A 116,763-nucleotide genomic window follows, 5' to 3' on the forward strand; every position below is an offset into this window, starting at 1 on the left:
AAGCTAGATTTAGAAGAGAGGTGACGATTAGTGAGCAGCAGTATGGCTTCATGCAGAGAAAGAACAGTACAGATGACATGTTTGATCTCAGATTGTTGCTAGAGAAGAATAGAGGAGGTCAGAAGGAGTGCTTTTGTGGATCTGGAGTAAGTATATGATAGACAGGGACTATGGTACTGCATCTGGAAGTCAATAGTGGGAAAGAAGCATTTGAGGGTGGTGAAGAACACACATGAAGACAGCGAGACAGTGGTGAGGTATGTAGCAGGAGTGATAGATAGGTTTAAGGTGGGGTGGGGGTGGGATTACCTCAAGGATTGGCTTTTTGTTTGCAGTGGGGTTGGATAGGTTGAGAGAAGAGGTCAGGAAGGATGAAGTGGGAAGGATGGAAGCAGGAAGGGTGTTTGAAATATGATGTTCAAAGACGACACTGTGATCTGTCTTGAGAGTAGTGAGCAGGTGGAAGAGTACCTGGAGAGGTGGAGGCATGCCCTGAAGAGAAGAAGAATGAAAGCCAGTATAAACATGACAGTATAGGTGTGCATGAATGGGAGGGTAACAGATTGAAATTTAAAGATGCAAAGAGCAGGAAGTGAAGCTGGGTGAGTTTAAATAACTTGGGTCAACCACCCAGAACAACAGACTGTGCATGAGATGGGTGAAGAGAAGTGTAGGCAGGATGGAGCAGTTGGAGATGAGTGTCGGGATGATTTGTGACAGAAGAATAGCAGCAAGAGTAAACAGGACAGCTCAGGTAAAGTAGTTTGGAGACAAATTTGAGAGGCAAGGTTGAGATTATTTTTTATACACCTGCAGAGGAGGAATGCTGGGTACAGTGGATAAAGGAGATGCTGAAGATGGAGCTCCCATGAAGGAGGAAATGAAGAATACCACAGAGGAGACTCATTGGTAAAAGGAGGACATAGCACAATGCTAGGGTTGGGGTAGCTGTGGGAACCTTTAAAGGAGGCAGTCAAATGAGAAAAACTACACTATGTTGCTGTTGTCCTTTTATCTGAATACCACTTATTAACATTGTGAAGACTTAAATGTTAAGTATATGTTACTGTAGCCTCACAAAAAAGCTCTTTAACTGCATCTGAACAATAGGAAGAATAAAGATCATTTTAGAAGAAAAATCCTTCAATTTGTTCGATTTGTCAGATTAAGCTGAATAATTGCGCGGTTTTATAATGTCAGTGTTTGTGAACAGAGCCTGATATTCAGCCCTCGTCACAGGTTGAAGGAGAATCTCTATCCAATGAAAATAACCTCAACGGTATGTAAACCAATCAGATGCCTTTACGTGAGTGCGCCGATCCAGCCCATCGTCCAATCAACGCTGTTTGTAAATGCGGGCCTGAATCCCTCTTCAACCTTCTGCTTTCTGGAGGGGCACCTTCAACCAGGTCCGCGGTGCACTGGCAGCGGCTGTCTTAGTTGTAAAGAATAACTGGAAATAAGACTTTTAGACAGACACAATGTCGTTCCTCACTGTCACCAGGCTAGCGCCCAAACTACTTAATTCAAAGGTAAGAGAAACAGAAGGAACCTCGATACCGCTTTCTTGGTTAAATCTGTGAACGTTTCCTTTAAGCTAACGTCGGGTTAGGTAGCTAACAGGCTAGCTTAGCCCTGTCAACCACATTGTGAAATGCAGTTGGCCGAGTTTGTGGCAATTTGCTTAAACACTGACAAGAACTTTAATCATAGTAATGTATGAACCCTGTTTTTCGTAGATATTATTCAGAGACAGAAGCCGTGTTCTGTTTGACAGCTCGTATCTTGTTAGCTAACGATAGCGCATGAATCATTGCACTCATGTTGGCCTTGTATTGTCATAACTATGGTATGTTTGTCCAACCAGCACAGAGCAGACTCTTAACTTTACGCTACGAGTTTCTAACTATTTGTAGTATAGCGTAATAACATAAAATTGTATTTTCTTTTAAATTCACTTTAAACTCAGTGTTTAGTCACCATCGCAGTTGACCTTCATATTAAGATTTTAACCAACCATATAATGCTTATATGTTTAAAATACAGCTGAATAGCCGGTATAAATCATTTTTTCATAAATCAATTTTTATATAATCAGGTTAGGTCCACTGAAAAGACCTCTCTTAAAATAAGAGCTATGAAGAGGCAGTCAGCAGACAATTACAGCGGAAAAAAAGCTGCAAAAATCATATAATAAAACTTTATTATATCCAAAGGGAGAGATCATACTACTTACAAGGTAGAAGGGTGCATACCTTTGGAACATCTGGGGTTAAGAGGTGAAGTATTTATTATGTTGTGTGGTTAATAATGTAATAGTTATGGGATGGTTTGAAAGCTTTACAAATGAATACCATAAGATAGCTTTTAATTCTTGACGGGAAGGAAGTCCATTCAACCTTTTCAAAAAGAGCAGTGATGAGTATAAAATGTTGTATATTAGACGTGGTTTAACTGCAGAAGTATTTATAGGTACACCCCACAATCTTGAAGATGTCCATGGTCAAGGACAGGCATGAAGGTTGACTACAGTGGAGGAAGTCAGGGTCATTTAATTATAAACAGTTTTGAGTTTTATTTTCCCTTAAATGAAAGTGTTTTGTAAGGGCATATAACGCCATATTAGCATGTTTTTTTGTTTTTGTTTTTCTGCCTTTTAAACTAGGATGTGGCTGCTTGGAAAATGTTAAAGGTAGATGAGGCATAGTCATACTCTGAGCTAGGACAATTAGGTATTCATTAAAATAATTACATTGACAGCTAGAGATCCCCTGTGGTGTTCTGTTTCTAATGGTAAAATTGCATGATTGATGATATAATCCCATCAGCAGCAGTCTGGGTTTTGTCTGTGAGGTTGGAGATTAACCAGTTAAATTTGGCTTTATCTTGACATGGAGACAGAAGTAAGATTTATGGTTTATGAAATGGGCAGGGCACATTTTGTATCTTATGTTTTTATAAATATGCAACATTAGGGTAAAATCCAATTGCATTTGGAAGAGCATATTGCTGTAATGTCCATTGAAAAAATGTGATTATTTGAACAGATAAATGACTTTGACAGGCTGGCCAAAGCATATTTTAAATGATTTAATTAAAACAATCTTAAAGTACCCTTCCAGTGACCTTAGTCTACTGCTTTACTCCAGTGGCCTCTCAGTATGAACTACTTGGTTGCCATGTCAAGTCAAGTCTCCTACTACTGAAATAATAGAGATAATTTTTCAGTCATGGCGACTAAGTAGTGTCTGTCTTTCTTTGAACTCTCTATCATATGTGGGGAGCTCACCTATGTCACAGTCACCTTTCTCTCTTATCATTTGTAATCTTTGCTCTGGAGATTTATTAGTAAGCTGTAGTTGCATAAGAACGTATGTGTCTGAACTATGACTGAAAGTCATGTGATTTTAGTGACACAATGAAGTCTTATAAAGGAGAGTCTCATGATTTTTTTTTTTCTTGCTTCAGATCATTTCATCTTTTGAAAAAGGGGATTGTTTTAAGTACCTCTAGATTTAAATGTCATTAAAATGTGTATTCCTTATACCAAGATGTCTGTTTTGATTTGTTTGTCCATAGAGAGGGTGGCTTTGTTGCTAATCACTCAAGTATCATGTGTTTCTTCTAAACACAGCCTCTGGAGGGGTTGCCTTTTTGTGTGGAGTAATTGCTGTAGTTGCTCTTTAACCCTGGCTGATGGACAGTTGGGAGTGAGTGAGTTTAACTGGTGCTCTATATTTAAGACACTGAGCTGTTACATAATCTCCCTGATGCTCAGCTGGGTAAACTGTGCGTGTAGTGACGCACCCTACCTTTTTGTTTCGCTGAGCCTTGATGGTCCTGTTTATTCAAAACGGTTGTGGTTATGAGGAGTAACTGTCTCCTGCCCATTGATAATCTACTGATATGTTTAAATGAACACACAGGAGTCGTATTTCACTAGTGAGCGAGACAGCCAGCTGAACTTCTCACTACTATCAATGAGTTTCCATTAAGAGTACTTTCATAAACACTTTTTTTTTTTTTAATTCATGCCTTGACATGAAAGGGAGGAGGCATCTTTTCCTAGTTTGTGAATAATTAGGTTGCTTCACTCTGGATTTGCCCCTTGGATACATGTAATGGCTGGTTTACATTTCACCAACAGTTAGATCTGAAAGAATAAGACTAGATGTACTTTTCCTGACTTTACAGGACCAGTCTGATTGTTTTACACCAGCATTAACATTGTGGGGGAAAAAAAAAAATAGAAATGACACACGAGCGTGAATAATTTGTTTATATTATAATGAGATTGTGGTGTGAGGTTTTTAGAAAAGGTGCACACTGTGCTGTTTGAAAGAGGTGGGGTAATATTTGTGTGACTTGGAACATCTCCACAGTATTGGCAGATAACACAAAGCCCCAGTTTGTGATCCGATTTTTTTTTTGGCCAGGTTGTCAGGCTTTGAAGGTCTCAGGTGCAGAATGCCCTGAAATGGCTGTCACTAGTGGCTCTTTGTTGCAGGCCATGTACTGTGAACTACCCAGTTATAAGTGTTGTTTTTTTTTAACTCTAAATTTTGGGCAAGTTTGAGTGGCAGTTATAAAATGATGAGGATGAAAATGGAGAAAGTATTCTGAATAACTGCTTAGTTTAGTGAAAGCTATGTATTATGCTACAAGGTACACTTTAATAGGTAAAATGCTAGAAAGAACCTGTAATTATATGTATTAGGCATGCACCAGTACAGCAAACAAACATTGTTACTGAAAATATGGTGCTCTACACTGTTATCGTCATATTAAAAAAAATAAGATGGCATTTACCAACATCAGTAGCCGATATTTATTTGGTACCATGTAATGGTTAGTGTTCAGAAATTGTTTGATGAAGAGCAGAAATGGAAATGGGCTTGTGCTTGTAACAATCAGTGTAATATTGGTGTAGCACAAGGATACGTTAACATTTGGAGGAGGAGCCTCTAACCGAACCACTGACCTTCCAATTAGTAGCTCTACCTCCTGAGTGACAGCCGTGCTAGTGCTGTGGACAAAACAAGCATACAGTATTATATAAATATAATACTGTTTGCTTGTAGTGTAATGTTTTTTTCTGGACCACAATAAGAACAGTTGTTACTGTGGGAAATGAAAAAAAGAGGAAAAAATTATTATAGAAAATGTTTTTTTTTCCTGTGTAAAAGTTTCTGTACACTTGGTAAGAACACGGTGATTCGTTTAACATGTATATTGCTTACTACAGAGAAAGAGTTGGAGCCATTTCACTCACAGACTGATTGCAGTATTATCCTTAGAAATGTTTTGTAGCTTTTAAGTTCCTCCAAGGTTGTTTCATTTTAAATACAAGCAGTAGTTAGTCTAGAAATTCTGTTATTACTATAATGTTGTTTTGTGTGTGTGTTTTGTTGTACTAACAATCCAAATTGTATTTCCTAATATGTTCTGCAGAATGCCTCTTTCCTATTTGTGGCTGCCAGAAATGCCAGCGCATCAACAACAGTAAGTGCATTTAATTTACTCCACTGTTTTCTGCTTGTTTTATATAGCTGTTCTGTAGTTTTACTGTTTGTGTTAACAGCCTTTGGAAGAGACACTGGTTCTTACTCTGTGGTCTCTGTGAAGATATTGACATTTGTGGAGCAACAAATCATTTTTTTCCTGAAATGTTTGCATAAAGTTTGTTTAACCATGGGTCACAAGGGAATGTGGTCTATTTTAAGGCTGAATGTTTATTCAAGGGCATTAAAGAGTAAACATTGTCTTTTACAGAATCTGAAGGATGTCCTCTCAGACCTCATTCCTAAAGAACAGACCAGGATCAAGAACTTCAAACAACAGTATGGGAAAACCAACATAGGGCAGATTACTGTAGACATGGTAAGTGGCGCAGATTTTTGCACACGTTTAGTGAGCTGAATAAAATAAGACCCTCACACAAGTGAGGCACTGAGCTGGATTCCTCAGATCGATTATATTAATTCAGGGAGGAGCATTTGGGCTTTACCATGATGCAGATTAGCTGTGGCATGTTAGCTGCACATAATCCATCTAGGCCTGCCTGGTCTTGTTTACTGTGCCAGGTATCACTGTTCGGTCATCTCCCTCAAAGGTCACAAAGTGTGCTGCTTCCTGCCAACAGGGATATTTGAGCTGACTCACTCAAACCTCCACTGTAAACTGGCACTTGCACTTTCTCTCTCGCGCGCGCACACACACACTCACACACCCCACTGCAACAAATCTATCGTCTTCCATCTATCAAACACTGCATCTAACTTGTTGCATTGTAGATTTAAGTTGAGCTTCTTGTGTCACGGCAATAATGCTTTCAGTGTCTATTAACTTTGTTATCCTGTTGTGCAGAATTACAAACCTGAATAGTATTTAGGATATTTCTTCCTGCCTTTTTTTAAAGACATTTGGTGGACACTGATAGCAAAATCAAAGCGGTGAGCTTCCGAAATGGTCTACTGATAAAAATAATCAGTAGATAAAAGGTTTTAAAGTCCAGTATTGTGTAACTTTGGTTACTACAAACACACACGGCTGTTTATATATATTATTGACAAGACAATTTTCTGAATGTCTTTCCATGTTTTTGTTTGTGTTTTCATCCATAGGTCTATGGGGGTATGAGGGGAATGAAGGGTCTGGTGTATGAAACCTCTGTGTTGGATCCTGAGGAGGTCAGTATCAGAGCCACAGAGAATACACTGATATATTATTGCAGATCTATTAGTGCCTGCGTTTGTTGGTACATTTATATTAAAAAAAAAAAAAAGGGGGGGGGACAGAGGTGCCACACTAGGTTTGAGGTTGTTTAGAAACAGAACGACTTGTGATCAAGTCAGTACTGCAAAGTAGGGCAGGGCAATATGGCCAAAAATATTTATCACGTTATATATTTGAAGATTTGCGATAACGATATAACTGACGATATAATTGATGCAAGACAAAATATTTTACAACTCCACAACTCAAAACCCCCCATCAGTTTATTTTCACTTAAAAAAGCAGCTGTTTTTTATGTGCATTAAAGCCATGTAAAAATTTAACAGTGCAAACGCAAATTCCTTGCTGACAGTTTAACCAAAAGGCATTTCCAGTGGAATTGGGCCGACGTATCCTCAGCATAACCATGTATAATATCCACAAAAGTTAAAAGAGGTGCTTTGCAACATGAAACTGCAGTGTGCCAAATAAATAAGTCAAATACGTATTTTTCGGACCATAAGGTGCACGGGATTATAAACCAGATTAAGCGAAACAAAACAGTCAGATAGCCTTGAGTTTAAAACATTTGGTAAAAACATTTAATTGGCATACCGTTATGCACATCAATTCATGTTGTTCAATGATTGACTTCCCTCACATGCTTCAGATACTCTGTTAACAAACTGACCCTGATTGACAAGCACACGGTACACAAACCTGTCAATGTCCACAAAGAAGAAAAACAAAACAAAGACAAGCGTACTTCCTCTTGCTCTCCTTAAAAATTATTGACTCTCCTGTTGAAAATTGCTGATAACTGCATAGCTTGAAATTCAGGTTAATTTATATTAGAGATTAATGGTTGCTCTCTGCTCACGTTCGACATCAATGACAAAAGCGCAGAGTGCATAGTGTAAGTTCTTATAGCAGTGACCACTTGCTCTGTGCAGAGAGTTCTTGGAAGTAATGTAGAAAAGGCAGCAGCTGGAAAGCTGCACTGGTATGACATGATATCTTAAATTTAAATCAGATAAGGTTTTTGAACAAACATGTTATCAGTCAGACTCTAAACACAAAAAGTACAAGGTATTATTATGGTAAGCTTTCTTTCTGTGATTTTACTCTTAACTGCATACGCATTAGCATTCCCTGTAGGCACTTAAGTTGATTGCTTTCTGGTCAAAGCTGTGACACTCTGAGACATTGAATCATCAATATTCATTGGTAGAGATGCAGCTTATATTAGCAGCTTGCCAGCACTCAATTGATTGTGCATTTGATGATAACAGGAATAGGTAGCTAATTATCACAAATAACATTTACTTCAACGTCTTCTCTCCCCTCTCGTCTCTACCTTGATAATCAGGGCATCCGCTTCAGGGGCTACAGTATTCCAGAGTGTCAGAAGCTGCTGCCTAAAGCTCCAGGAGGTGAGGAGCCACTGCCCGAGGGTCTTTTCTGGCTGCTGGTCACAGGACAGATCCCAACTGAGGAGCAGGTGAGTCGATGCAAGAAGTTATTGTCGTAAAATGTTGTTACGTACTGGAGTTTCAGTGAGCAGGTATCTGTCGTGGTATGTCAGACGCTGTCAAATCACTTCAGAATGCTTCATCAAAACTGAATATTCTTGCAGTGCAGTAAATATCAGATGAAGGTGACTTTGGCACCTGGATCAGTTAAGGTACCAAATACGTGAGTCATGACATTTTCTTTTGCATCATGGAAACGTGAATAACAAGATGCTTGGCGTGTGCTCAGTTCAAGTGTATTTATGTAATGACAGATACAAATGTACAAAGGCTCAAGGCACATTAAATTTTGACCTTGGTTCTTCTCAAAGTGCAAACTGCCATCCTTTGTTAAAAAAATTTTTTTTCCATGGACTTGTCAAGGAAATAATTTATATAGTAATCTTTAACTCAGAAATGTCTTAATTTCAGTTGTTTCTAGTTATCATCTACATTTAATTTTTCTTTACGTTCACAATAAAAGAAATGGTACCTTAACAGTAGTTTAAAAGTTAACTCAGTGAAAAAGTGATAAATACACACAAACAACCAACTGAAGTGATATATTACACTAAATGTCTTGACGTGAGCATTTCTCTTGTGCAGCCTTTAAAAATATATTTGCACTGAGTCACCAAAATTTTGAGAATCACTTAAGGCAAAAAAAACCCACCCTTGAGCAAGAACCTGTTTGCAGTGGGGAGTAAAAAAACAGGCTCTGTGTGTGTGGCAGTCTGCCTTGATTGGTTGGGTTGAGGAAAGTGAAGATGAGCATTTAACAAACCAAATGACACAACAATAATAACCTCTGGGCAGGTTGGTAGGGCCAGTCACTGTTGATGAAATGTATGCAGTTTTAAACTCAAAGATTTGCAATGTTTGCAGAAAAGGTACAGGGACAGAGCGGACAGAACAAAATGCACAAACTACAAGAAAGAAAATAGAAGCAAATGACATACAATACTATAATAAATAAATGCCTGCAAAGTGAAATACAGAACAGTACAAGACAGGTGCTCTGTGAATTTAGTGGTCTCAGCAACATAGGCCCATATAGCAGCAAGAGTCAGAATCAACTAAGCCAGCCCTAATTGTATCCATCCATCCATTTGCTTCCGCTTATCCTTTTCAGTGTCGGGGTACACCCTGGACAGTTCGCCAGTCTGTCGCAGGGCTAACACACAGAGACAGACAACCGTTCGCACTCACATTCACTCCCACATTCACACCTATGGGCAATTTGGATTAATCAATTAACCTATCCCCCCTAATTGTAATCATCAGTATTTAGTTTTTTGTACAGCGTCTGCCGCTGAAATATAAAAGCTACTTATGTTAATTTAAAAGCTCTGAGAAGCACAAGTAAGGCTGAGTGAAGTTTTCTATATGGAGCTGTGAGATTTTTAGGAAGTAGATACAAGAATAATCTTGATTTTTACAGGGAATCAATAACCAAAGTCGATATCTAAGAAAAACTGTTTCTAGCTCATGTTAGCTGGAGATTGTATGACGGCAGAAATTTGGCGTGTATAAACTAGAGGTTGTATCTTGTTTCTCAGTTGTAAAAACAATCTCTAGGGATTTTATTGCTGCCAACTATCTCCTTAAAGAATGATATGAGGACAATCTGACTATGCTCCTTTCACCTGCTTGCAACTTTCAAGCACACCTCTCTATCTGTTCTTCCTGCATCTTATATCTGCTCAAATCAGCCAAGGAGGAAATGTTTATTCTCAACACACATTTGTCTCCTTATTGATCGAAGAGAGTTTTCTGAGATTTCTGCCTCATCTATTTATTGTGTGTCCATTTTTCTTTTCAGGTGAACTGGGTGTCCAAAGAGTGGGCAAAGAGAGCAGCACTTCCCTCTCATGTTGTCACCATGTTGGATAATTTCCCCACAAATCTGCACCCCATGTCCCAGTTCAGCGCTGCCATTACAGCTCTGAACAGTGAGAGCAGCTTTGCACGGGCCTACTCTGAGGGAGTTCACAAGTCCAAGTACTGGGAGGTGAGTTTACAACCATACCTTTTTTGAAAAATATAGACTAATAGAATTTTTCTTGCTCAAGAGACTGAATCACTTTATACACAAGAACACTTTCAGTTTGGTTTCATGTGGTCTTTTCTTGTTGTAATTTATCTATTTATTTTTTTAAAGTTTATCTATGAAGATTCTATGGATTTGATTGCCAAGCTCCCCTGCATTGCTGCCAAGATCTACCGTAACCTGTACCGTGAAGGCAGCAGTATTGGAGCTATCGACTCCAACCTCGACTGGTCCCACAACTTCACCAACATGCTGGGCTACAGTGATCCCCAGTTCACTGAGCTTATGAGGCTCTACCTCACTATCCACAGGTGCAACTTAAGATGCCTTTTTACATAAAACAAGTTGGATTTAATCTTATTTTTTTTCTAGTAACACTTGAATCAAAGTCTTGCCTTTTAAATCTAAGAATTAGAGATGTTAAGTGAGATGTCGAAAAGATGAGAATGAAACTCGCAAACCTATCTGGAGTTAGACAGCATGACATTATGTCACTACTTGGTTTGATTGAACACTGACGAGGATGACTTGGCCAAGTGTGAGGGAATTTAAAGGGTTTTTTTTTTTTTTTTTTTTTCATTTGACCATCAAAACTAACCAAACTATTACAAACAGAAGCAGTAGTTCAGGTTTCCTAAAGTGACCTTAAATTTATTTAGCATGACCTTTTTCTTTTTTTTTCTCAAGCTTAGTTGAATTAGTTGCTTAATCCAGGCGGAAGGAGCTGCAAATGTAATGACTGTTTCTCCAATTTTAATATGGACAGAAGCAAAAACTCTTCCCAGACTTTTTGATTGATGTAGGTCAGTTAAGTAAGATGGGAGCCGACTGAGAATAGTATTGTAAATAGGAATATATATAGTAGTGTAGTCTACAAAATGACAAAACAGACCATCCAACCTGAGTGTGCAGTGTGCAATGATGTGCGCAGGCTTTAAGGTTTGAGTGCTGAGGTAATGAATCTCAGTGCTCCTGGATAAACAGAATCCACTGTTGCTAAGGCACATGTATATAAATAAAATCGCTATTATCAGACAGACAGAAGTTAGAGAAGCGAGGCTTTTTCTTGCCTCAAAAGAAATGCTGGATTTAAAAAAAAAAAAAAAAGAAAAAAAATTTAACCAAGAAAGTAGCATCTTCAGTTATTTATGTGGAGAAATTCCTGCTTTTTACTGTAACAGCAGTCCTCTTATCCTGAATTTGATGCAATATACAATAAAAATAGATATTGGTTTACACAGTCTGCAGTTTGTTTAGCAATCAAACATGCCATGCAGGATATGTGCACTGAAAATAACAGACAAACTCTAAGAGCAAATTCAATTTATGTCCCACACAGATGATTCTACTCAGATAAAAAGGATTGACAACTCTCCAGTCTCCCCAGTGTTACTGTTTGCCACCTAGTGATGAAGTGTAGCAGATGCCAGTGTAGACTTAAATGGCACGCTTTAGAAACCTTACTGTTAGAATAAAAATTTTAATGTGTTCATTACTATGTGTTTTTGTGTGTTTGTAAAATTGTAGTGATCATGAAGGAGGCAATGTCAGTGCTCACACTAGCCACCTAGTGGGGAGTGCCCTGTCTGACCCCTACCTGTCCTTCAGCGCTGCCATGAATGGTTTGGCCGGTCCTCTCCATGGCCTGGCCAATCAGGTTAGTAATGCACAGATCATGATTTTCATTCTGTTTTCACACAGAGATTTGATAGAAACAACTTGGAGATCCCAAGTTAATCCCCCATTCATCTTTTTATAAAGAAAGCATTTTTATTAGGAAGACTGCAGTGGATATTATGTGATAATGATTTTTATTTCAGTCAGTTTATTACAATTGTTGCAAAAACACTACATACAACACTTTAATTATTTGATTTTTACCAAAAAACTAAGAAATCTGAGGAGGAAAAAAACTGAAAACAAGTTTAATGTGTAGTTTAATGGTTGGTTCATAATAATTTAATGCCTTTATAATCTCATAGATCTCTTCTGTAGCATATAGATGGGTTAGAGTTTCTTTCGCTATACCTTCTTACTAATATTAAAGATGACCGAGTTCTGCTAATCAGCTTTACTTTCACAGGCCTGGTATTCTGAATACTAGCTTACTATAACATTGTCACAACACTTGATTAAAATGGATCATTAAATTATTAGACACTCCTGTGTTTTTAATCACACATCAAAATCTCCACTGTGGTAGAAGCCTTTTTGAAACAACTTTGTCACCTTTGTGCCAACATGGCAACATAATCATTGAGGACTTGGCTGTTTTTTGGTCAGTGCAGTAGACAAACACTAAAGGTGAAAATGACAAAGAACCAAGAGTTCAGTGTCAAACTGTTGTGGTGCTCAATTATAAATATTCTTTTAGATTTCAATAACTTTCACAAAGCACGGCTTGTTTACCAGCGCCTGAGGAAAGGGCTCCCCTCTTATTAGCTAGCAATTTGTCAAAGCTGCTTCTACCTCCTCCAATAAATTTTGGCATCTGTTTAATTACTATCCATCCATTTTCTTAACTGCTTATCCAATTATAGTGTCAGGGGGGCTGGAGCCTATTCCTGCTTCATTTATTTATTAGCTACTTAACTAACTAGTTAAATACAGTCATATGATATGACCAACTGTTATGAGCAGTTGTACAATACCCTATGATTTTAGATTAAAATGTTCATAATGATTTTTTCTTTCAGTTTGCACTTTGCTCACATATTTGACATATTGACACTTAAAATGAATTTTGGTTTAATTTCGAATACAGTGCCAACAAAAATACCACAGAAAATTCACTTAGCTTATGAATGTGTGTTTTGTTTTGTCTTGTTTTGTGGGTTTTTGCTGCACCTACAGGAGGTACTGGTGTGGCTGACTGCCCTGCAGAAGGAGTTGGGAGGAGAGGTGTCTGATGAGAGGATGAGGGATTATATCTGGAACACACTCAAGTCTGGAAGGGTAAAGAAGCACCACATCCGCAAACAAACAACTCTAGTTTTTATTATGACTTCATTTTCCACTCTCACTCATTTTCAGAATAACACTTCTGGGGATGTCAGGGGTCCAGTTGTTTCTACCAGAAGTTACAGCTAGGTTTAGGAACCTTTGGAGGAGCTCAAACCAGATTCTTTATTAAAAGAAAAAAAAATTAACACTTTAAAAAGTCCCTGGTGGGCTTTTGTTGTTTTCTAAAAGAGTAGAAACTTTGGGCATGAGGCTTTCTACATTGAACATTTCTAATTGGTTCTAATCTCCCTAATAGTGTGTGAAATCTGTTAGGACCCCATTGTCAAAGCAGTAACTCGAAAGCAACATCAACACAAGTGGCTTATTGTTGTTGCAGTGTTGTCGCTTTATATGGCATCATTGTTTTTTGTATAGTCTTCCTTCACCTACAGGACTAAGGAGTAGTTGATTTAATGTTGGCACAAAGAAAGTTGTGTAATTACAACAGTTTTTTTGTTTCCAAAACCAAGAAATTGCTATTATTACAATTTTTATAATTTACTATATTTTACACCTGATTTACTCTGACCTTCATCTAAACCTTCATATTCTAGTTTATTGATTTACAGATTAACTAAATTCTGTTTTTGTCTTTCATATTAGGTTAAAATTGTTAATATATACCATAAAGAATTTGTAAAATAATAGTATTTTAGCACAGATAGAACAGTGTTGATGTCACCTAACAGCAAGTTGTTTTACATGTAAGTTCTGCACCTGGTTGGTTTCTTCTGGTTTTGTTCCCCAAAACATGCATACTAGGGTAATTGGTGATTGTAAATTGACCTTATGGGTGTGTTTAAGTTCTTAATGCGTTTCTGAAGGTCTCGTGAGTACTTAGAGTTGTCAGAGAGACTAGAAGAGTGCACTGTCAGGTTAAAAATGTTGGTTTCTTGGCTGTAGGTGGTTCCAGGTTATGGCCATGCTGTCCTAAGGAAGACTGATCCACGTTATACCTGCCAGCGTGAGTTTGCCCTGAAGCATCTGCCCAGTGACCCCATGTTCAAGTTGGTTGCCCAGCTTTACAAGATTGTACCCAATGTGCTCCTGGAGCAGGGTAAGGCCAAGAACCCCTGGCCCAATGTAGATGCTCACAGTGGAGTGCTGCTGCAGGTAAGACCTGGGATTATAATCATGCATTTGTTATCTAACTGAAATAATCACAGGTGCTGAAGTAACTGACTGCGTCCCTGTTTGTGTGTATGTTCAGTACTATGGAATGACTGAAATGAACTACTACACTGTGCTCTTCGGTGTGTCCCGTGCTCTCGGCGTGCTGGCCCAGCTGGTGTGGAGTAGAGCCCTGGGCTTCCCCCTGGAGCGCCCCAAGTCCATGAGCACAGATGGACTGATGTCTTTGGTTGGAGCAAAGTCAGGCTAAAGCACCAACCTGGAAGTAGCTGTGGGTTAGTGTTAAGGGTGGGGGGAGGTGGAAACATCAAAAAGCAGACATCAGTTGACCCCTTGTCATTTCCAACCCCAGGGATTTAATAGGATTCAAAGAGACAGTATGCTTTTAATGCCATTTCACAAAAAAAGGGCCTTTTTAAATTGTCATAGCATTAGTCTTTAAGTGTGTTTAGTTAATCACTGACAGGCTTTCCAATCATATCTCTCTAAAACATGAGCAGAACAAACTTTATACATGGCCACGGTAGGCTCAAACTACCTACCACTTTTAGGTCTGCTAGCATTGCTAAGATTTCCCCTGAGCGGTGCTTCTCATTGGACACTGGGTCTAAACTAAGAATAGGCAGTGGCATTCAAAGGGAATTGTGGGAGTGAACTGCACTTCCTTTGTATTTAAGCTTCTACATTTAAAAATCTGACTAAATCTTTTTGGCCAATACAGTGATGTGTTGTAGAGGATACTTCCAAGCAAAATACAGTTTTGTCACACAGCTCTAATTTTAGTTTTTCTTCTATGCAACGTTGTCATCCCACCCAGTTGATCAATGCGTTTCACTCCCACTTATGAACACTCCAGTGTAATGGGAAAAAAAAAGGTCCTCACTAGTAAAAATCCTAGAAAGCCGTTTAAGAAAAAATATTCATTTAAAGACACTGCCCCTTTAAATCTCTGGTCTCCCCTTTTTTTTTCTCTAACTTGTAGTTTTTTCTTTTTTCAAGATGACCTGTAATACCTCTATGATCAAAATAACAGTCTTTATTAAAATTTGTTTCCTTTGTCTTATTTTCCTCAAAATACTTTCCTATTTTTTTAATGGGTTTCTTATATTACGAATGGCTGAGAATCAGGACTAATGAAGGTAACTGATACAGATTTGAGCAAAGGGTGTTGTAACTGGCAACCTGTAGGGAATCCTTAAGAGCAAGCTTGAATAAAAACAGGATGGGAGGGGGGGCTTTGTAGAGTTTTGTTTTGTTTTTAAGTCTTCTTTTATTTGACTGTATGTTCATTTCTTTATCCCAGCAGCAGAGCACTTCAAATGACAATTGTAAAGTTATAAAGTATTTGATTGGATTTCCTAAATTGTAACAGTAGAAAATCTCCCCCCTTTTTTTTTTCTTTTGGTGTTGAATGATGTATGAAAATATATTTGGGTTTGAATTTTGTTGTGGTTTTATTTATACTCTGTGTACATAGGTATATATATATGTATAGCATTAATGTATGAGCTGTAAGCATTCACTTGCTGCTTATAACCACAATGAGCACCACAGTTTACCAGCCGTGTAGTAGTGCCCACAAAATGTCCAGTCTCGCTGGTCACTGTGAATTTCTGACAATGAACAAAAAAAAAAAAACTGCAGCTATCTTCTGTATATACAGTTTCTTCCCAAGCTCTGTTTCCTCAGCTGGTGCTGTATTTCAGGTATTTCACTTGAATGTGTCAAGCTTGCTCTTAAGTTCTGGGTTTGTCAACACTCCATTTTTGTCTAGTTAGTTCTTGCGTATTTCCTTCTAAAAATACTCTTTAACGTGATTGTTCTGATACTTGATTCTCTCTGCTGTGCTCTTCTGGCTTTTTCGGGCACGTGTTTTGTGTTTTATTGTAGCGTTCTTCCATGTGGCAGGTTGTTCAACAGATGTGGTTATTTTGATCGTAGAGGAGCTTAAGGGTTGTAACTGGGACGAATCATTAGAGAAACACTTGGGGGGGGGGGGGGGGGGGGGACAGGGCTGGATGGGTCAAATGGGCAAGAAAAGCTTGAAACAACTATTGGAAAACCTTAGAAAAAAATGAAAAATAAAGGTTTTTATTAACACTTGTTTGGTCTCATTTTCTTCATAAGTGCTTGAAAAAGAAATTGTGATGTAATTCCAGTTCCAGTTGCATGTAAGTTTGTGAAACCTTTGAAATTACCAGGATTTCTGAAGTGATTACCCAAATACTCTAACCCTCTGTGTAATACACAAACAGTCTCACAAAACGCTGTCTTTTAGCCATTGCTAACAGTTGTTAAGCTTTCACGATTAAAAAGGACTGAAATAATAGTTAACAATCATTATTAATGGCTGTTTGTGGAAATCTTTTTTTTAACAATTATTAAATTATTTAACAATTAAATTTGCACTTGTTAGATACCGTATTATACACTTACTGGACACTGTTAGTTACACCCTGCAGTACCAGGTTAGACTCTTATTTTCATTACTGTCTTATTTCATCATGGCATTTAGCAAGATAGTGGAAATTGTTTTTGTCCATATTTACATGATAGCATCACACAGTTGCTTCTGATCTGTTGGCTGTACATCTATGATGTGAATGTCTTTGACGTTTAAACGATACTCAGTTGGTACAGTTGGAATCTAAACTGGGCTGAGGAAAATATCCCTCATAAGGTTCCAGCAACAGCCTGAACAGTTGATACAAGCCAGGGTGGAAGCATGCTTTCAGGCTGTTTACACCAACAGCAATGGAAATTCATCAACCCAACATTCAGTCTACTGTTTTCCAGTTATGGTCAGCCTCAGTTTTCTATTATCTGACCGGAGTGGCACCCAGTGTGCTCTTCTGCTGCTGGATTCTGTCGGATCCAAGATTTGACAAGTGTCTGTGAAGGTTCAGTCATCCAGGTCATCGTAGTCTAAGGAGCTTGCAAAGACAAAACTCCTAAACACTAACTTAACAAGGTAGTATATGCTGTCAGTGCAGCGAGGAATGCTCAGACCTCTACATCGGAGAGACCAAACAGACACTTCATAAAAGCATGGCACAACATAGAAGAGCCACCTCCACAGGACATCTGCATCTAAAGGAGGATGCCAGTGTTCACATTTTGGACAGAGCAGAAGGATGGTGTGAAAGAACCCATCTATGTCAACTGTGAACGGCCATCTTTTAACAGAGGCGGTGGTTCACGACACCAACTGTCTGCCATCTATAATACAGTTTTGAGATCCTTTCCCAGACGCCTTAATGCCCACTCACATCCTGGGCCATTTGACCTCAATAAATCACATGATACGGTGGGGATGGGTTTCACAATGGATTCACCTGAAACCTTGGCTGACTGTGACACACACCCGTTTTCACACCTTGGCTCATGTGATTAGGTAGAGGATCAATAGAGGGTCCACGACCCTCTTGCGGACACTCCCATAGGGCTTAAAATCTGGGACTCTCCACCAATTGCGCTTAGAACTGAAGAAGCTTCTCGGATGAGAGGTGAAACATCTTCAAGACAAAACTTAAAGAAAAGAAGTCCAGACGCTTTTGTTTCCAAGCTCCTTAGACATTTGACACGTGCATTCAAAGCTGCTCTTCTGCATACCTTGGATGTAACTGGTGGTAATTTTGTGATCGGCTGATTAGATATTTGCGTTAAAGAGCAGTTAAACAAGTGTACCTAACATTCAGGAGCAAATGTAATAAACAGTGAATATAACAGGACCAAAACTGCATTCTCCAGCTTCACAGTCTGGTGATTTACACCCTTACCTACCTACTTATTATCTATTTAAACAAGTATTAAACTTTACACTTGCATCCAAATAATGTTTGAAAATGCTTTACACAGTATATATTAAGTTTACTAAGATGTATAAACATAATTTGCATTTTTATAATAACCAGATAATGATCTTCAAACCAATGAATTCATTAGTAAACCTTATTATGTCCATTTGTTAACAGCAGCTAATTTCCCTTATTGTGGACTTTGTGTGTCGCTGTAATGCTCCTGATTCAAAGACCATTCACACTGAGCAATCTTTACTGAGAACATCACCTCTTGTCAGTTCGCACACTTTGAATGCCTTTATTTATAGGAAGGGCACCTCTTCAACTCACACTTCCAAAATGAGCTCCTTAGCTGGAACACTTGACCTCACTAAATACCTTTTAGAGAAGCTGTTCCACAGAGGTTTACCTTTTTCCATCCCGCACTGTGTGGTTATTCAGTGTGGACAATAAAATATGAAAAGTATAAAAGTTTAAAGACCTTGAACTTGTCAGCTGTTGTGACTTTAGATAAAAAATATATATTTTATGAGGGATTAGTGCTACTTGATAACTTCAAAGGGATTACAGACTTTTTTTCTTGCAACAGTGTGTGGCATTTCAAAATGATGACATGACAGTGACAGGGTTCAAGTGAGGTCAGTTAGGTAAATTCTTGTCATGTTTGTAACATGAGGATGATGGCACAATGTAAAAAATGTATTTACAGTGTAAACCTTGAGTAATTTTCTCTTTCCAATGAGACATACAGCTCTAGGCAAGAGTGTAAAGGAGTGTTTGAATTCAAAAACCAGATACAAAACCTGCTCGTTTAAGAATATCATGATCATCAATGATTCCTGTTGTAATGCTCCAATTTCAATTACTCTTTATTCCATACTGTGATCATGAGAAGAAGATGGTCCAAATGCCCACCTCTCCTATGTGCTGTTATTAATAACTGGCCCAAATACCATCACCCCACTCTGGTTTCTTGCTGGTCAGCTGAGCTGTGCCACTCTTTCCACTCCACTTGTGCAACAAAGGCAACCAGTGCTAAGGGACATCAACTCAATGCCATCCTCTGGAACACAAGCTCAGTCTAAAAACGGTACCTGGTGTCATCTAAACGCATTATAACGCAGCTGCTGCAAGTGAAGGACAACAATGCTCAAGCACTAATGCAGGTATACCTTCAGGAGTCGGTTTTGTTTGTTTTATCAATCACCTTTAAAAAAGCACATACGCAAAATGTGACAGCTCCTTTTTATTTAAATACAAATTTAAAATACACCGATATTTACATAGATACATTTTCTGCTTGCAAAAAAAAAGCAACTGAAATCCAAAACAGTGAAAATAATTTTGATTGAAGCAACAAGTGACTGATATTTATTTATATCTCCTTTTATACACACAAGGCTGCCTGTATTAAGACCAGTGGTCATTAATACACCTGCAGCATGAATATTGATGTGGAAATGTACAGAGGGGTCGAAGGGTTATCAGGGTTACAATAATTTCAAGTGAACCCTTTATGCTCATCTAGACTGTACTAGAGTAGCTTTGCATGAGTCACAGTTCAAAATAATCCTTGTTTATCTTATACTACAGCTTGGTGCAGCCCCTCAGTTCATCCACTGTCTGAAATAACCTGTTTTAGTTCCTCCACCTTTCTGATTGGGCAGCCTTTACAAACAGGAGGTTAGAACAGCAGGTGGGTGGGGCTTCTGAGCTCATAACCCAAGCAGTGTGCCTGAGATAACCACTGTCACTGACATCATATAGTGCAGACAGTAGAAAAACCTGCCTGGAACCTGAGGGTTTGGCTCACAGGCATTACTTGTGCATACGCTGACCTCATTATGTTAAATTTTTTGGCATATTTAATATGAGCATTCACTATTATAAGAATCTATATGTATATGTCAGAAAATCAGGAAAAGCATAATAGGCTAATTCGGAAAATATTTCTGTTTACACTGCCCCTTCTTTTCCAATAAGGATTGGCACTTACAATGAAAAAAACCAAACAAAATCTCTCTGTAATACACTTAAAGACAAAAAAAACCTTGAGAGTAAAGATGAATTCTAATGTGATGCAACGTTAAAAACACGACAAAATTTTCATTAACATTATTTATAATTATGTTAGTCCACTTTGAGTCTGGCAATGGTAGGACCATCTTAAATAAAACTACACAGTTAATGCAATACTTTTGTTAAACTGCTCAAAGAAAAAAAAAAAAAAAAAAAAGACGCTGGAACTACACTTCAATCATATCTTGATTGCTTCTTTTCAAATTTTGATAGTACACAAAGGCCAAATTGCAACATAATACACAAAAATGGTATTCAATGATTTTACCTCAAACCATTTTTAAATGCATTTATTTTTTTTAAATAGTAACAGTGATTCTCAGACTGAATACGCCTTGGGTCTTGATGACTCATTTTTCTCAATTTCCAAATCACCTTACTAACCAAAAATAAAACAACATACTTCAGTTTCACAAAAATACGAAAACACCGTTTAGCTTTACTGGACCATTTGGACAAAATGAAACATTTTTCACAGAGAAGGTCACACTAAATTACTTCTTTAGCAACTTACGAGTCACCTTTAAAATGTAGCAAAATACAATCAGTTACCTTTAATAGCCCTTTATCACAGAATAATGTGAAGGGGCTGCTTGATTTTAAATTTAAGTCAAGTCCTGACAATGCAACACATAAATGCTACAAATATATTTGCCTTTGTTACTTATATCCAAGCATCAAAATGTGTGTAAAGATAAGCCGAAATGTCAACAAATAAGCATGAAACTCATTGATAAATAAGTAATGTTTTATTCTACACTCCACCGCTACAATTTATAGAAAGATGACTCGAGTGTTTCATCCTCCGGATCACCTTCAAAAAATCTAAACACAAAACAGCCCACTAAGCAAGGACACACCTACATTTTTTAAACTATGACCTAAACTGACTCCTAACAGTTAGAATCCACATAACATGGCAATGTTTATTTATTTTTGATCCAATTACAATATAAGCCACATTCAAATCACAAGAAGCCATCTTTAATTTCTAAATTTTTTTTGTTTTTAATCGAATCATAAAGATCATTTTTGAGTGTAACATTGTACTCTTCTTACATTCTTTGTGATACCTTTTACAGTACTGCAGATTTTTCACCGTTTCAACAGGGGTTCTTGATTGTGCCAATTCTTATTTCCCCACCTTTACTGACTGATACTAGTGCTGGGCTGTAAAACAAGGCATTATTAAAACTACTATGATAATTTTTCTTTTTTAACGTTCTAAAGCCCAATCCTCACAGCATCCAAGTTAAAGTGACATTTCTCAAATCCTAGTATACTGAGACCATAGCTAATTTTCCTCCTTTGCACTTCATACTAACCTACAATAATGCTCTTATAGCATGGCACTGTCAATATGAACCCCTATAAAACTGGTTGAAAAGTGCTGCTGAATAAATTAAAGAACTAAAAGCAATATTATTTTGCAGCAATACCAGTACTTTATTTCAAACTATATATTACTATTTCCATTTGAAATGAAGTCAATGCTAAGTGTAAAAGCAAAGAATGTGCTTTCCCAATATATCAGAGCTGAAGTTCACTTGATAGTAGTAACCTCAAGTTACAGTGACACAACTGCTTCAGCAAAAGGGACTCTGTGTCTTATAGAAAAACTGACGTTTAAGTTTAAAGTAATAACTGAGTCTTCAGCACATTGTAACAATGCTGCGATGACTTACTGTTCTTTCTGCTAAACAAGGAGACCCTAATCTGGAGGTAGTCAGAAAATGGACAAACGTAACACAATGAGAAGGGAGGTGAGCAAAAATTTACTAAGGCAGGATTTACAACATTATGCTTGCAAGCGTTAGATGCGCTACACCTTCGGTAGCCGCTATAACATCTATGAAGCAGTGGAGATTTGATGTAGTGGTCTGCTAAGCCACATCATGCAGGTTTAAGTTTATTGAGGGAATAAAGAGGGTACGGTTTAAGGCCAGATGAAGACGTACAGTTGCTGAGATCACGTCTGATGCACCTCATGAAACATCAGCTCTCGTGGGATGCGAGTCTCTGGGCCGTAAAGCTTGCAGGCTCGCCGCTCGAATGCAGCAACATTCTGCTTTACCACTTCATCAAAGAACATGGTGGCTAACTGTGAGTGCAGCAAAGAGCGGAACTCGAAGGATATCTGTTAAACACACAGAAACATAATAATTAGAGAGCAGAAGTTTAAAGAAATACGGCAAATATATATAGTGGGCATGATAGGTTAAAGCTAAGCTTATTTGTGTTCTTGCAAAGATATCAGATGAGACTGGAACACAGTAAGCTTAGCATAAAGAGTGAAAAAAGTGGGACGAAGCCAGTCTGATGGTTAAAAAAAAAAAAAAAAAGACTGAAAGGTTTCCTGCAGAAATGGATCTTGTTCTGGTGGCTTTTCCTTTAACTTGCAGTTAAAGAGGGTGGAGCTGGAGTCTGACCACGGGACAACAAACCCTTTAGAGAGAGTGAAACGATAGTAGCCACTGCTAGTCTTTAGCCAAAATGAACAAATTAGACAGGAAGGGGGTGGGAGCTGCTGATAAGAAACAACTGACCTTTTAAAATAAGAATGCCAACCAAACAGTAAATCATCTCTTGAATAGATAAAAAGAAAAATTGACAATTGCAAAAAAGAAGTAATATAAAAAATTTATAATATCTATCTATCTATCTATCTATCTATCTATCTATCTATAATTGGGTAGCTGCTGTTAAACCTAGGAGTTTGGGAAACACTTCCACAAGTGATCTCTCTTACTTCATCTTGTTCACTGTAGATGAAGGAAAAAGCAGGCCCACACATAACCACTCACAAAACCACAAAGTGTAATTTTTACATTTGTGCTTTTTCACAGCATAAAAAAACATTAACTAATGAGCATGAATACAGACTTTAATGATATCAGTCTTCTGATGTATCATCTATCCCATGTGGTGTTTAGCAGACACAAGCAGAAGTTAAAGTGAGCTACAGGCTACAGGCTGAAGTGAGGCACAGGCTACTTACAGAAAAGTCTACGGTGCAGGTACGAGGGTAACCGGGAATGCCAGGACTAAAGCGCCATATCGTCTCCAGGTGATTGAAGAGCTTTCCATCTGTACACACTGCCTACAAATAACCAAAACAAAGACAATAATTAAAAGTTGTAAAACACAGAAATTGTGTTTCAGTCATATAGTTTATATATAAACAAATTCTAGCAACAGATGGAGCATTAAACATCACATATCACAATTCAAAGGGACTGGGATAATATTTTTCTACCATTACTTACTTTGACTAGATGAGGTCTAACATTAGTGATCATAGATGTGTATCTTTCCACTACTGGAGGAAATCCCACTTCAAGCTGGGCTTTGGAGTGACCTGCTCTTTTCATGATGGTCTGGGACTTCTTACACCAAGGCACAAAGTGCTTGTACTCGTCAACGTTGGCCACAACATCATACATTTCCTGCATAGAATACCTGTAACAGGAATATCCTTTTAATTAAATTTTTTTGTATTAATGATCAAATTTATGATTATAAAAAGGCTCATCAATACTTACCCAAGTATTCTACGTTCAGAGTACTCCTTCCTTTTGTTGGTGAGGCTGATGAAGCTTCTGCTTTGGGAAACCGCTGTCATTGTGTCACAATCTTGAAGGCAAAGCACCCTGGGACTTCTTGTCATCAAAATGCCACATGACGACAAGTGTCTGGAAAGGTAATTAGAAACTGTGTTGAAGTGATGTGCCATAAGCCCCTATCTAGAAAGAGTGCAGTCTGCAACAAAATAGGTCCACTGCTTTCCAGTTTCCAGTTCCAACAGTCAGTGAGTGCGCTAGATGGACCAGAGAGTTATGAAAGGTCAGTGTTGAGAGCATGCTGGTATTTTCCACGTCTGGTCTTTTTTTGTGAATAGCAAAAAGCTGTAAGGTGACCTACCTGCTCTGGTCGAACAAATTAGCTTTGTGCTTTCTGGAAGGTACCCTGTAGGATAGGGGTGAGCAACATTTTTTCTCATACTGAGAGTCAAGGATCAAACTAAATAAGCAAATTAAAATATTGTTGTATCAAATTATGACACGAAACATTAGATCCTTGTGAATAAAATAATCCACTTAAATGAAGCACCGGTTTTCAGGTTTTTATATAACTTTACCATAAGACATCATAGGTTATGACAGAGAATTTGTTTGCCATTTGTTGGAATCAAGTTAAACAGCAGTGAAGCAGTGACTTATTTTATTCCTTCATCTAAAGATCCATTAACATAAAGTTTACCTCGATCAAGGTCAACCTGATCAGATGTGTTGTGATCACTAGTTAATGCAAGTGATTATGTGTGTGTGCTTCCCAAAACATGAAAACATTCATTCATTAAGTCAATGCATCATACTATTCACTGCTACCACAAACAGGCTGTTTTGGAAACTGTTATCCACATTTTGGAAACATGTTATCCATTATGGATAAGCCACCATCTGCACCAAGGTTATTATAATTACTAAAACTAAACTAATAATTAAAACTAGGAGTTACAAAATATTTGAATTAACTGTAATGATAACTAGAATTTATAGAAAATATTAAGCTTTTTAAGTGGCGTTCGGTTATTTTACTTAGATTTTTATTACGCTTTTTCTGTGCTACCTTCGTAATCTTTACCTTATTGAGCTATTCTCTTTTGGCTGGTGTAACACAGAGTTTATTAGGAAGAATTGGGGACGTCCCTTTTATACCCCCGATTTTTTACACCATTCTTCAGGTCTTATTTTCAGCAGTTTACTTATGGAATAAAATAACTGTGGGGGTATTCTGTAATGTTTATATTTCATGCATGAAAGAACAAAGTTGAGTGGTTTATAGTTGTGATTTTACAGTTATGTGAAATCAATACAACAGTGCAAACGTAGTTAATATCCTTCTATATCAAGTTAGCTTCTTGTAATTTGTTTTCACCAGCAACATGGCACAATTATAACGATTAACTTGCTTGTTTTCGTTTATGTTTATGTATATATTCTACAAAAACATTAAAGCAGACTGGACTGCAGAACCCATGTCGAAGGCAGTTGTTAACAGCTGCCTTTACCTGGTGAGACAGTCCTGGTTATTGGTAGTTCTGTTACACTAATCAGCAGTTGCTTCTCAAATGGAGGCTGGTCACACTTTAGAGATAAGAAACCAGAATTATGGAGCTTGATAACATTATCTTGTGACCTTCTCGTTATATATCGTCCGCCCTCAGTGGTGGCAGAGCGTCAGTCCCTCTGTACTGAATGACCAGCTCGGTGCTGTTAACCATAATAATAACAGCCTCCAGTAACTCCCCGACAGGCTCACCTGATGTTTTGTCGCAGGCATCCTCTTTGCACCGCCATGCGACACGAGCGAGGGGAGCCCACAGTGGCGATCTGGAGAAAGTCACTGAACGTCCGAACACCCATGGGTAATCTCCGGGCACCGGTCGAGGCTGCCATCAAGTCAGCCTCTCCGCTTCAAGGGAGGGAGATCCTGGGTCTGTCGAGCTGAGCCCGGGGTCTGCTTTAAGACCGAGGGCACAGAGATTCAAGGGTCCAGTCCAACCTACACGCTGCTTCGGTGCGGGTATATTAATGAATACGTAGCGTTAGCACAGCCGATTTCCGAACTGTGAGCGTAACTATCGTTAGTTACGGCAGTCAGCTGCTAACGTTAGCTAGCAAGATTTCCAACAGCCCAACCAATCACGACGTACGGCTACGTTCCGCTGTTTTTTTAACGTAATACTCACATTACTCCACGCGTCGAGTTCCAAACTTGAAACAAAGTTAAATTATTTACGTCACTTTCTGGCTATAAATATTACCAAACTGCTGCCAGCTGCGAACGACCTTCTGCTGCTAAATAAAACGCCGGTGGGACAAATCGTTCCTTTCTTCTGTGATCGATTCCGCCCAACAGCTCTGAGAAGAAATGCCGCCCCCTACTCTGCTGGAGGTTAACGGCGGGGAAAAAATATTTATTTTATTTTATTTTATTTTATTTTATTTTATTTTATTTTATTTTATTTTATTTTATTTAACTTACGAAAGCACTTTTATATTAGTATAACAATATATATATATTTTTAAATATCCTGAACTACAAGCTGTGAGACTGTATAAACAGGGTTTACTTTGATTAAAATCACCCCTAAAGAAACACAGTTAATATTTTGCAAGTTATATTTCTCTTACATCTTTTATCCAATAGCCCACATATATGTGAACAACAACAGTAGGGATGTGTGTGGTTGGAGTGGCAGATGGGATGAAGGTGGGGGTGGGGTTACACCAGGGATCGGCTCTGAGATCTTTCTTTTTTGCATTGGTGATGGACAGGTTGACAGATGAGGTCAGGGAGGAATCTCCAGTCTTCCGTGGAATATGTTGTTTGTGGAAGACATCTGTGGTCTGAGTAGGAAGCAGATGGAGAGTAGCACTGGAGAGAAGAAGAAAGAAAGTCAGTAGAAGCGAGACAGAACACGGTGTGTGAATGCGATAGAGATAGTAACAGTGAAGCTGTAAGGAGCAGAGGCAGTGAAGGTGGATGAGTTTGTGCAGACAGGGTGTGAGAACGATAAAAGAGGGGAGATCGATCACGTTTAAAAAAAAGGTCCTCAAGCTAAATAAAAAATAACAGTCAATAATTTATAGGCTTATGTTACTGTTTACCATTGTAGCCTCTTTTTTTTTTTGCTGTCGCTTCATCAACTCACTATAACAAATAAAAAGAATAAAAACAGAGTGACAACTCATGAAAAAAAGTAGCAGTGGATCATTTATTACTAAAGTTTAACACTTTGTTCCACAACAGTAACTGATGTTATAGGGGCCGAATATTTAGCAAATCTGGATATTTAACTTGATCTTAATTATTACACCCAAGGCCTACATTACTTTTTTTTTAATCTGTGATTTTTCACTTCAATTTCACTCTCACACATGGAAATGGAAATGTCTTACTTTTTAATGGCTCTAGTAACTCCCTTTAACTGAAATGGAGATTTTCATGGATATGGCTCTGCAGTGACAGCCAAAAGCCAGTTAGCAGGTAGAACAATATGGTGGAATGAATGTTTTAAGTTATAGTGATAGAAAAGGGAATACATGACTAATCAATGCAATAAAGTGTTATTGTATTTAACCTGTAACCACCACAGCTGGTGTTTTGAGGGGTTTTCTCCAATCATTGAAAAAAATCCCCCAAATCCCCCAAAAAAGAACACTTTTACCATCCATAATTCAAAATTTTGGGATAATATCTCAAAATGTCAGGTTATTTATTTATCATAAAGAGTTGGTTACTATTTCAAAATAACTCACAATTAAGAAATTTACTTTAAAATTTGAGTTCTTAAGTCAAAAGTTTGAAATAACCTGAAATTAGTGGAACTTTTTTGTTTTTCAGTGGCTGGATTTTTTTTTCTTTTGTCAGGCAGAGCTAAGTCGAAATTTCGACTTACTGAGTAAGTTAACCGAAATTTTAACTTGTAGGTTCCAAGTTTAAAAACATTTTTTTCGGTGGCAGAATCAAGTTTCCATGCCACAGACGTCACACCGCCGGGTGAATATTGGATGTTTTACCGTTCTCTTGCCGCACGGTGTCGCCATTTCACCCGAGGAGACGAAAACAGACCGCCACGCCTGTAGGCGGACCCGCACAGTCGTAGCCAGTATCAGCAGACCAGACACTGGATACAGACAACAACAGTGACAGACCGAGACCGTATTTCTGTTTGCAATCAGCTATGGGTGTAGTCTAAGAAGAGAACACAGTAGCGCACCACAATATACCTCGAAGTTTCATCCTCATGAAGGAGCTCCGTCCTGGCTGAGTTTGGGAGATGGGAGTACTCAATATTGCAGACCAGGTACGCTGAAAGAAAGCGCTCCGTATTTGTGCTGTGGCGCAGTCTATTTGCTGGGAGAGACTCTGCTCTTGTGCGCAACATACTACGTCTTCTCCGCCGAACGGCTTGCTTTCATTATTAGCTCGCGGCGGGTGCATGCATATTTAGGCGGATATTCGCATGGTAATGGTATTATTTGAAAAGATTAGCAATGTTCGTCTTTTAAATGTTAATCTGTGAGGGTTTTTTGTTTCATTTTTGTTTTATTTTTTTGATGGTGTAGTTTAGGCCCTGGTCTGGGTCAGGGCCAGCTCTGTTGCAGAATTAGCTAGCAGAAGCCATTTGGCTAGCTGACGTAAGTAAAAATGGCCTATAGGCCTCAGCCAAAGGCTTGGTGTATCTGCTGGAAGCAAACAAGAAACCCATTCAGTTACACACAGTAAAAGTATTCAGTGAAACATTTAATGTCACGGGAGTACATTTAACCTCTCCACTGCGCAGTTGGCGGCTTTAACGATGGTTTAACCTCCTCAGATGAGACGTAGATGATGTGTGATGGTCGTATAAGAGTCAGCGCTCCGGCTGCACGTAATTTTATGCAACGTTATTTTTTGCGGTAATTTGACTGATGTTCCTGTATTGCAGCCTCCTCTGGTCCAGGCCATCTTCAGTCGCAATGCTGAAGAAGTTCAACTATTATTGCACAAAAAGGAGGATGTCAATGCACTGGTATGAAGCAGATTCAGTTACCATGATCATGATTTTGAAGGACGTTACCCCCAAACATTAAAAAAAAAAAAATCCCTTTTATTTTTTTCCCCCGCATATCAGGACCAAGAGCGTCGTACGCCACTTCATGCTGCTGCCTGTTTGGGAGACGTCCATATAATGGACCTCCTCATTGAATCAGGTGACTGACTTGCGTCCATCTATCTGTGCATTAAGTATTGGCCACCTCTGTTAGCGAAGTAATCCTAACACCTGATCATTGTTCCACAAAAATAAGCTTGCTCATTCTTGGTTCACTCTACCTCTGTATCACCTGAAATATAATTAAAATCTACTATGTAATATAGCATGTAATAGTGTTTCTGTTTCTGTATCACAGGTGCCAGTGTAAATGCTAAAGACCATATATGGTTGACCCCCTTGCACAGGGCAGCTGCTTCCAGGAATGACGTAAGCAATGCATTTCCTTTTTTTTTTTTTTTTTGTTTAAGACTGATGATTTCCCAGTCAGATGACCTCATCATCCAAGTCTTTTATATATTAATTTACAGAGATTATAATTCTTATTTAGACTTACACACTTATGAACTGCACTAAATTAAATGTGGGAAGCTGCAGATATGATATACACCTTAAGCTGTGGTGATTGCTTCCTTCTCCCCAGAGGGCAGTGGGTCTGCTGCTGAGGCGCGGAGCTGACGCAAATGCACGAGACAAGTTCTGGCAGACGCCTCTGCATGTGGCTGCTGCCAACCGTGCCTCGCGCTGCGCAGAGGCCCTGCTGACCCAGCTGAGCAACGTGAACATGGCAGATCGCAGTGGCAGGACTGCCCTGCACCATGCGGCGCAGAGTGGTTTCCAGGAGGTGAGGCTTAAGTGATTTGCTTTGTTTTTGAAGGACATAGTGTTCTCTCTGCAATAAAGTTCCTTCAATTTGTCTTGCAGATGGTGAAGCTGCTGCTGAACAAAGGGTCCAACCTGAGTGCCATCGATAAGAAGGAGAGACAGCCTATCCACTGTGCTGCTTACCTGGGTAAGCAAGTTTTACTTTTCTTGCCAAATAGCACTTACAGGAGTGATGACAAGTGCCGGCCTGGGCTTTTAATCTGTTGAAATAAGTAGAACTTGTAATGAATTTTGTCTTTCTTGTATTATCCACAGGGCATCTAGAGGTTGTGAAGTTACTGGTGTCACGCAGTGCTGACAAGAGCTGCAAGGACAAACAGGGCTACACACCTCTCCATGCTGCCGCTGCAAGTGGTCACATTGAAATTGTAAAGTACCTGCTGAGGATGGGGGCAGATGTGAGTAGCTATGCAAGAAATATTTACCTTCAGAACAGCCAAAGTAGTCTTCCCTCATGTCTGGTTTATTAATTGTGAGCGTCTGAGAGCAGCTCAAGGCGCACTTTATTTATTTTTCAGGCTTTTGGCACATTCTGATGTCGTTTTGTTCTGTGTTTTATTGTCAGATTGATGAGCCCAATGGCTTTGGAAACACTGCGCTTCATGTGGCTTGCTACATGGGGCAAGAAGCTGTGGCTACAGAGCTGGTGAACCATGGAGCTAATGTTAACCAACCCAACAAGTGTGGCTACACCCCTCTGCACCTGGCTGCCGTCTCCACCAACGGTGCCCTCTGTCTGGAGTTGCTGGTCAACAATGGGGCAGATGTCAACCAGCAGGTAGCTGTTTTGGTTCTTCTTCTTGTTTACTTTATTTCACTACTTCTGAAAGTAGTGAAACTCCACATTTTTATTTAGGGTAGCTTTGCAGGAGCCAGAGTTGGAATAGTTGTAGATGGGTTGATCAGATTATTCGATCCTTTGGCCATTCTGACAACATATACAAATATTAAGCAAAAAAAAGAACCAAACGAAATCCAGGTCCTAAGGTTTCATTTACCATTTATGATTTCTCAGTTTCTAGTTTACAGTGCCTTAAAAAGAATATTAATGCACATTTTTGTTGAAGAAAATTATCAAACAAAAATCTATGGGTGCCTTTATCCCAGTGCCAGAGTGCACCGGCCCAGGTTTAAGTCTGGGCTGTCTTCCCTCTTTCTCTCTTGCTCTCTACTTTTCTGTCTATCTTCACTGCTCCACTATCTAAAAAGGCAAAAATGCCCCCCATGCATAAGCTCTACCCTGAAATGTGTTTGTTACCCCCTGCAGAGCAAAGAAGGCAAGAGCCCCCTGCACATGGCAGCCATTCACGGACGCTTTACACGCTCTCAGATCCTCATCCAAAATGGTAACACAGAGTGTCCTGTCTCATATTTATTTTTATTTTAATATAAGATCATGTCACTGTCTCTTTATCTTCTGTTAATGGGTCTTTGATTTACTCCCTGTACTCTGATTTCCGTCAGGTGGGGAAATTGATTGTGTGGATAAGTATGGCAATACTCCTCTCCACGTTGCTGCTAAGTACGGCCATGAACTGCTGATCAGCACTCTGATGACCAACGGAGCAGACACGGCCAGGTATCAGACAGCTTTAAGTGGTGTTGCTGATGTAGTAATGTAATCTTACTGTGAGGTTATAGAAATGGTTTAAAGCATAGCCCAATATGAGGGTGCATTAAAGTTTATGCTTCACGATGTAAGACGCTTGGTTGTAAGTAGATGCATTTGTACCATCGACTGTTTTGTTTCTTCTTTGCAGACGTGGGATCCATGGAATGTTCCCCTTGCACTTAGCTGTGCTGTACGGGTTTTCAGACTGTTGTCGCAAGTTACTCTCCTCAGGTGTGTTTAATAAATGTGTACACTCTTCTTTACCCTAATCCCTTACCATCTGTGTCTGTGTATTACTTTGAGATAGTTGTTACCTCCAGCTGTTTGCTCATTTCCCCACAGGTCAGCTGTATAGTATAGTTTCATCTATGAGTAAAGAGCATGTACTATCAGCTGGGTTTGACATAAACACCCCTGACAACTTTGGGAGGACCTGTCTACACGCTGCTGCCTCTGGAGGGTGAGATGCAGAATCTGGTTTAACACTAAAATATTAAAATGAGCAGAAATGTTGCACATGCATTACATTAAATTGTTTACTTCCATTTCATTTATTCTCATGATCTTTTTTTGTTTGTTTGTTTTTTCCAGAAATGTTGAATGTCTGAACTTGCTTTTGAGTAGCGGTACCGACTTGAATAAGAGGGACATAATGGGAAGGTGAGTCCCGCTCATCTTGTTTAGGTGTCATCTGGTTTTAAACAGCATCTGAGTATCATGTCCTGCATACTCAACACAGGTTAGAATTCAAAGTGAGGACTTTTTTCTGTCTGCAGGACCCCGTTGCACTATGCGGCTGCTAATGGGAGGTACCAGTGCACTGTGACCCTGGTGAGCGCTGGCGCTGAGGTCAACGAGCCTGACCAGACAGGCTGTACTCCCCTCCACTATTCTGCTGCCTCTCAAGCCTTCAGCAGGTTAGACACTTGTTAATCGCCTTCTCTCTGATTTCTGTTTGAAAAGACTGAGTCAACACAAGCTACCAAATTCAGCCCAAGTCAAAAAGTCAACTGTTATTTTAGAAAAATGTCTGGCTGATTTTAAAAACCTGTAATATAGATACGTTATTTTGAAATTCATTTGCAGCTGGGGAGCAAATGCGACTGTACTGCAAACTGCATTATGTTTCTTCACGTAGGGGTGATGTGGGCCACAAGTTTGAGACCCCTGTCCAAACTTGGCTTCTTCAGTTCTCAAACATGTGATGGTTGTTTTAGGTATTTGGGTGTTCTAAAACTTTGATGCAAGGTGTGAGATGGGGTTGAAATGCCTGGGAAGGCATCTCAAAACTGCATCATCAGTGGCTGATAAGTGGTGTCATAAGCCACCACCTCTAAACGATGGTTGTTCACAGTGGATGTGGTCCCTCGTTTACTCCTCTTTCAAACCAGCTGTCTTCACAGTCCTACACCCTTTAAATGCAGGTGTACACTTGTTGAGGTGGATCTGGTATTTTGTGCCATGTGTTTGTGGAAGAATTATTTTGTTTCTCCATGTTAAGGTCTGAGCACTACTCACAGCAGACACTACATTTTCCTTTGTATCGGATAAACTGTTCTTGCCAGCCTATACAGACAAATATGACTATATATGACCCATCAAGTTTGAGAAGTTAGGTTTTAACTACGTCACAGCATAATTTAGGAAAGTTTGACTAAATGGAAGTATTTCTTGCTTGTTTCAGAGTTGATCGTCATTTTTCTGGGAGCCATCAGAATGATGAGGACGAGGCAAAGGAGTCATACTTGTAAGTTCTATTTTTTTGTCTTTTCATCACCTGACCATAACCGATTAATTGTAGGCAAATTACATGTCATCTTTATGTCTTTTTTTTTTTTTTTTCTTCTGATAACAGCTGCTTGGAGCATCTTTTGGACAATGGTGCTGATCCATCAATGGTGAATTCAAAGGGTTACAGTGCTGTTCACTATGCAGCTTACCATGGCAACAAACAGAACCTGGAGCTGGTGAGTTTCCTGTTTTGAACTCACCGGATAACTTGGCCCATAGATTAATCAGTCATATCACACGTTTCGCATCAGGTTGGGGATTAGTTCATGAGGCTAATGACAACTTATGTAACATTTTCTTTTACTAGTTTCTTTCCTAAATTACATAACATCAATTCTTCTGCCTTGCTTTCAGCTCTTGGAGATGTCCTTTAATGCACTAGGAGACATAGAGAGCAGCATTCCAGTCAGTCCACTGCATCTTGCTGTAAGTGTTGCACTCGCAGTCACTTCTGCTCCTCTTCAGCTTCATAATCTTAACTAAATGCAAAATTGTGAATACCTTCCTCTGCTCATTCAGGCTGATAAGGGCCACTGGCAGGCTTTGCGTGTGCTCACAGAGACCGCAGCATATGTGGACATGCAGGACGCTGCAGGCCGTTCTGTACTCTACTTGGCTGCACAGAAAGGCTACGCACGCTGTGTGGAGGTGCTATTGGCCCAGGGGGCTTCCTGTCTCCTCAATGACAACCGCCTCATGTGGACTCCAATTCATGTTTCAGGTATCTGAGCTGGAAGATTTCTTGATACAGCAATGTTTGTGATTCTTTTCCGCAAGTCGATTTTGTGTTTTGTTTTGTTTTTGTTTTTTTCCCTTGTAATTGTTCTTTTGTATCTTATTACATTCCAGCTGCGAATGGACACTCTGACTGCCTGCGCATGATGATTGATTATGGGGAGGAGGGAGATCTCACTAACATGGCAGACAAATTTGGCCAGTGAGTTGTTTTATTTTTTTATTTTTATTTTTAGTTTATTTTTATTTATTTATTTTCATTCAGCTTAAAAAACTTTAATGCTTAAAGCTAACTTGATGAGTGAACCTCCAGTGCTAAAGTGTTTTTTTGTTGCTTTTGTCCCCATCCAGGACCCCTCTGATGCTAGCTGTTCTCGGAGGACACACTGACTGTGTCCACTTCCTGCTAGAGAAGGGTGCCTTGCCAGATGCCAAGGACAAGAGAGGCAGCACAGCTTTGCACAGAGGGGTAGGTCAAAGAAACAACAGTTAACCTAGCATGCATATCTTTGGACTGTGAGAGAAAGCTGGAATACTCCTAAATGCCATCTCTGTTTGAAATATAGTAATTTAAATGTTGCCATTAAACTTGGAAGTTGGTATTAAAAACAAAAACAAAATTGTAACTGTAAAGCTGGTTTTTAACAGGTACCCCTGTTTGAAAATTCTAATACCAATGGCAATGCCAGGTGCATCTCTCTGGTCCTGTTTCAGGTCTTTGATGGATTTTCTCCCTATTTTGTTTTTCTTTTTTTCTTCCAGTTGTAAAATTGTCATCAAATGTAAACAAAGTTTTCACCTGTTAGTCCTATGCAAATGCTTGTTGCTGCAAAAATACCCAAATGCATGTTAGATTGTGTTGTCTTTGGCTTTTTTTTTTTTTTTTGTTAAAGATAAAAAACAAAAAACTAAACTTGGTCACGTACAAGCACTGAACTAAAAATGAATGGAAAAAGCAGCCAGTATCCAAACAAAACTTTGAAAGACCTTTGGAAAGCCTGGAGAACTATCGTTCAAGACCACTTTAGAAAAAGTCTTTCTCCTTGGAAGTAAAATGTAAAGAAAAAAAGTAATATTGTGAATTCAGTTTTTGACAGTGAAGTTTAGCTCATTCCCCATTGTTTTTCGTTGCACAGGCTGTGTTGGGCCATGATGAGTGTGTGACAGCCCTGCTGGAGCACAAAGCTTCTGCTTTATGTCGGGACACCAAGGGTAGGACACCGCTGCACTACGCTGCATCCAGAGGCCACACAAAGATCCTGGCCAGTCTGGTGCAGGCCGCCATGGCAACAGACCCACAAGATAAATTGCTGGACAACAAACAATACACCCCATTACACTGGGCTGCTTACAAAGGTTTGCTCAGTTTGATCATCTGGTAATGCCTAATCCCCAAACATTAATGTTACACATAATCACTGTCACATCTGTTGTCTCTAATGCTAAGTGTGTGTTTGTGTGTTTGTTCTCAGGGCATGAAGACTGTTTGGAGGTTTTACTTGAATATAAAACATTTATCCATGAAGAGGGAAACCCTTTCACCCCCCTGCACTGTGCTCTGTGAGTATCTTGGTCTGGAAAAACTAATTACCTTTACTGGGGGGGGTTAGATAACGTTAACTTTTCATTAACATGGTTTTCTTGCTGATAGGATGAATGGCCACTGCGGTGCTGCAGAAAGACTGCTGGAAACCTCTGGGGTCCACATGATTAACACCAGAGATGCCAAAGGAAGGTGAGGCTGCGGAATGAAAAGTACTTTATCAGGTTTTTAGGAATACATTTGTTCAATTTAAAAAAAAAAAAAAAAAAAAAAAAAAAAAAAAAAAAAGCCTGGGACTTTTATACTGTGCAAAAGATGACCAATGTGGAGCAATTGTGGTTACCAAAAAGCTGGCTGTTTATAGATCTGTTTTTATTGTTGGGGTTTTCTGTTTTCTTTTTTGTGTTACTGTAGGGTCTTTACCTTACAATACAAAGCACCTTGAGGCAACTGTTGTTGTGATTTGGTGTGATTTTGGCTATAAATAAAATAAAATTATAGATGCAGATGTGGCGTTAAATGTTACATAGTTTATAAATGGGCAAACATTTTCCCACATTCTCGACTGGGAGATCTTGATGGAATATCCAAAACAGATCTGTAATAAAGGGGGCATAAAAGACGTTTTAAAAAGACGTACAGCAGCCTGGTCCTGTTTGACCGCAAAGAGCTGGACAGGAAAGTTGGCTCGTCAGCGCAGACATTTAACAGTCTTTTTTTTTTTTTTTTTTTTTAATTAAACACAAATCCTGTCTCTATAGGACCCCACTGCATGCTGCTGCATTTGCTGAGGATGTCGCAGGACTTCAGCTTGTGCTTCGTCATGGAGCAGACATCAATGCAGTGGACAAAAGTGGACGCTCTGCTCTGATGGTAGCTGCTGACAAGGGACACAGCGGCACCGTGGGTAAGTACTACAACTGTTACTTATGTGGGATTTAGTTTTTGATGCAGAATGTGAAACATTTCTATAACAATTTAAAAAAAAAAAAAAAAAAAAAGGCAAATTAGTGCTACAAAAAAAGAATAAACAAGTTTTGTGTCTTGGTGTTGTGCAGCCATCCTCCTTCACCGGGCCAAGGCTGACCTGACACTGCTGGACGAGAATAGGAACACTGCCCTGCACTTGGCCTGCAGCAAGGTACGCATTAGTTTTTCACAAGATCCTCAAATCACAGGATTCTCTAAGGAATATCTTTCTGTTGACATTTTTTTTTCTTTTTTTAAATGGTCATTTGTTTTATTCCTCAGGCTCATGAGATGTGCGCCCTGCTGATTTTGGGCGAGATCCACAGTCCCACTCTGATAAATGCCACCAACAGTGCTCTGCAAATGTGAGAACTTGGCAACATTTTAAACCAACAATAGATTTTTTTGTATATGTGGAATTAGACTGACACCCACAACATGCTGCATAGTCCATGTTTTTTCTAGCGTGATTTTTTTTTTCTCCCTTTCAACTGTAAAGTGTTAATATATTACATTTTTCATGCAGGAATCTACTTAATTTACATTAATTAATTTGTAGAATTCAACCCCTGTATTGTTAAGAAGATATTTTGCCATGTTGCAGTAACAGATGCACAGGAATTTAATTACTATCACTAGGATCTACATCTGAGCATTGGATTTAGGATGGATCTTTTATTGAATATTATGACTTGCATGTATTTATTTATTTATTTTCCCAAACACTACCTTGTTTGTCAACAGGCCCCTCCATCTTGCAGCACGCAATGGCCTGGCTACGGTGGTGCAGGCACTGCTGAGTAGAGGAGCCACGGTGCTGGCTGTGGATGAGGAAGGTGAGCAACACCGAAATTTAGATTTTTCAGTTTGTTTCGTTTTTTTATAGATAAGAACACAAAAGGCAGTCCACTTTCAATCAGTTCATTTATTTTGTTAATCTTGTTACTGTTTGAGGGACGTAATGTTGAAAGCAGATTTTAATAGGTCTGGGTTTAACCTTGTAAACAAACATGCATTGGCCACCAAACACTGCTACCATTATATCCAAGTGTTCTTTTTGTTTTTAGCTCTATATTATTACTGAAACTTGTGAGCTTTATTAATGGCACATGGGTTAAATATGCAGGCAGTGGAATGATATTAAAGCCATTACTTATTGGATTTTGGCCCTTTATGTGCAGGTAGCCAGCGGTGAAAGAAAAAGATCTATTGCCTTAATAACCTAATATGCAAAATGTCTCTTTCTTCAGCTGTAAAACATTTCATTGTGTTCACTAACTAACACAGACTTTGCATACACGTGGCTGTGCAGGTAGTGAGCAGTGGCCTTTCAGTGCTCTGAGGGTCATTGTCCAAAGGCAGCTGCTTTTGCACTGGGTGTGCCTGTGATCTAATTTGTAGAGGGGTTTTTCTGAAGTGCTTATTGTTGCTTAGTTACAAAAGCTTCCTTCAGTGCTGGATGACAGTGACAGGCAGGATCATTGTAGACAATGTTGATGCAAGTTCCACCCCTTGATTTTGATTGGCCACTGAGATGGAAGCAACAATGTGTGAGGCGAGTGTTCAGAAGTTAAGCTATACTCAATGTTAAAGTGGTTTACCGATGCCTGTGGACAACAAACCATGTACTGGAAGTGAGTCAGTAATGAGAGCCTTAAGAGGGGGAGCTGAGGCAAACTAAGCAATTAGAATTAAGACTCTGAAATGCTCTTAGAGCCAAGAGAAAGTGTAGTATTTCTCTGAAATTGTACCACTGAGTTACTTTTTAATTTTTTAAATAATGTTTCATTAGTTAATTATCGGTAGTTCCAATATTGATTAGAACATCTCTGACACATGATGCTCTAATGTGGATTTTGATGCGGAACAGGACACACCCCAGCTCTGGCCTGTGCTCCCAACAAGGACGTGGCTGACTGCCTGGCTCTGATCCTCTCTACCATGAAGCCTTTCCCCCAGCGGGACCCTTCCTCCTGCTCCTGCTCCTCTCCTACAGTCTCCCCCTCCCCGGGTCTCAACTTGTTGAAGCACTGCGGCATCACTGCCGCCTGCGCCCCGCTGCCCAGCAACGGCCTCCACAACGGCTACGTCAAAGACCGTCACGGTGCACCAGTTGGCCTCGACGGGTGTCTGTCTGAGTGAGGCCACACGGCTCTCTCAGTCAGCTGCTATCACCATCATCACCACCAGGGGGCGACTCCCTTTAAAATGGCCCAGAGGACCAGGAGAGCACCCACCCACATGTCTGTTTTCTGTGTATGTATGTGTTTGTGTGTCTGTGTGTGCGTGAGTGTTTGGTCTTCTCTTGAGGTGCAGTCAAACCTAATATGCAATTAGATCCCATTCCTCCATCTCCTAATAGTGCTTAATATGTAGAGGCACATTGCTCTACAAGGTCACTCAGATAAAGTGTGGCATTCAAAATAAACACTAGCAATCTGGCCATCTCTAAATCATTTAACCCTTTAAAATCATGTTGACATAGTTATATAACCAACATTTAAGAGCATGTCTGTATCCTCAACTGTATTTCGCTTCATATCACTCACTATAAAGAAAGTCATATCATGTTAAATCAGTTGCAGTGACCTTGTAGAGGAACATACAGCCTTCCCAAATTAATGATCAAAGAGTTTCTTTGTTTTTATGGTAATTACTTTCTTTTTTTTCTTTTTAATTTTGTTTTTAAATTGTCCGTTAGCCTAGATTTTTATGAAGGAACCACACAAGGGAAAAATCTAAATTTAGCTTCAGAGTGCAATGCTTGTGTACTACAGTACAATCTGCAAATTTGGAAAAGGGTCACAAAGATGTTAATTCCATAGTGTACTTAAATGTACGGCCTAGAATTGTTTGGCATTTTAAGATAATTTGGTAATGCTGCTGAATACATTGGCATGCTCTCCTTCCAAAGGAGAACCATGCCTGGGTCAGCATCGTAACATCGATCTGTTCTTAATGCTGACTTCATTTTTTTAAAGATGCTAAATAAGTGTTTGTTAAGCTAGAATGTTTCTAAGCATATAAGTTATGACCAAAGTTGATCAACACTACTATGGCTATAAATTATTTATTTGAGATGAACTGTACTGTATAGAGAAAGACAATAGATCTCGATATACCTCGTCAACTCGTTTAGCAGCTGCTTCATCTTCACCCAGGGTCCGTAGGCCTAATGTTCTCTTTTTGTAGGACTAGAGAACTACTGTAGGATAGTGACTGACTGAGGCCTTGTTTATTCTAGATGAAGGCTTTACTAGTAATATCTGCCAACAACACCTCATCAAAGCATCATATATCTGAGCACATAAGTGAACAAGCCATTTCAATTTATTTCCCATCTCTTTAACAGTGTTTTTAAGGAAAAGATTTTAGAATCTGAATGGCCTGATTGTTGAAAAGAGTGATCAATTTTGGGTTTTGGCACTAATGATGTTTTTGCTCTTTGTGTTTCTGAAGTTGAACCGGCCATCAGCATTGCGGTTTTAACAAGCTCTCTCTAAAGGAGTATTTCTCGGAGCTGATGAACTAGTCTTAAGCATCTAATAGCTTATATGTCAACCGGTGAACGCTGATCCATTAGAACAGATTAAGGAGTATTGTCTGCTATTTTTATTGGGCAGTTTTCAAGCAATATTTTCTTTTGGCCTTCTTTTGTTTGGCGTTATTGAATAGACAATCACTGTCACAAGGGCTTTTGTTTCCCTGGAATGTGTTTTGATTTTTCTTTTTTTTTTCTCGGGGGTTAGTTTTTTGGTTTTTTTAATATTTCATGGAAAAATAACCTAAAGACTAAACGAATGGCTCTGTGTGCCGGGCATTTTACTGTCAGTGTCAACACAAATGCACTGGATTGCCTTTATGGCATCTCATGAAATGCCTTTTTGACCCATGCCTTCCGTACGTAACACATCATTTCAGTTGGATTGCTTAATGGCAGAGAATGACGAGCCCTGAGACCAATTATGTCTCCACCAATTTGATTGGAACAGCATTAAACCACAGTATCTAGTGGGAATAAAACTGCCCGGCTTATCTTTGTGTCCCGGCATTATCAAAGACCAGGGAGTTTGAAATCCCTAATAGAATCAAATAGGGCTAAGAGGAAAAAGAGAGGGATCTTTGCTTAGGCCAATACCTGTTACTTAGATTTCAGGAATAGCAGAAATCCAAATATGTGCTTTTTTTGTGTTCCTTTTTTTGTCTCTTCATCCCATTTTCTGGTACTAAGCATACTAAAGATGATTGTATCGGACCACTAGAGCTGTTTGTGACTTTTAGATGTTATACCTATGCTATTTTGTTGTTGTTTTTATTTTTAAAAACCATCGGCTGGTGGTTAAATTACACTGAGTCAGATTGTTTTCATTGGCGCGATAACTTCATATCCACAGGTAATGAAGTGGCACAATTGCACACGTTAGTTGTCTGGATGAGAGATGAGGACCTAGGCTAGGCTATGTTGTTAAATACATCTTACAAAAACACTTTCGCATAATTGTATTTAACTTGGTTTTCTAAAACTGACAATAGTACACGTTAGGGCAGTGATTTCTATGAGTTAATGATTCATAGTTTGCATTTAATACAACCTCTATAACTGACTGAAATGAAGTGAAACTAATTGGTGAACCCCAGCCTTCGTTCTCTTGATTAGTTTATAGTTTTCTCGAGAACCAATATAATATTACTGGGGATAGGTACATACTTTGTTGTAATCTCAGGATCTGTGCTGAAACAACAGGCAGAATTTATTAATCCAATCAGATCTCTGCAGGATTATTATGTCTACACTTTTTCTTCTTGATGGGATGTTCCATAATTTAATTCCTTTTTAACCCCAATCCCACAGCACTTAATTAGATAGTCAAGCACGCACTTTAGTACATTCAGGTTCTAAGTGTGCAAAATAGAGCAGATGTAATGTATGTACTTATGTTTACATGCATGTGTAATGCTGCTGAAAACAGGAAAGAAGGGTTGTAAAAAGACAAGCAAAGGCTGCAATGAAATTGTACTCTAACAATGCATTATTTAAAATAGGAAAAAAAGAAAAAAAAAACAGGTGTATTTTCGGGGACAGTGTCCACTGCCCACTGACTTGAGTTATCGGTTTCTGGGTGCATGGCCCAGCAGCGTGATATGGTTACATTACCCAGCCTACTGCTGACGACATAGACTCTGGTCTAAGTCACTTAAAGTCAGTCCAATGATTTTTAAACACCTCAGGCAGGCTCCTCAAAAACTACATACTCTTTCTGCCATCAGTAGGTGCTGTCAGGCCAGCCTGTCCAGGCAGGGGTGTCCTTTTTTTAATTTTTTTTGCTTGCCTCCTGTGATGTCCATATCTGACCAGTAAATGGAGCCATTGCCCCTTGCAACTATACAAGTCGTAACTGAATCCTTTTGTTTTATTACAGTGTTCTTATACATGCTTTTTTTCATTATTATTATTATTATTATTATTTGTGTGTACCAGTAATAACTGAATGATTGTGCACGGAGCTAGATCACGATTTTGATATAGCAACGATTAAACAAATGGAGCATATACAATATATCTGGAGTCAGAAACGGAAAGCAATGAAAGGTCCACTTGTAGCAATAGCGCACGTGCGTGTGTAATAGTGTGCAGCACAAATATTGCACTGCCATCCATTTAGGCCAGTTTAGTAAATCAAAGCATAAATGCCAATGGAAGATTTAAATGCGGGTTAGATGTCATAATCTTTGGTCACAAAAAAAAAAGGCCTGATTGCCAAAATGTGTTAAGGGGGGAAACCCCTCTTAGTAAAGCAGCAATGGATTTATGCATTCAAGCAGTTTACAGTCTGACCATCAAATCTGAGCCATGAATTTTCTGACTGAAATGAATGTAGGGTCAGTTTAGAGCAGGACAAATTGCTTTCTCCCGACTTTAAACTGTTGCTCTTCATTTGTCTTGCATAGATATGATTATACAGGTAGCATGTAGTAAAATGATTCTCTGGATATTATACTGTGTGTGTAGTAGTCTTCCTGCATCGAAAGTCTGGATATTTCTTTTGGCATTATCATTGGTGTATAGGCTTACTGTTGTGAAATATCACTTTTCTTTCTCTATACATATTGTGTGGAGTGTAGCCTACAAGGTAAACGGAGGACAGGAGTTCAGATGAATTCAACATTCATATTCATCCATTCCATTGAGATTGCCTTACAGTACAGTAAAACAAGAGGGACAAGAAGGTCTACAGTAGATACGATCACACGTTAAATAGCCTATATTTGACAAAAAATGCACCTAAGCTACACCCATTTAGTGCCATAGAAACCTTGATTTGCCTTTAGACATTAATCACATTTACTCAGTCAGTAACATATTCAGACATAGGCAGGAGTATTATAAATTTTGTGTTTGGAGCTGCATGCTTTTCACCAGTTATATTAGTCAAAAGAAAAGCTATAAATATTTGCATGGGATATTCATACTTGAAACCAAGTATTCTGTTTAAAAAAAAAAAATTGGTGTTGCTAGAAGTCTATTTTATAATTGGACATTTTTTTGAAGAATATACTTAGTCCCTTTGGTATTGGCAAAGCAGTCCCTAGGTTTTGTGGTAAATAAGGTGGTTTGTAAAGTGTGTTACAAGGAGAAAAAAAACATTTTTGATGTCCAAAACTGCATGGTATATATACAGAATAGAATTGATTTGCCTCAATGGATGTCTTGGTTCTTACTTGAAGTAAATTGCAAATTTCAATTCAACCCTCTGGTCCACTGTTGAGCCTTTTGCCTTAAAAGCTATAAAAGAAAATGATACCTGGCAGTACCTGTTTAGTTGTGTCACCTTCAGAGTTATGCTGCTAGGTTGGATTGCTGAAAAAGAAAATTGGCTTTTTTTTTTCTTCTTTTGTTTGGTCTTACAAAAATCTCTGGGTGTCAAGAAGCACACAAATAAATTGAGGTAGCACATAGCTCAAGGTTGCCATGGTGCAGAGATTGCTCGGAGTGGTTGGGATCTCGCCATATTTTCCACTGTGAATGAATTCAGAGTTCACTCGTAAACAATCAACTTTGGCTTATGTAATATCTCGAGCCAAACGACCGGGGGTGGGGGGTGGGGGGAGAGCAGTGGTGTACCTCAGAAATATTCAGACAGAAAAGAAATCCTTGCTTGTACAGCTATGCTAACAAAGAGTTCAGATCTTTCGATCCATTTCGTTGTGAGTTGTGTAATTCTGCTTAAACCAGCCTAAATCAGATGTATCTACGCGGAAGTGTTTGATTAGTGTCAGTAGATGTCTCATGTTTCCTACCTTACGAAGGGGCAGCCAACTGCACTTTGTACTTTTTATTGGACCTGCAGTTTTACCTCATCAGTGATCTTTTGTGTGACAATGCTGACATTGATCCTCTGTGATTTTTTGGGGGGGGCGGGGCGTTCTTTTTTTCCTTTTTTTTTTTTCCCCTTCCTGATGCCAGTTGTGAAGATTTCTCGTGTAGTGTGAGTGACTTTTCAACATATGCATGTCGAACCTAAACATGCACAAGCCCTTTTATTCTTCTTTTTTTCCTTTTTGAATTGAAAACTGAACTGAAAAGCTTAGTTAACCCTGTTGCGACATGTTTCTCTTCATTACGATCAACCAATGACTCTGTTATCTGACGCAAGTCATGTGGAGCGAAGGGTAGAGTCTAAGTTAAGGTGGGAAATGAAGGTAGCTATAAAACTTTACCTCTGTAAGTCAGAACAATACAAGTTTTACATTATGACTAATGCTCGTTTGACCGCCTTCCCTGCCTGAACACTTGGTCATTAATTTCCCCCACCAATAAGACCTGTGTAATATCGAACACAGTGTTGGCATGGTGCCTTTTATTTGTTACTACCGAAAGGTACGGTCTTCCATTTGTATTTCCCAGAAGCCTTATATTGGGAAAGAGAAATTACACTGAACATACATGGCTACAGTAGATGGGCTCATACTCCCACTGAGCATTATTACTTCAATCTAGTGTGATCCAAGTTAAAACGACGAAAACAAACAAAACACTCTAAAGAACTCCTACAGTTTTAGTCTGGATTTCACTATTTGCTCCCTTCGGGAGGCTGAATAACTTGCACAGTACTGATGCGATTTAGGGCACATCAAACATCAGATGGATGGGGATCAATAGTACGAAAGCACAAATCCAAAGAAGGCACCTCGGGGCTCAGCTGGCTCTCTCAACAATAAGAAGCGAAGGAGCCTATAGACCAAATTGAGGCAAAGAAGTGAGGAAAAACATCTAACTCCCTAGTGCAGGAAACATGAGGTTTGATTGTCAGTAACACATTAACTGTAGAAAGACCATTGCCTGGAATTTCAGAGCTTTCTTCTGATTGTTCTTCTCAACTCTTGGGTATTCGTTGACGGTTAGTAACTTCACAGTGCAGATTGTGAAACGATGCGGTACCTGAATTCAACATCAGACATAGGTAAACTGTTTGTTGTGACTGTGTTGCGATTTGATTGTGGAGATTGTTTTTTGTCTTTTATTTTTAGGCTAGACTGACTACAAGTAGGGTTGCAGTAGTAGCTGTGTGCAGTGTTAATAACAGTGTGATCATATTATAGGAGTGACGTAACATTTGTTGTCTTACTTCGACATTAAGGCATGGATCATCTTCTCTCAAGCTGACCTCGTTTGAAATGGAAGATAAAAGTGCAATAACCTTTTGTTTATCATTGCTTCCTCAGTTGGGAAAAATATTTAATATGCCCTTTTCTTTTTTTTTGTTAACACCAAAAGTCACTCATCTGTAGCAAATGAAGGATTTCAAGTGGTCCTCTTGTTTGTGATCAGAGAGGTGGCATTTGATTGTGGAGTGTGTGGTATTCCATTCTTAAAACTGTGATCGACATACATCTTTAACAGCTGCCTGCTCAGACAAAGGACCCTGCACAAGTTGATAAATTTGAGTAGGAGCATTTTTTTTCTTCTTCTTTCTTATGGATGGACTTTGATGGTATTGTAGTTTGGACTTCTGGTTTAATAGCCGGTATAGACATGTTCATTTGCATGTGTAGATGTGTATATGCATCCTTTCTTCCTCCTTGAATGAAATGTTTTCTCAAAAAAAACAACAAAAAAAACATGTTTAGACCTGCTGTCGGCGATGTATGCGGATAAATGGAAATATGAAATGCCTTATATTTGTTTTCAATGTTAAGCATTAAGGGTTCTTACATGTCCCTCCCTTTTCAGTGTGTAGCCTAAAGCTTGTACAGTTAAGAAACTCATGAGATTTATATCTACTGTATAGCCTGTGTGTTTTCAGAATTTGTTACTTGGAGGTCCTGTGATTGTGGTTTTAGAGAAACATTCCCCTTGAAAGTGCCGTTTGTTTTCACCAGCAAAAGATGTGTCTTTGGGGGGAAACATTTATTTACACGAAGGAAAACAAATGTTCAAAACACTTTCCAGTGTTTACTGTCGAACTGAATGACACAACGCATTCGTGCAGTTGAACCAATGCAGCAATCTTCTGATGGAGCACCTTATCGACATGCTCCTTCTGTGAGCCCACAATAGAAGTAGTCTCTCACCAAGCTTGATTACTCTAAAGCAGAGCCATATCAAAGAATTTGCCCATTAGGAGCCCCCTTGAATGTGCTATTAGGAATAGCTTACTGTAGGAAAGGATGTATACTGCATGTTCTGTGACATTTTAGTAGTGGTTGTCCCTCTTTTTCTTTTTTCTTTTTTGTTTCTCCGTGTTTCTATGTTTAGTCTGCTTCACTGTAGATGTTGCCACCTCATTGCAACTCACGAGCTATTAACAATCCTCTCACAACTGGACTTAAAGCAGGCGTTGATCTGCTGCTGAGGCAGCCTTAAGTCATTGCGAGTTTTAAAAAGGAAACGCTAGATTAATGGGTTGCCTGTTTTGTGTTGTTTTTTTTTTTTTTTGAGTGGCTTATTATGGGGTAATGACAAAGGAGCTCTTATCATGAGTGGAAGGACTTTGAATCAGGTCATGTGATGAATTACAATCAAAGAGTTTCACAGTGCACCTTCACAGAAAGTTAAACAAAAAAAAAAAGTTGGCTTGTCCACCCAACATTCCAAAGTTGATTTAATTTTTCACAGTCCTGTCCCTCTGATTGAGGAATTTATTTTTCTCTTTGCTGGTGAATGAAGTGGGCATGTGTGTCAACGACAGGGTTCCCTATTTAGCCTAACGCTGATTACCTCATTTACAAATCTGCAAATATACTATTCTACTGTGTGTAAAGGAGTCAATGCCATCACCAGCAGCGCGGTCTCGAGACCTGTGATGACAACAGGACCAATGAAGTTGAAATTAGTCAATTTTGAAATATGACCAGTCTGGGAATATAGGGTTAAGACACGATTCAGACATTGTTTTTCTTCTTCTTCTTCTTCTTCTTTTTTTTTTTTGTGTAAAGATGAATGAGCCTCTTAAGATTTCTTTAACTAGTACATCACCACAGCTGCTACCCCAGTCAATGCAGGAGCTGTCAGAAAGCTGCAGATACACTTTTATTGTTTGTTTTTTTAAATAGCCAAGTCAATATTCAAAGTTAAAATCAAACGCTTATTAAAACACAACTCTTCAAACTCCAACTGGACTAGCAGCTGTTGGCACTAGCATGGTTCAGGAAGCCTGGTGTATCACAATTGTTTAAGTGAACGATTGCGTTAGCTTCACTTGCTGTTTTTTCAGTAGCATTTCTCCTACCTCCTTGTTTTGCAGCCTTGAGTATTGTTCGTCTCTCCACCTGTTCTGACTTACAAAAAAAAAAAAAGTTTATTCACAGTGCGGGAATACAGATTTATCATAAGCAATGGTAGTTATACATAAAGTGTGCTTGGTTGTGCTGTATGTGTACTTGTCTATTTGACGTTTGGAAAAAAAAAATATTTATGAGAAGCATTTATACGACAAAATACCACTGGAATGTGAAGCCAGACAACGTTATGATGCAGATTATGATGATAGTCTATCCCCTTTAACATTCAGTGGCGAATGGTCAGAGGAATCATCTTTTTAAGAAAATGAATAACCATTGGCTTTATATTTTAACAGCATTTATTTCTTTGGTTTCCTCTTATGCATATACTTCCCCTATCTAGCCCTATGCTATACAATATTTCAACGTTTACAGCTTCCTTTTGGGTCAGCCATTTATTTATTTATTTTCATTATTTTTATTTTTTCTCCCCCCTACAGTTGTAATGATATCACAGGTTGTCACAGGGATGATAGTAAGGTGTATTTGTAAATGTGGATGAGTTTGAACCCCTCGAGCCGTATGCCTTTGAATCCATCTGTCCACTCTGTACCAAATTCTGCTACACAGGCGTCTTGTTTCCGCACTGCCCCAACATTTTACATCCAGTTTTGACTACAAAGGGGTACGGGACAAAGGTGAAAGGTTTGAGGTTTTTCAGACCAGGCCCCACCATCCCACCACCCTCACAACCACCCAACAGCTCACCCATGCCTACTCTAAAACAGGACCAGCCCAACTCCCCCACCCCTCCCCTCTCACCCACCGTCTCACCTTTAACCTCAAGCCATTCATTTTTCTGTTTTTGTTTTATTTTAATTTTTTCGACAATGCAATCCTGAAAGCACTTTGCCTTGTTATTCCTTTGTGTGAACATGTGAATGATAATTTGTTACAGAAATGTTAAATATGTAAAAGATCATTCACTGTTTTGGAAAAACCTGCATCTGTCTTTCTGACGTTAAAAGGAAAAAAAACAATTTAGTGACATTAAACCTGAATCTATTTTATAAAATGTTTGCTGCAGCCAATTGGTCTTGTCATTCAGTATTGTGGCTTAGGGTTGTTTGTGTTCAATAAAGTGCTATTGCTAAATATTTCTTGAGTCTGGAGTTATTTATGTTTTTCATGTGTTGTGTTTTCTGCAGTGTCTTTCAAACTAGGAACCCAAGAAAAAAACATATATAGCTGAGAAGACATTCTAAACCTTTTAATGTGTGTGTATGTGAGAATCTACTTGAGGTTTCTCAACTCAAATGAGGAACTGACAAAGCAAAGAACTTGACTGTTTTTACCACCACTGTTAGCTCACATTTTATAGTAGTATGATGGGAGTGTATTGGACTTTGACCTTTGTGTGTTACTCATAAGGAATTTATATACTTCTTAAAGTGTTTATGTTTTGTGCAAAATACAGTAACAAGCGACATTAAAATATTGATTGAGTTTATACCAGATTGAACCACTACTTTCATAAGAAACTAGTGTAATAAAATGACTGACTTGCATGCAAAAGTAATGTGAATATTGCTGTAACTAGCTCTAAGTTTCCTCTAACAGTGAGACTGATTTGAGCTGGATTTTATTTTGCATAAAACCACATAGATTTATAAGAGTACCAGTGCAGTTCAATGACACCGTGTCAGTGTTGGAGGAGCATGCACTCACACTGTTATAGACTGAGTCATTCATTTCAGTGTGCGCCCCCTCCTGCTAAACCGGATCCACCCACTCTGCATAAAGTGCATTTTCTGTCTGGATATTTCTACCTATTTTTTCCCCCTTCCTGTTTACCTTCTGTCCTAAATATAACATTATGTTCTTTCACTGCATGGCTGAGAAAGAATCGTGTCATATTTGTGTGGCTGTGCTGTGGAAAAGTAATGAGCAACTCTCCGTTTCTTTATGCTTTGCTAGGAAAATGGCAAATGGTTGCAGCAATTCAGTTACATGCACAAACATATCTTGTAATTTGGTATATTAGGCAGTTTGCACAACTCCAACAAGATTGAAAATCAATATTTGGTATTCCTAAACGACGCCTGAACTCTCTTAGACACATTTTAGTCTTTAAGTAGTCTTCAGGAATAGTTCTATAGGCATCTTGAAGGAGATTCAAAGTTCTTCTTTGGATGTTGGCTAATTTGTGTTCTGTTCCCTGTCAAAGTCACCCCCACACTGTTGACGTCTAGGCTCTGGGAAGGTCAGTCCATGACGGATAGTGATCCATTGTGTGTGTATGTGTTTTTTGTTTGTTAATCCGGGTATTCTTTAACTTACTTTGCTTTTTGTGGTCATTTTGATGGTTATAAATTAAGCCATTCATTGTTTAGTTCTCTCCCAATGTTCCCTCTAAGCTGCGCGCGTGCGCAATTGCGCACTGCTGGCACGGTCTCTGCGCACAGAAAATCTGCGTTGCGCACACAAAAAGAAATCTAACCTGAATTGAAATTAAAATTAATACTTTAACAATTCTGTTTTGCAGTGTTAGTCAGTAAGTGACTGGCTGCTGACTGGGATTAGAACGATGCCACCTTATCCCACAGTCCAGCCAATCACGCGATTCACATTCGTGTATGCGCAGCTAATCAACGTCGTTGACAGGCTATGACAGCGTCCTTATGTGCCGACACCGATGTTTTAGCTAGCAAAGCGGCGTGGCTGATGTGGAGTGAAGCCACGTTAATGACAAAGTGGAGATGTGAGCAGGACAGACGGAACAATTGACGGGAAAAGTGTGGACTTTATACCAGTTTTTAAATTGTGTTGATAGGCCACGTAAAACCAGAGTTATGATAAAAAAAATATTCAATGTTTGGTTTTCTTCCTGAATCCTGTCGTTGTTTATATTTACTGCGGGAAGAAACGGTAAAAACGGCGTTTTATAAGGAAAACGCTTGAAAGCACTCTCCGCCTGTGAGCAAAAACAAAACTAAAAAATCCCACCCTTTCCTATTGGTCGAAAAATATACCATGTCGACCAATCAAAAAATTATGGCAACATGGTATTTATTGTTTAGGAAGGGGGAAGTTTTAGGAGTGACGGCGGTGTTTTGAGATGTGATAGATTTGCGACGTTTAGCGCAAATCTGGTGTAGTTAGCGTGTAGTGTAGTCAATAGTTTTGTTGTGTGTGTCAGAACAATGAGGCGACTGCTGAATGTTACACGTGTTGCAGGAGTGATACATCTGCTGTTGTCAGGCCTGCAGGTATCAGGCTTTTGTTGTTCTCCTTTATCTCATAGTGGACAGAAATTATGTTATGGAGTGGCACAAATAATTTGTGTGGCATCAAATTTGATGCAGAACACCTGATTGTTCTGTAAATAGTTTGAAATGTTTATTTAAAAAAACGCCTTGGCTGCATTTTTAGGTAAACGGCTGCAAAAAACTTTGTTGTTTGCAAAACTCAGTTACTTTTTTTGAAGAAGTAACTATATAATTAATTGCCCAACATTGGTCATTATATACTGTATTTTGCAGACAGAGAGTTACAGGACTCTCTCCCAGAGCTTTATAAAAAAAAATAATAATAATATATAAAAAAAGAAAGTTGTGTTTTCAAAACTGGAGTTCAAGTTTTTTTTACTTCCAATAGTGTTAACATACTACACAGGTCATGAACAAGATTTTTTTTACATTTTCATTGTAAGTGGGCTAAAGCAGTTAATTAAAAGTAGTCTAAAAAATGTAAATGCTGTAATTTGATTTTTTTAATAAACCATGTAACTTGGATGGATTCGATGCTGGCGTGACCACAGTGCACACGTCTGATGTCGCTCACAGTGGTCCAAGGGACCGCTCAGGGAGTTTGTGCGATCGTTCAGACACATGAAAAATTAGAGGGAACATTGCTCCTGACCACCTCCAAACATTGAGACAAAAACGTAAAATCTGGATTCATCATCCTCACACCAAACTGGTCATCACAGATGGATCCCCCTCACTGGGACTGGTCCTGCAAGAGGTTTTTTTTTTCCTGGTAAAGGGAGCTTTTCCTTCCCGCTATCACCAGCTGCTTGGTCACAGGGAAGTGGGGTGTTGGTGTGACTGTTGGGGTTTTCTCTTTATTATTGCCAAGTGTATACCTTACAATATAAAGCACCTTAAGGCAACTGTTAATGAACTGTAAATAAAATTTAATTTAACTGAACTGAATCACATGTTGCGACTCATTGTCAGTCATTTGGCATACCTAAGCATTTTCTGTTTTCATTTTTTAAGAATGTCTGATTGACAGCCACTCTTCCACTGAGATCATTTCTAATGATGCATTTCTCAGGTCCTGTGTCAAGTCTTTGCTGGCTGTTTTTCTGTTTGTTACAGACATAACATTCAGACACAGTTTTTTTAGGCCTTCCACTTCTTTTGTCTTCCAACAGGCTGCTAATAACAAAGTACCTAAAGATGCAATTTAAAATCAGACAAATTAGCAAAATCTTTGCTAATGTGTTAGCTAAAGACACAACACTAGTTCATCCCATGACTTGTTGCTTTTTAATGCTTGAATGATTCATTCAAGTACTAAAAAGCTTGTCTAATAGAGTTCAGGCAATGCTGTAAGTATTTTAAGAGACAAAAATGTTTTCATCTGAATATGGTGGGTAATAGGAATGGACTGAAAATGAATGAAAAAAGCAGCCAATGTCCCAAGAAAATCTTTGAAAAATCATCCAGGAAACCTAAAGACGTATTGTTGAAGACAACTTTAAAATACAAGAAGATCAAAATACAAGATTTTGCTTCTTGGAAGCAAATTATAAAGAAATGAGAGGTGGCTCAAGTCTTTTGCAGATTACTGTATGTATTTGTGCCATATTTGTCTTTAAAAATGAAACCATCACAGAAAAATCAACTGGTAGTTCTAGTCAGATTAGAGTAAATGTGTATTATAATATGGTCTGTAGATGAATGAAGATAGAAAGATGGATAGAGAGAGAAAAAGTTAAAGGACCAATCAAACGAACGTTGCAGCGGTACGTCATGACGTCACCGTTCGCTTGCGTCTCAACGACGCTGAAGTGTAGGATGTAGCACAGGACGTGGCTATCAAGCTTCTAGCTACACTGGGACGTCTGAAAAAACACAGAATTCGTCATAAAGAACTAGTTTAATACACGCTTAGGTAAGTATATCTGTTAGTTATGGTATTTTCTTCTAGTGTGTGTAATTGTAAGCGGACATTTCTCTGTGTAATACGCCTAGACTGAGCTCTGTCTGGTTAGCTTGATGCTAATATCCAGGGAAAACCAACGGTACCGTATTTGCTAAAAGGGATGGTTAGTGGAATAGCGATAGCTACATGTAATTCGTGACTAGAGAGGGGTTCTTATATCCAAGCATTGCGGTGCTTTTTGTGTGATGACCCCAGTTTCTTTCATTATAAACCCCAAAATAACTGGAGCAAAGTACAGCGTTGTCAACGAAATATCTTCCATATAGCTAACGTTAGCGATGCTAATGTTTGCAGGGCATGTTGAGAGCAATTGGAGAAATGGGGGTCTGTAAATCGCCTACATGTGCCGCTTTCAGTCAAATTGGGCCATCAGCCAGTCAGCTGGAATGACAGAATGTTCTCATTAGGTGCCATAGGTGACAGTAGGGTTAAATTTACACAACGTTAGGTCAAGGGCATCGAGTCAGGGCTGTGTGCTCAATGTCTTGAGTCATTGTTCCATTTAAAAAAAATTTGATTAAAGCTAGAAAACGATGTTCATAAAGATAAAAAAAAAAAAAAGGTGTGGGATGCTGTTAGGTAAAGAATATAGATTATTGCAAGAAAATTTGAAAACGACTGAGCTCACGTCTTTTTTAATATATCTCCAGATAAATTGCGTCGATCTTGGATTTTGCTACATGCAAGAACTGTAATCAATCTAACAATCACTATGAATATTATAATTTTTCTTTTTCTTTTTGTAACTCTTTTAGCAGGGAGGCCATTTTACCAGATGTGACGTATCAGCAAAACATCAGGACCTGAATGGAAACATTTGAGGCCTTTTGTGCGTGAGGTAGGCTTAAAGTATTTGAACTATGTAAAGGATTTAGGAAGATTATTTGGCATTGCTTGGCAAGTAATTTGTCAACACGTCTTGGTAAACTTGCCACTGTTCTTTGAATCTGGGTTTTCCCAACTGCTTTTGATTCTTTATGTAAACTCAGTTGTATTATGAAGCAGGTTCAACATATCCAGGTTTTTGTTTTGCATTAGCTGGCTTTACCAAACCTAAAGCTTTATTCGAACACAATGACGATTTTTATTGATTCTCACACTTGCATAAAAAAGGGAATTTGATGCATCACATGACTGCTTTTCAGCATAAAATTGCCAGATTCCATGATAGAGATCTATGAGGAACATACAAAAATATAACCTCAAATGGCAATTGTTGCTGCAAGACATTGTCAAAGCGAAATTAATTTTATTGGTTAAATATATTCTGTGACTGATATCCAGCAAATTGACTGATTAATTTCTAATCTGCTGTATTTTCAGCAGTCTACTACGAATTATGACAACTGAATACATGTACATTTATATGACAATGTGGTACACAGTCTGCACTGTAATGGCTTCATTTATTTTTGTTAGTAAGTGTTGTTCAGCTGGTGCTATATATAAAATGGTTTCCTTCAGCAGAGAATCTATAGCACACTTGGATCGTGCTGTCTTTAAGAGTACCAATTAAATTGTGGCAGTTGCTCACAATTGTAAACCAAAACTCTGAACACGACCTGCTCTGGACCAGGTTAAGAGTTTCACATGAGTTGCCATGGTGACCACCTTTGTGACACTGAAAACTCTTGAGTTTTAAGCTTGACATACGCTGCTGACCTATTAGTCTCGCTTTGTGGTACACCCCTCAAGGCTAGTTGAGTACCATCTGGTGTTTTTCTTGTCACTAAAAGTGTGTTGTTGTTTTTTTAATCACTTTGGGGTCATTATCATGTACCCAAATAAATTTAGGATCAGTCAGTGCCTCTCTGTTGCATAAGAATTCAAAATACTTAAAATCTTTGTACAGATTAGTATCATCTGTTTACAGTTGTGTCTTTAAGAAGTTAATATGGCTAAAAACCTTTTTGTGTGTTGTTCAGGAGGTTGTGGGTAATGTACCATGGGGTACGACGTTACGAGGTTTCAAGGGGAGGTGGATGAAGACCTGTTGTGTCCAATATGTAGTGGAGTGTTAGAAGAACCAGTGCAGGCAAGTCTTTGATCAAAATACACCCCACCTTTTAATTCTATCTGTATTTCTGACATTAAATTTGTCTTATATGCATATGCATTTTTCCACCTCAGGCTCCACACTGTGAACATGCCTTCTGCAATGCCTGTATAACGCAGTGGTTTGCCCAGCAACAGATTTGTCCTGTTGACCGCACAGTAGTGACGCTGGCTCACCTCCGTCCTGTGCCCCGCATTATGCGCAACATGTTGTCCAAACTTCAGATCAGCTGTGATAATGCGAGCTTTGGCTGCACAGCCACACTGCGGTTGGACCAGCTGCAGTCACATCTCAAGGACTGTGAGCACAACCCCAAAAGGCCTGTCAACTGTGAGGAGGGATGTGGGTAAGGGGATTCCATAGAATAAATCCAAAGCCTTACAAGCCTTATGTGACATGTATAGAAACACTAAGTCAACCATAATAATATCACCATAAATTGTTCTAAGAATGTGACCTCCTTTGTATTTTATAGTATTAAATTTTCTTTTCTTGCTTAATATTCTGTTTTTCTCACTCTTGCAGGCTTGAAATGCCCAAAGATGAGCTGCCCAATCATAACTGTATTAAACACTTGCGGAGCGTTGTCCAGCAGCAGCAAACTAAAATTTCAGAGCTGGAAAAAACTGTAGCAGAACATAAACACCAGCTGGGGGAACAAGTAAGAGTATTTTGCCAACACAATAGTATATTTTTGACAAAATATTAGGTCTAGTCTTGATAAAATATTAACAGTTGTCTGTCTGTATGATATATGGCAGAAATAATTTGAGTGCCATGTCTTTGTGGTATAAGACACAGATGCATGCCTGTTATATGTGCTTGATGGACGTGCAACAACAATGGTCTCCTCATTCTTATTGCACTTTTTTTTTTTTTTTGGTGTGGATGTGAATCTACTTGGGCTTTTTAAATGGACAGTTACAGATTTTGTACTTGAGGCAGTTTTGAGAGGTTTTTCATTCACTGTATTGCTTTTCATTTCCAGAAACGAGACATTCAGCTGCTAAAAGCCTACATGAGAGCAATTCGCAGTGCAAACCCGAACTTGCAAAACCTTGAAGAGAGCATCGAGTACAATGAGATACTTGAGTAAGTGAAGCTTTCCTTTCCTCTCCCAATATGTGATCTGAAATAAATTCAGTTCCTAATTTTCTTTTTCTTTTTTTAAACCTTCAGGTGGGTAAACTCCATGCAGCCTGCTAGAGTGACACGCTGGGGTGGCATGATCTCGACTCCTGATGCTGTCCTCCAAGCAGTCATCAAGCGCTCCCTCATTGACAGCGGCTGTCCTCTCTCGATTGTAAACGACCTGATCGAAAACGCCCATGAGCGTAATTGGCCGCAGGGACTGGCCACTCTCGAGACGCGGCAGATGAACAGGCGCTACTATGAGAACTACGTTGCCAAGCGTATCCCTGGCAAGCAGGCAGTGGTGGTGATGGCCTGTGAGAATCAGCATATGGGGGAGGATATGATCCTGGAACCCGGCCTGGTTATGATCTTTGCGCACGGAGTCGAGGAGATCTTATAACTGTGCAGCTAGCTGAACTGATCCAGCGACGAGTAGGGACATTTTGCTTTGGGGGTTTGCTGTGATGAGTATGATTTCTCTCTTTGGAGTGAAACCTTTTGAATAAATCTGGCTTATTTAAAGTAAACTCTTAGGCTTACTCCTAAGCTTGATACCTATGCCTTAAAGTAAGGACAAATGCTTATTGAACCTGGCAAATATAAACTTAAACTGACTGATATCTAAGATAAAAGGTGAGATGTGATGTTTACAAGGTTTATATTTAGTGCATTATATGATCTGATTGTTCTGCTCCATGTCCTGATAGAGTAATAAGCCCAAACCCCAGTTTAATGTGCTCTGTTGTATAAATGCTTGTAAATAGAAATACTATATTGAATTATAAATGTTATACTCCTCACTGTAATTAGATTGTGATTTTCTGTTTTTCTTAATCTCAGTTCTCTTTAGTCAGCTTCTCTTACTGTCTACAGGGACGTGCTTGCTTTAGTATTTAGTTTCCTGTGAATATTCCCAGAGACATTGTGCTTCTCAGTTTAGATTGTTCAAACCTTCCGTGCCATTTGTTTTATTTATTGTGTTGCCTTTCACACAATTATGCTTGAAGATGTTATCATGTGACATTTGGAGCTCTGCCTTTATCGGTGCATTTGAAGTTCACTGCAGAAAGAAATTGATTTTGTGTTCTATCTGTTTGTTGCCTCAGTTGTACATATAGTCTGTATGTTGGGTCCAGTGAAAGTTTTAAAGTTTGGGATATGACTATGTATAATGAGCTTTGAAAAAGTGTTGTGGCTCATTTCTGATTTAAATATAGACATTTACATCATGGACATCTTTTCATTATTCACAGTTGGCTAACATTGTCGCTGAAATGCCACTAAAACCAGACACAGCTTGGAGATTGTACCAGTATTTGTAAAGTCACTTTTAAGGCTTTCAAGAGGAGAAATGCTTTGCCATTAGTCACTCATTGCTGTAGTAAGACGAGCAAAAAAAGCTGTTGTTATAGAAACCCACACAAGTGGATAATTCCCTTTACTATTTTCCTTGTTATTGTTTTTGTTATGTGTCTGTTATGTACCATGTTGTACAGACAAGGTAATAAAATGTAAAATCTGGGTGGATTTTTGTCATTGGAAAAGCCTGAGTTTATATTTGGCTTCCTAATTAGGAAAAAATGCAGTTCCTTATTTTACCACAACATGTCATCAGAGATCTGCTGGGAAGTACACTTCATAATTCACTTCAGCTGACTGCTTTATATAAAGATTTAAGTCCAGAGAAAACTGCTGCAGCCTGTAAGAAGTCACGATATGGAGTGTGAGGTGGTGCTGACCCAGTTTACGAAAAAAGAGGAAAGTTTAACCACAAAACTAAAGACGGGGAAAAGTCTGACTACTCTGACCTGACTCACTCTCCTTTTCTAACCCAGACACCCACATGTTTTCCATGTCTGTTATCCTCTCCTGCCAGCCTCGTCCTCATTGTGCAGCTTAATCCCTCACCATTGTGCTCAGTGGAATGTGAAATCATGTGCTTTACCAAATATTGTGGTTCTTGTTGAAGTCCACACATATAATTATGTCATGTGGTTGGTTGAGGACTGGTATGCTGCAATACCGCACTGGCCAGAATATTACAATACACCTCAGAATATGTGTAAATGTGTAATAAAGTACTTAAGCCTTTCCACAAGAAGCATAATTTAAATAAACATTACTTGATTTAATGGAGACGCAGAGGAAGCATTCACCTCATTTAAGAAAATTTAAAGTGTGGCTGCATTATACTGTAGCTATATATGTGTTTGTTAGAAAATAAAAAGGCAGTGCAACTGTTTGAATTTCACTGTTATATTAATGGGCTACTGCGTGAGCAACTACTTCACATACTGTGCGATAACACCAGAAGCTGTACGGCGTTCACCCATAACAGACATCTTGCATGGTAAGTTCAATTTTTCATTTTATCTGTAACGTATCCGTTGTTAGTGGTGTACAAATGTAACGAAGTAAAAAAGAACAAAAAAGAAAAACAAAACAAAAAACCCTTTTATTATTTAATCACAAAATACTCGTTTCTAATTGGGTGAAGTTAACGTAAAACTCGTCAGCAATAGTATAGTCCCGGATTTTGTTCACGTTCGATATCAATACGCACTGTTTGTTAAAGATATGAGTTCATAGCCGCAGTATTTACAGTATTTCACTGTTTACTCACTATTTGATTAAAAGCATACCTCAGATAACAGCGTAGCCTCTATAAGGCTTATAACCACGTAAATACAATTAATATTTATCGTTATTGGTAACTAAGCTATAAACAAATTATATCAACACCAAGGTGGCTCGAGGTCTGTAGCCTAAGTAGCCATAAGTAACGTTAGCTAGTTAGTTTAGTATTTATTTATTTTTTTGTTAATGTTGTTACAAGCAATTTGAAGGGGTTATATGCTGATATTATTTTATTGTAACCACGGTGGCTTTTTTGTTCTGCGCCTTAACATGTGACGTCAGCTTCATCACCTTAAAAAGGCTCATGATGGACAGCAACACCAAAAACAACAACAGCGCTGCAAATGATAAGACTGTTGAAAGCATTACGGTGCAGCTTTTAGCGTATACTCCCTGTAAGGATACAGAGTGATAAATGCGCTTTTACAGCTGCATAATTTAAACGAAGCATTACTTTCTAACTTTGCAGATGGACGCACGGGACCGGAATAACGGGTGTGTATTGGCTAGCAAAGGAGGGCGCAGATCAGCTGAGGCGGTGCTTCACAGGAGGGATCCTCAGTCGCTGCTCTGCGCAGTAGTTCACCGCTTCCACTCGGCAGACCTCGCCGCCTCCGTTTAAAGTTAACGACCACTTTGCTTCGCGTCTGAGAGCAGGATTTTGGTTTTGATTTTTTCTGCTGCACAGCGTCGAGACGGACTGTGTGAAGGCAACCAACACAGTGGCGGCGGAAAGGTAAATGACAAAAAACCAAAACCTTGCACCGTTCGCATTGATCGAAGTTTTAGCAAACCTCAATACGTCTTTCGGCTGCAGATGAGCCCCAGTCAAATAAGAGAGGGTAAAATTTCGTCTTGGTTTTGCGCTGCTATTAAGAATTGAATGAAAAGATCCGAGCAGATTCATGAGGATATCGATGGCTTTCAGCTTAGTGCTTTTTTGCTGCTAATAACAGAGTAATTCACTCAGCAGATCAGCCTTTTAAAAATCCCCACAAACATGCATAATTTCAGTTCCCTTTGCCAATAAGTTTGGTACCTTTGTCAGCCTATTTCATGTGTCAGAGTAGGAAATGGTAAGCATGTAGGTTGCTGAACACCTAAAGATACTTCATGTAAAACACTTAGTGTTTTCTGTTTGTCAAAGCATGTCAGCAGCATACTCGACAAACAGGTTATTGGGTGATTACACTGCCTGATAGGATTTTATCTGAGTAACCCCCATCTGAGATTACAGGTGTTGCAGGGTATGGTGCTACACCAGTGGGAAAAAACAATAAGTACACCCCATAAGGGCTTTTGTATGAGTTTTCGTCACTACTGGGAAGGCAAAATCCTTCCTGGTGTGAACTAGGTGATGGGGCACGTTGGTGAATAGCACTATTGCATTGTTTACTCAAACCTCTCCTTTCACTGGCATTTGTCTGCAAAACACGAGTCCCCATGTTAAGTGGAAAAAGAAAGCATACAGGACAGTCTAGATATCAGGTTTGTGTCCCCCCCATTTCCACTCTTTTTGTCCGAAACTCTCCAGTTTTGCAAACGCTTTACATCCAGGTGATTTAATTTACAGAGCAGTTTTTCCTTTGTCATCTTGTGAGCAGGTTATTTTTAACGCTGAAGAGGCTCCGAGGTGCTCATTTGTTTGTGGCTGCAAGAGGGTTTTTAGGAACAGACAATCAATAGTGTAGTCAGGTCAATTGTGCCATTGTTCACGTTTGCACCACAGGCTAGAGGATGTAAATTAAGTAGAATTTAGCCCATTCTGTGACTTTTGGTTTAACTTGCACATTTTTAATGTTCCAGCTATAGTTTTGCAGGATATGAGAAAGGATGAGCTTCCCTTCCTTTATTATATTAGCAAACCAGCCTAAAATTAATGAGCTACTACCTGTGAATGTGGCATGAAGCGTCCTACATCAGTAATTTTCAGTATCACATTATGGTAGCATGCTGCGACTTGTAACGTTGATCCTTTCCAGTGAAGAAAATTTCTCAAAGTACAGGTCTTTTCCCAGATCATAATTGGTCTTTAGTTGGAGGTAACTACACAAGTAAGCATGATCAGATCACATAAATTAAAAGCAAAGATTAGGTATCTTATTTGACAGAAGTCCAGGCATTTCCACGTTAGTTCTGACCATTTTGAAACAAAAATATGTATTATGCAAGAATTAATAAAGCCTCAATCAACAAAACTGGTTAAAAAATAATGTATTTACAGCACTCATGATTTTTTCTGGCTCTGACTGAACCATTTAAAAATGTTCAATGCAGGAAATCCCGAATGAGAAAAGACAATCTGTATATTCTAGCTCTTTCGGATGGAAAAGACTAAATTACTGGTATGATAGTGGAAAATACTGCTGAACAGCACTTGAGATCATTTTAAAAGAAATGTGACATTTGTTTCATTTTTAGTTGTGGAGAGATCTGTGGGTGAAGCAGACGAGACTCCCTGATAAGTGCAAACAGTCACACCATAAAAGCAATGTGGCCGTTATATGACAGCATGCACTCTCACTAGTCTGGGCAGGTTTGAGGGTTTTTTTTCTGAAGGCAGTATGGTGTTCTACGGGGCTGCCTCCACACACACAAACACGCACACACAGCTATTATATAAGTCACATTCAAGTCTGAACTCAGAGTGATGGGCTGCTTTCACTTTGAAGCTTGTGAGCATGTAAAGCCTTGCCTACATTTCCAAGAAATGTGTGATTCATGCTGTGGTGAATAGCTTTTGTTGTTTTTTGTTCAGTCTTTTTTTGTCTTGATTTACAAGCCATGTTTATTATGTTCACATTATCCAGTATTTCTCCTAACTGGAGCCTGCAGTTTGCATTCTTCAAATATCACCAAACAGTGGTAGACAAGGGAAAGCCCCGTTTAACAGAGCATGCTCAATTCTGACTGTGGAATCGTTTTGGCCCAGCTTTGTGTGCTCTATCTATCTATCTATCTATCTATCTATCTATCTATCTATCTATCTATCTATCTATCTATCTATCTAGCTATCTATCTATCTAGATATATATATATATATATCTAGACAGATAGAAAAACAAAAAACAAAAACAAAACAGAAGTAGAAGCACTACATAAATGTGCAGAAGTACCATTTTTCCACCACCACCAGTTAGTGGTTTGTAACTTCAGGCTTAACCTGCAAACTGACCCCTTAAGCAAACAGTCCATTTATAGTTAGGGGAGTGTTTCCCTCTTCATGCAATGAGTCACAGTAGCATCTGCATGTAGAATGCAATTTGGAGCGTGTCCTCTAGTTTTGAAGGCCAACCAAGACCTGTGGTGTGGGAGGAGGCACCGATGAAGGGGGAAGACTTACAGTTATGACTGGGCTCCCCTTCCCTCTAATGGATACCCCCCCTTTCTGCCTCTGGATCCTCCTACCTGTTAGTCACCCATGGCAGCACTTTGACAGAGAGCAGCTGATGTAGGGAAACACTTTCCATAGCAACCAAACATGTCTGTCCTTCCACTTGTGTTAACCCGATGCATTCGGCACACGGTTCAATGAAAAACAAATGGCCAACATTATATGTAGACTTCTCTCTCTTCAAAGAACCTACGCAGTGTTTTCCAACCGCAGAATGACGGAGTCAGTGACTTACACCCTGCAAGTGTTGCAAAACAGCAGATTTCCTTGACACAAGGCGTAGGCGTTATGACAGCTTGCACAAACATTAGCCTGCGTGGAAAAAGGTCATCCCCAAGTATACCTTCAAGTGCCTGTTGTAAACATGGTGGTTTTAGGGTCGTTGACAGTTTTAAATGAAGACTTTAAGAGCTCATAATTAAACCTTTGCCATCTGTTAAGGAAAATGCAAACGGAACTGTCGCTTTAATCCTCCAGTTTTATTTTTGTAGTTTTTTTGTTGTTGTTGGGTTTTTTTTTTCCGTGTGGTGAAAGCAGTTGCTTTGGTGTTTTTTCTTTTGAGCAAGTGGTCAGAAGTTAAAGCCGCTGTCAGGCCCGAGACAGGTGGTTTTTTTCAGAAGTTTATTTGGGAAGTCGATGTTGCTGTCATGAGTCGTTGCTAACCACTTTAACATTTAAATTGTTCTTCAGTGCTATTTGAAGAACCACTACTGCGTCAGTAGCTCCTGTGCACGGCTGCTCAGAATACGTTGCATCATTTATTCTGTACTGATTATATGGAGCAAAATTTTGTTTAAACAGTTATACCTCAAACTGTCTGTCTGTCGAGCAAATCAAAGTAAATCACGTAGAAGAATTGTAATCTTTTTAGGCCAAATATGAATTTACATAGCCAAGACTCTACCACATAAACTTTATATAAAGGAACACAAACAGTTCCTTCATAAGGCATCTGCCATTTAATGTTATCAGTGGGACCTTATTGACCTGACTTAGTCACATGGTCTGTATTTGGTCTTACTGAGCTTCAGGTATTCGTGAAACCTCCTGAAATATGTATGTCCACTTTAGTAAGCTCATTTAGTCAGGGCCATAATTTTTCAAAGAAATCCATCCCGTGCTTTTGAGTGTAGACAACTGGCTCGGTGTGCATTAAACTCTTCATCCGTCCTCTGAGAACATAGAATGCTTCTTCCTGTCCTGACTGGTCCCGATTTCCCACTCTGCATCGTGCATGCAAATCATTATCTAATCAGGAAGTGTGGAATCAGATTACTCAGATAGGCTCAAGATCTAGTGGAACCAGACAATAATGATGATGATGGTGATGATGATGACCATGATGCTCTGGGAAGGAGAGAAAATAGGCACGATGCTGTTCGTGACATCATGAACAAAAAACACCTAGAACGTATCTAAAATGAGGTGTCTTTTTATCTGCAAATAAAAACTCACTCGTAAGCTTGTTTTTAGTTTATTTATGGGGCAGTGTTTAAAGAGATGGCGACAGAACATTTATAGAATAAAGAGGTTCAGGCTGTAATCTGGTGATCAGTAGCAGATGGCTTCTCATGATTCCTTCATGTGTCACTTTGCTGTCGATAAAAACCTGGCCCACCTGATCGGCTGCATAAACAAAGTGCTAGGCAACAGCTCTGACCTTTTGAGGGAATTAAGTGAGGACAGCCTGAACCTTTCAGAGCCCAAAGAGAGAGCAAATGGATTCAAAGGGAGTGGGTGTTATTTCAGATTATTTCATTTCATTTTCTCAGGATGTTCTTAAAGTACTCCGATTTTCCTGTTTGGTGCAGGCAGCCTTCACTGATGCCTAAACAGACTGCACATAGATGTGTGATAACGCCTGTAGACAGCTGTGTGAACGGCACATTTACAGTTCGTCAGCCCGGACAGAACACCACCATGAACTTTTTTTATTCTGTTATTCATGAGACCGGATTTGCAGCATGTGCACGAATCTCTTCTTTAATAAGAAACAAACAAAAATGATTTTTCTTGTAATTATTTTATCAATTATCACATTTTTAAGCATGAAATCACCATAATTTCTAGTGGGTGCTTTAAAGTTTGTTCATCATCAGATTAGTGTTCTCAGTTTTTCAAACCTGATGTAGATTTTTTTTCTGAATCTATTTCGTTGTTGTTTGCCTTCGAAGTCTTATTTTGCACTCCAGTTTCCATTTCTAAACAGTAATAAAATCAATTAGGAGACAGTTCAAACTTTTGCATAGTGTACTTGTACTCTTAGAGAGTGTTATATAAACGGTATTTAATGGTTTCAAGTACCCATTACCGCTGTACAGGAATGCAGGAGAAGAACGGATTGATTTATAAAAAGTCTTCGCTGCATTACCTCATCATGGTAATATAATTCAGACAAAACCTAATGTAGCTCGCTCTGATTTATAGCACAGAATGACAAATACAAAATATTCTGTCGTGTGAAGTATTCACGGGTTAAACCAGTGCTGGTGTAATCCTTTTGAGAAAAGCTAAGTAAATTTAGCAAAAGAATGACAGGATAATAATAGATGAGAAAATGTGTAAAAGAAAGAATTCGTGACAAGTTCAGAGGAGCCATAAAATCTTTGAACAGCCTGAGTCTTGTCAGTTTTACGGCAATATTTAACACTGTACCTACGTATCCTCTCATTTATTTAATACGGCAAGGGTTCTGTTTGATTATTAATTCAATATTTCATTTCTAGATGGGAAAATGTGACACGTTTTTTTGCCTTAACATTAAAGAAATGGATAGTAAATCAGAAAAGCATGTGTGCTATTTCTTGGTACCAGACGTGATGGAGAGATTTCCTGGCTCACCTAATTGTAGAACACTGATCACGAGTATGTTAGGTATACTAGAAATTTGCTATTGATTTTATCTGTGCGTTTCTTTAGGAACCATTTTTATCCACACACATCTAAAACAACATTAAACAGGATGTTAGGATGCCGCTTTGCTCCCTTCCATTAACCAGTTTCTCCTCTTTCTTTAATTAGTAATGAGCTGTATGCTTTCCTGTCATTATAGAATTCATCCCCCATCATGTGGAGTCGTTAAAAGTAAACATACCAAATCTTCATCCGCACTTCATGCTTCCTTGCTTCTGAACGATTTGCCGGGCCAGTTTTTATTGAACTTACAAGCTCTTTTTCTGTGTCAGATTCAAATTTCACGCTCTCTTTCAGTCTTCTGTGACATTTAAGTCTCTTCCTTTTGTTTAACGGGGAGGCCCCTTGACGAGCCAGTTTGGTTTTTGCAACCTCTCCACAAGGTTTTATTGTTTATCTGTGCATTTTAACACACCAGTGCATCTTCTTGTCCTAAATGAAACCAAAATACTGCCTGTAGCTGGTACTTTGCAAAACTAATGTGGGCCAGTGAGTACATGGAAAAAGACTTTGGGTGCAAAAAATCCCTAGACACAAGGCATCATGGGAAAATTTAGCCTCAAATTATTTTTGAAAGCCTTTCGGCCCAGTTTCCATTGGCTAGTCGCATACTCTGATGGTGTGAGATCTAAAACAAACAGCGTAAAAGCACAAGTGCTTAAAGTTTGCTGTGTTTGGCAGTGAAGTTGCATTTTAGTGCATCATACGAGGAAAAATGTTGTCATGTTGAGGAAAAACTGTGGGTGTATGCACCTGGAGCACAATGACAATATTGCGTTCTGATTTAATAACGCCCTGTTGTAGTTTTTTTCTGATTAAAGACATTTTAATGTGTGCACAGTTCTGTGTACTCTTGCTTCTGCTTCAAAGAAAGTTTGGATGTTAAGAGTGATTCTCCCTGTCTATAATCATGGATTTTTACAGAGCGAGATGTGAGATGCTATCTTTTGCTTGCAGCCACGCTTTTATGTTTTACAAAGAGGCAGGCTAGTGTGCACCCACCTTCTCTTTTCTCTCCGTCTACATCTCACTGTTTCTCTCGCTGCCTGCTTGTTCACAGGCAGGCAGTTTGTGCAGAAGCAGGCACCATGTCCTCCCCCACAAACCCAGAGGTGAAGGAACTGAACCCTGTCGACTTTATCCAGCTACAACAGTACATTGAATGTGAGTACAGACAGGCGGGCAGGCAGGCAGCTTTCTCAGCGCTTAACACCCCCCCTCCACTTCCACTTCCACCCACACACACTCATTTACACTCGCTCATGGTTTCTCATATCTAGAGGAGGTAGCAGTCTACCACATTCTCTTTTTCTGCAAATTGAGCATGCATATATATATATTTTGTTGTACTCCAGATAAATCTATATTTATGGTGTAATCATATACACAGATGACATTTAGAAGTGTGGATTAAAAACGTTCGCACACAAAGTCAAATGTACGAAGTATACGTGCGTATCCCTGTGTGACCTGCGTGTCTTTGCTTCCAGACAACAACTTGAAGGTGAAAGATGTGCTGAGGGAATTCTATGCAGATGGCAGTCTGGCCCAGCATAGGCATGGAGAGGTGAGGGGACAGTGTGTCCTGCTGTTCACAGTCAAATCCATCCCTCCAAAACTAATTCACAGAGATGCCAGCTTAAAGCTTCATAGCTGAACAGAATAATAGGTCTGAGAGTAGCTGTTCGCTGTAAAATGAGAATAAGATTTACGTGTATTGGGCAGTTATTAATTATCCTTTGCTGATGAATTAGATTTCAACCTGCAGTATCGATCAGGCTGACTAAGCTGTCCATGAGAAATATCGTCAGCGTATTCAAGCGAGACTGCAAATGTAAATTACCTCCTTAGATTTGCCCACGCAGCAAGGCCTTGTTTAACAGTGTGCTGGCTTCCCTCATGCAGTGTAAGCTCAGATGTGATTGAACAGCAAAAAAAAGATTTCTCAAATCAATGGCTGATACTGACTACTAATTTGTGAAGACAGCAAATACAATAATTTCTTAAGTATTTATTACAGCAGTGAAAGTTTATTTGCCACTTTGAGTTTAATTAGAAGAATGAAATGTTGTTTTTCATAATGGGAGAGAACACAGTTGCGTCCATAAAGTTACAAGTTAATTGCTGTCAAAATAGAAATACGGCTACAAGACTACATTTAAATGATTTGTTGGAAATGTTGTTGTGTTTTGGTGGTGCAGCTCCGTTAGTCTCTCTCCCTTGGTTTTTTTTTCTTTGTGTGATCCGGCTGCCTTGCATTCATATTATTTATTACTCGGGCAGCTCTGCAGGGTAAAAAGTAGGGAAATGGAATAGCAACAAGAAATGGGTTTGTAGTTCACCATTATCAGGGGACTACAGCTTGTTAGCCCTGCAGCATAATATCATGTGAGAAACACAGATGCCATGCCAGACAGATGGACTGAAATCTTCAAGCAGGAGCTTATTTTTTTGTTTTATGTCATTGTCACATGACACCCTGTAGACACTTTCTTCTGGTAAATTATTAAATTATTGATTAAATCTATTTGAGAAGCTTTTTAGGCTTTTGAGATCTTGCCAAATCCCTATTTTAGCTTAGAACAGCTGATAAAGCGACACTTGTAAAATATAAGTTTTTCACACAGTTGTTCATAGTATTATCTTTTTTTATTTTCAGAAGTAACAAGCATATTATATACAAATAAGCTTCAACCCATTCATTTCGCACTTCACTAGACCGCTGTAAACAGAACATGCTTCTCCCATTCATGTTTTTTTCCCAGTGCATCAATGAAGAAGGCTTTCGTCTGTTTCTCAAGACATATTTAGAAGTGGAGGACTTCCCTGTGGATCTCTGCCAGAGACTCTTCCGCTCCTTTCAAAACTCTGAACCCGGCCAAGAAGACAGTACCAGTGAGATTATACATACGCACCGTGCATACAAACAGCTTACCGCCTTTTCAGCCGACCCTTTTCGCCTCATGGCCGATTTGGCATGTGTGCAGTTATCACCACATCCCTGCATCGTACTGTTTGTATACATATGGTAACTAGAGAATTCACAGCCTCCTCTCTCTCCTCAATCTCTCCTGTAGAGGAAGTCTTCCTTAAAGATGTCTCATGTTACTTCTCTCTACTTGAAGATGGCCAGCCCAGGGACAAACTGGAGTGTGAGTTTTTGTTTTCTTTTGTGCCCAAAATAGTAATGACTCATCTAGCAGCTCCACTTTCATTTCCATTCTTTCTTTAGTTGCTTTCAGGCTTTATGACAGAGATGGGAATGGAGTTTTGGACAGCTCTGTAAGTTGTTGAGAAAATCTTTTAAAGTATATTTAAAACATCTTCAAAACAGCCGCAACACTAAAACAAGCCTGCTACATTTTGAACAGGAAGTGGATCGGATTATTGCACAGATGATGCACGCTGCAGAATATCTCGACTGGGATGTGTCAGAGCTCAAGCCGGTAAGTCCCAGAATATAAATGTAATGCAAATGTTCTGCACGCACTGCACTTAGGTAACGTATACTAACTGTATGTGAAGACAGATTTATTTGCGCGAGACATCCATAACAGTGTCAGGTACACACTATATGGCACTTCTTGTTACTCATTTGCCAGAGGTTCATAAAGTGATAAGCTTCTCTGCATATACAATTTACAGATTCCAGCTCGACTAGTTTCAGAAACCACATGGCCCTTTAAGTAATAGAAACGTGTGTGCTGATTGGATAATAACAACTGAATGTGATTTCATCAGGTTCTGAAGGACATGATGACAGCAATTGATGCTGACAGCAGCGGCACAGTTTCTCTGGATGAGTGGGTACAAGGAGGCATGAACAACGTTCCCTTGCTGGTCTTGCTGGGTCTAAAGGTGCTTTTAAAAGGAGCGTGTGTTGGCTCCAAAGTCCAAGCTCAAATATATTTCCTTTTTATAGCAGATATCTCACAAAGTGGTAACTACTCTTGTAAATTCCTGGCCTCGCATGCCTCGCCTCTGTCCTTCGCCTCCTCCTCCTTTTCCCTAAAGCCCTTTTTGCCAACTCACTGTTACAGGGTGTGGTAATCTCATTCCTTCCAGTGCACGCTCTGCACCATAAGAATGCCTTTGTGTTTTCCGTTTATTCTGCACAATATGAATGCTTGAATGTTATAGCAGTGCTTAGCGCTAGGGCCGTGTATATACAACTAAGGAAATAATTAAAGGAAAGCACCCTAAGATTAAAAGAAAACAAATGACAAAAAGGGTTTCCCTTTGTTGGTATGTGCTAATCCATGTAATTTAAGAAATATTTTTATATGCTTGCACCTCCCCTTCCACTCAGAGCTAGACTCTCAGCTTTTTGGCACTTAAAAACTTAAACCCAAAGAGCTCAAGCATATTTGTTTGTTATTTTTGTAATTTTATTTTTGTGACTACAAACCAAGCAGAAACATCTTTGGGTCTAATGGAATTTCTCTTGAGAGACTTTTCTTACGTGTCACTCTGACCTTTTCCTAAAGTTTTTTAATCCCAAACAGAGTAAAACAGTTTCCCACCACCATCTGTACAATTTGTATATAAGTCTGGTATATTTTATTTTATTATAAATACTTAACTTGGCAGGAGTTACACATGCTTGCATTGACCAGTTGTGTTAATCTGAGGCTAGTATTCACAAGAGTTAGAACTCTCCATTGACAATTCAGTTTTTCATTTCATCCCTTTAAAATGAATCCATTTATTATTAGGCCCTATACTTTAAAGTGGTTTCATGAGATCCGCTTTGTGTTATGGGTGTTTAATGTGTTGCCAACAATATAGAAGTCACGCACAGTCTGTTTGACAGTTAGCTGCAGCGACCTAAACCCACAAACTAGATTGTGTCACCGGGTTTGGCCTCTGCAACAATGCCAGGGACTTCCCCTCCAGCTATTTCTAGCCACCAGTGGACATTTGAAGCCTAGGGTGCATGAATTCAGCCCCCTCACAGTTCCTGTATGCTGATTTGCAATTCTGTCTACTGATCCTCTTGCAGCAAGTGAAAAGGTGATACATCCTGTCATTAAAAAAAAAAATGTTTCAGTATCTAATCTGGATAAGAACGCTGACCACTCAGTAAACAGATTGAAACAATTTTATAATCTTCTGTTAAGCGAGATTATAGATAGTTTTGATTTGAATGTCCATGAAGTTATGCGTTGTGTGATGATATGTAGAGTCACCGCCATACTACATAATGAGCCATCTCATTAAGTTTAATAATGAATGGGTACAAAAGATGAAAATCATGCCTTGTTGTGGAACTAATATCTAAGAATTGGAAGAGAGAACAGCTTCTGTTCTTGCAAACATATATTTTTCTGTTCGAAAACCATATTCACAAAATAAAAGATCATAAACTGTTTTATTCTTCCCTTTCTTGCACTGACTTCTTCATTGACTGTTGTTTCAACAAATAGATGACCCAGAAAGACGGGCAACACCTGTGGAGGATGAAAAATTTTAACAAGCCCGTTTACTGCAACGTGTGTCACAGCATGCTGCTGGGTTTGAGGAAGCAGGGACTGTGTTGCACCTGTGAGTACAAGAACTAACCAGAAGAGGGCACAAGGAAGTGTCTAATTTGAAAATTGCATTAATTTTTTGGGGGGATTAATCAATGCTCATCCGCCTCCTTGACATTTACCACAGTAATTTATATGTATTTACAAATTATGTGACAGCTGGTTTGTGTGTCGTTTTGTGCAGCCTGCAAATACACAGTCCACGGTCGCTGCGCAAACAAGAACCCGGCCCCTTGCGCCAGGACATACGTGAAGTCAAAGAAAGAAATAGGGGTATGCTGATGTCTCCATGACAACCTTTACAGTCACATGCACGGTCTAAATTTGATTTCATGCTATGTCTGAGTGCTCTTACATGGACAATTTAAAATCCATCTCACTTTTCAGGTTTCAACACACGACTGGGTGAGTGGGAACTGTGACTCTAGGAAGTGTGACAAATGCCAGAAGAAGATCAAGAGCTTACAAGGCCTAACAGGCAAACACTGTGTGTGGTGCCACACGATGGTGAGCAAACATATCAGTGCATGACTCATTTAGGAATAAATTTGAGTAAATTATTTTCTAATCAAGGAGGAGATTCGATTTAGTTGCATTCTGGAATTGTTGTGTGCATTTGTATCTATTGAATCCCCCCCTTCTATACAGTTTTTTTTTATTGTATGCTCTAAATCTGCACTGTATTTCTGAGTAATTTTATTTGTATTCTACAGCGTCATGATCAATGTGTGGGCCAAGAGTCAACACAGTGTACGTGTGGGCTGCTCAGAGACCATATTCTTCCTCCATGGGCCATATATCCTGTTATAAAGGTACACAACTATCCTCAGGCACATCTCAAGCAAATGCACAGCTCAGAGAGTACGCAAACAGTGCCTCTCTCACACCAACGCAAAACATAACATCAGCCAGAGGCTGTTTTTTTTCATTGGTAAATCATTCTCACCTGTGTGGCATTTTGTTAGGTACACAGTGTAGATATTTTTTATCCAAGAAACACTATGATATTTTTAATGATTTATTTACTCTCTGTCTTTATTGTTCTCCCTAAAGGAGAGACCAAATAATGTAAAAAATGGCTGCTCTGGGTCAGGAGATGACAGCGAGCTCAATACCACTCCTGACGGACAAGTGCTTCAGGTATTATTCATGCAAGCAAAAGCTTTTCATTAAAGCTGAATAACAAGAGCTCGAAAATGTACACCATGCTATTAGTGTGGGGTTTGCTTTTTATATTCCTTTAGTATAATACCTGTAACATTTGTTTATTAATCATCAGATCTGCCCTGTGCTGAACACCCATCCTCTTCTAGTGTTCGTCAACCCTAAAAGTGGTGGTAAGCAGGGAGAAAGGTGAGCTCGGAAAAGAATATTTTACTGGAAAAAGAGATTTCAAATCCATAAATGTTGTGCAACTTGGTTTTCTTTTTGTTTTCTTTATTTCAGAGTGCTGCGCAAATTTCAGTTTTTACTGAATCCACGACAAGTATACAACCTTTCAAATGGTGGCCCTGGACCAGGGTAAGTAAAGTGATACAAGAGTTTTTGTTCAAATTGATTTTAATATTAGATTATTTCTTACCACATTATCCTGAATACTTACTTAAACCTCCATAACTTCCTGTTACAGTTTTTTCCCCAAAAAATCTCTTTCAAATTTCTTTCAGTTTGAGTTTCTTCAGAAATCTTAAGGAGTACAGGATCTTGGTGTGCGGTGGAGACGGCACAGTTGGGTGGATTCTCGATGCAATAGGTGAGATTGTTGGCATAAACTTCACAACATCACATGTGAAATTGATTGTTACACGCTTTGTATTTCCTTCCCTTTTTTTGCATTCAGACAAAGGCAATCTGCTGGTGCGGCCACCTGTTGCTGTACTTCCTCTTGGCACAGGAAATGACCTTGCTCGATGCCTTCGCTGGGGAGGAGGTGAGAAATGAAGAGATGAAGTGTTCCCTTATGTAAATAAGATAATACTTGCAGGTCACTATTTTCATGCTATGGCGCCACTGTCTATGTGTGCTTTCAGACAGTGTTTGCACTAATTAAATGGGCTTCAGCAAGTTCTCCAAATTACAGTTTTCTTGTCTTCATTTTTAAGGGTATGATGGTGAAGATCTGAACCGTATTCTTAAAGACATTGAGGGGAGCTCCCAGGTGCTGATGGATCGCTGGAGCGTGCAGGTTATCACTGAGGAGAATCAAGAGGAGGGTGACCCAGTGCCATATGAAATAATCAACAACTACTTCTCTATTGGAGTTGTGAGTTTCTCATAAATGTGTAATACAAGAGGAAGTGTTTTATTTTCGGTTTAGTAGGTCGTATAATTGCTGTATTGGTTTGTGTTTGCAGGATGCCTCCATTGCCCACCGGTTTCACACAATGAGGGAAAAACATCCTCAGAAATTCAACAGCAGGTTTGCATATTTGTTTGAATATTATGTGTCTCTAGGGCACATTGTCAGGAACAGTAAACAAAGCGAATGCATTCCTGCTTATAGCAATACAACAGTGTTTCATAGCTTAACAGATGCACAGTTTAACAACACAATAGAGCTAAAAGACAGCAAATTTTCTCTTCGCAACTTGACTTCTATATTTCCTGTTTGCCTTTGCAATTACTGCTTTTTTTAAAGCAGTAAAAGACACGAATGCTTGAGGTGACAGCAGATGTCTGTGGCAGCAAGTGTTGCTGCTTGACTCCTACTCTTTCTAAAGCGCTGCGTGCACTAAAAGGAGAAAATGTTCTGTGAAAGTGAAGTATCACGTAAACCTAAAGGAGACGCTTTTTCTAACGGCAGAATGAAGAACAAGCTGTGGTATTTTGAATTTGCCACTTCAGAAACCATCTCTGCTTCCTGCAAAAAACTGAGCGAAAACGTAACAATCGAGGTGAGAGCACAGCACACAAGTTTGCAGTTTGCTACTTTGAAATAAGTAGCCTCGATACAAAACAGCAATCAGAGACAGCACACTGATATTTCACTCTAACGCTGCGGTGTGCTGTACCATCTCCAGTGTTGCGGTACTCGCCTGGATCTCAGTGGTGTGTCTCTTGAGGGTGTTGCTATCCTAAACATTCCTAGCATGCATGGTGGGTCCAACCTGTGGGGTGAGACCAAAAAAGTGGACACTAAGGGACTGACGGCGCAGGAAGAGCCGGAGGTGATCGTCAATCCAGAAATCCTGAAAGTGACTTCCCAAGGTATTTTGCAGTTGACCTGTATTATTCAGATGTCTGATCTAACAGCAGTGGTCCTGAGAGAACACAATGAAATTAATGCAATTATAATTAGCAGCAAGCATAAAGTTTATCTAAATTCATCCTCACCTCAAGCCTCATCTCCTGACCTGAAGTCACAGCTCTAATACACAGAAACGTGCAATAATATGTTTATTTATTTCTGATATTTTAACGATTTCTTGTCAGCAAATTAGACGTGCAACATCTGACAACCAGCAACATCGAAAACTAAACAACATCAGACGGATTTAAGCTAACATTATGTTTGCTTTAGTGTCCTAAAGATTACATTTTCCCTTTGTTAAACCGTTTGATTACATTCCTTCAACGTATGGAAGTTTATTCACTATGTGAATGTTATCAGCAGCATTTACTGATAAAAAAGTTCAGCTTATCCTCAAACTCACGTCAGCATCAGCGTCATTGGACAGAAGTAAGGTTCACTGACTCATCGACTCCCATTAGACACATTAGACTTTTCACAAAGTTTAACCTGTCACCAACTCCTTTATGAGTCTTTTTAAGAGCCACCAGCAGTGTGTTCATTAAGTACTTATCTCTCTTCATCCATTCTGCCGGTATATATCCAGAGTATATAAACTTACTTCCTAGAGGAATTTCACAATTAAAAATGTGTTGCGGGCACCATATTTCTCTCTCTGATAGTTTTAAATAACCAGACAATCCCAAAATACATGGTAGTCATTTGCATTGTAATTTCCACATTTTCTCCAAAAGACAGGGGGTTAGTGCTCTAGCAACAGTACTAGAGGGTGTAATAAAAAAATCTATTTATTCCAACCAAACTTCTTCTGTTTCTGAATTACACAAATTATGATAACAGTCCAATGAAACTGGAACCCATATGATGATGTTTGGTCTAACTTTGAATGTGGAGTTACTGATTTTTCCGGCCACTTGAGGGCAGCATAACCCCGTGTATGTGATTTTGACCCCTTTATGGTCATCTATACTGTACAGGGTGGGCCGTTTATATGGATACACCGTAATAAAATGGGAATGCTTGGTGATATTAAAGTCCTGTTTGTGGCACATTAGCATATGTGAGGGGGCAAACTCCTCAAGATGGGTGGTGACCATGGTGGCCATTTAGAAGTCGGCCATCTTGGATACAACTTTTGTTTTTTCAATAGGAAGAGGGCCATGTGACACATCAAACTTATTGGTAATGTCACAAGAAAAACAATGGTGTGCTTGGTTTCAACGTAACTTTATTCTTTCATGAGTTATTTACACGTTTCTGACCACTTATAAAATGTGTTCAATGTGCTGCCCATTGTGTTGGATATTCAATGCAACCCTCTTCTCCCACTCTTCACACACTGATAGCAACACCGCAGGAGAAATGCCAGCACAGGCATCCAGTATCCGTAGTTTCAGGTGCTGCACATCTCGTATCTTCACACCATAGACAATTGCCTTCAGATGACCCCAAAGATAAAAGTCTAAGGGGGTCAGATCGGGAGACCTTGGGGGCCATTCAACTGGCCCACGACAACCAATCCACTTTCCAGGAAACTGTTCATCTAGGAAAGCTCGGACCTGGCACCCATAATGTGGTGGTGCACCATCTTGCTGGAAAAACTCAGGGAACGTGCCAGCTTCAGTGCATAAAGAGGGAAACACATCATCATGTAGCAATTTCAAATATCCAGTGGCCTTAAGGTTACCACTGATGAAGAGTGGACCCACTATCGTTGTACCCCATATACCACACCAAACCATCACTTTTGTTGTTCCAACAGTCTTGGAGGGATCCATCCAATGTGGGTTAGTGTCAGACCAAGAGCGGTGGTTTTGTTTGTTAGCTTCACCATTCACATAAAAGTTTGCCTCATCACTGAACAAAATCTTCTGCGTGAACTGAGGGTCCTGTTCCAATTTTTGTTTTGCCCATTCTTCAAATTCTGTGCGCAGATCTGGGTCATCCTCGTTGAGATGCTGCAGTAGCTGGAGTTTGTAAGGGTGCCATTTGTGAGTAGCTAATATCCGCCGAAGGGATGTTCGATTAATGCCACTCTCCAGTGACATGCGGCGAGTGCTACACTGTGGGCTTTTGCTGAATGAAGCTAGGACAGCCACTGATGTTTCTTCATTAGTGACAGTTTTCTTGCGTCCACATTTTGGCAAATCCAACACTGAACCAGTTTCACGAAACTTAGCAAGCAGTTTGCTGACTGTAGCATGGGAGATGGGTATGGGCAGAAATCTGTGCCATCAGAAGCTGAATTTGAATAAGTTAAATTTGAATCTGAATTGTAACTTGAATAAAAGCTTTTGAAAACTGAATTTGAATTAGTCTAATTTGAAATTGAATTTATGGTTTGAAAATGATCATCACTAAATTGAAATTGAATTTTATATATTGAAAATGAATTCATTTGCTTTGAAACTGCATTTTATCCTTTAAAAATTCAGCTCTCGAATAATTTCAGTTTCACTCTCACCATTCAGTTTCAGTTCTACAATTCAATTTCAGTTCCAAAATTCAGTTTTTTGGAACTTACTTCCGGTTCCGGTTCAAGAGTAAACGAGCGCAGATTAATAGAACTACGTTTTACCAGCGGGCCGAAAGTGTTACTGACGGGATTCTACAGCGTCTTGAGCTGAATTAAGACTTCAGAAGTCATTCGTCATGTCGAATGACCAGCGGATAAACTCTCAGGTTGGTAATAAATGTATTACATGTATAAGAACAAGCGTCATGTTAACAAATGATAGCCGTACAGTAACTTTTATGCTTATTGTAGCTGTTAGCTAAAAACGCTAATTTAGCCTAGTTTGCCCTGAATTCAGCTTTGACAAACAAATATGATCGACTGTTTCTAGTAGAATTCCAAAGTTGTCATCTTGTACCCTGTCAGAGCCTTGTATGCTTGCAGAGACCCCTAGCTGGCCTTGAGGCGACTTTTGTTGTGATTTGGCGCTATATAAATAAAATTGAATTGAATACAGTAGGGAAACAGGCAAAACGGTGTCCAAACCTTTGTATTTTAGCTTTATTTATGTCTTACACGGCATCCCAACTCTTTAGCTAACTTAATAACTTTAGCTAAAGTGAATAGTTAGTCTAATTCATTAGCACAGCATTACTGGATCACCTGTTTAAAGTGATATAATATGATATGCAACTATCACTGAAACAGCAAACTTTGTAAATAAACAAACAACACTTCTCATTCTCTAAACGTTTGGCCACAGCTGTAGATTACACTATCAGTGCTTGTTCACTCTTGACAATAATTACATTTCTAAATTCTCTTTGTGCATTTACAGGTAAACAATATCTAATATTTTATCTAAATGACTGCTTTGTCTTTGAAAAGGTGAAGAGCCTGAGGCCGGTGACAGTCCAGTTCTACTCTAAGTACATCCTTACGGTGGCTCACAGGACAAGGCCACATTCCTGTCCTGCCAGAAGAGAAGAGAAACTTCAGAGTCTTCATGCAGTTCAACCACACCTGTCATATTCCATATGACAGGGGTCTCAAACTCCAGTCCTCGAGGGATGCATGCAACTTTTCCATGTGTCCCTGGTGCAACACACCTGAATACAATTAGTAGGTCAATAGCAAGAGTGTAGAACTTGACTGCATGCTGAGGTGGCAACCCCTAACCCTACCTACTCAAGTAAATTTAAGTAAATATATGTATTTGGAAACATATACTTCTAAAATACTTTTATTGCACCATGTTCATTCACTCATGAGCTGCTGTAACGTGAATCAAATGGCTGAATTGCCAACTCAGCATGCATTCAAGTTCTATACTCTTGCTAATGACCTACTAGGTGTGTTGCAACAGGGACACATGGAAAAGTTGCAGGACAGCGGCCCTCGAGGACTGGAGTTTGAGACCCCTGCCGTATAGTGTTCATGCAGTTTTCTACCCCACAGTTACAGCATGTCTGACTGCCTGTTCAGCATATGCAAAAATATATGAGTTTAAGCATGTGATGACAAAGGCCTTCCATTATGGTGTTTGTCATCACATGTCACAGACATCTGGATGATCATTTGGAATAAACAAAAAACTTGTTACTTCATCTTTTATCTTTATTATTATTGTTCTTATTTTACATTTTTCATTGTTAGGCATTAGGTTTATTTATAGTAGTCCTTTCCAACTTCTTTCCCGCTTCCATGTTACTGTGTCAGCATCTGTTTGGGGTTGGGAGTGGAACAGAAAGTAAGGAAATCCAAAGTGCCATTAAAACCAGGAGAGGTTCTTATATTTCAGAAGAAGGGATTAATTCAAAAGAAATGACCTCAATGCCATATTTTATTTAGGAACCCTAGAGAGCACTTTGCAAAATAACACATTCTTATAATTTCACCCTCAGATGAGCCAAGCTACGACTGTCAGGGAAGGTGATGTAGGTACAGAGCATGTGAGAGTGGTTAAGTTGATGTCTCTTGTCTAGATGAAGGCACAAGAGGGATCAATGGCAATGCGTAGAGATTCAGTCTTCAGTGGACACTCCATTTCTGGCACAAAACACCTGTAAAAGATGATCGATTTAGGAGGTGACCTGACAACTTCAGCCTGTCAAACATAGCAATGGAGCAGTATGTTTAAAAAAAAAAAAAAAAAAACTAAGCATGCACTCAGTACCCTAAGAATTATTATGGTAGTTAAACACAGTGATAGTCACATATCATATCACTTCAAACGGAGGTGATCCAGTAATGCTGCACTAATGAATTAGACTAACTATTCACTTTAGCTAAAGTTATTACGTTAGCTAAAGAGTTGGGATGCTGTGTAAGACATAAATAAAGCTAAAATACAAAGGTTTGGACGCTGTTTTGCATGTTTCCCTACTGTAGGGGTCTCTGCAAGCATACAAGGCTCTGACAGGGTACAAGATGACAACTTTGGATTTCTATTAGAAACAGTCGATCATATTTGTTTGTCAAAGCTAAATCCAGGGCAAACTAGGCTAAATTAGCTTTTTTTAGCTAACAGCTACAATAAGCATAAAAGTTACTGTACGGCTATCAATTGTTAACATGACTCTTGTTCTTATACACGTAATACATTTATTACCAACCTGAGAGTTTATCCGCTGGTCATTCGACATGACGAATGACTTCTGAAGTCTTAATTCAGCTCAAGACGCTGTAGAATCCCGTCAGTAACACTTTCGGCCCGCTGGTAAAACGTAGTTCTATTAATCTGCGCTCGTTTACTCTTGAACCGGAACCGGAAGTAAGTTCCAAAAAACTGAATTTTGGAACTGAAATTGAATTGTAGAACTGAAACTGAATGGTGAGAGTGAAACTGAAATTATTCGAGAGCTGAATTTTTAAAGGATAAAATGCAGTTTCAAAGCAAATGAATTCATTTTCAATATATAAAATTCAATTTCAATTTAGTGATGATCATTTTCAAACCATAAATTCAATTTCAAATTAGACTAATTCAAATTCAGTTTTCAAAAGCTTTTATTCAAGTTACAATTCAAATTCAAATTTAACTTATTCAAATTCAGTTTCTGATGGCACAGATTTCTGCCCATAGATGGGTGGTCTCGTAGGGTGTCTTGCATTGAAATCTGCTGCAATGACCCGGTTACTGCGTTCACCAGATATCAACACAATTTCGATCCGCTCCTCACGTGTTAACCTCTTCGACATGTCAATGGCTGTGAACAAAGAGAAACTTGTAAATAACTCATGAAAGAATGAAGTTACGTTGAAACCAAGCACACCATTGTTTTTCTTGTGACATTACCAATAAGTTTGATGTGTCACATGGCCCTCTTCCTATTGAAAAAACAAAAGTTGTATCCAAGATGGCCGACTTCTAAATGGCCACCATGGTCACCACCCATCTTGAGGAGTTTGCCCCCTCACATATACTAATGTGCCACAAACAGGACTTTAATATCACCAACCATTCCCATTTTATTACGGTGTATCCATATAAATGGCCCACCCTGCACTTCTGTCCATATCCATATATTTATTCTTGGATCCTACTACAAACATATTTACTACATAATTCACAGTTAAAGATAATCCCGATTTATCTTATTTATTTGAGGCAACCCCTCTTCTCTCTTTGAAAGCGATAGTCCATTTAAGTGTTTAACTTTTTTGTGACTGGCCAAAATATTAACACTTAAATGCATGGTTTTAGTGCATACATACAAACAAGTACGTGGCGCTATTTGTGTAATCTGGTTATTGAACTTTATGGTACCGAGCCACCAGAATAGCAAGCCAAAATTTCAATGCATCTGTATTCTTATCTGCAAAAAAAATGTTTATGTGTTATTTTCTATGTTCTTTGTTCTTCTTTTGATTGTACTGTAATGTCCCTCCATCATCTTATCAGAAGATTTCAGCATTCATTTGAAGTAGGCCTAATTTCTCACAGAAGGGATGCTTAGTTTCCACGTGCCTCTTCAGTGCTTGAATGACACCATGTTAACATTAGCCAACTTCTCAGAAACGATGACGCATACAGGCTGAAAGCTGTTGACATCTCAGCTGAAATCTTAAGAAGCAGAAACTAGCTTCTGCAAAAATGTTGTTGTTTTTTTCTTTTTCTTGAGGTTCTCTGCACTGGTGGTTAGTTATGGTTTGCTTCTCAAATCAGTTTCCTCCTAACTATTCATCTCTATGCTGTCAGCCAAGACCTGAGTCCAACCATCCTGCCACTGTATGCACAGAGAAATAAGTGCACGTAAACTGCAGTTGTTTGCAGGTGCATGATGATTATACATTATGTATGATTATTGATATACATTGGTGTGCTTCAAACCGCTGCTGTTATTGATCTCCACTCTGATGCAGATTAAATATGAGAAGTGGCATCTGCCTCAGGCCCAATCTTGTCTTCCTTCTCTGGACTGATTAGCCTCTGCTTTCTTGTCAGACCTCAGTGATCGGCGATTAGAGGTGGTCGGCCTTGAAGGAGCGATGGAGATGGGCCAGATTTACACTGGACTCAAGAGCGCGGTGCGGCTCGCGAAAACTTCTCAGATCACCATCAGGTGAGGGGGGAAAAAAGACACATGGACATGTTCAGACATGACAAGGCTGGGCTTTCAGCTTCAACAGTGGGTCATAGTTAGGGATCATGGTTAGCTAATTTACATAAGAAGATACATTTACATTTTAATGACACATGACCTTCCTGATGCATTCTGTTTATCCCTCTCTACACGTAGGACAAAGAAAGCATTACCAATGCAGATAGATGGAGAACCGTGGATGCAGCCTCCCTGCACGGTAAACACTGCACAGGCACAGAAACACAGTGGCTGCTTAATGCAATGAAGTCACATGCCTGAAATGCTGATTTTATATATATTTTTTTTAATTTACAGATTCATATCACACACAAGAATCAAGCCTGTATGTTGATGGGTCCTCCGGCCAAACCATCTGGCTTTTTCAAATGAAACAGACTGACGACATGCAAGTGTTTGCTGTATATAGACAACTGACTCTTTTTCTTTGTAACATAAAATCAGTTTGGATGTGTATGTTGTAGAAAAACTGCATTGTGACAGTCAAAATTAGGATAACTATTTCAAAAGTTCTGCATTACTGTAACACATAAACTAAGCATGGCATGATACAAATACAAATGTTATGGTACGATAAGTTTGCATTGTGGCAAAAATGACTCTGACCAAATTTTCTCAGTGTTTTCTATCAATACTCAACACTTGCTGTGTGAGTGCTAAGTGGAAGTGCTGCTCTGTAGAAACTTAAAGCAAGCTGAATATCATGCGAAGAGTAGAGTATTCAGCTCCATGTGCCTTTATTAGCTGTTCTCTTCATTGTGGCTTAGGTAGACGAACATACAGGCATGCACTTTGAGCATAGACCATGTAGTATTGCTGTTTCGTTGTTGTTTTAAAGAAAGTCAGAAATATGTTTGTGTGAATTTGGAACCAAGACAGAAGAAAAGACAAAGCTATATTTCAGTGATGTTGAAGATACTTGAAAGTGTTTTTGGGAATAGCAAAGAGGCTGCATGTTGATTCACTGCCTGCTGTTCCCATGTGTGTGCATGTGTTTGTGTGCATCAGTGAGCGTGTATGAGTGTGAGGGCATAAAGCTGAGATATGTTGATTTTAATTTGTAATTTGTGATGAGTTCAATTCGAACTTATTGGTTAAGATATGTTTAAACATGTTTATTTTTATTTAAATGCTTTATAAATCATATCATTCCAGTATATCAGGAGGATGTTGATGTAATAAGTGACCGTGTAAAGATTTTAATAAATCACCTGGACTTCAGTTTTTGTTTTGTACTTCTTACAATTCGATAATTTTTACATACCACAAGGGGGCATTGCTAACTTTTTTTAGTCCTGGGTCATACTCTCATCAAAGTCTCTCTCTGGGAAAGACTTTTGACTTTTTTTTTTATCTTAGAGATTAATCTGTTTAGTGTCACGGATCAATAATCTGTTCAGATTTCCCCCTGCTGAATTTTAATGAGTAATAAAAACACTAAATTTGCAACTAAAGGTTGGTTTGAAAGCAACAAATGCTGCCTTCACAGCAGTGTGAGCACTAACATGATGACACACTTGTGGAAACTCTGTCAATGGCTGGTGGTCACAAAGGTTTACACAACTGTAATGCAAACAGTCGGCCACACAGAACATTATGTAAGACCCCAGGTTTCTAATGAAATTTACACACGATTATTTCTGCAAGGCACATTTGCTTTTTTGCAGCTTCTCTCTCATTTGAAATAACCCCAATTGATGAATGAGCAAATACTCAAAGCAGCTTTTCAATGTTATTAAAGAAAAAATAAGCAGAATCGTTTTTTAACTTTTAACAAAAGGATAGAAAATCATCAGTCAACTTATTATATTGGATTGATTCATAATGCATGCACTGGTAATAAACATAAATGAAAACCTTCCTGCGTCACCTTATCAGAGGATTTAAATCCATCCAAATGGACGTGCTGCCTGGGTTCAGATCCAGCACTCATTTGCAGCAGGCTTAATCTCTTTTGGCAAAGAGTCATTAAGATTTCTAAAGACAGAAGGAAGCTGAAGTGGGTGATCCAACATTCAAACTGCTACCAATTAGTATGAGAAGCTGAGGTATTTCAGCTGATAATTTTGTCTGATATTCTATTTTCGGTCTGTTAAAAAATCAGAAGTATCGTTTTGTCCTATCAGTTGTCCCTATAGTGAAAATATTTAGTCTGCAACCATATAAAAAGTAAATAAGCGGAAGCTCCGTCTTCTTGTCTGGAATTTTTGGATTACATTTTTTACCTACTGGTTGATTTTCTTTCGACTTTCTTTCTTTCAGGTAAGAAACTAATGGCATTTATTTATTTTTGTCTTGATGAACACTGTTTGCTGTTGTTTCAATACGAAACAGAAAAGATCCGAGGTGCACTTGAAGGCACCGCGGAGGAGGCAAGTCTCTGTCGCTATTGGCACTCATTTGTGTTCCTCAAAACAGTCCCCGCCTCCAAACTATTCAAAGGAAACAAGAGAAATTGTAGTTGACTCCACGCTGAAGCTCCAAACTCGGTCAGCATCTCCCTCGGCAGGTTTCAGACTCTGTGGGAGGACACCAAGAAAGTTATTTTTACTTTTTTCAGTTTTCATTTTCAACAACAATGACGTTCAGGAGGCTGAAGAAGGTGAACTCCAACGGACCGGACAGCGGTCCCGCATCTCAAGACGACATTTATTTCCCTTCGTCAAAGTCGGACAGCTGCAGGACTATGGACACACCGAGCAACTCCTCGGAGGTTTACAACTACAAGACCCTGGCTTACTCGGGGGGGACGCTGCCCAGAAACTACAAAAAGGTATTGCTACTGTTCCTGTTAAAAGTTTATTAGCTGAATGTACCTGCAAAAGTTTATTTTTTGGCAGGTAAACTCATTAAAGTTTTATTAAATTTGTTCAGTGCTTTTTCAACTTTCAAGGCAAAAATCATTTGCTTAAGTGTAATAAGCTTACACAGTAATTTCTGTATGTTTCCTATTAGTCCTTTTATTATTTATTATTTAAGCAGAGACTGTGTAAGCTTATTAAAAGGGTTATCAGGTTATTGTATCCAGTGAGTGGCTGGTCGGCGCCACACAGGACATCTTATAGCAGCCCATCTAGGGGCAAGGGTGCCCACCCAGGCTCTAAATCTTATGTTGTATGAAACAGACTTCGCCCATGTTCTTTATACCTGAAATTATCATCCTACCTTAAAATCTTTATCTAGATGAAAGTGATCTCTAAGATTAAACACATTTTTCTGAAACTCATGACTGATAAGAGTTTTAGATGAGAACAGGTAGATTGTTACAAAAGCAAATTTGCATTTGATGATTCATAGAAAGTTTGTCACTGTAGTCATTTTAACAGTAAGTTGCATCAGAGCTACAGGATGCGCTACAGTCTGGAGGGACGTGCTTATTTGTTTAAAACTTACAGCAGTCAGTCACAGCATGCAGATCACCTGCCCGGATCTTTCCCTTCGGGCTGTTTGTCTTCTTCCTCCTTCCTTCCCTGAGCCGTTTTGCAGTTAGGGACAGACGTTGACTTTGGGGCAGGTAGGTGGGGGTGGGTCAGTATGAGGATCAGTGTGATCATTGTTATTCACATCACCTGCCGTGGTTTGAATGTTGTGGCTGATCGTGATCTGATTGGTTATAAATTGGCCCCGAGTCTTCTTATTTCAGAGGAAATGATTTTAACCCGTGGCCTACATATTAGTCTGGATTTGAGGAACGGTTTCAGACAGCCCTCATCCTTTAGTCCATGTTGCGTAATGCTTAGTGTTTATACTGTAAATTTGTTTGGCTACTGCATCAGTCGCTTTTATTTTCCTCTCATGAAGCTGATTTAAGTGAATTCTGTTACTCAACTTGCTTTGGAGTTTTCTGCCCAAAGAGCACATCAGTTGGAAAAACTCCTTTCACAGTGTCCCGTTGTGACTGAGGCACAGTTAAACCCACACACATACGCTAGAGCGACGGGTTACAACACAGCATTGTGTACACTCTGGGATGGAGATCCTGCTCGAGCCACCCCTGTTGGTCTCTCTGGGTATTTGGGAATAAATGCACTCATTGAGACTCCTCTGGGTCAATTCTGTAAGTGTTGGGACATAAAGAAAGCAACATTTTACTACCCGGAGAGACTGTAGCACAAAGAAGCCTTTCATTGGAGCGGGATTGAAAATGATTGAGCTGGAACAGAGGTGGATTGATTCAAGTGATTTTAGTGGAGCCTTCTGGACAGATACCTGCCTTATTTACACAGTTAGGTGGGGCAGGGACCTGAACTGCTCCTGCTGGTGAGTTGGCTTTTCTCTCAATGCTGTTATTGTGCTCGGTGCTCACCTCTGTGTCTTATTTGCTTCTTTTAATAGACTGCACTTGGTGTAAACAGCGCTGCAGTTTTTAGATTGGTTGACAGCTTGTGCCTGAAGGCAGCCAATTTGCTGTTATGCTTGTAGGTATGCGTGCAACTCTTGTTTTGATGTAATGAGTAAACAGAGCAGCAGTCACGCATTTCTGGTTTCGTCAACAATATCTCTATGCTGGTATGCTGGTTAAGTAGCTTAAGAATACCAAAACACTCTTGGCTCATTATTCGAGACGACTGGATGGACTGGCTGCTGATCGCTGATGTGCTCAGTAGGTGTGCCTAGGAAATGCCCGGGGGGGGGAAATCCTCGTGAGTAAACTTGAAGCTACGCAGGTGTGTGACATGCTTCACATCTTGTTTCGTTTTCTCCTTGCAGGGTGGCGGCTTACAGAAGTGGAAACCCCTTACGCAGACGCCAGAACCACAAAGGTACAACATCCCTCATCTTTCTCTGATATTTCTCTTTGGACTTTTTAATTTTTTCCCTCTTACTGTGCCTTCACATGAATTCTTTCACGGTGGTATCTTCCTCAGAAAAATGATTCAGGGCGAGCAGCCTCGTATCAGAGTGAATGGCAGTCGTTCAAACAGGGGGATCACTGATTAAAGCCATTGTTAAGGGAGATTATAAATATTCATTGCGCCTCGTTGAGCCTCACTCCAACAGGCCGTTGTACTGTTACTGTACGTCTGCATGTGACGTCCACATGCTCCTGCATACAGAGGAAGTCCTGTGCAGCCAGTGGCATTGTTTTGTTATGCAGTTTAGTTAAGGATGCAGAAAAACACAGACATTAACCTCTTGCTGACTTTCACTCCTCCTTCCTCTTGAATTTTGTGTTTGATGTACATAAAAGGCTGTTTTATGGATGAGTCAGAATAAACATCGTTAAGCTATGTTCGAACGATCTATAAAACCTCTAAAACCATAAGCCATACTTTTATTATTGGACTGTGCTAGAATAGATTTGCACCATAGTTTATCTCATTCTGGGCAGCCTACTTCACGGTCCCTTCCCCCACTTCGATCTTGTGGTTCTAACTTTATCTGACCTGCTTCAATTTAAGAAGTCGGAAAAAAAATTCCACACACTGTTTGTCAACCTTTATTGACAGAAAGGTGATATAAGCCTCTAAGGGATATCCCCGCTCTTTAACATCATACAGTGTCATACCCTGACCTTATCCTTTCAAACTGACCATGTCTAATATAAGCATACACCATTGCATAAATTACAGAAACTAAAGCAACTACTGGCTTTGAAGACTACGAGTTTAGAGATAAAACTAAAAAACTGTGATTGTGGTTCATGTAACCCCCATCAAATTTAAAAAAGGAAAGGACATTTATGCCTCTGCTGTATTGGAAACAGTGAAAACTTCTCCTTAACTATATCCTAGTGTTCAAGGCAACATCTATAAATGTCCTATTTTGTCCAAATTGTAGAATAAAACACATTCATCCGCTCATTGTCATAACTAAATGTCCCATTCAGGGTCGTGGAGTTGCTGGAGCTGATTCCAGCTATAATTGGGTACACCCTTGACAACCCCCCCCCCCCCTTGTTTGCCCATTGTTTATTGAGATTGTTTGTACCGGTTACCCTTTTTATTTTTCTTGATTCTACAACTGAATCAGAAGGTGAATACCTCCTTTAAGACTAAAAAGAAGTAGGCATCAACTGTTAGACCGACCTGACTCTTACACCATCACTTGGTCTCTGCACCGCTACCTTTAAAAACATAAAAGAAGCAGCGCTGGCTGCAGCAAACCCAGAGAAGAGTTTGACCTGTTAACAGTGACAAAATGTTCCTTTTATCATTTTATTTTAGGAAAGTGGTGGTCCTGGAGAAAAAAGAAGAGGAGGCATTTGGTTTTGAGATTCAGGTAAGTTTGGGAGTGATATTTGGGGGGTTGGAGTGGATTTCTGAACTTCTCGAGTACACTTTCACGATCCGCCACGATCTCTGTTCACACATGATAAAACCTAAGTGACAGAAGCTTGTACATCCTGTTCTGTGTAGGAAAGGTCACACATCAGTCAATACATCAATAAACCCGTTGATGTTAATCCCATGACTGTGGAGATGTTTATTTTTACTTTTTCTCCTAGCATCTGTATTTTGAGCAGTGTGGTTTATTCACATGCCTTCCATGTAATACCTGCCCCGCTCTGCCCTGCTCAGCAGACAGAAACTTTTCACTTTTGACCTCAGTTTGTCTCTGATCTCGCTCATGTGCCCTGAAGCTCCCTACCTCACAATATCGGCTCTGTTGCTCAGACCTCATTCTTTAAATAGTTTGCTAAATGATTAAAGCGTGTGAGTACATCTTCACATTATCGTGCTTTGGCGGTCTTTTTAGACTTCTTGGACTGAAGTACTTCTTTGAGGAAGCGATATAACTATATTGTTTTATTTCTGGATTTTTGCTGCACGTTCCCACCCTTCCTGACCAGAAGGAAGTGAGATCATGAGGACAAGTTTGATGCTACTCAGAGAAAGAGACAGAGAAAGACAAATTTTTGTTTTGTTTTTTTTTTTCTCTCGCTGTCTGCTCTGTTAATACTGGGAGCCGAGGATCGAGCACATCAGTGTGATATTTGCATTTGAAACAATATTTGCATGGTTGCGTGAGAAAGAAACGAGCAGCAGGCTCAGGCTGATTTGAATAGGATACAATCTGTCAGGCTGAATTCGGGAGCAGATAGCCTTTATAACTTGAATTTTATTTTATGAGATGCTTCGTTTTCTTTTTTCTCTCAGCTGGAAATTGGTTTTCTTTGTAAGGTAGAAGCTCGTTCAGCAGCAGCATGCTGACTAACAGTTTTGCTACTAGGGGAAGTCTATCTATGTTCTGCAGTGGCCTGACCTTCTGTAGAGGAGCTGTGGTGACAGAAACGAGGAAGAGCATGCAAATATGTATGGAAGTTACAAAAACGGTTGCCAGAACAACAAAATATTTGGCCTTTGAGTTTAAGTAATGCTCACGTCATGTGGCTAGGTTAAAGTAGCAAATACAACCCAATATCCTGGAGTCAGATTGAAGTTTTCAAAAGTAAATAGTACTTGTTATAGAGGACATTTATTACCCTTGAGTAGTTTACAGCAATTACTTTTTGATATTACTTTTTTTTTTTGCCAATCTTGTCACTTTTCACTTGTAGCAGTTAATAAAACCCAACAACTGGTTATGAAATTGGTCATGTGATGATAGAACAGTAAGAGTTTTTACAACTGTAATTTGTCTTTTTGTGTTTTATTATCTTTATAGCTGTAGCTTTCCAAATTATTATTACAGTACTTCCTTTTGACATTTAGTGCTGTATAGTAGTTGATTTGTAATCTGTGATGAGCGGGGCATTAAAATAACTTAAGTGTCGCGCATCAACCGGGCATGTTTCATCAGACAAGAGGAAGAAAACCTCATTTGCTTCTTTGCGTCACATCTCCGCGTGTTCAGTGATATCTTCTTTCCTGCATTGTCTGTCATGACTTCCTCTGCCGGTTATTCAGTGGCTTTTCAGCATTGCCACATTCTTTTACAACACGTATAAGACGGCACCTAGCCTGGGAAAGTTTTTTGTGTGTGTGTGTGCGAGGTCCTTTTATTCAGTGTGATTTTTCTGTCTCCTTCAGACTTACGGTCTTCACCATCAGGACCAAAACTCTGTAGAGATGTGTACGTTTGTGTGTAAGGTCCACAATGACAGCCCGGCTCAGCAAGCAGGACTTAAAGTTGGTAAGCAAACTTCCCCCTTCTGTATGTTTTCCTCTTTTTATCTGAGCTGTATTTAAGCCTAAAATAACCTGGAGAAAAACTTGAAATAGACTCGAGGGGAAGCGAGCGTGACACGAGGCTTCGGTTCAGGTCGTTGTGTGCCAGCTGACGCTTGTGTAACGTGCGTCAACATAAGCACTCGTGAGTTTCTGTTTGTTGTTTAGGGAAGCACAAACAAGACTGTATCCCTACTCATTTTTCCCAGTCAACAAACAAGCTGGTGATCGACTACTCCTCACCAGCGTGGCAAATGACACAAAAGCAAATTAACTTTGAAGGAAGTGATATTTTTAATGTCTGGCTTCCTTTTTAAAAAGCAAAATAAAATGAATTAAAAAAATGAGAAAAAGAAGTCAAAATTACAAACGGCTAATGTGTTATAACTAATTAATTAAACCATTAAGTGCATTCATATTTTGTGTTTAAGAGGACTGGGGAAAGACAAGAAAATATTTTTTCAAGTGAACTGTGAAATGTCTCACTCTTTGAAACTTGTGATTGGTCAGTCACAAGCTGTCCACACCCAGTGTTATGTTTCCATTATGTCAAAAAAAGAGGGAAGGAGATTATGTGCTGCTGCTCTTACCGCCTATTTTCTTTCTGTCACTTTAGTTTCACTTCCTAAATTCCTTGCATACTCGCTCCATTGTCCCCCCCACTCTCCGTCTTGCTGTGAACACAATGACTTCATCGCAGTGGGGATTTTTTTTTTTCCTTTTTTTTGAAAGGTCAAAGTAGGCTAAAATCTCACAAAAGATGCTGTCACATGAGTATCCACGCCACATCTTTTCCTGCTTTGATGAAACTGAAGTAGAACTTTGTGACATACGCGACTTTACAGCTACCCAGATGTAAACGGTTTAATGCCAAATAAACGCTTTTCTGCGGTCCTGTGACGAGCCATATGCCACGAAGACGCGAACTAGTCCTCCCACATTTGTCTTGCACATGTGTTGAGGTTTCATTCAGAAGCGTGCCTCATCTGGCTGCTTCGTGAGGCGCGGCTGGCTAACATACATGTTTGTATATTTGTTTGTGCAGGGGATACCATCGCAAGTGTGAACGAGGCCACCGTGGAGGGGTTTCGACACAAGGAAATCGTTCAGCTCATCAGAGCCAGTGGGAACTCACTCAGGTACACAGACTCACAAAACCCAACAACAGTGGCTTCAAAACACTTTCCTCAGAATTTGTTAATAAGTATGCTCAGCTCATCGCGGTGGCTTAACGGTTGATAGAGCTGACAGGATGCTCACTTCATGGTTCACCTCTCTAACTTAAAAAACAAAAGTGAATGTGTTTCACATGGGAACAGAAACCAAATAAGTTTGAAAGCTAACAGAGGGCCAAATCAGGAAAGATGAGAATAATTTCTCACAAAAGTGCCGTTTTGGTTTTGAGATTAACATCAGAGAGGCGGTACATCCTGAATTCTGTTAAGGTAACATGAAAGATGTTAGTTACAGTTTTTCATTAACAATGCAGATGGTAAACATTTGCAGTGGCATGAAACGTGCCAGTTTGCTTTTATTGTCACTTGCATAAATGTTCAGTAGGATAGGAAAACAATCAGAAGATGCTATTTCTGTTTTTGGAGTCCAGGAAAAACTTGAAAAATAATTGAGGTTAACTTCTTAAATCCTTCCGTATTGTACTCGTTTAACTCTCTTAGAATAATTTGTCTGCCTCAGCTTTATTATCTGGCACCTCGCCGTTTAGAGTCCTTATCTGTCGGTGTGCTGAGTGGGAGTTTTTAATTTGAACCACACAGTCTTCTTCAACCCCCTTCTCTGCTTGTAAAAGATTAAAAGGAAAGTTAGCATGGTGTAAGATTCTCTGAGCTGATGCAGAAGAAGTGAGGCGAACCGCATCAGAGCGCCAGTGTAGACACACTTTACAGACTGACATCATCAAATTATACTTACAGTTCAAGTCAGTAAAAGCTGTTAGAGTGAAAACGAGCTCTGTATGTTCTCTCGCTCATGTTATTTGAACAGATTTGCGGCACTTAAGTGGAAACTGTGTGTTTCTTGTTCTCCCCCCTTGCTTGTAAACCAAACCCGTTCCTGTTGCTAACTTTATGAAAAGAGCCTTTCATATGGTCAAGTTTTATTTATTTATTTTTTTAAATCACTGTTTTCTGCCCTTGTAGTTTTTATGTGCTTCCTGCTACGCCTGTTAACTCTACTGCCTTCTGGTTTTTCGTTTAAAGGCTGGAGACGGTTTACAGTGACTCAATTCGAAAAGCCGAACTAGAGGCCCGGCTGCAGTATCTAAAGGTGAGTTTTTCACTGTTTGTCAGTGGTGAGTCAGAACGGATGAGCGTCCAGCAGCCTCTCACACACGCGCACCCGCTTAAACATTAAGTTACATGCTGGATATAGACACCACACCTCCCTCCCTCCACACCTGTCCCTCCAGCAGCACCGCCACCTGTTACATTAGCAGTTTGTGCAGCAGGCCCACTGATGGCTGCACACATTCTTGACTCGAGCTGCCTGTGAAGTGGCCTTAAGTGAGCGAGCTTTCCCCCAAGATTACAGCAGCTGTCCTTTTTCTAATCCTCAGCGACACAGCTGCCTTGTGAGAGAATAAACCAACATTTTAAAACACGGCAACCTGCTGCTGAACACGCCACGTTTGACGCACAAGATGAAGTAAATGTTAATGTGTAAATAAATGTGACGTGGTTGTTGACTCATTTATGAAAAGATTAAAAAAAAAAAAAAAAAGAAGTGAAATGAGTGAAGGCCACTTGGTTGCCTGCTCAAGCACTGATCTAAACTGGCACCGGATTTTTATTTTTATTATTATTATTTTTTTTTTAGTTTAGTACACCTGTGGTGTGGACTCAGATGATCTAGCTTTATTGCTTTTAAAGGTTGCATATGAGGGTGCTGGATTTCCTGTATGTATGTTGTGTTTTGTTTTGTTTTCCTCTTGTAATCAATTCCAATATCTTGTGTTGTCTTTTAGCAAACGCTTCATGAGAAATGGGATGAATATCGCTCACTGATGGTGCAGGAGCAGCGCCTTGTTCATGGTAGGTGATTTTTGGCCTTGTGCAGCTCAACTCGTACATGCATACAGAGTTTGCATTCTTCTATTCTACTTTATTAGTACTTTTTCCACATCCAGACAAGATTCCAAAATGTAGTCAAATTCTAGGTCACACTAAATCCCAAATGTAAAAAACAAACCATAAATTAATTAAAAACAAGTTCATGTACATGTATCCAGAACATTTTATGTCATCCTGATAACAAACTGTACCAATCACATTACCTCCTTGAGGGGGAGAGAATCAGGATGTGTATGACTGCTGCTTTGCAGGAAGTCCTGATTACATAGTAGAAAACAAACAGCTCGTTGCTATAGTCGGGTGGTCGCTTGTGCAAAATGAAGCAAACAAGACTCACAGAAAATTAAAGCGGTGTTTTTCATTTATCATTCATGCTTTCTTTACAATTGGTCAGTTTCCCATGTCCTCACGCTGCCCTTCTTCACCGCAGGTATAGTAATGAGTGACGCTGCCTTGTATGAGTCCCTGGAGTCAGCCGGTGTGTACGGCAGCCTCGGCGCTCCTAGCCCTGCGCTTCAGAGAGCCCTGCACTGCACAGGCAGCACCAGCAGCAGCGCCAGCTTTCTCAGCACGGCCACCGAGGATGACCCTCTCTACCAAACCTGCATATATCAGGCGGATGGCAGCGTGGACTCTGACAGTGCAGAAAAAAAGAAAGAACAGTTACCGAAGCTGCAGCGCCTCCGGCCAACCAGCGAGTTCTTTTCAACGCCCAAGACGCAGCTGACCCGCAGCGCCAGTACTCGCAGCTACGTCAAAGGATCTTCGTCGTCGTCATCGTCGTCCGTTCCGGGGGAGAAGCAGGGAGGCACGCTGCAGAGGAAGCCCAAACAGAAAAGCTTCCGCAGACGCCTCCTCAAATTCATCCCCGGCTTGAACCGACCACTGGAGGAGGAGGAGAGCAAACTGTGAGCGGCGAACTGTTCACAGAGAGCAGAACTAAAGACTTAAAGTAATAATTACTGCCAAACTAAAGTGCCAAAGAAAACAGCAAGCAGCCCCAAAGAGTGAAGAATGTAAGACCAAAGTGTATTGGTTCTGTAGTTGCACCTCTTCCTGTTTAAATGGGTAGACCAATGGACATTTAGCTACATTCAGTAGCATTCAGTGTTTTATGGCTGTACATAAGTTGTTTTTTTCTTTTGTTTGTTCTAAGTTATTTATTTATTTTTGCATGTTCAGTTTATGTTCAGAATGAAGGATGTCCCAGTTTGTACTGCATGCACAAGTTTAATTTTGACAGCTGAATAAAACACCAATGATCATTGTAATTGCGTTGCAGAACATTTTGTAAGAAACAACTTTGATAATGACTTCAGATGACTCAGGCTGATCATATTTTATCTTCTCTACTCGAGGTCACGGTTCCCAAAAATAAAACCTGTGGCTGATGATTATATGCGTATTATTTTGTGCAGAACTTGCTTGAAAAGCTATTTTCCTCCCCAAGCCACAACTGTTTGTGGGAATTGTAGCTGCCAAGCTTAAATTAGTGCCAAGACCCCGAGTGTACACACAATCTGTAATTTCCCCTGGTGGAGATGTGCTCTGCTCCATGTGATGCTTTTAAATATAGTAAGCCTTTATAATTTCACAACTCTTCCACCGTTTAAGAATGTTATCAGCCGAGTTCTGGAGGTTAGCGTGCGGCTTGGGATGCTTTAGGCTTTTTTTGTGGTGTGAGATATCCAGAATGGAAGCTGTTGTATCTGCTCTGACACAGTTTATTGTTGCGAGAATAGTGAGGAATGTGCAGAGAAAGGCATGACCCAGAATTCCAAACACAACCGCTTTCTTTCAGCTCCTGCAGGCGAATGCTGATTCCTACTCTTCCACACTACCATATTCCCATGGCGGCTTCAGTTGTCCAAAGGCTCGCTGGGTGTTGGGGTGTGTGAGCGTTTGTTGGGCGGGGGTCGCTTGGAGTCTTTTCATTCCTGGCTCCCAGCTGACCCATGAGGTCATGGTGGTCACTCTCTCATTGGCTCTGTTGGGTTGATCCCTTTTGTCCTCTGCTGCTCGTTCACAGATGCATTAGGAGTGACGATGCTGGTGAGCGATGGTATGTGGACATGTGTCAAAGCCAGGCTCTCTCATCCTCGTTTTTCTAGTGAGAAGGAAAAGCAGTGGAAAGGACATCGTTATAAAGGATTGTTATGCGTGTGTGCTGGTGCTTAAAATATGGGGTTGGAGTGAATGGGCCAAATGTGTAACGAGGGTTTAATTAGTCAAGATAATTGTTTTTAGTGCACAATGTGTGGAAGAGCTATATAACAGAGATGTGGGGCCCAAACAAGCAGGGTTCAGTTGATGCTCAGCAATTAACACCACAGGAGATTAGGCTAGGCGTGTGGTTGCTGTTGCAAATATTTGCATGACACCCACAAGCTTAAAGACTGCTGTTGACATAAAGACTAAGTGGAGAATTTGTTTTAGCCTTTGCACAAGTGGGTTTGACAGGTTTGCTTCAGTTTCTGCTTCTTTTGCTTCCTGAACTAATTACTAATATACTTAACTGCCATCTCTACTGTCACAATAGTTTATGACAATTCTTAGTAAGCTGGATTATAAATTTTCTTCCCTTACAATGTTTAAGTGGAAAAGCAGCTTCAGAATTGGAAGTAGGTGATGCAGGTACATGAATAAAGAGAAATTAACAGAATATTTTCCAGGTTTTATTTTTTTATATATATATCACGCCTTGTCTCAAGATGTTTCTACTCAATAAAAAAAAAAAAAAAAGACCTCCAACGCGGAACATGAGACTTTTCTAGCTTAAATTTCCACTTCACTGCATCTGAAGTGTGAGATGATGGGCCACTGGGAGCAGTCTACCCGCTAATGTATGTAGCACGATGTCACTTGAGGTGAAGTCCGGTGATTCTATAGACTGCAAGATCTGGAAATGACCTCTGGGGCCAGCTCTTGTGAGATGCCTTTAAAGGCATTATTGAGAACTTTCAGTTGTGTGTGTATGTGTGAACTGTTTGTCCTATTCTTGTCATACTTAATGTGAGTTCCCTCCAGACCAGGGGTGTCAGACATGTGGCCTGAAGGTGAGAACCGACCCCCACTCTAGATTACTAAATACTAATTGCTTAATAACCTCAGAAAGCATGATAATTATGCTAAGTCAATAATAGCTTCAGTTTTACAGCTCTTGGCCTGAAATGTATTTCTAGGTCTTGAGAATGTCTTTGACTCAAAGGGTAAAATACTGCGCTTGTTCAGATTCACTTATTGTCAATGTGTAAAAAATGCACAAAGAAATCCTGCACACTACCTAGAAATGTAGCTCAGGTGTGCATAGAAGACAAAATAGCATGCTTGTTCAGCAAAACACACACACACAGTTCCATATATTCTTGTATGCTTAAGATAGTAAAAATGCCTATAGCAGTTTTATTGCACTTGTGTAAGAAAATTGTGTATATATAGTAAACAAGAAATAACAATAAATAGTGTGGCCTTGGGTGCTTGTAGATTTGATGTGTTATTGATTTTAGTGTGGGTGATTTCAGAGAAGAGCTCAGTGTGATGGATCTGAGATTAATCGTGCAGTGCATGCTTTGATGGACCTGAAATGTTTGCCTGAGGGCTGACATTCAAACAGCTGATGGGCAGGGGCGATGAGTCCTTTGGGATGCAGTGTACTTTCAGCAGGCAGCGTGATCTGTTGTTGAGAGCAGAGACTCCCTTCTTATCTGCTGCAGAGTTCCAAAAACTTCTACCTGAGAAGATTTTGTGGCTTTGTAGATAGACGTTAAACTGTAATGCATGTGCATTAGGAAATACTGTTAAAATTACAGTTATATATTTTTCATGTCAGGCGCTTTTTTTTTTAATCATTACTGTAAATGGATGCACTTCTTCACACTGAAAGAAAGGTAGGCTGTCACACAATAGGTTTAATGGTCTGGCCCACTTGAAATCAAATTGGGCTGTAAGTGGCCCATTAACTAAAGTGGGTCTGACACCCTTGCCCTTGAGAGACTTTCTGCCTACACCACTTTGTGTGTGGAGGGATGTGCATGCATACACAGACATGGCTGCTTGGCTATCTTTGCGTGGACATTCAAAAACTCTCATCTAAATGCATTTCTGACTTTTACCCTAAAGCCAAGTCTTAAATCTCAAACAGGCTCTTTAAGGGGTGTGAAAAAAAGCTAACGTTTTATGCACTCTTACAGTTTCAAACTGAAACTGGTTCTGACAAAGATAGCTGAAAATGTTTTTATTCTGGTTTATTTCTGTCTTGTATTTGGTTTCCTGTGAGTTCAGTCACTTGCTGAAAGCCACAATATGCTTCTTCTGCACAGCCACATGTAACTTTTGTTACTTATTGCGTGCATGCGAGAGTTTTAATGGACATCTGTAAACTGCTGCTACAAAAACAAACCAGCACTACACTCTCCCCAGTCGAGCACTGAACTAGTTCTGAATAATGCCTCTAATAGTTCCTCATACACTGCTCATTACTCCAGCAATAACAAATAGCCATCACAACACACCCGAAACAAAAATGCCTAAATAAAAAAAGTATGCTGTCTCCGGCCTTGCTGTACTTATTTATCTACTTAATTCTAGTTTTGAGCTTTTCATTCTTAGTCCTGGAGCCTTGTTAATTTTAAGACTGGAGATCAGAGGGGAAAAAGTTCCACTGACCCCTCATGCATATGCACGTTCCTTTTGTGTCCCTTTACATGCAAATTCAGTTGTAGAGTTAGACTTTTCAAACCAGCTGAAAGTAGCTCAAGACAGAGTAGAACAAAATGTGCCTGGGGGACGAGTCCTCTTCCCGTCTGTCAGTTGTGAAAATGAACATTTGAGAAAGGGAAGCGGGAGGGCCTGTAGGACAGAACTGAGCCTGTGTGGTGAAACAGTTCAGACCAGAGTGCTATTTCTCAATCATGCTATATGCTGTGGCGTCTGATTGGCCGTTAGTGCCCTCAGGTTCAAATGCTGGATCAGTGTGCTGATGGTTAATAATGAGGAAGCAGTTTAGCTTAGCACTTACACAGCTACTAATTTGCAGAGACGAGACTCCAGACAAAACCACTAATGTTGTTCTCACGCAATATACCAGCCTCTCTGAAGCACAAATATCATCAAAAAAGGAGGAAGTTTTTAATCTCAGAAACTGGGGGTGGTAAGTTGTGTGTGTTACGAGGGCAGGAGCTTATGTGGGCCGTCACGGCAAAGGATGTGGGTAACAAATGTGCCGGAAATCCACCCTAAAGATAAGAGAATAAAACTCAAGGCAGGGTTTGAAAAAAACAACAACCCCCAGCTTTATAGGTATGCATGCATCTACATATTCATCTGTCTGGCAGTCTGCGTGTGTGTTTAATGGGGAGAGCGAGAGAACAGGTAACGTGCAATATTGAGAAATGATGTCTGAAATAAAGAAGACAGAAATTGTCCTTTACCTAGAAAATATAAAAAAAGGAGTAACACTGAGGACCAAAGGGCGAAACATGCCCAGCGTGACTAAGATGACTCAGCTTTATTGCAAACCTGAGTGTCCGTCAGCTTCAACAACGGAACAGCTAAATAAATGCAAATCGCTGAAATCGCATCATAATCTGCATATCAGATAAAACTTTTGCATTTGGTTTCCCAGCAGCGGGGTACTGATACCTTCAGTCGTCTCTTCTATCGTCATTTTGTGGTTTTATCTGCCCCTTTCCTGTACGGTTCACAATTTTAACCCCAACAGCTTGTTAAAGAACAGCCCAGAAACTCTATTTAGGAAGTGTGCAGATGTTTAATTTTTAAAACTTGGTCTGTAGCTGTATGGGTTTGAAAGATTTAAAAATAATACACATTTCATCCCAAAGTAACCGTTTCCTTAGAATAAAAGATTAATGACAATATGCAAACAGCAACTTGAAGTACATATTAAAGCCTCTGAGATTGTTTTTGTTTGATAGACTGATGGGAGTGTTCAAAAGTAGGGAATTTGCAGCTACTGAAATTTTCATATGTTTATGTTTTTATATCTTGTCTGTGGTTCTCTCGCTGGTTTGCAGTAGGCGAACCACGGCTGGGAAAAAAAACAAAACAAGAAATGTAATATCATGTGTTTCCATACGACAGTCAATCAAGACATCTGATGAAAGTGATGTGTTTGTTTGCATTTGTTGCAGCAGCTGGTGAAAAATCTGATCAAACACACACCTACGCAGGCCAGAGGAAGCAGATGAGATAAGTATTCAAGAAGAAATTCACAAATTATTATTTTTTTTATCCCACTCTGGAAACTTTTTCGACTTCATCGTCTACCTGTATACAAAAAAGAAAAAGAATGTCATGTGAGCTGCGTGTTATACTGTTGATTTTTCAGGGCTGTAACACAGAACAGTTGAAAGATTTAAACGCTGACAATACAAATCAAAGTAAAGACGTTTCTGGCAGAAAATTAATTCTGTTTTCTGCATACATGGTGTATTGGAAACACGTGGTTATATCATGTAATATAAGCCTTGCAATTGTATCGTATTTGCATTAAATTTATGGGGGGGAAAGCTGCCCTTTAGTGCACAAAAGAAACCTGCGCCACACAAAACACTCATCTCACAACAAAGTTCATCTTTACGCTACTGACCCTGGAGTTTTGACCTACTCAGACATCTTCTTCTTAGAAACAGGTGAACCTGTGCCAGAAACCTTTAGTCTGCTTCCCATTTAGAAAACAAATTACAAACTTTGAGAGACGTTTGAGGGACATTTACCAGGCAGAGAAAGCTTGATGAAAGATACTGCATAATGGATCCAGTGTTTTTAAAGATCAACATGCGATATTGCATCTGTGGCTCTCCTGCTAAAAATTAGCCAGTTCTTTTATCTAACTTAGTGGCAATGCCAAATGAGCTGATAAACTGTCCCATTATAGGGTAATGTTTTTGTTTATGTTCTTTTGGGTGAAAGAAAGGGACTTTGTGAGCTGTTAGAATCCAGTTCCATGTTATGTGGTTGACACACAGGTACGTTTTAGGTAGAGGATGGATATCAAAGCTCTGGAGGTGACAATATTTGTTTTATTGCAGGGAAGCAGGTAACTGAGGTTGAAACTGTTTGCATACGTGCCAGACTGTCTACACAAACAGTTACTACAGCAACACTTCCTTTTCATCATCACTTCATATCACAGCGTTAAATAAATTCAGCTTTAACTCACCATCCCACACTCTAAGCTATATTTTTATTTCCTGTTAAAAGAGTAACAGGCGTTAAGCCTGCGTCATTGAACATGCTTTTGTTTCCCTCTGCCGCTCATGTATCAGACACTCGTGACCGTTTAGCTTCACTGCCCACTCTGGGGAACAACAGCTGCATGCAGCTTATCTCAGTACATAATGTGTATATATACTAGCAGGTTGTAAAAACATCCTGATGTGATGAATCATAGGCTTTCTTTTAATGCAATACAAATGTGACTGTGTTTGGGTTAAACTCTGAATCTCTGTTTTTTTGTCCTGCTTTCAAAGCATCATTACTGCAGCAGATCTGGAATAAATCTTTACATCTGGAAGGCTAAATCGTCTGGATTAGATCTAATAATATGCAGGTTATTTTCTTGATTCTGTATCTTTGGAATAGTGAAGCATAGTGTGTGTCCAGATGGCGTAGGATGGGCCTCAGGCTGAACGTTCAGTTTTAAAGTGGTTCCTCTTTTTTTTTTTATTAATATAATGGTTTTATTGTGTTTGAGAACAAAAGTCAGATAAGGAAACACATGTTAATCCTCTGCCACTTCCACTGTAACCGACGAACATGGAGGTTTACCGAAAGAGACTGAACGTATCTTTGTTCAGTGGTCAGATTTCCAATCAGGTGCTGTTCAAATGAAGTTTTCAAATGCTCAGATCAAAATAAACCTCCATATGTAACTTTTTTTTCATGTGTTTCTTTCTGTACTTTACTTTACTATTGACCATTCAGCCTGAACAATGTTTTACTTTAGTTTAAGGCATCTCAAATTATAGTGAAATAAAATTATATCAAATCCTATGCAGAAAAAATACAAAGAAAGTTCAAATCTAGTAAAATCTATACTGGATGTTACAGAAGTACTTAATCACTGTGATGTCACCCAGTGGCACTAAAGTATTGCTATCGCCAAACATAGGATAGTAAGCTTTGTTAGCAAACTGCGTCCATACAGTGCAGCAAATATAATACTAGCCTTCCATTGATACAATCAGATACTCAGGAAGCCATTTTATTATATAGGCATATTTGTCATATATCTCCAAAGCACCAACACCACAATCACATTTAACAGGTATAGTTAACCGGCTTGAGTTATTGCAGGCAAGGCCTTGCAGACAGCTAGTAGTTTAGTTTAGTTGACAGTATAAAACATGCAGTCAATGCACAAGTGCCTTAAAGCTTCATTGTCTCTGAAGACTACCAGATGGTGATACTCGTGGCTGCAAAAATACCTGCGATCCTATAGAAATCTGTGCAAAAATAGCTTTTACTTTGGACCTCTGTAAGCACTTTCCTGCTGAGTTTATGGCCTCAGCAACTCATTTTGGGTCACACAGACTAAATAATCAAGTCTATTTTGTAAATCTTGGTTATATTATTTTTGTGCATGATCATTGGCTAAAGACAAAAACTCAAACTACTGAATTCTTGCATTTTTATTTTTATTTTAAGCTTTATTATTATTTCATGTGAAAGAAGACCGGCAAAACAAGACGTCAATGGCATGTTGCATGTGATGCTAATTGATGACAATAGATTAAGTGCTCCAAAATAAACCAGAGAGGAAACGATGAAATTAAAAAAATGAACAACATGCAGATCTTTTAAAAAACCACACATAAAATAGTGTTTTTAAGCATGAGAGGAACGTGAAAAACCTGACTGACAAAGTCATTTTTGACCCATACTGTATGTTTAAGGGTTAAAAACTGAGTCTCTGTTATATAAAACCCCTGACAGCTGTGAGTGTGCACACAACGACAGAGAAAGTCCTCAAACACAATAGCAGGAAGTGTCATGAGGTTATATCTTTAAACACACAGTGGCCTCAGTTTCAAACTCTTTCCCACAAATTGTAACAACAAAAACGTTTCAGCTAAATTATTTGCCCAAACCATCACATGTTTTGCTGTTTTACCCCCAACTGATTCTTATAACTGTTGTTTCCACATCAAGACTCCCTCCACATATCTACACTCGAATTCAAAGACGCAGAATAGTGACTGTAACTTCTTCCTGCCTCCAAAGACAGGAAGTGTTGGGGATCAACTTGTTCTGGACGACATTTTTTCCCCAGGAGATGCTGAACAAACATAACCTCCACGTCCACGCTGACGGAACAGCACAGCAGCATATTGTACAGCATATTGTCTTCATCTCCCACCATTCCAGAGCAAATGAAACCAGCATGGCCGCCTGAAAGCTGCGGAGCAGAAGTGTCTGGCCTTCAGGAATGCTGGAAGCTGAAGTGTTTGGGAGAGAGGATGTTGACTCACCATTTTTTTTTTAAGAGCTAGCTTCAGGAAAACAGAGGGGATGACGTTCAGAGATACTGTAGTCTGTTCCTTGAGCGTAGTTAGCTGGAATTTACAGGAAGAAAACCTTGTGCTTTGTATGATAACAAAAGGAAATGACACAAACAACCCCAAATTTTGTTTCTATACTTTATTAGAGTACCTGCATGATTCACAGTTCATAATGATCCCTTTTTACCTGATAGAGGACCCAGTGTTTGAAACACTTGCCTTCTGTTTTAGCCAGCCTTCTTCTGATTGGTTGTCCCTCACAAACATAAGGTTTAAACAGCAGTGAAGTATACCATATTAAGATATCCCCTTACTGAGCAGAAAAAACTGTCTGAACCTGGGTGTTTAGAAAAGTCAAGAGTTACTTCTACATAAATGGATGCATACTGTACATAATTAATAATTTGATGGACAAAAACCCTGTTTTTGTGACTTTGCCTCAGAATACCACCTCAGTGGATTCTAAACAAAACAATCAATATATGATTGAAGTCTGGGGCATCTTATTCTTCATTATTGGGCTTAAAATACTTGGTACACCCACCATGACTTGGGTATTTTTAAAGCTCAGCAAGGTCGTATTTATAAAGCGTGTGGGTCTGGATTTTACACAGACTCGCTTTCATCTGGTGGTGTTTAGATCATTCTCACTTTTGCCCACACACTCTCCACCTCAAAGTCCTTCACTCTCAATCCAAGAAGGTAGAACTGACTCATCTGTGGTAATGACACATGCACAAACACTTCTTTGCGAATAAAGTGACGACTCTGAAAGCAGACACTACAGCGGCTGTGATATCATATTCCTAAAACAACTGAATTATCTTTGTTGGAAAAAGAAGAAGTTTACGTGTCTGTCTTTTGACTTTGTGGCTGCTTCGTCTGCTGCCACTTCTTCCTTTTGTTTTTCATTTTGTTTCATATCCCATGATTAAAATCTATTTCTAAGAGCCAGAAGATTCCCCTTGGTTAATCATATCTATAATTTTCATATCCTTTATGCTCTTCAGTTTGGTACCACAGTAGTTTGTTGGGCTCGATTTAGCAGCAGACAAATAATGACTGTATACGCCGTGTGCTGATGAGATCGGGGAATTCACTGTGATTTGAAAAGAGACCAAACAAAAGCACACTGGGGCACAGCTATTATCCATTTCGGTGAATGGCAGCAGTGGTTCTTGCGGCTGACGTCTCTTTTCCGCCTTCTACGAGTTTCTTCAATCTCTGTCTAATGCTGAGAAGCAAGCCTTTGTATTGTTGGGGGATTTCACCTGCATCAGTGCAATCAACCCTGTAATACAAGCGCTTTATAAAGTCCCCTGCTTACGCTTAAACAACTAGATCCTGACCTTGAGCAGGTCCAGGAAACTTTGAGACAATAACACCACTATTTCATCCACGGACTGTATCTGGAAAAACAAGAGGAAATTCGCAGGGAAAAAAAGGGAAAAGTTTAAGATGAAAAGGGGCCAAAGTCAGCCAACAGCCAATAGAGTGAGTCACTTATGGCGACTGTCCCAGACCTGGAGAGGAATCAAAACAAAAAGCACCAACAGTTCACCACAGCAGCTCATGAGGAGATGCTAGTTAAGGGGAGTTCCTGGAAGAGCTTTATGCTACCCCCCACCACCCCGTTTGGGGCCTCGTGTAATACTTCCTGACTGTTTTCCTGTGGGACCTGTGAAAACAGTCCCCACCCTCGTCCACGCCTCTGCGGAGATACAGCGAGAATGAAGGCAACCACGACGACCCAGAAAACCAGAATAAAGGAGACAGCCAACCAAGGTGTGACTTTATGAAGAGGTGCTTCCCCCTCTGAGCTCATGACCTCGTATTATTTTCCTACAGAGGCGCTAAGTCTTTACTCAAGTAACGCTGATGCTACTTAAGAATTGCTTTACAGATGAACACTTCAAAGTCTGTTGTGTTCCTTTGATTTGTTACTCATAAATACAGATCAGTAACAAATTAAAGACGCAGTCGTGTCTATATTGAGGGCTATGTTGTGGAATGGCCTTACTGGCTGGTTTGTCTTCTTAAATTAACTCACAGTTCCTCCAAGTCCACCTTTTATCTTTGGATAAAACATTTTTATCCTGATAACAGTGGTTTCTCTCAGGATGACAATATCCTCATGCCCTCATGGGCAGTGAAAGATTTGATGTTTCTTAACGAGATGCGAGCCATATATAACTGCTTTCTTCCAGTCCCTTAAACCTGTTTCATTCTAAGGTCCAGCAGGGGGAAACCACTCCAGTTGTAATCTCTGTTCCCTCGATAAACATTTTCCTGGTTTTAGTCAGTAGTTTCCCATCACGTTGAAAACATGGATGGATGGATGCACGGACGGACGGACGGACGGATGGATCTACCACCACAGTTTTCTTACTACACTGCCCATCATACTTAGCTAAAATCCTGCAGCATTTCCATAAAGTTTTTTATTCATCGCCATTTTTCTTGGTTTTCATGGCCTTGGTTGTGCCCCAGTGACAGCCACACATGTATCCCTGAGAATCAGTCACACACAGTGGACGAGGCCCAGCGTGTGTGGCTGAGTGAATGTGGGCAGTTGGAGGAATGTGAGAGTGGGAAGGTGGGGGGCATTCTTGTGACCTACAAATGGATGACAGAAAAGATTTTGTCCTCTCCGGGTGACAGAGACAAGCTTGAAGACAGAGCTCGTTATTCAAACTGTGCCGTGATGAAATGTCTCTGATGGCAGCACAGCCGGGTCTTACGTCACTTTCACTTAATGTAATCTGGACCCAAAGTCATTGTGCAACACTGGCAGCCACATGGCTTTGGAGACAGATTTAGAAATCCACAACTTTAGCATTACATCTGCAAATCATCTTCATTTACTAAGATCTTTCTTTTGATTCTCAGCTGTGGAAAAAGTACCATCATGCCGAAACATAATCCTATTTAATCAGCTTGAATCTTGTACAATGTGGTCTCCATCCTCACATCTTTTTCCACTGAAATATTTATTGGATCAAACCAGCAGCTGACTTAAGCTTTATTTAATCTATTGTTGGCAAATAATACATTGGTTGCTGTTTATTTATAGTGTGTTGTAAATTTTTTCCCCTCTTATTGACAAACTCTAATTTCACTTGTTATTATTGTGTTGTTTTTAGATAATAAGATCTCACCAGCACAATCTTTGTGTTTTTGTGTCTCATTACCTTTCAAATGTCAGAAAATAGTACACATAAATGTCCTTCTTAAATTCTAAGCATGCATATTGAAGTATTTAAGTGTCTTGTTTTGAGTTCAAAACCCCAAATACAGCGGAAACAGCTGCATTTAAACACAGCAAATTACTTTTATGTAAGCTCTTCCTTACATGTTTACTGATGACAAGAAGATAAATTACAACCAAATATGCTGAATACATCATTTTAAACAGCTTAAGCCTTTTCTAGGAGAATAAAGTGAATGTATTCATTTGTTTCCTCCTTCTCTGCTGCAGATCGCGTCATGTAGAAGATGGACCCTCATTGTGCAATACACAAATAAACTAACTTAATTTTGCTTAAATCCGCCTCCCGTTATTCAGCCAAAGGCAAGAGGACAGTAAGCTGCTGACATGCTGTAAAGGTCCTGCCCTGCAGTGAAGACACGAGTGTTTGCTCACTTGTGTCAGGATGCTGCCCTCCAGTGGTTAAGTTCAAACATGACAGTTTTTTTTTTTTAGTTTTTTTTTTATATATAATTTTCTTGTTGTTGTTGTTTCTTTGTGGATCACAAGCTAGTTGTGTCCCACAGCACTGGGACACAACTTACATGAATATAAGCAGCTGGAAATGATATTGTTTCATTATAACCTCAAAGACAAAAGTATTACTAATTTCAACAATTAAAAAAAAAATCTGTCCCTTTAAGTGTACAGAGATTATTGAAAAATAATTCCACAAAGTATTAAGTTAAGGCTTTGGCTGTTTACTGACTTACAGATATGATATGTACTCAGGTTGAGCTTTTCGGCTTAAATAAATACACTCACCAAACACTGTATTTATTTGACATCTCGCCTGACACTAGTCTCATTCTCAAGAGACTAGTTTGAGATGATTTGAGGTTTTTGACGTGGCCAATTATCCTCCTAGAAGCAACATGGGTACACTGTGGTCGCAAAGAGATGGCCTTGGTGAGTAACAGTCCGCACGCTCTATGTTTAAATGACCCTCAGTTGGTACTAAGGGGCCCAAAGTGTGACAAGAAATATCCCCCACAACACTACAATAACAGCAGCAGCCTGAACAAGGATAAAAGGCAGGATGGATGGCTTTTATGTTGTTACTGCCAAATCCTGAGTCAAACATTCAAATGTCACGGCAGAAATGAAGACAAGGAGACTATTTTCTTCTATTTTCTTCTTTCCAGTTTTGGTGACTCTGTGCAGTTTATAGTCTTAGGTTTCCCATTCTTAGCTGACTCAGTGCAGTCTTTTGCTTCTGTAACCCATCTGCTAATGTGTATTCAGGCATGCTTTTGTGTATAACTTGGTTGTAATGAGTGATTATCTGAGTTACTATTTCCTTCCTATCAACTCAAAAAAGTCAGGCGATTCTCCTCTGACCTCCTCAGACATCAACAAAGCATTTTTGCCCAGACATCTTTTCTCTAGTTTGGACCAGTCTCTGTAAATCGCAGAGAGTTTTGCGTGGGGAAAATACCAGTAGATCAGCAGTTTCTGAAATTACTCAGACTAGCGCGCCTGGGACCAACAACTGTGCCACATCAAAGTCAATTAAATCACATTTCTTCCACATTCTGAACTTCAGCAGCTCGCCTCGATCGTATCTATATGTGTAAATGGACTGAATGGCTCCCACGTGATTTGCTGATTAGAGATTTACATAACAAGCAGCTGAACATTTGTACCTGATGAAGTGGCCAGTGAGTGTGAGGGAAGCAGCCGCAGGAGGCCAGCAACATCCCCACCACTCACTTTGTAACATTTAAGTGAGGGTCAGCAGAATCTTATGGCCCTTCACCTGAATGACCTGAAAACCAACACAAAGTATATCAGGTAGTAACTTCCTGGTAAAATGCACAGAAAACTGTTTGCTTTATGTGTGACTAATAACTCACAGCTGATCTGATTGCTGTGGCGAGTTACGTTAGTTTGTATGTTGGAAAGCTGGAGTGAGAATCTGCAAAGGGGTATTTCATGCACTTCTTTTAAAAGTTGAAAGATGAGGAAAAATATTTTGTTGAACACTGAGAAAAGAGGCACTCCTGGACCTATCAGGGTCCCGCTGAGTCACTCAGGCTGGAAAATTGATAAGAATCAAAGACTTTCACCCACACAGATTAAGATCAGAACAGGGAGAACTCCAACATGACAAGAAAAACACGAACAGCACTGAACTTGTCTGCTGTAGTAATAGAGCCTGCAACTGTCAGTACTCACACAGTATTTGACTTATTTCACATAAGATATTCTTATGTACTTTAAGTCTTTAGCTTTACACTTTTGACAGCTACAGTCAATATTATAGTCACATTTATCCTCTCAGATTAAGATTTTGTTGTGGTCATTGTTGAAAGCAGATCAAAAATCAGTTAAATATTGTTTTTTATTAAATTATTTATTTGCTTATTTTAATCCACATGGATGTATACTAAAAGCTTTAGTGTACATCCAAATAGGCCTTAGTTTGACATGACATTTCAGTTGTTTCTGAGCTGATAACAGCTCTACCAAAGTGACATTTTCACTCTGACCTTCTCACAAGGTTTCATTTATGCAGGGCTGTCACATCCACTGACTGTTTGACTTCTTGCCTCTGAGAGCGTGTGTGTGCCACACCTGAATGCCACTGAACAGCATCTGCTTGTTAGTGAAGCTGCGTATTGAGGCCCAGCTGTTTGCCATTTGGGCACTGAGCTTGTCTTGGATGGATGTTAAGTTCAGCCTTTGATGTACTTTGAAATGTGTTTCTTGAGAGTTACTTGTGGCAAACCTATACATTCTCAGTTCCTGTTCTTTTTTGTTGAAATTTGCCTGTAAGGCAATGAAGCTTGGTAAAAGGTTTTCTGACGCTTTATTTTTAGTATGTTTTTCCTGTTTTGTGGCCTGTCAGGGAACCTGTGTCGTCTAGTTTTTGTTTGAACCTGTAGCTTAGTGTTTCCCTTTTTTAGTAGGGGTTTTGCTTGTCGTTTTGGTCTGTGACCTTGGCCCTTCTCAGGATGTTCAGTACTATTGATGTGAATTACCAAGTTTACTGAGAAAAATCTTTGATGTCACTTCCTGTGCCACCCTGGATTCCAGGTAAGGGTTCTCTTATGTGCCTAATTTGCTTTTCCTTTCTGTCATCTACACTCACTGGTCATTTTATTAGGTACACTTAGGTACAAGCTCAACAACATAACTCTCTAATCAGCCAGTTGCATGCCAGCTACTTAACGCATTTACATGGCATTTGAATTGAGTAAGCCCCTCTAAATGGAGTGAAAACCGCAAACATTACAGAAAAGTTACAAAACTAGACTTATAAGATACCACTCTCTGATTTACAATACAGAATTAAAGGGACATAAAGACATTTTACATGTGCAGCTGCTATGGTCAGCCTTTTTTTACTTTCCCCGTAAGTTATTTAAGTCGTTCTTATTTCTCACTAAAAACAGTGAATGCATTTTCTTTTACATTTATTACATAAAAAGAAAGTTTTGGCTGCACAATTTTATAATGATAATATACAAATAAACTACTTGTATTATTTATTTAAAAAATGTCAGAAAATGTTTGAAGTATGTTTAAAATCTTATTACATGTATCTGTATCATATGTATTTTTATACCATTTTTTATTTTATTTATTTATTTATTTTTAGAAATGTATACTTTCACTGTTGATACTTTAAGTACAGTTTTCGCTGAATGTGAGTATTGTTTTGTTTTTTTACACTGTGCTTATACAAATATTTCAATATTTTAAGAACTTTCTCATACATGTTGGTTTGTCTATTCAGAGGGAAAGTTCATTTTTTGAAATGGCAACAATAAAACAGTAACTAGTCTGGTATTTTTCCCTTCTTCCACCAGATGGAGCATGAACAGTATGTGCTGCATCCTCTCCTTTCTGCAAACATAAGCAAAAATTGAGAACTCTGTAGTCACCACAGTCATAACAGATTAGATGTCACTTGTTCCTAGACTGACGTGTCTGATAATAACCTGTAGCTCTGTGCACACCCATGTGGCTGTTCACACCCATTAAAAACACAGTCAATGTGTTATTTTACGCAGCAAGAAGAAAAAAAAGTTAAAAAACAGAAATGACCGTTTTTGGAGATGTGAAAATGAAGGGAAGGAAGTGCTAATTTATGTGATCTGAATTTAAAACATGAGCTGTACTTTATGTGTGGTGTCTGATCCTCTTTTCATTTGAGACTGGAAAGTGGAACCTGATAAGGACAGTGGCGATTTAAGCCTCATGGAGGAATGTGGGGGTGATAAAAAGTGTCTCACGTGTTCAGTATAAAAAAGAAAGGGGAAGAGTGGCAACCAAGCCTAGTCATGTTTTCGTCATGGGTGCAACCAACAGCTTCTGCAAATACGTCTACTCCAGAGTCTGAATTGTGTTTCTTGCAAGTTATTCAGCATTGTGGCATTAAATGTGGCACGAAGGATTTCCCACATATCTCAAAACTCTTTTCACAGAACAGTTAAAAAAAATGAAAACGTAAAAAAAAAAAATGGAAATGTCAAATATCAAATAAATGGATTGTTTTATACCTTTGAATGCACATTTAATAAAACAAACAAACAAACTAATAAACATATTTATTGTGGAGTAGTGCATGATCCATCTTTAACTGTCTTTATCTGTCTTGGTGTTAGTTGATTGGCATCACAGAGCACGCTAGCTTTGTAGTTCACAAAACACCAAAAACCACCAACAGTAACACAACTTACTGTGAGCACCTTAGTGTATAATTTACCAGATGCTTTAGTTTATGATAGTTTAATCCTCTGTAGCTATGAAATTCCCTGACAGTTGACTGCTTTGTGTCAAAAGCTTTGAAATCAATCTCTCTTTTAAAAATATTAAAATATATTTTGATGTTAGATTATAATCTATCTATCTATCTATCTATCTATCTATATATATATATATATAGATATATATATATATATGTATATATCTATATATATCTATCTATCTATCTATCTATCTATCTATCTATCTATCTATATATATATATATATATATATATATATATATATATATATATATATATATATATATATATATATATATATATATATATATATATATACATATAGCACCAGGGCCCGACATGGTTCACGCCTACTGGCTGAAGAAGCTGACTGCACTCCACGAGCGTCTGGCAGCACAAATGAACCAGCTGCTAGTTAACGAGAGACACCCGGAATGGCTAACCGAAGGTCGGACGGTCCTGATCCCCAAGGACCCCAAGAAGGGACCGGTCCCATCCAACTACCAACCAATAACCTGCCTCAGTACTACATGGAAGCTCCTGTCAGGCATCATATCGGCTAAGATGAACAGGCACATGGGTCAATACGTGAGCGGGGCACAGAAAGGGATTGGAAAGAATACCAGAGGCGCAAAACACCAGCTACTGGTAGACAGAACAGTCAGCTGAGACTGCAAGACCAGACTGACCAACCTGTGCACAGCCTGGATTGATTACAAGAAGGCCTATGACTCAATGCCCCACAGCTGGATACTGGAATGCCTAGAACTGTACAAGATCAACAGGACCCTAAGAGCCTTCATCAGGAACTCAATGGGGATGTGGCGTACAACACTAGAGGCCAACTCCAAGCCCATAGCACAAGTCACCATCAAGTGCGGGATCTACCAAGGAGATGCTCTGTCCCCACTGCTGTTCTGCATAGGCCTGAACCCCCTCAGTGAGATCATTAACAAGACTGGCTACGGATACCGACTACGAAACGGAGCGGTTGTCAGCCACCTCCTGTACATGGATGACATCAAGCTGTATGCCAAGATTGAACGAGACATCGATTCACTGATCCACACCACCAGGCTATACAGCAATGACATCGGAATGTCGTTCGGACTGGAGAAGTGTAGTCGGATGGTAACAAAGAGAGGGAAGGTAGTCAGAACTGAGGGGATTGAACTACCAGAAGGCAACATTGCAGACATAGAGGACAGTTACAAGTACCTGGGGATCCCACAGGCAAATGGAAACCATGAAGAGGCCGCTAGGAAAGCTGCAACCACCAAGTACCTGCAGAGGGTCAGGCAAGTCCTGAGGAGTCAGCTGAACGGTAAGAACAAGATCTGGGCAATCAACACCTACGCCCTGCCTGTGATCAGGTACCCTGCTGGGGTAATAGGCTGGCCAAAGGAGGAGATAGAAGCCACTGACATAAAGACAAGAAAGCTCCTGACCATGCATGGAGGGTTTCACCCCAAGTCCAGCACCCTGAGGCTGTACGCTAAGGGGAAGGAAGGAGGCCAGGGACTGGTGAGTGTCAGCACCACAGTCCAGGATGAGACAAGAAACATCCACGAATACATCACGAAGATGGCCCCAACTGACAGCGTGCTCAGTGAATACCTCAGGCAGCAGAAACCCAAGAAAGAGGAGGAAGGCGAGGAACCATCATGGAAGGACAGGCCCCTGCACGGTATGTACCACCGGCAGATAGAGGAGGTGGCTGATATCCAGAAATCCTACCAGTGGCTGGACAAAGCTGGACTGAAAGACAGCACAGAGGCACTAATCATGGCAGCACAAGAACAAGCTCTGAGTACAAGATCCATAGAGGCTGGGGTCTATCACACCAGGCAAGACCCCAGGTGCAGGCTGTGTAAAGATGCCCCAGAGACAAGCCAGCACATAACAGCAGGGTGCAAGATGCTAGCAGGCAAGGCATACATGGAACGCCATAACCAAGTGGCCGGCATAGTGTACAGGAACATCTGTGCCGAGTATAACCTAGAAGTCCCGAGGTCAAAATCGGAGATGCCCCCAAGGGTGATGGAGAATGACCGAGCTAAGATCCTGTGGGACTTCCAGATACAGACGGACAAAATGGTGGTGGCTAACCAACCGGACATAGTGGTGGTAGACAAACAGAAGAAGACGGCTGTAGTGATCGATGTAGCGGTTCCGAATGACAGCAATATCAGGAAGAAGGAACACGAGAAGCTAGAGAAATACCAAGGGCTCAGAGAAGAGCTCGAGAGGATGTGGAGGGTGAAGGTAACGGTGGTCCCCGTGGTAATCGGAGCACTAGGTGCGGTGACTCCCAAGCTAGGCGAGTGGCTCCAGCAGATCCCGGGAACAACATCGGAGATCTCTGTCCAGAAGAGCGCAGTCCTGGGAACAGCTAAGATACTGCGCAGGACCCTCAAGCTCCCAGGCCTCTGGTAGAGGACCCGAGCTTGAAGGATAAACCGCCCGCAGGGGCGAGATGGGTGTGTGTATATATATATATATATATATATATATATATATATATATATATATATATATAAGGGAGAGAGAGAGAGAGAGAGAGAGAGAGAGAGAGAGAGAGAGAGAGAGAGAGAGAGAGAGAGAGAGAGAAGCCAGAACATGAAAACCAAAAGTACCAAGGGCTCAGAGAAAAGCTGGAGAAGATGTGGAGGGTGAAGGTAACAGTGTCCCAGTGGTAATCTGAGTACTAGGTGCAGTGGCTTCCAAGCTAGGCAAGTGGCTCCAGCAGCAACATCTGAGATCTCTGTCCAGAAGAGCTCAGTCCTGGGAATAGCTAAGATACTGCGCAGGGCCCTCAAGCTCCCAGGCCTCTAGTAGAGGACCCGAGCTTGGAGGATAGACCGCCCGCAGGGGTGAGAGGGGAATTTTGTATGTATATATATATATATATATATACAGTGGCTTGCAAAAGTATTCGGCCCCCTTCGACTTTCCCACATTTTGTCACATTACAACCACATGCATGAATCAATTTGATTGAAATTCCACGTGAAAGACCAATACAAAGTGGTGTACACTTGAGAAGTGGAATGAAAATCATACATGATTCCAAACATTTTTTACAAATAAATAACTGCAAAGTGGGTGTGCATAATTATTCAGCCCCCTTTGGTCTCAGTGCAGTCAGTTGCCCATAGACATTGCCTGATGAGTGCTAATGACTAAATAGAGTGCACCTGTGTGTAATCTAATGTCAGTACAAATACAGCTGCTCTGTGACGGCCTCAGAGGTTGTCTAAGAGAATATTGGGAGCAACAACACCATGAAGTCCAAAGAACACACCAGACAGGTCAGGGATAAAGTTATTGAGAAATTTAAAGCAGGCTTAGGCTACAAAAAGATTTCCCAAGCCTTGAACATCCCACGGAGCACTGTTCAAGCGATCATTCAGAAATGGAAGGAGTATGGCACAACTGTAAACCTACCAAGACAAGGCCGTCCACCTAAACTCACAGGCCGAACAAGGAGAGCGCTGATCAGAAATGCAGCCAAGAGGCCCATGGTGACTCTGGACCAGCTGCAGAGATCTACAGCTCAGGTGGGGGAATCTGTCCATAGGACAACTATTAGTCGTGCACTGCACAAAGTTGGCCTTTATGGAAGAGTGGCAAGAAGAAAGCCATTGTTAACAGAAAACCATAAGAAGTCCCGTTTGCAGTTTGCCACAAGCCATGTGGGGGACACAGCAAACATGTGGAAGAAGGTGCTCTGGTCAGATGAGACCAAAATGGAACTTTTTGGCCAAAATGCAAAACGCTATGTGTGGCGGAAAACAAACACTGCACATCACTCTGAACACACCATCCCCACTGTCAAATATGGTGGTGGCAGCATCATGCTCTGGGGGTGCTTCTCTTCAGCAGGGACAGGGAAGCTGGTCAGAGCTGATGGGAAGATGGATGGAGCCAAATACAGGGCAATCTTGGAAGAAAACCTCTTGGAGTCTGCAAAAGACTTGAGACTGGGGCGGAGGTTCACCTTCCAGCAGGACAACGACCCTAAACATAAAGCCAGGGCAACAATGGAATGGTTTAAAACAAAACATATCCATGTGTTAGAATGGCCCAGTCAAAGTCCAGATCTAAATCCAATCCAGAATCTGTGGCAAGATCTGAAAACTGCTGTTCACAAACACTGTCCATCTAATCTGACTGAGCTGGAGCTGTTTTGCAAAGAAGAATGGGCAAGGATTTCAGTCTCTAGATGTGCAAAGCTGTTAGAGACATACCCTAAAAGACTGGCAGCTGTAATTGCAGCAAAAGGTGGTTCTACAAAGTATTGACTCAGGGGGCTGAATAATTACGCACACCCTACTTTTCAGTTATTTATTTGTAAAAAATGTTTGGAATCATGTATAATTTTCGTTCCACTTCTCAAGTGTACACCACTTTGTATTGGTCTTTCACGTGGAATTCCAATAAAATTTATTCATGTTTGTGGCTGTAATGTGACAAAATGTGGAAAAGTTCAAGGGGGCCGAATACTTTTGCAAGCCACTGTATATATATATATATATATATGCCAGATCAATTGTATTCACATATGCAACCACCGAGCAAACTGCCTGCCACAGTGACCCCATAAAAAATCAGCATGGCAGCAGGAAAAAGCCTGTGGGCACAAAGGCAAGTCTGAAACCGATCACTGTGTAGTAGTAGCAGTTACCAGCCACAGGCAGAAGATATTCTGAGTGCAGAATACAAGCTGTGTCAGGAAAAAGTTTATCTGCAAGGCCTCAAGAGACTGCACACATGGAGTAAAGAGTCCTCAATGTATTATCAGAGGCACATTTTGAAAGAGAAAGTGAAGTTAACTAGCTGATATTTTATTTCATTATGTTCAAGGTTAAATGATTTTCATTGCACTGTTAAAAAAAGAAATCTCTGGTGCACAGACTGATATTCAAGTAACAGATAGCATTTGACAATACTATTGATATCAGAGGTTATATTATTAAACTTATTGTTATACTGCCCTGCCTTAGATATGATAACTTTCTTTTTTAGTTTATATGGGTGTGACTAAATTTTCATATCGGGGGGAGGGGGCGGTCAGAGGGTGTAGTGCATTAAATGTTGAAATCAACAATTTGTAATTGTACCAAGGAAGCGGAATTCCCTAAGGTTTGGAAAAAGATGGGATATGGATATCATATCTGCCTCATTTACATCTGTATGCAAACTACCTGGGATCTGGCTTCAACAGCTTTAGCACTTTTTTCCAGCTCTAACGAACAGATGCAGCTTTAGTCCAGCTCCCTGATGGGAGTAATTTGCGTACAGAGCTCTCTGTTATCTATTATCAGTTTCATTACAATGCTGAAGTCCCTCAAGGATTCCCTGCAGCTCTCCGTGAAGCTTTGATATTTTATATCAGATGGTAAATGATAAAGGTGCACAAACGTGTCTTCAGTTTGCAACAAGTTTGGCTAGAAGAACTGGAGGATTTTCTCCACAATCCCAAACATCTTCTCAACACCTAAAATAGCCTCTGGAAGAGCAACAGGTGGTGAGTGTATCTGTGTGAGCGAGAACAGTTGCACATTATAAGGTCTAAGATCTTACATCAGCTTTAGCCTAATGGAAACAGAATAAAGTGCAACCTCCTAGCAGCTATGATTTAGTGACGACTTCCTCCACGTTTTGTGAGTAAGCGTCCAAAATTAGATACAAAGAGCGGATGTCACAAAGCAATGACGTTGTGTCTGATAAGACAGATATGATAACAAGCGAAATTTGTTTCTGTGCAGCAGGGAGGACCCAGACAGTGCTCACATGACATCACAGATTAAGAGGAAAACAAACGCGCAACAACAGGGTGATTAGTTTCCACCACCCGAGGCTGCCATCAGTAGCTCAGGAGCCAAAAATGTGTGCCGTCCAAGAATGTTGTCTCGAAGCCAGTAGCAACTGTGTAACCATGTCGCCTTTGGTGAGAATGGCCTTGAAAAACACAGCAAAAACAAGGACCACAGCTCAGCACGCAGCTCAATCATTCACCATCACCCGTACTCACAATTTCTGCTTGACGTGTGAGTGTGTGCGCGGCCTGCTTCCTCTGCTGTCAGCTTGTGAAAAGCTCTTCCTCCCATGTGGCAACAGAACTATGACTGACATTCGGGGGCAGTGAGCATATCATTAATGAGAGTCTGGAGGTTGACAAACGCTTTGAGAAAACACGAGTCGAGGTGGGAAGAGATGTGACGCAGTGGGGTCTCGCATAAAGCCTCGCAAGACAGTACTGGTTTCTGAGTGGTAATAGTAGAGGTTTCTGAGTGGAGGAGTGAGAAAGAGAGAAACGCAAGTGCACTACACACTACTGCACGACAGCAACACCTCATAGGGGTACCCTCTAACGAACTTGTGTAGGTGGACAGGAGAGCCTCATATGAGTAAAGACTATAAGCTAGCAATTATCACGTACAAATGTCCAAACCAGAGTCCCTCTTGATCTCATTGTATACAGTTTTTCTCTACTTTATACTGATTAATATCTTTGCAACAAAACACAAAAGAATTTACCAATATGTGAAACAGAAACAATGATCTCAAACTAGGCTCTGAGACTGTGATCCTCTTTACAATTAGGTCTCAAAAAGGCACACACACATAAAGGCCTTTGTGTCACAGTCAAGGGCTCTCATTTAAATCAGTAAAAACCAATTCACACATAGCAAAGATCAGGACCTCAGCTCTAAGGACTGAGTTTTCACTTTAACTCAAGTTTTAATTTCTGTTTCACTCGATTACTACTCTGTGAATCACACTTAAGGTGATTAGATGCTAGCAAGTAAATGTAGGGCAAATGTGGGAAGCATTACTAATACTGAGAGGTAGTCTGAAAAGCTGATACATCTAACTCGTTGAATAAACATAAGCTATGCGGGTTAAAGGTTTGGTATTAAGAATATGAAGGAAAAGTGTGCTGTTTTAAAAATTACATTACTGCCCAGTTTTTTGAGGCATAAATGGAATGCAAGGTTTGTCTTTGTATGCTCTTTTATTCACCTTTTCCTGTTGCAGTTACTGTTATTTCAGCTGCTGTTCTGTCTGTTAATCATCTCTGGCTGGGAATGCAGATTTCTGCACAAACATGTGGCTGAAGAAGAGGCAACTAAAAAATGTGGGGAAGTGTCTCGTGAGACAGGAGCATGAATGGATTACGATGGCTCTCCCTCCTGCTCATGCAAAGAGTGCTCACTATGTGTGCCTTTCCTAAGCACTCAGTGCTTAGTCTAACAATTATGCAAGGCAGCTTTCTTTTTTATATGTTAGGTGCAGGACAATATATTCGCGTTAAGGATGCAAACACAAGCTTGAATCAAAACCACAGTAATAAATCTGACTGGCCCTCATTAGCTAAAAGGCCTTACAACCCAGCCTGATTTCTGGCTCCCACAGTTTGGCTGTGTGTCCATGTAGCACACAGAGTATAACACATGAATTACAGATGCTGCTGATCTCAACTCATTTTGTGTATAAAGCACACCTCTCCACAAAATCATTTTCTTCATTCAACTTTTCCCCCAGCATGGACAAGACCAAAGAGCTTTCAAAGCAAGAAGCTTTGTGAGAACATAACACCTGTTAGTGCGATCATTTGGAATGCTATGCAAGATCCTGCCTGGGTCCTTGGTCCATCAGAAAGGTGATTGATTGGCCCATAGCAGGAGCAGTTAAGGTAAT

The 116,763-nt window shown here is 39.7% G+C and overlaps 6 protein-coding genes and 1 long non-coding RNA gene across 8 annotated transcripts; 6 read left to right on the forward strand and 1 right to left on the reverse strand.

The window, feature by feature from the left end:
• The first annotated feature begins 1,372 nt into the window (after positions 1-1,372).
• Positions 1,373-16,411, forward strand: cs (citrate synthase). Its single transcript, XM_063464261.1, has 11 exons — positions 1,373-1,532; positions 5,452-5,502; positions 5,773-5,880; positions 6,624-6,689; positions 8,084-8,215; positions 10,048-10,236; positions 10,387-10,586; positions 11,803-11,932; positions 13,129-13,230; positions 14,182-14,391; positions 14,489-16,411. The coding sequence occupies exons 1-11, from the start codon at positions 1,482-1,484 to the stop codon at positions 14,657-14,659; spliced, it is 1,410 nt and encodes a 469-aa protein (XP_063320331.1). The 5' UTR covers positions 1,373-1,481; the 3' UTR covers positions 14,660-16,411.
• Positions 16,412-19,440: 3,029 nt separating this feature from the next.
• Positions 19,441-26,175, reverse strand: coq10a (coenzyme Q10A). Its single transcript, XM_063463641.1, has 5 exons — positions 25,611-26,175; positions 23,831-23,980; positions 23,555-23,747; positions 23,287-23,388; positions 19,441-22,425 (listed from the first exon to the last, which is right to left on the reverse strand). Exons 1-5 carry the CDS (start codon positions 25,745-25,747, stop codon positions 22,258-22,260), a joined length of 750 nt encoding a protein of 249 aa, XP_063319711.1. The 5' UTR covers positions 25,748-26,175; the 3' UTR covers positions 19,441-22,257.
• Positions 26,176-27,981: 1,806 nt separating this feature from the next.
• Positions 27,982-48,304, forward strand: ankrd52a (ankyrin repeat domain 52a). The gene is made up of 28 exons (XM_063463640.1): positions 27,982-28,161; positions 28,786-28,869; positions 28,972-29,050; positions 29,249-29,319; positions 29,534-29,734; positions 29,815-29,902; positions 30,031-30,173; positions 30,341-30,553; positions 31,043-31,121; positions 31,240-31,354; positions 31,536-31,618; positions 31,730-31,847; positions 31,979-32,047; positions 32,164-32,304; positions 33,072-33,134; positions 33,243-33,354; positions 33,533-33,604; positions 33,698-33,899; positions 34,028-34,115; positions 34,265-34,382; positions 35,050-35,269; positions 35,386-35,473; positions 35,565-35,648; positions 36,218-36,363; positions 36,515-36,597; positions 36,708-36,790; positions 37,170-37,261; positions 38,296-48,304. The coding sequence occupies exons 1-28, from the start codon at positions 28,135-28,137 to the stop codon at positions 38,565-38,567; spliced, it is 3,234 nt and encodes a 1,077-aa protein (XP_063319710.1). The 5' UTR covers positions 27,982-28,134; the 3' UTR covers positions 38,568-48,304.
• A 3,913-nt stretch (positions 48,305-52,217) lies between these two features.
• Positions 52,218-57,093, forward strand: rnf41 (ring finger protein 41). 2 transcript variants are annotated; one of them, XM_063463957.1, is made up of 7 exons: positions 52,218-52,331; positions 53,138-53,220; positions 54,308-54,417; positions 54,513-54,784; positions 54,964-55,099; positions 55,427-55,530; positions 55,618-57,093. In XM_063463957.1, exons 3-7 carry the CDS (start codon positions 54,328-54,330, stop codon positions 55,970-55,972), a joined length of 957 nt encoding a protein of 318 aa, XP_063320027.1. In that variant the 5' UTR covers positions 52,218-52,331; positions 53,138-53,220; positions 54,308-54,327; the 3' UTR covers positions 55,973-57,093. The 2 variants fall into 2 exon arrangements, with proteins under 2 accessions (XP_063320027.1, XP_063320028.1); XM_063463958.1 differs by having other exon boundaries at positions 53,141-53,220.
• Positions 57,094-58,710: 1,617 nt separating this feature from the next.
• On the forward strand, positions 58,711-81,564 carry dgkaa (diacylglycerol kinase, alpha a). The gene is made up of 24 exons (XM_063464400.1): positions 58,711-58,945; positions 65,577-65,680; positions 66,007-66,083; positions 67,282-67,411; positions 67,594-67,668; positions 67,749-67,798; positions 67,888-67,962; positions 68,258-68,374; positions 69,943-70,060; positions 70,232-70,320; positions 70,435-70,554; positions 70,761-70,859; positions 71,101-71,187; positions 71,327-71,400; positions 71,494-71,568; positions 71,715-71,800; positions 71,888-71,977; positions 72,150-72,310; positions 72,402-72,466; positions 72,851-72,941; positions 73,068-73,254; positions 80,200-80,317; positions 80,495-80,555; positions 80,654-81,564. Exons 2-24 carry the CDS (start codon positions 65,605-65,607, stop codon positions 80,726-80,728), a joined length of 2,196 nt encoding a protein of 731 aa, XP_063320470.1. The 5' UTR covers positions 58,711-58,945; positions 65,577-65,604; the 3' UTR covers positions 80,729-81,564.
• On the forward strand, positions 75,740-77,359 carry LOC134618822 (uncharacterized). The gene is made up of 2 exons (XR_010091934.2): positions 75,740-75,979; positions 76,641-77,359. It is a non-coding gene; the product is annotated as an uncharacterized LOC134618822 (long non-coding RNA).
• A 1,271-nt stretch (positions 81,565-82,835) lies between the features above and the next one.
• Positions 82,836-94,212, forward strand: tamalin (trafficking regulator and scaffold protein tamalin). Its single transcript, XM_063464103.1, has 8 exons — positions 82,836-83,129; positions 85,067-85,119; positions 86,524-86,578; positions 88,330-88,432; positions 89,513-89,606; positions 90,684-90,750; positions 91,448-91,514; positions 91,984-94,212. Exons 1-8 carry the CDS (start codon positions 82,935-82,937, stop codon positions 92,463-92,465), a joined length of 1,116 nt encoding a protein of 371 aa, XP_063320173.1. The 5' UTR covers positions 82,836-82,934; the 3' UTR covers positions 92,466-94,212.
• The last annotated feature ends 22,551 nt before the right edge of the window (positions 94,213-116,763 follow it).

Source organism: Pelmatolapia mariae, linkage group LG20 (assembly GCF_036321145.2).
Source record: "Pelmatolapia mariae isolate MD_Pm_ZW linkage group LG20, Pm_UMD_F_2, whole genome shotgun sequence".
NCBI classification, from domain to species: Eukaryota; Metazoa; Chordata; class Actinopteri; order Cichliformes; family Cichlidae; genus Pelmatolapia; species Pelmatolapia mariae.

Excerpts from the sequence above, each read along its gene's own strand:
- cs (XM_063464261.1), top strand. The coding sequence starts at position 1,482 with ATGTCGTTCCTCACTGTCACCAGGCTAGCGCCCAAACTACTTAATTCA. Across the intron at positions 13,231-14,181 it reads ACACACTCAAGTCTGGAAGG|GTGGTTCCAGGTTATGGCCA; the intron begins GTAAAGAAGCAC and ends TCTTGGCTGTAG. Across the intron at positions 14,392-14,488 it reads ACAGTGGAGTGCTGCTGCAG|TACTATGGAATGACTGAAAT; the intron begins GTAAGACCTGGG and ends GTGTATGTTCAG.
- coq10a (XM_063463641.1), bottom strand. The coding sequence starts at position 25,747 with ATGGCAGCCTCGACCGGTGCCCGGAGATTACCCATGGGTGTTCGGACG. Across the intron at positions 23,748-23,830 it reads TCTGAACGTAGAATACTTGG|GTATTCTATGCAGGAAATGT; the intron begins GTAAGTATTGAT and ends TTCCTGTTACAG. Across the intron at positions 23,389-23,554 it reads TTAGACCTCATCTAGTCAAA|GCAGTGTGTACAGATGGAAA; the intron begins GTAAGTAATGGT and ends GGTTATTTGTAG.
- ankrd52a (XM_063463640.1), top strand. The coding sequence starts at position 28,135 with ATGGGAGTACTCAATATTGCAGACCAG. Across the intron at positions 28,870-28,971 it reads AGGAGGATGTCAATGCACTG|GACCAAGAGCGTCGTACGCC; the intron begins GTATGAAGCAGA and ends CCCGCATATCAG. Across the intron at positions 32,048-32,163 it reads AAGAGGGACATAATGGGAAG|GACCCCGTTGCACTATGCGG; the intron begins GTGAGTCCCGCT and ends TTCTGTCTGCAG.
- rnf41 (XM_063463957.1), top strand. The coding sequence starts at position 54,328 with ATGGGGTACGACGTTACGAGGTTTCAAGGGGAGGTGGATGAAGACCTG. Across the intron at positions 54,785-54,963 it reads AACTGTGAGGAGGGATGTGG|GCTTGAAATGCCCAAAGATG; the intron begins GTAAGGGGATTC and ends TCACTCTTGCAG. Across the intron at positions 55,100-55,426 it reads AACACCAGCTGGGGGAACAA|AAACGAGACATTCAGCTGCT; the intron begins GTAAGAGTATTT and ends TTTCATTTCCAG.
- dgkaa (XM_063464400.1), top strand. The coding sequence starts at position 65,605 with ATGTCCTCCCCCACAAACCCAGAGGTGAAGGAACTGAACCCTGTCGAC. Across the intron at positions 65,681-66,006 it reads GCTACAACAGTACATTGAAT|ACAACAACTTGAAGGTGAAA; the intron begins GTGAGTACAGAC and ends CTTTGCTTCCAG. Across the intron at positions 72,311-72,401 it reads ACTACTTCTCTATTGGAGTT|GATGCCTCCATTGCCCACCG; the intron begins GTGAGTTTCTCA and ends TTGTGTTTGCAG.
- tamalin (XM_063464103.1), top strand. The coding sequence starts at position 82,935 with ATGACGTTCAGGAGGCTGAAGAAGGTGAACTCCAACGGACCGGACAGC. Across the intron at positions 86,579-88,329 it reads CATTTGGTTTTGAGATTCAG|ACTTACGGTCTTCACCATCA; the intron begins GTAAGTTTGGGA and ends TGTCTCCTTCAG. Across the intron at positions 91,515-91,983 it reads GGAGCAGCGCCTTGTTCATG|GTATAGTAATGAGTGACGCT; the intron begins GTAGGTGATTTT and ends TCTTCACCGCAG.